At 40.4% G+C, this 144,179-nt stretch overlaps 3 protein-coding genes across 6 annotated transcripts; 2 read left to right on the forward strand and 1 right to left on the reverse strand.

Moving 5' to 3' along the window:
* Window positions 1-23,398: 23,398 nt before the first annotated feature.
* Chi (LIM domain-binding protein 2 Chi) lies at window positions 23,399-93,968 on the reverse strand. 2 transcript variants are annotated; one of them, XM_067773014.1, is made up of 3 exons: window positions 93,833-93,914; window positions 47,295-47,525; window positions 23,399-25,484 (listed from the first exon to the last, which is right to left on the reverse strand). In XM_067773014.1, the coding sequence occupies exon 3, from the start codon at window positions 25,452-25,454 to the stop codon at window positions 23,718-23,720; it is 1,737 nt and encodes a 578-aa protein (XP_067629115.1). In that variant the 5' UTR covers window positions 25,455-25,484; window positions 47,295-47,525; window positions 93,833-93,914; the 3' UTR covers window positions 23,399-23,717. The 2 variants fall into 2 exon arrangements, with proteins under 2 accessions (XP_067629115.1, XP_067629114.1); XM_067773013.1 differs by lacking the exon at window positions 47,295-47,525 and having other exon boundaries at window positions 93,833-93,968.
* On the forward strand, window positions 67,728-70,119 carry LOC137246625 (uncharacterized). Its single transcript, XM_067777674.1, has 3 exons — window positions 67,728-69,788; window positions 69,890-69,923; window positions 70,033-70,119. The coding sequence occupies exon 1, from the start codon at window positions 67,738-67,740 to the stop codon at window positions 69,682-69,684; it is 1,947 nt and encodes a 648-aa protein (XP_067633775.1). The 5' UTR covers window positions 67,728-67,737; the 3' UTR covers window positions 69,685-69,788; window positions 69,890-69,923; window positions 70,033-70,119.
* A 12,728-nt stretch (window positions 93,969-106,696) lies between the features above and the next one.
* On the forward strand, window positions 106,697-118,193 carry LOC137244269 (uncharacterized). 3 transcript variants are annotated; one of them, XM_067773017.1, is made up of 8 exons: window positions 106,697-107,120; window positions 107,189-107,566; window positions 107,637-107,805; window positions 107,992-108,773; window positions 112,797-113,200; window positions 113,270-113,472; window positions 116,589-116,951; window positions 117,011-118,193. In XM_067773017.1, the coding sequence occupies exons 5-7, from the start codon at window positions 112,903-112,905 to the stop codon at window positions 116,610-116,612; spliced, it is 525 nt and encodes a 174-aa protein (XP_067629118.1). In that variant the 5' UTR covers window positions 106,697-107,120; window positions 107,189-107,566; window positions 107,637-107,805; window positions 107,992-108,773; window positions 112,797-112,902; the 3' UTR covers window positions 116,613-116,951; window positions 117,011-118,193. The 3 variants fall into 3 exon arrangements, with proteins under 3 accessions (XP_067629118.1, XP_067629116.1, XP_067629117.1); XM_067773015.1 differs by lacking the exons at window positions 116,589-116,951; window positions 117,011-118,193 and having other exon boundaries at window positions 113,270-113,981; XM_067773016.1 differs by lacking the exons at window positions 116,589-116,951; window positions 117,011-118,193 and having other exon boundaries at window positions 113,285-113,981.
* Window positions 118,194-144,179: the final 25,986 nt, after the last annotated feature.

Here is a 144,179-nt window from a genome sequence, read left to right on the forward strand (position 1 = left end):
GCAGAAGGATACGAAATAAACGTCAACTCAATACCAAGAGCATTGCCGGAGCTACTCAAAGATAAAGCGTTGGTTTGGTACCGAAATAACAACCGGAGTTGGAAAGAGTGGGACTCATTCAAGAAAGACTTCCTAAAATTTTTCCTCAGCTCCAGATATTTTGAACAGTTGGACGACGAGATACGGACACGCATGCAAAGACCAGGAGAGAAGTTCAAGGATTATGTGCTAGCACTACAAGGGCTGATGCGACATGCCGCCTACACCGAAGACAAAAAGCTAAACCGCATATACAGGAACTCCCGCAGAGAAATACAGCTGTATGTTAAAAGAGGCGAGATCAGCAGCCTGGAAGAATTGGTAAGTTTGGTAGAAGATTATGAAAATATTACCCCTGACAGAGATCCGATGCGACCAACGGCAAGACCATTTGTACCAAGGCGCCCAGAAGAACGTTACCAATATATACAGGCAGAGGAGCGGGAACAGCAGACAGAGAAACAACCATCCCAGAAATCAGACCCGGCACCAAGATACATCGATACAAACACGGCGTGCAGACGATGCGGAGGAGGCGGCCATGTCGCATACGGTTGCCGTAGCGCTCGCATCGAATTCTGCTGGACATGCGGAAAAGTAGGCACACTCACACGAAATTGTTGTAGACGAACGTAGGGAAACGGCCAGAGACCTCATTGGCACCGAGGAGTGGGGTCTCCCCAAACGCAACCTCGGGAAAACTAAACACGTTAAGACACACAAAGGGCCGGATCTAGGCGAATATTACGGTGAATGGCGAAGAGGTAGTAGCAGCAATCGACACAGGGGCGACGCGAAGCTTTGTGAGTGGAACATTGGCAAGAAGGCTGAAGACAGGTATATTCAAGGCGATAGAAACACGAGTGATACTGGGAGATGGCAAACCTAAGACGATCATAGAAGCGGTAGATGCAGAAGTGAGAATGAGTAACCAAGTGCTGCGAAATGAAATGCTAATCCTACTAGGACTAGTCGACGAAGTGGTGCTTGGAACGGATTACCTAGCGAAGGTGAACATGGAGATGAGATGCGGAGAACAAACGCTAACCTTGAACACAAACAATCAGGAGGAGGATGCGGTCACTTGTACAACAATGGTCGAAAGTAGAAATGAAAGTAGTCACAAAGATAACAGCCTAAAAGTTGCGAACACAGACGAGTCGGTGAGTAAATTTCTCAACAAAGAATTACAGATGTTCCAGGAAATGTCAGGTGTATCCAACGTGGCCACGCACAAGATAGTGATGAAAGACGACCGCCCCATAAAACAAAGATATTACCCGAAGAATCTCAAGATGCAAGAGATTATTAATAAGGAAATCGATGAGCTTATCGAGAAAGGTTGCATCGAACCTTCTAGAAGCCCGCACAGAGCACCAATAGTTTTGGCAAGGAAGAAGAATGGTAAATGGAGACTGTGCGTAGATTACCGCCAACTAAACGCAAGGTCAGTACCAGACGCATACCCGTTACCCCGTATCCAACACATCCTGGATAGATTGAGAAGTGCTCGGTTTATCAGCAGCCTCGATTTAAAAAACGGATATTGGCAAATCCCCATGGAAGAAAACAGCAAACAATACACCGAATTCACTGTACCCGGACGTGGGCTATATCAATGGAAAGTAATGCCGTTCGGTCTGCACTCAGCCTCAGCAACTTTCCAGAGGGCACTCGATCACGTTATAGGACCAGAGTTGGAACCCCACGCATTCGCATATCTAGATGACATCATCATTACGAGCAAAACATTGGAAGAACACATAAGACACCTGGCGGAAGTATTTCAACGGCTGCGAAGAGCAAACCTTAAGATAAACCCGGAAAAATGTGAGTTTTTTAAGAAAAGTTTAAAGTATCTAGGTCATGTCGTTAGCGAGGAAGGCATTCACACGGACCCGGACAAGATAGCAGCCATCAAAGAGTTGACACCGCCAAACAATTTACGCGAACTACGGAGATTCCTAGGAGTGGTATCGTGATACAGGAGATTCGTCTCAGAATTTTCATAAGTTTCACACCCGTTGACGTCAATGCTAAAGAAAGGAAGGAAGTGGAAGTGGTCGGAAGAGCAGCAGTCGGCATTCGAAGCATTAAAAGCCGCACTTACGCAAGCACCTGTACTAGCTTGTCCAGATTTTTCGAAGAAGTTTTGCCTACAGACGGATGGAAGCGATTTTGGCCTCGGAGCAGTGCTCACCCAAGGATCAGGCAGCGAAGAACGAGTGATTGCTTATGCGAGTCGCCGACTTAACAAGGCAGAAACAAATTATTCCCCGACAGAGAAAGAATGTTTGGCAATAGTGTGGGCGATAAGGAAGATGAGACCCTACCTAGAGGGATACACGTTCACGGTAATCACAGACCACCTAGCTCTAAAATGGTTAAACGCAATAGACAGTCCGACGGGACGGATTGCTAGATGGGCACTAGAACTACAACAATACTCATTCGACGTACAGTACCGGAAAGGAAAGCTAAACATGGTAGCAGATGCACTTTCGAGACAGCCGATGGACGAGCAACTAACTACGTTGACAGTAGAGCAAGGCAAAGACGAGTGCAAGTGGCTAAAAGCGAAGATTACAGAGGTAAGAAAGGCTCCGGAGAAATTCCCAGACTATGTGATCGAGGACGGAAAGCTCTACAGGAGAATAGAGAGTCAAGTTGATGGTGAAGACGCAGTACCGTGGAAGCTATGTGTACCGACCCCACAGAGACGCAGAGTGCTGGCGGAAATTCATGACACACCAAGCGCAGGACACATGGGCGTTCGAAAATCTATTGCACGAGCGACGACACGATATTACTGGCCCGGAATGTTCAGAGACGTAAGGAAGTACGTACAACAATGTCATGGATGTCAGGTATACAAACCTAGTCAACAACAGGCCACGGGTAAGATGTTAACTAAAATTCCAGAAGAACCGTGGGCAACAGTGTGTGCAGACTTTGTTGGTCCAATGCCACGCTCAAAACATGGTAATACAATGGCATTAGTTTTCGTTGACAAATTTTCAAAATGGGTGGAGATAATGGCAATTAGAAAGGCAACAACAGAAAGCATAGTACGAGGATTTAGAGAGAGAATTTTGGCACGATTTGGCATTCCAAAGGTATTAATCACAGACAACGGAGCGCAGTTCGTGAGCAAACGTTTTAAGAAGTATTTGGAGGAGCTTGGCGTAAAACACCAGCTGACAGCACCATACACACCGCAGGAGAATCCGACAGAAAGAGCGAACCGCAACATCAAGAGGATGATAGCACAGTTTTCAGGGAATGAGCAGAGAACATGGGACGAGCTGATACCAGAGATAACACTCGCATTAAACACAAGTGTATGCGAATCGACAGGGTACAGTCCAGCATATGTCGTACAAGGCAGAGAACCAAGGATTCCCAATAGCCTTTACGACGAGCACACATTCGGTTCAGGTGAGAGAGTAGCTAATCCAGCGGATAAATCGATGAAGATGAGGGAGATATTCGAGATGGTACGACGGAAGCAAGAGCGAGCATCAGCAGAGCAAGCAAAGCATTATAATTTAAGAAGAAGGCAATGGCGACCGGCTATAGGCGACCTAGTGCTGGTAAAGGAGCATCAGCTGTCAAAAGCGGTGGATAACTTTGCAGCCAAACTAGCGCCCAGGTACAGTGGACCCCACCGGGTAACGAACTTTGTATCACCAGTGATCTTAGAGCTAGACAACAAAGTTTTCAGAGGAAGGAGGAGGACAGCCCACTTAAGTGAGCTGAAAGCATACCACGCAACAGACGCCGCCGACAACAATGAATTCATAAAGCAAAGGAATGAACAGGGTAACAAGAAGAACGCTAGTGAAGATCAAATCCCGTCAACATCGTCCAATCGAACAACAAACAATATCCCCGAGGTACAACAACAGAGAGAGAACAGCGAGGTAGCCATCTGTGGTACGCTCACACGAGTCAGCGAAGAGACCGGGAGGCAACGAGGAGAGAACCAAAGTACAAACCAACAACTGATAGTATACAGAGACGCTCAAGTGCAAACAATACGGAGAATCAGGTACGAACATTTCCAGGAAATCAGGTACAGGTCGCTCGAGGAACCCAAGTACAGATCGACAGAGGACCGATACCTGGAGCAAGATTACACCTAGGAAGACAGTTTGCTATAGCAGCCCTAAATGAACACACACCCAGAGACAACTCCGGAATAACGGACTATTACGTGAGATTCTACTGCAACTCGAATCAAATCGGTAGTAACGGACACGCCCAACCGCAACAGTATCAAATCATACACGAAGAAATTTCATTTCAAGAAGTACCCGGATTTCGAATCAACCACTAAAGCCCTGTAAACTCTAACCACAATTACGTAATCACATAAATGTACTCCTTAACTAGGTTCATTACATACCACGTTTTTACGCAAAACAAAAAAAAAAAAAATCCACCATATACGGTGGGAACACCCTAAGGAAATTCCACCAGTTTTTTCATTTACAGTTTAGGCTGGCATCACACACACCACCGACGGGAAGGGCAGCGAAACGTCAGCAACGAACACAACGACGACAGTGAAATATTAAACCGTATGGCCAGCGAGGTCAACGACAACAACAGCGACATATTGAGCCTGATGGCCAGCGAGGCCAGTGGTAGCATCAACAGCAGCAACGACAACCATGACGACAGCGACGACGAAGGCAGTGTGAGCGAACACTATTTCCGAGTACGGATCACACGCACCTGCATGGTGACCGTAAGCTTCGCTGCGGTAGGTGAGGGGGGAGTGTGAGGACCCCAAAACCGAGGGTTTTGTACCCTCACAACATATACCTATTTTTCATTTTTCTTACATACATGTTATACAAGAATTGAATTTAACTCTGAATTTAACATTTATACATTTTTATGACATGAATTATACCTTTATGAATTACACGTCAAAACAAATACATGCGGTCGCATATTGAATTATTATTTACTAAATTGAAGGATAAACCAGACTTGCGCACTTTTGCACGCAAGCACAATATTTACATTTTTCGCCCACATAAGTTTCAAATATAGGTCACCCTAACATACACTAAAACATTTGGAAGGAAAATGGAAATGCACAAAAACATAAAATTATGCCGGTCAACCAACCCTTTGCGCATCCAATGCACTCAGCCACAAATACAACATACATAATAATTTGGATAAACAAAGATCAGCAGTAAAAGTCGCCAAACTAAGCGCTGCTACTAATTGGGACTTTTCTCTACATACTTACGTACAAGCATACGACACACCAACGCACGCGCTAAGCAGAAGCCGAAAGCATCAAACGAGGCCAACGCACCATCAAAACCAAGTGACAGCGAACATACGCATAAACACAAATGATCGAATTCGATAGGTAAAGCAAAGACTGGAAAACACGGCAGGCATACAACAAGCGTACGTACGAGATTTGGCACATTGTTCGCTATGTATATTAGGGCTCCCTAAAATTGGGATATGAAATGCCGGGATAGCGAATCGCCATACATGATCGAAAATATGCATATATGTATATATACCGATGTACCACCATATGTATGATAATGGAAAGAGGGAAAACGCATGTTAGCATGTAAGCGTATGTATGTACCAATAGAATACAGCGAAAGTAGCGTTAAACTAGAATTCGATTTTTGCATTTCCAACTTTTATAATTGTTATTGTAAAATTACTGACTGCCTGCGTGCAGTCCTACATAATTTTATAACTGAGGAATTATTACAATGAATTGTTTTTAGGAAATAACTGTCCACTGGCGTACAAAATCGTATATAAGGGCGGCAAATTAACTTGTAAGATCAGAAGCTAGGAGATAGGCATACGAGTCAGTGGGCTTCTACCACTGACCAACACGACCTGAAGGTTTCTACTTCATTTCGTGAATTATTTTATATTCAGTAGGAGGTTTCTACTCCAACTGACGGAGAGCTAGCAGAGGGGTTCTACCTCAGCTACTCTTATATAGACAGGGACAAAGAATAGGAGTAGCTCTTAAGGATATCGATCCTTTTTTTAAATAAACTTTATAACGTTTTCAGAACTCCTTTGTCTATTTATTTTCATCGGAATAGGTTCCCCCACCAAATATAGGAACCCTGGACGGACTGGGCATACCTCAGCAGGAATTAGTCCGTCACAGTGTTCCAACAATACATTCAGGTAATATTGTAAATTTAATATTTCTTAACTCTACACAATAAAACCTATTTATTAAAACGAGAAATTCTCGTCTTCTCTTATTTATTTGCAAATACACCCGCTTATTGAGATCGACTCCGGTGCGCCCACCTACCTCCAGGAGCTGACGCACCCCGGCCGAACATTTGGTCCTATCTCCCCAGAAAGGAATTAAAGCGCCTAGATACAGTCCTCATCACAAAATATCATAGCTGACCGCACCCCAAATCACAAAAAAATTATACGGAAAAGCATTTGCCCACCAACAGCTATACAACACAAAATTGGAAGGTTATATTAGTCCTCAAATCAGCGCATATATCGCCACAAAACACCAGAACGTGAAAAGGAAAAGCACTGAGCCAGCTGAAGCCACTGCAACACCGTAAGCTACTTGCCACGCCAAACCAGCATACCGCAAAATAAAAGTAAATGCAATATTTCTTGCCACAATTTTTTCGGTTATAATAAAAAATAAACAAAAACCGTGTAAGATCTATAGTCTGAGTGCCGCACGTGTGAGTAAATTTAACCGTGAAAAGTGTAAAAAGTTTTCGGTGTCGAAAAGTAAAAAGTGCAAACGCGAAATACTAACGTGGTTGGATTCCTTGTGACTATCTGGCCTGTCCCCCCACCAGCGGTAAGGCTCTACGGACACAGCACAAGGAAGAGGTGCACATAACCTCACCTCCATATAAAAAATTTTCACGCCATTTCGATTGCGGCGATTTTGCATTTTTCTTTTGTTTCACTTTAATTTGCACTAATCCAATAAATTTTTTTCACACGGTCGCTTTTCGCACAAGATTTTTATTAATTTTTTACAAATTTCGCCGAGTTCATATCAACGCGCGCACTTATTTTATAATAAAAAAAATCGAAAGTGTATTGGCGAGTGGCCCCAACTTTTCTATTTCACGCAAAAGACATTGGTGTTGCTCCCCCCCCCTCCCTGCTTTTACGGCACAAATAATCTGCAAAGTCAGAAAAAATAAACAAATTAAAATCAATTTTATTATATTTAATTCTTGTTGGTTGGGTGATTCGCACAGTTTTTTTCAGTTTTACATCCCCTTGTTTTAATTTGTTCATAAAATTTTCATCCAGAAACATGGAAGCATATATCAGGTTGGCCGATCGTATAATCGAGTTCGAGGCCGACTTTAATGACATATACCCCTATTACCGTTTACAACTCAACTCTGGTTGGGTTGAAATTTTGCAATTTGGTATTGCAGCTTACAACTCAACCTGTCAAAAAAGATTTCGGTTGAGTTTTCTAGTCTAACAATTTTTTGTGGCGTTACCGTTCACAACCTTGTGTTAGTGTAGTTGTCAAATACATCAAAATCTTACAACTGATTACTAGCAGTTGTCTCATACAATTTTGCAGTTGTTTTGAAAAAGGTAACGTATAATTGCTTGGCATCCTTAAAAACCCATCAGATAGATGTTTCAAATTGGGATGCGATCATCACATATTTATCCTCGACAAAATTACCAGAGAATACGTTGGCTCTATGGGAGCAGAGCATTGACCACAAAACGGACATATCCAAGTGGGAGGATATGGACAAATTCCTGTAAAATCGTTTTCAGACACTTCAAACCGTGTCCGGTTTTACATTGAATGCTACTTCTAAAGTGCAAAAATCAAACGCGCCGCGACAATCGACAGAAACCCCTACGAAAAGACTTGGTGCTTTTCAAACAAAAGTATTCAAGCAAACAATAAAATCAAGTTGTAAAATGTGAAAATCTACGGAGCATAGATTACGCAACTGTTCACGGTTTTGCAATTTAACCCCGGTAGAAAGGATTAAATTCGTGAAATCCACAAATGGCTGTCTGGACTGTTTATGCCCAGGACACACAGTGACGAGGTGCACCAGTTCGTACAACTGTTCCAAATGCCACTCTCGTCACCACACGCTCCTGCATGCGGACACACTTCAGCAACCGGCGGTGCGCAATCCTTTCAAAGATGCGGATAATACCCCATCAACTTCGGCAAAGGCATGGAAAAGACAGGAGTCGGGACAACCACCTTCCTCTACGAACCAGAATGTCAAATCCTGCCATGCCAATTCCAGCACAGGTGTGCTATTAGGTACTGCTCGCGTACACATCCACCATAACGGTACCGACTTCTCCGCGCGGGCATTAATTGATTCTGGGTCTGAATGTTCCTTTATAACTGAAAGACTGAAACGCAGAATCAATTTGCCAGCGGGGAAAATACATGCCCAGGTTTCAGGCATCACAAAAACGTGCTTAACACACTTCTGGCCCAAGGGACAGTGTTCGGTTGAATACTAACCGGTCGTATCGAAGCACCGAATCCAACGAAGAGCATCATGTCCTTCTACAACGAGGTTGCATTGGACAATCAACTGAAAGCTTTCTGGGAGGTAGAAAATGTGCCCAAAAATAAAATATTGAATGAAGATGAAAGGTCTTGCGAACAGCTATTTAAAGAAACAACGCAACGAAATGAAGATGGAAGTTACACCGTGTCACCACCATTCAGACAAGATTACCCTAATAATATTAATTTAGGACCGTCCCTGACGCGTGCATGCTCTGAATTCTTCCGGATTGAGGGGCGGCTAATAAAGAACCCAGATTTAGGGAAAGAGTATGTTCGAGTGTTATCAGAATATGAAACGCTCGGACATATGAGAAAATTAAAAAGAATATCCCATCCGAAGATTCTGATCATTACTTCCTGCCCCACGACGCCGTTGTAAAAGCAGAAAGTACAACCAACAAGGTACGCGTAGTGTTTTACGCCTCGAGCCCTACGGCGAATTACACTAGCTTAAACGATATTCTACTCCCAGGCCCAGTTCTACAAGCCGACTTACCCATATTAATCTTACGATGGAGACTATACCGTTTTGTCTTCAATAGCGACATAGAAAAGATGTATCGTCAAATTTGGGTGAACGAAAATCACACAAAATTTCAACGCATTGCGTATCGCACTTCTCCGAATGACTCTATTAGCCTCTACGAATTAAAGACGGTTACCGTCGGAGTGAATAGCGCTCCATATCTTGCGATAAGAACGCTCCTACAACTGCCTGACGACGTAGAAAATTCACACCCTACAGCGGCTAGCATACTAAAAGAGAGTATGTACGTAGATGATGTTTTATCTGGAGGGCACACAATAGCGTCAACCATCAAAGGAAGAAACGAGATTCGCGAAGCGTTACACTCAGCTGGCTTTCCATTACGCAAGTGGACTTCAAATTGTGAGGAAATTCTAAAGGACATCCCCAAAACGGATTTGCTCAGCGAGGATTTCGTAGCGTTCGAAGAAGCTAGTTCGGTAAAGGCCCTGGGAATACGATGGAACGCTCACTCAGATGTATTTTATTTCAAAGCTGGAACCCTAGAGAATGGCGAAAACATCACCAAACGAGCAATCCTATCAGCTCTAGCCAAACTTTTCGACTCTTTAGGCTGGCTTGCGCCAATGGTCATTGTGGCAAAAATACTCATGCAGAGTATTTGGCTAGAATGCACCGCTTGGGATGAACCAGTATCGACCAGTACGTTGGAACAATGGAAAACGTTCACCGACCAATACCTTGAGATCGAAAAAATAAGGATACCTAGATGGGTCAGCTTTTCTCCAGGAACCGACATCGAGATCCATGGATTTTGTGACGCATCCGAGATGGTTTACGCAGCAGCCGTTTACATGCGCGTGAAAACGGATAATGACATCTGGACGAACCTACTGCTAGCAAAAACCCGAGTAGCCCGAATGAAAACTGTCTCTTCCACGATTGGAACTTTGCGGAGCCGTACTGTTAGCGGAAATCATCGAATCAATTTTCAGGAACCTTAAATTGGGACCAATGAGAGTTCACCTTTAGACGGATTCAACTATCGTCCTCGCATGGATAAGGAAACTGCCTTGTTCCTGGTCCACTTTCGTCGCACATCGGATCACCAAGATCATCGACATGGTCGGAAATAAGGACTGGTTGCACGTAAATTCAGAATCAAACCCAGCAGAGCTAGGTAGCAGAGGATTACCTGCGTCTGAATTGGTCAACAATTCGTTGTGGTGGCAGGGACCTTCTTGGCTGCAAGAAGACACTTCCCAATGGCCAGCACAAGAAAGTGACTACATCACCTCCGTAGAGGAAAAGAGGGCGAAGACCTGCGCAACAACAACCGTAAATACAACCGATATTCTCCAACGCTTTTCTGAACTACCAAGGGCTTTACGGGTGCTGTCCTATGTGATGAGATTCTACCGAAGAACTCACCCCGAAACAAAAAATTCATTCAATGTCATGTCGCACTTAATCTCCCCTGATGAAGTTAAGGACACTACACAACTTTTAATCAAAATATATCAGAAACAACATTACAGTTCAGAATATAAAGATTTGAAGGCCGGAAAACCAATTGAAGGGAAAAGTGCAATAAAAAAAATGGCATCATTCGGGTAGGAGGGCGACTCGGGGCGTCACAGGACTTAGCTTTTAATGAACGCCACCTAATCTTCCTTCCATACAACTGCAGGTTATCCCGTCTGATAGTCTTAATGTTTCATCAACAAAGTCTGCATGGGGAAAACCACCTCATGTTACGTCTTATACGCACCCAATACTGGATAACTAATGTAAAAACTATGATTAGGGCAACAATTCACAAGTGCAAAGTTTGCACTCTACACCGAAAGCGGGCTCAAACCCAGCTTATGGGTATTCTCCCTCACGAACGCACGACATTCAGCCGTGAATTCACGAATACTGGAGTCGATTTTTCCGGACACTTCGATATCAAGAGTTACCGTGGCGCGGGGTGTCGACTATCCAAAGGTTATGTTTGCCTTTTTGTGTGTTTTACCACAAGAGCTATTCATCTGGAGGCCACGAGTGACCTCAGTACCTCATCATTTTTAGCGGCCTTTGCGCGGTTTATATCTAGACGCGGATGTCTCAAAAACGTGTACTTCGACAACGGTACAAACTTTGTCGGAGCTTCACGATCCCTACGATCGGAATTCGAAACTTTCATTTCACAAGCCCGAGACAATGCTGTCTCGAAGTACAGCCACCAGTCACTCACGTGGAATTTCATACCTGCGGGCGCGCCACACATGGGAGGGCTGTGGGAGGCTGGAGTGAAAAGCTTCAAAAGCCACTTCAAAAAGATAGTCTCACCACACAAATTCACCTTCGAGGAATTCCATACACTCTTGTGCCGGATCGAGGCATGCCTGAACTCGCGGCCGCTCATCCCGGCGTCCAATGACTCAACGGTCCTAGAGCCGCTTACCCCAGGCCATTTCCTCATGGGCAGCCACCTACTGGCCCCGCCAGAACCGGATACTAGTGAGAGCTCTGCCTCGATGATCAATCGGTGGCAGAAACTCAAAGCCCTCCATCACACTTTCTGCAAGCGATGGAAAACGGAATATCTATCCGAACTTCAAAAAACGAGTGCAGTGGAAGCATCCCAGACAAAATATAATAGTGGGAGATCTCGCTGTCCTCAAAGAGGACAATTTGTCTCCCAAGGAATGGAGGTTAGGTCGAGTTGTCAACGTGCACCCCGGCGAAGATGACCGAGTACGTAGTCGACCTCAAAACCGAGAAGGGTCAAGTCAGACGACGTTTGGTCAAACTGATCCTTCTTCCAACGGAAGAGAGGGATGGCGAGAAGGCTAAGAGCTCCTCCTAACAATCCCTCCGTTCCTCCCTATCACTACTTAAAAAAAAAAAACATCAAACCCAGCTCTCGTTCACCCGGAACGAAGCCAACCAACAACCCTAATGCAGATCGGTTATCTGCCACAGAAAACAAAGGCACTCGGCCCATTATAATTTTAAATTTTAAAAATTTTAAAACCCAGCTCTCGTTCACCCGGAACGAGGCCAACCAAGAACCCTAATGCAGATCCGCTATCTGCCACAGAACCTAAAGGGACTCGGCCCAGTCTATTTTTATTCTCTACCAATCAAATCCAAATTCACTCGCTCCCCCAGAGCGAGGACATCAGAAACCATCCCACTATTCACTCGTCCACCCAGAGTGATGACACCAGAAACCATCCCACTATTCACTCGCTCACCCAGAGTGAGGAAACCAGAAAAGCCTACCGCAGAAGGGGAACCGATCTGCCACAGCAGAAAACCTTTGCACTCGTTGGAAAACAACGAGGCCCATCGCAAGCCTAACGCAGATAAGCAATCCCATTATTTAGATTTTTATAAACCTTAATTAACTCCGCATTATCAAGAACCGCACTTGACCATTTCAAAACCTCGAATGAAAACCCCAACACTTTCAAATAGTTTTAAAAAATTTAAGCCAGCTTCATAGCTTATTAATTTTTGGTGCAAGGAAATGCATAGATGCTATTGTAGTATGATACAGTATGCCTTGTACGCCAATGCATTTTTACTGACTCAAATAACCACTTGAGTTCATTCACATTGACCAAACCATTCAATATGTATGAATCATACATTGAGTTCATTTGCATTGACCAAATCATTCAATATACCGATCAACCAATTTATGCATGAACCACATTAACGGTATGTAGGTCACTACACATTATGCTGAATAACCATTATTTATTATGAAACTATGTACATTGTAGTATGTAAGCATTAATGTAATTATGTATATATAGGTTAAGAAATTGTGTATAGAAGAAAGAATTTCTTTAATAAAGGGGCAATCAACAATTTCAACAATTGCGATCCAACGCTACTCATCAGCGTTCAGCTCTTAAAGCATTTTTGTTCGACTTTATTCTACATGGTGATCCTGCCAGCCTGATCTTCAATTAGCTGAAAATTTGCTCATAAGCAAAATTTGCTAGATCTTGCTGAACAGAGATCCTGCCATCTCACAAACAGTTCGCTAAATGCCAGCATGAAGCGTGGAAAATTGTTTGAAAAGACTTAGAAAATATTTTTCGGGCATGTAAAATCGTTCTTAAGTTCGAGTAGAATAGTTCATATACCTGTTGAGGTCAGCCATGGATTTTTGCATTACTACTACAACTCTTTTCGTTTGCCATGATATCTGATTATGAGAAATCTGCGGTTGACGAATGCTCGTTCCTATTTTTTCTGCTACACCCTAGAGCACTAATATAGAGCAGCAAAATGTTTACGCAATTTTTTATCGGTTATTTTCTGCGATTGATTTTCTTGATTTTACATAAACTATCTATATATAGGGGAGAATCTGAAACGATGCAAACCCAAAAAAAAAAAAAAAAAACTTTCGAATCGTGTGCTTTCATTGTAAGTTGTATACATCTTCACATATATTTTATATATGCAGCAATAAGTTAATAAGGGGATAGGTTTGTGGTGGTATGTCCTTTTTATATCTTGTATAAAAACGGCAAAATATTTACGTGCTATATATGAAATTTCGACAACAAAGCAGTAAACCCCTTTGCCCATTTCTCGGAGCTTCCTCTTCATAATCCTCAAAGTTACTAGTGTATCCAGGCCCTTTGCATCGTGGTATAGTATACAAAGAGCTTCAACTTCCGTTGGGGCTGCACCTTCATATTGTGGAAATTTATCACGTTCAATTTCCAACTGAAGCTCAAACTTTCAAAGAATTTAATTAATTTTTTTTGAAAATCCTCGTCGCGGTTTTTTTTTTTTTTGTTGATAATCCACAATTGTACGGGATTCCAAATATGTCGCTTGAGGTCGGACAGAATCACAACAAAGACTCCTAATGACTTATGGCAATACGCAAAAATATATAACACATATGTCCTTCTCTCCATAGCTTCTAAGATTTTTATTCATATTAATTTTTACACTGAGATTCACACAACCGAAAATGAATCAAAACATATACCACGTAATGAAATGATTTAGGGGAATGCCCAAGGCGATATTTGGCAATTCATTTCGCAGCTATCAATTGTTACGGACTTTCTTTTTTCCTTTATTTGGACTGTTCATTACAATTCTATTCGAATTAAAAGCTATTTCATAAACGGTTTCAGTCATATTTAGCATATGTTTACTTTTAATTTGATTGAAATAATTGTGCGTGCTATTGAAAATGCACGAAAATATGTGACTGAGGGCATGAAAACACAACGCGTAAATTTCGGTACCTCAAGGAAAGGCTGGTGGAGCAAGGTGTCGGACTCATTACTGCTGCGTCATGATCCAAATTTCCACCTACATAAAGATTTGCAATTCGCAAATACAATGTCTACAAAACTGCCGTAAAACAAGGTACATGGTCCATTTTGGGCTAAAGCCAGGAAAATAATCCATTGTGCTGCAGGTTTCGTATTCGGCAATAGTGTATTTATACGTCTAAAAACAATATCCACATTTGTTCAACTCGTCATTTGTGCACAACAAAGAAGCAACTATATCAAATCATTACCGCTTTTACCGCATGAACTCTGATAAGAAGTCCGTACAGAGGCTATAACTATATCTAAATCAACGGGCGGTTGTCGCAGTGACTGCCTTTCACAATCTATAGAAAGCGATAGAAATAACAAAGTTGTGATAACAGTGCGCCGTTCTCAAACGCCTTTAAGACAGGGACCAATCGATGCAGCAACTGACTATGATCCACGTGCGTGTTATGATGGATTTGTACACATTGGCAATAAGCTTCTGATGTCAGACTGAGATCGGAGTTGTCAAAAGGACCGCCAACACATGATGACGTACTTGGTGTAGTGTCGCATCTGGTTTGTGTAGTGTAACACTACTATGGGTGGAACTGCATCGTTGCAGTGGGGTGTCAATACCAGGGCCAGATGCTGCACCACCACCTGCACCATGCTGGGAATGTTTGCTTGGCGAGGTCCTGTCAAATAAATTATATGAATGGGGGTGTACCACAGCTCGGTATGCTAGGGCTGTGCGCTCGGAGCAATTGAAATTATGTGAATCACTTTTAGTCAGTCGCGACATCAATTACAGTGTCATTATCCCTTTCTTCGCCCTCTACTGAGAGCCTTGTATCAAGTCAGGATGCAATATCTCCGCCAGATAGGGAAAGGCGTGTAGTTGTTCTACTACATCAATTATGCGTAGTTATAGTGCCAAACGTACATGCATTTGCTAGATTTGGTTACTTTTTCTTCGGCCGAGCAAGAGCAGCACAACCATCAAACAATTTGTGGCAACGTAGATGCCCCGTTACAACAACATACCAATGGATATTCCAGAGCTTGCGCTATTTATGAAAGCATTAGAATTGCGTAGTGCTGGGGTACAGGTTGCGTATGAGATGATCCAAAATCTACCTTTGGATATTCTTTATCAGGGTTTTTTTTTTTATTGTGCCGATATTGGGTCCGGCTGTATTGCAGACAAAAATAGAATCATAAATATCATCAATGTCTTACGTGCATTAAAATTATATTCCATAGCTGAACCCGGATTTGTACGCACCTTTGTTAAATTCCCTTTGGCCAACGATAAGTTTCATGACGGACGTGTTTTGGGTACATTAATCGATCGTTTGGATTCCACAGACGCCAATTCGACCATGGTAACAATGGCCTCATTCGATACATTACTTTGCAAACAGGCGCATTCTTAATCCAGCAAAGCAATTTGGACATATGCATATTTGTAACTGCTAACTGGTATACGGTATACCTAAAAATAAAAAAATTAATTAATTAATAAAAAGAATACATTAAAGAATCACGTATTAAAATTTACATACCTTTTTTTTACTTCTCAATGATCACTAACCGTACTCAACCATGCATAAAATTGAAAATAATGAAGCAACGGCGAAATGAATCATTCGACCCATTTACCGTTTGCCTCAATTCATAGAAATTTACATTTGTGCGTATGAATGTTCACTTGTTTTTGCTGTGACGCTGGTATACATATACCAGCGCGCGGACCTTTTTAAAAAGGGAATGGTGGTAGACGAAAAATAAAAATAGTAGAAGTGGGTAGGTTTTATGCAAGAAAACAATAGCTAGACTTTATATTTGTACAACACAATTCATAATTTATTGGGAAACAAATAAAAGCACATTTCATGGAAATAACACTTATAGGAAACATGTAAATAAAACAAAAATACATGTGAATTGGTATACACATCGCTTATGCTCATATGATACTCATGGAATACTGACCATAATTTACCGAAACGTCTAATTACAGCATCAATTTTCCAATGCACCAAAAATACTGACACAAAATAACCGATTTCGGCAAGTGATCGTTTCCTTAAAACTTTATTTTTGTTCAAAATTATGTACCGAAACTGATGAAAATAGCGCAGAAAATACTTTACGTGCACATTTGCTACATTGAATTTATAAATAAAATCATCTCTTGTTTAGAAATTGCACAATTTTCAAAATTGATTCGCTTGGTTAATATCACCTATTAATGTAAATACGTTTACCAAATAAATAAAAATAAATGTAAGGCGCGATAACCTCCGAAGAGATTTTAGGCCGAGGTTATCTTCCAATTTGCGTCGTGCTGCTCTTGATTTTTCCTATAAATTGGCCGGACGGGACCTACCTGTTTTATGCCAACTCCGAACGGCATCTGCAAGGCAGATGAGTTTTCACTGAGAGCTTTTCATGGCAGAAATACACTCGGAGCGCTTGCCAAAAACTGCCGAGGGACGACCCCGCTTAGAAAATTTTTCTTCTAATTGAAAAACCGTATTTCTAAAATTTTAATGTTGCTTTGCCCGGGGTGTGAACCCATGGCATTCGGTGTGGTAGGCGGAGCGGGCCACCATCACACCACGGACGTTAACCAAATGATCACAGTATTTAGTTTCAATGTGTATAGATTGAGATGTTGGTAGATTATTTGGAGTTGGTGATAAAGTAGCAGAAAAGAAAAATGGGTCAAAAAGTTGGTAAATCTTACTTACTTAATTGGCGCTTAACCGTCTAAACGGTTATGACCGTCCAACAAGGCACGCCAGTCGCTCCGCCAACCGGCGCCAATTGGTCACACCAAGGGAGTTTAAATCGTTTTCCACCTGGTCCTTCCAAGTGGAGTGGGGGCCGCCTTCTACCTCTGCTTCCGTATGCGGGTTCCGATAAACATTTTCTTGGCCGGAGCATCATCTTTCATTCGCATAACATGGCCTAGCCAGCGCAGCCGCTGCGTTTTAATTCGCTGGACTATGTTGATGTCTGCGTATAGCTCGTACAGCTCATCATTAAATCTTCTTCGGTACTCGCCATCGCCAACGCGTAGAGGTCCATAAATCTTTCGAAGAACTTTTCTCACGAACACTCCCACTTCATCTGCTGTTGTCATGGTCCATGCTTCTGCCCCATATAGCAGGACGGGTACGATAAGTGACTTGTAGAGTATGATTTTTGTTCGCCGAGAGAGGACTTTACTTTTCAATTGCCTACCTAGTCCAAAGTAGCATTTATTGGAAAGATTGATTCTTCGCTGGATTTCAGTGCTGATGCTGTTGCTAGTGTTGATGCTGGTTCCCAAATAAACGAAGTCTTTTACTATTTCGAAATTATGGCTGCCAACAGTAGCGTGGTTGCCAAGGCGCATATGCGCTGACTCTTTGCTCGATGACAGCAGGTACTTCGGTTTGTCCTCATTCACCATCAAACCCATCTTTACCGCTTCTTTTTCCAGTTTGGAGTAAGCAGAACTAACAGCGCGGGTGTTTAGGCCGATGATATCAATGTCATCAGCATATGCCAGTAATTGCACGCTTTTATAGTAAATTGTTCCAGTGCGGTTAAGTTCTGCAGCTAGTATAATTTTCTCCAGCATCAAATTAAAGGAATCGCACGATAGGGGGTCACCCTGTCTGAAACCCTGTCGTTTAGTTTCGAACGGCTCGGAGAGGTCCTTCCCAATTCTGACTGAGCTGATGGTGTTGCTCAACGTCATTTTGCACAGCCGTATAAGTTTTGCGGGGAAACCAAATTCAGACATAGCGGCATATAGGCAGCTCCTTTTCGTGCTGTCGAAGGCGGCTTTAAAGTCGACGAAGAGGTGATGTGTGTCGATTCTCTTTTCACGGGTTTTTTTCCAAGATTTGGCGCATTGTGAAAATCTGGTCGATGGTAGATTTACCAGGTCTGAAGCCGCACTGATAAGGTCCAATCAGCCGGTTCACGGTGGGCTTCAATCTTTCGCACAATACACTTGAAAGGACCTTATATGCGATATTAAGAAGGCTGATTCCACGATAGTTGGTGCATTTTAAAGTATCCCCCTTCTTGTGGACTGGGCAAAGAACATTTAGATTCCAACCGTGGGGCATGCTTTCGTCCGCCCATATTTTGCTAAGAAGCTGCTGCATGCGCCTTACCAACTCCTCGCCGCCGAACTTGAATAGCTCCGCAGGCAATCCATCAGCGCCCACGGCCTTGTTGTTTTTCAATCTGGTTATTGCTATTCTAACTTCCTCATAATCAGGCGGGGGGACATATATTACATCATCATCGATTGCGCGATTGGGTTCTTCATCTCTGCGCGGTGAATTGCTGCCTCCATTTAGGAGAGCAGAGAAGTATTCCCTCCAAAATCTAAGCACTCTCTGGACATCAGTTACAAGGTCGCCGTTTTCATTCCTACAGGAGTTTGCCCCGGTCTTAAAACCTTCCCTCTATCGCCGTATTTTTTGGTCGAATTTTCGGGCGTTATTCCTGGTGGCTAGCAGCTCAAGCTCCTCGCACTCATGCCTTTCTGCTTCTGCTTTTTTCTTCCTGAAAAGGCGTCTCGCTTCCCTTTTCAACTCACTATAGCGTTCACACACTCCTTTTGTCGCGCTCGCTTTTACCGTAGCCCTGTAGGCAGCGTCTTTTCTTTCAGTTGCAACGCGGCATTCTTCATCGTACCGGTTGTCTTTTCGTGCTTTCGTCCGCCCATATTTTGCTAAGAGTCTGCTGCATGCGCCTTACCAACTCCTCGCCGCCGAACTTGAATAGCTCCGCAGGCAATCCATCAGCGCCCACGGCCTTGTTGTTTTTCAATCTGGTTATTGCTATTCTAACTTCCTCATAATCAGGCGGGGGGACATATATTACATCATCATCGATTGCGGGATTGGGTTCTTCATCTCTGCGCGGTGAATTGCTGCCTCCATTTAGGAGAGCAGAGAAGTATTCCCTCCATAATCTAAGCACTCTCTGGACATCAGTTACAAGGTCGCCGTTTTCATTCCTACAGGAGTTTGACCCGGTCTTAAAACCTTCCCTCTGTCGCCGTATTTTTTGGTCGAATTTTCGGGCGTTATTCCTGGTGGCTAGCAGCTCAAGCTCCTCGCACTCATGCCTTTCTGCTTCTGCTTTTTTCTTCCTGAAAAGGCGTCTCGCTTCCCTTTTCAACTCACTATAGCGTTCACACACTCCTTTTGTCGCGCTCGCTTTTACCGTAGCCCTGTAGGCAGCGTCTTTTCTTTCAGTTGCAACGCGGCATTCTTCATCGTACCGGTTGTCTTTTCGTGCTTTCGTCCGCCCATATTTTGCTAAGAGTCTGCTGCATGCGCCTTACCAACTCCTCGCCGCCGAACTTGAATAGCTCCGCAGGCAATCCATCAGCACCCACGGCCTTGTTGTTTTTCAATCTGGTTATTGCTATTCTAACTTCCTCATAATCGGGCGGGGGGACATATATTCCATCATCATCGATTGCGGGATCGGGTTCTTCATCTCTGCGCGGTGAATTGCTGCCTCCATTTAGGAGAGCAGAGAAGTATTCCCTCCATAATCTAAGCACTCTCTGGACATCGGTTACAAGGTCCCGTTTTCATTCCTACAGGAGTTTGCCCCGGTCTTAAAACCTTCCATCTGTCGCCGTATTTTTTGGTAGAATTTTCGGGCGTTATTCCTGGTGGCTAGCAGCTCAAGCTCCTCGCACTCATGCCTTTCTGCTTCTGCTTTTTTCTTCCTGAAAAGGCGTCTCGCTTCCCTTTTCAACTCACTATAGCGTTCACACACTCCTTTTGTCGCGCTCGCTTTTACCGTAGCCCTGTAGGCAGCGTCTTTTCTTTCAGTTGCAACGCGGCATTCTTCATCGTACCGGTTGTCTTTTCGTGCTTTCGTCCGCCCATATTTTGCTAAGAGTCTGCTGCATGCGCCTTACCAACTCCTCGCCGCCGAACTTGAATAGCTCCGCAGGCAATCCATCAGCGCCCACGGCCTTGTTGTTTTTCAATCTGGTTATTGCTATTCTAACTTCCTCATAATCGGGGGGGGGGACATATATTCCATCATCATCGATTGCGGGATCGGGTTCTTCATCTCTGCGCGGTGAATTGCTGCCTCCATTTAGGAGAGCAGAGAAGTATTCCCTCCATAATCTAAGCACTCTCTGGACATCGGTTACAAGGTCCCGTTTTCATTCCTACAGGAGTTTGCCCCGGTCTTAAAACCTTCCATCTGTCGCCGTATTTTTTGGTAGAATTTTCGGGCGTTATTCCTGGTGGCTAGCAGCTCAAGCTCCTCGCACTCATGCCTTTCTGCTTCTGCTTTTTTTCTTCCTGAAAAGGCGTCTCGCTTCCCTTTTCAACTCACTATAGCGTTCACACACTCCTCTTGTCGCGCTCGCTTTTAACGTAGCCCTGTAGGCAGCGTCTTTTCTTTCAGTTGCAACGCGGCATTCTTCATCGTACCAGTTGTTTTCTCGTTGCCGCCGGTACAAATGCGGTAAAGTCCGTGCACTGGAAGTTGGTATACTTATACCAACGTATGTACATATATTTGCCTATTTTTTTAGTGTTGCGTCAAATCACGCACGCTGGTACCGAAAACCCGCAAGAGAAACAAAATCGGGATCGGCTTTTTGACCCATAGTGACGGCTCGGGTAGTCAAAAAAAAATACTTACGTACAAAAATAAAGGCAAAAACCTCATTTAAAAATAATTATGCTCTAATTCACAAAAACAAAAAAAAAATTTTTTTTGTCTTTAGGATTTTTTGCCGTCGGTGATGCTTGGTTTTTTGGCTGGGGGTAGGACTTGTTGTTTTCAACAACAAACATCATGCCCCCAGCGGGTAAGGGAGTAAGAATATACCCGCCGTATGTATGCCTGTCGTAAGGGGCGACTAAAATACCAGATTCAAGGGGTGTGTAGCGCAACCCTTCAGGTTGCCAGCGCAATATATAGCTTCTCCAAACCCAATTGTCAACCTCACCTATCCGCGGCGAATCCTGTTTCACAAAAAGACGAGGCTCTGGCGACCCCAGTCTCCTCATGCAACTTGGGGTTGGGGAGGGAGGGGGTGGACAACAACAACAACAAACAGTCACGATTAAGGGCTCGATACAAAAACAATCCGAGTTCCGAAATGAAAAAGTCCCGAAATGAGATAAAATCAACTTTTCTACGGCATTAGTCAGTTCTAACGACACAATACATAATGTATATAAATTCGCATGCTATAAACTCACCACATCAGCTCTATCAAAAAAGAAAAGAAAGATGCGAGAGGGTGGTACATTTGCATAATGCTACGTGCAGATAGAACGAGTCGTGAAGAGCTTCGTAAATCTGAAAATTCTGCTTAGCTGGCACTTGATCTATTTATTTTAACATACTTTTTTATAAAATAACATTTTATTTTTACAAATCGCAACTCCGTTGTGCTGAAAAGAAAAGTCGCTTCCAGGCACCGCCAAACATTGATAAATGTGAGTCTATCCACGCAATCATAAAATATCTACTGACTAACTTAAATACGCAATGATTTGGGTGGGTGGCTTGGAATTAAGTCCGTTCCAACCTCCCACGCTTATCACCAAAACAAGTAATTTTGCGCGGGTGGCTTGGAATCACGTCCGTTCCAACCTCCCACACACCGCAGTCTTACTGGTTCAGTTAAATATGCATAAGCTGCTCGAAATCACGTCCATTCCGACAGCACTAATAATCATCACCCAACCAACTTCACGGCCACTCGCCCTGGCACCTCACTAAGATGCCACACCTCCAACAAAAAAAAACAGTCGCCCGAGAGCGACAAGATATGTTAGACGCTGGAACGGAGACAAAAAAAAAAAAAACTGCGAATCTGGAACGGAGACCCCGGCCTCTCCGTCCAACAAAAGGAGAAACCAAAATTTTGCCAGTCTGGAACGGAGACCTCGGCCTCTTCCTCCAGCACTATTACTTTATGGATTCTATATATTTTAAGAATTATGTATAATCAAACGGCAAGACATATTCACGTCTACTTTATCATAAATGTTCCCTTCATCCTAACTTAGGTGGCACGCTGCGCAAGTAGGGCAGGACTCCCGGCCACCCGCGACGCTGGCGAAATACGCGGGTTAGGTTAAGTTTAGTTTTAATGCAAATGTTTTTCCTCATTGCTTTTCAGCGGTCGGAAATCGTTGGTGGTAAAAACGATGTTGCGTATCGCCAGGGGCGGCATGTTAAGGCAGGATGCCTAACTTTTCCGCATCTGATTGCGATCCCCCTAATGCAACTCTGCGATTCGACACTCGATACTCGACTTTAACTTATGGCCACCCACAACATCACCGCCACATGCATGTGCATGCATGTACATGCACGTGTATGTGTGCTTTTTGTCAGCACTCATGCATATGGATGTCGGGGTTGATGTGTGGATGCCTTTCCCCTCCAAAACGGAGGATTTTGCGGGTCAGCGGTTGTCGCTTTCGATACAACCGGCATCTCTTGAATTTTTGCAGTTAACCTGTTCACATCTGCCGCCAGCGATCTCTACCGTGTTCCAACAATACATTCAGGTAATATTATAAATTTAATATTTCTTAACTCTACACAATAAAACCTATCTATTATAATGAGAAATTCTCTCGTCGAGAAATTCTCTTATTTATTTGCACATACACCCGCTTATTGAGATCGACCCCGGTGCGTCCACCTACCTCCAGGAGCTGAAGCACCCCGGCCGAACAGCTGGCTCTCTGGATTGGTCGGCTCTCTTAGCGAAGGTGTCATTTAATGTACCTAATAGGAGTCTTCGCACATTTTTACCATTTTATTTGCGTGCTTGCAGGGCTAATCATTGTAGTTTTGGCCCAATTTTTCGCGCGCTTACTGAATTTAACAGACTCTCGAGGAGGTTTTTTTATTGATTTCTCTTTGTCGAGAAATATTTTCAATTCAACTCTGGAAGTATATCTCTAATTTTAACTTGCTATATCTATTTGTATTTTTTTATTTGTTTGCTTATCCTATTCATATTTTCACATTTTTGTGTAGTTATAAGTTGTTTATTTAGTTTTTAATTACTTTTGTTTCTAGTCTGTAAGATTATTTCTGATCATAGACTAAATAAATTAAACATAAACAAATAGGGGTACTGTGAATAAAATAAGGAATTTTCCAACACAGTTAACTTTAAAACTTCATTTCTAAACATTTTGATTTTTCGACATTCATGTTTCTGCCAAATGGGCGAATATCTGTATGTATGTACTATCTATACCAGCATGTGAAGTAATGTTTACTGTGAAACTATTGGGCTTTTTTTATCAATCTCAGAGATGTTTGTATTATTTTGCTGTACAGCTGCATTCCCAGGACTAGAGGGAATATTTCCAGTTCTGTCGATATTCCACGGATTAGAGCTCGATATTGGGGAATCTGCATGGCCAAAACCTGAGTGATTTTCATGTTCCACAGCATTGGTCCCGTCGTACTGAGTATTCTCCAATCGTGTTATTAGTCTTTCATCCTCCTCCCCAAATTCTCCTCCCATTAAGGTTGGTTCACCGACAACCATGACATCCTGTGAAGACAATGAAAAATTCGGGCCCGATGGAGAACGCTTTTGATTGGTTACCGGGGGCGTGCCCGCACTTGCCCCTCCGCCTGAATTTGATCCTTTGCGCTTCCGTCTTTTACTAGCCGGTCTTTGTGGATCCTTTTTTCCAGGAGGAGCAACCATTCGTTGCCACTTTTGAAATAAAGTGGTTTTTAAACAGTCTCTAGGACTAAGAGCATAGGCTTTATGCCTCGACATTAATTCTTGCATCGGTTCTAGGATAACACACAAGCGCAGGTAATTCAAAGTTGAATTTGTTATTCCCGCTCTAGTAATATTTTTTGTTATTTGATCCAAAAGCATTGGGTCTGGGGGCAAAGACGTGCCTATTACGGATCTAGGAATAAGTTCCCTATGTCCTTTAATTGTCATATGCCAAGATCTTATACGCATGTAATCATCATAAACAAACTCAAGTATAAGTCTCGCATCAGCACAAACCTTAGTAAAAAAAGGTTTTCCGTGTTGCGTTATTACTGTGCATTGATCACAGTCCAGAGTAATGGTTGTATTGTGAAAAGACTCTTTAGCATGTTTAAGCTGGAAGTACAAATCCGATACGCCACCTTCGTATATACTGCGAAAAAAGCGGGGAATTAGCGTCCGGCCAATCGTATACCTCTTTGGACCATCTTCTAAACAAAACAATATTGTAAGTCGCGCATCATCCTCAAAAAATTCAGTAGTGAAAGAGTCCCACCAGCAGTTATCACTTTCATCAGTTCGTTGCTGAAGTCGTTTATTCAATTCGAAAACACGATGCTCAGTATGACTAAAATAGGAATTATGTCGTCTAAATCCCTGCTCCATTCGATCGATTTGTTGTGCAGTTCCCATCATTGGATGGTTCCCTGTATGACTGAATGGAGAAGCCGTTGGGAGCGTGCCAAATTGGCCGCCTACACCAAAAACTGCTTGAGATGAGAAATGGTTTCCTGGGGTGGCATTAAATGGTGTACCTGAACTTGATGGCCTGTTGAATTGGTTAAGGTTTGAGGATGGTGATCCAAATGGGCCATTAAATGGAGCCGATCCCGAAGGTTGATTATAAGATCCGCCAATGTTTTGTTGCACAACAGGCCCTGGTGTTGAAGAGCCAGATGGGGCAGGGGAAGACGTGTACTGAGGGGTATTTGAGCCAGGAGGGTTTGTGTTCTGAAAAATGATGGACTGGTTACCAGCAGGAGAGGACTGCCCTCCTTGTGGATATTGACTATTATTTGAATTAAATGCAATGTTGCTCTGGGGAAATGTGCTTTGACTCGTTCCATCAGAATTTAAGTTAGCAGTATTGCTTGAATTATTCAAAAGTGATGAGCTTTCGGCTACGCTTAAATTTTTCCAACTGCCCTCGTCCATCGGTGATTGCGTCATTGTAGGTACGTTATTGATTCCACGACGATTCATGCTTAGCATTATTTTGTTTTCATTGGATGTATCTGATATCTGCAAAAAAAAAAAAAAAAAAAAAACAATTGATTGAAATGAAATGAAACAGAATTTAACTATATTGAGAACTGTGTTTTATTTAGCAATTAATGGTGGTCAAAAATCAAACAATACAACATCGTTGGCAATGGTTGGGAAAAATGAAGGCTCGAATACAACCACAGTATGTTCAAAGTTTCAACATTAATTAAAATTGGGTTAATAAATGATTCAAATAGTTAATTAAATGGTTCATGGAAATTAATTATTTGTCCAAAATGAATTATTTGTCCTAAAACGTGGGGAGCAAATCCCCTGTCGTTGTTGTTGTATGAACAGTGCTTCACCCCATTCAATGGGCACGACCACTCACAAATTGTCCAAGGAAACTGGCTGTTTCAACAAGGGCGGACCATAACGAAATATGTGTTAGAGGCGTAGGTTCCACATTACAACTGAAAAGATGGTTGGTGCCATGAGGGGACACATCGCATGCTGGACAAACATTACGTATGTCGGGGTTGATTCTGGACAAGTAAGAGTTTATCCTGTTACAGTATCCAGAACGAAGTTGGGTCAGGGTGACTCGTGTCTCCCTGGGTAATGTGCTTTCTTCTTCTGCAAGGGTGGGATATTGCATATTAATAACGGGGTTCACCGGGCGCTTCCTGACAAAGGCGCTTATCGATTCTGTGTGGATTTGGCTGAGGGTCTGCTTATGCTTGCCTGCATCAAACGGCTGTTTGCAGCTGCCGGATCTGTTGTTTTTGTTGTTGTAGCAGTGCTTCGCCACATCCAATAGGTGCGACCGATCACAAATTGTCATCAACATCCTCTAACGGGAGTCCAAGGAAACTTGCTGTTTCAACAGAGGTGGACCATAATGAGAGAGGTGTTAGAGGCGTTGGTTCCACATTACAATTGTAGAGATGGTTGGTGTCATGTGGGGACACATTGAAAGCAGGGCATACATTTTCTATATCGGGGTGGATTCTGGATAGGTAACAGTTTAACCTGTTACAGTTCCAGATCGAAGTTGAGCTACAGTGACTCGCGTTTCCCTGGGGAATGTGCGTTCCTGTTGTTGTTGTTGTATCAATGGGCGTGCCTCTTCTGCAAGTTTTGGGTATTGTTCTTTGAGTACTGGATTCAGCGGGCAATTCCTAGCATAAAGGTCCGACGCCTGTTTGTGGAGTCCATTGAGGACCTGCTTGTTTTTTGGCTTCATACGGCTTAGTTCTCAGGTGCCGTATTTCCTCATAATGCTTACAGATGTGGCTCCTTAAGCCCCTGTGCTGTGTTGGCTCATCAATCAGATGTCTGTTGGGATGCCCAGGTTTCTGGGTATTCAACAGGAGCTTGTGGGGACTATCAGATAGCCAAGGACAAATCTTCTTTCATTCGTTCAAACCGCAACACTGGTGGATTGCAACGTTATCAATAACGCAAGAATCTGATACTTATGTAAGATCGCTGACTGCGGAGGATCCACCGATGGAGTGCAAAAGGCTAGTACGGGAGGAAGAGCGCAAAGGGCGGTTGGTCATAGGCGCAGATGCAAATGCGCACCACAATGCGTGGGATGAGCAGATACGAACGAGAGAGGCGAATCTCTATTTTGTTACATCCTGCAAACCAATTTGCAGATAGCCAACAGAGAAAATGTCCCTACATACATTGGTCCAACATCCAGCAATGTTCTGGATATTACATTGAGCTCCGAGCGTGATATATAAAGGTATGAATGGATGGTTCATGATAGACCATCCTTATCCGACCATGCGTATATCAGCTTCAGCATCCCCCTAAAGAGGGTAGAGAAGGGAGGAACTTTTAGAAATCCTAGGTCGACGAACTGGACTAAATTCCAGAAACATGTAGAAACAAAACTAGGACAACCCAAGGAGGTTGCCAATGTGGAGGAACTGGAGGAGTCGAATTAATTCCTAACAAGGACGCTTATGACTGCGTATAACAAAGCTTGCCCTCTAAGAAGATTCAGAGGAAAAGCAAAGCCGCCATGGTGGAGCAATGAGCTGAGTCTTCTAAGAAGACAGTTAAAAGAAATGTTTAAGCACGCAAAGACCGCGGAAAGCGAAGCGTGTCGGGACGAGTACAGGGATCTACTGAGGATCTACAAGCGTGAAATTACCAGGGCGAAGAGAAACTCATGGAAAAGTTTCTGTACGGACATAGTGCTCCAGCGAAACAGCACGGTTGAAAAAAGTCCTAGCAAGGGGAAACATAGTCCAGGGACTAATAAAGAAAGAGAACGGCGAATGCTCACGTAATAGTGCGGAATCCCTTGAGGTGCTTCTCGACACACAATTCCCATCTGGAGACGGTTTAGAAGAGCCAGCAGACATTACTCACACTTCGATCACGCAACTAGTAGTGCCGGGCTTGGTGACCGATACCAAGATAGAATGGGCAGTGAAAACGTTTTCTAAGTTTAAATCGCCGGGCCCAGACGGTATATTCCCGGCCATGCTACAAGTTTCAAGTATGGCGGTCGTGGAATGGCTTAAAATAATATTCGATGGGTGCATAAGGCTGAATCATGTACCGCACTCTTGGAGAACTGCTAGTGTAGCTTTCCTACCAAAGGCGGGGAAGATCGGTCACGTGTATCCCAAAGACTATAGACCCATTAGCTTAGCATCATTTCTGCTCAAAACCTTTGAGAGGCTGATAGATGTGTACATAAAGTCCAACGTGGATGAAAAGCTGCTCTCCACAACACAGCATGCGTACACCAAAGGCAAGTCGGTAGACACCGCATTGCATAGGGTGGTAATAAGCATAGAAAAATCCCTGCAATATAAGGAGTATGCTCTAGGAATCTTCTTGGATATTGCCGGGGCTTTAAATAATGTTTCAAAATGGGCGATTATGGATGGTCTTAATTACATTAAAGTACATGCTGCCTTAATCAGATGGATCGGCTGCATGTTAAATTGCAGAAAGATTACATCACAATGGGGATTGGACGAGGCCACGAAATCAGTGGAAAGGGGCCCGCCGCAGGGAGCGGTGCTATCACCTCTGCTGTGGACGCTGGTCATCAACCAACTGCTCAGGCGATTCGATGAGGGACCCGTAAAACTTACGGCTTACGCAGATGACGTTGCAATTGTCATAAGTGGTAAGTGCCTTCCAACGATTAGTTCTTTTATGGATCGAGCGCTTCGGGATATTCATACCTGGGCATCTAATGTCGGGTTGAAAGTCAATGCGGAGAAGACGGATATGGTCTTGTTTACAAAGAGGTACAATGTCCCAAATTGGACCAGGCCTTCGTTAGGAGGGGTGATCTTACAGGAGAAACCTTGCACAAAATATCTAGGAATCATCCCAGACAGTAAGCTGTCATGGAAGCTCAACGTGGAGGAGAGGGTCAAGAAGGCCTCAACGGCACTCTATGCATGTAAAAGAATGCTGGGGTGTACGTGGGGCTTATCGCCCTCTCTCTCTCATTGGGTTTTTACTATGGAGTTCTTGTTCGGTGGAAAACGACACAAAAAACAACATACCTCAAAAAATTAGAGGGGGTATGCAGACTATCGATGCTTAGCATTACGGGAGCCCTGAAAACAACACCGACGGCTGCACTGTATGCCATTCTGCACATTCCACCTGTAGACCTGGTAGCAAAGAACATAGCATTAACAACCGCAACCAGGCTCGGTGCCTCGGGGCAGCTTGAGCACCGACCATATGGCCATAGTAGTATAGCGTCATCAATCACAAGACGAACAGACTACCCGATGCCCTATCTGCGCTTCGAGGGAGATCTTAAGGCCACAATAGAGGTGGGCGGTTGGCGCAAGGGTGCGCAAATGGCGGACAAGGCGACACATGTGTACACAGATGGTTCCAAAGTAGTGGAAGGAGTGGGGTCTGCGGTATACTGTGCTGATCTGGAAATAAGCAGATCCTACAGGCTGCCGGATTACTGTAGCGTTTTCCAAGCGGAAATATTCACCCTTATCGCGAAGTTCACGCGGAAAATTGTTCGCCTTCACTTTTTTGTTCGGGCGAACTTTTTCCGCCTATCGGCAATTTCGGGCGAACAAAAGTTCACTTCGAAACAGCTGGTGCTCTGTTGTGAATTAGCAGTGAACAAATAATTTATTTGCAATTGCGTAAATTTTGTAAACAAGCATATATTTCCTTAAAATACAGCAAAAATAGAGATAAAAAATTTTTGAAAAAAATGTTTAGTATTGCACTTAGGTTGGTGTTGATTGAGCGCGAGGAGAATATAAATGTGAAAGCGATTCGGAGGCAATTAAGGGACAGTTCTAACCCTTTGGAGCTAAGTGACTCACTGTAAGTTAAAAATTACTATTTTCAGTACTTTTGAATAACAAATTAACTTCTCTTCAACTAGTTTTCTACAATATTACAGGCTAAATAAGCCGGCATTCAAATATTTGCTAGATATTCTTACAAACTCCTTGCCACCATTGAAGCAAAAATTTGGAGTACCACCAATTGTAAAGTTGAGCGCATGTGTTCGTTTTTTCGCAGAGAGGACATCAAAAAGGCGTTGGAAAGGATCATGAGGTGGGTCTTAGCCAATCTTGTTTCAGTGAGGTACTTTCAGAGGTGCTGAACACTTTGCAACCGTTGCTTTGTCCACAATGGATAACTTGGCCGACTTTAGAAGAACAATGTCAAACTGCACACGATTTTTATGGAAAGTTCGGAATACCAGGAGTTGTAGAATGTGTTGATGGAACACACGTTAACATAGCAACCCCTTCCAAGAACGTCCACCAATTTTACAATAGAAAAGGCAAATGCAGTTTAAATGTTATGCTGGTGAGTGCTGTGCATATAACTAAAGCTAAAATAAAATATAAATTATATACATAAATATTTTTCCAGGTATGTGACAGCAATCTAAGAATTCGTGCTATCGATGCTACACACCCTGGTGCTTGCCACGATGCCTTTAAATGGAACATAAGCGACTTAAGATCAGAAATGGAACAGAATTATTTGCAAAGTCACAGCAATGTACGTCTACTAGTTAATAGCTTAAAACCAATGAAACGAATGCAAAGGAAATCAACAAGTTTTCAAGTGACGCTTGGTACCCTCTAGAGCATTGGCTACTTACTCCATACAGAACTCCAGAAAATGGATCACCTGAGGCAAAATTTAATGAAGTTCACACGCGTTGTCGAAATATAATCGAAGGAACAAATGGTGTTCTTAAAAATCGATGGAGGTGCAAGAGAGTTGTATTATTCTCCTGCAAAAGCAATAAAAATAATTAACGTTTGCGCAGCTCTACATAACATTTGCATTCATTACAAAAGGGAAGCCTATTTGCCAACGCCATCTGATAACGGATATTTGAACGAGACTCCTACATTAGAAAATCAACATATTGGCGAAGAAAACAGTACCTATATGGTGGCAGGCCAGCGTATTCGTACAGAAATCACAAACACTCTTTAAATAAAAAACATTAATTTAAATTCATTCATTATTTTTATTTTAAAGTATTAAGGTACCTTTGTTATCAAACTTATTTCTAGCAAAATCAAACATCAATACTTCATTTCATGGTACAAAAAAAGGAACACAAATACCGCATTGCACTAAACTATATACATATATATAAAAATGAAAATATTTAACTAAATAAATAACTATTTCATTCATTGAAAATTCGCTTAAAATAAATTTGAAAAAATTTAAAACTCGTCTTAGAATTTCAATTTTCAATTCTTTTAACTCTAACGTCCGTCGATTAAATTCAATTTGCTCCTCAATTTCACGTTTTCGCAACTTTTCCATTTTCAGGTTATGCTTTTTCAATTCAACTAATTTTTTTTCTTTTAGATCGCACATACGATCCAGTGTACGGCACAATCTATCGTTATTTGGTTTAATTTCTGCTAACATTTCGCCCAATTAACCACATAGGTCTTGTTGAGTCTCTATTTTCTTGCGAATTAACTCTGTCAATTTTTTGTTGGACTTAGGTCTACTTTGCAGAACCGGCTGAGTGTTGCTATCGCTTGGTGGACATTCCCGTTCAGCAGCAACAAGATCAACAGGTTCGTTGTCCGCCATGCTTGTAGGCAAATCCGTACTACAACCAGGGACGTCATAGCTACTACAACCAGGACCGTCGCATAGTACAATGTTCGATACTATTTCGACTGGCGAACTAATTTTGGCCTTTTTTGAAGGAACTCCGTAGCTATGTGAGTCTTGAATACCTTCAACTGAATCTTTTAAATCCAGAAGTTTGTATATTGCCTCTTCTGCAGTCTAAAGCTTTTGTCTTTTGTTGGGCCCGCCTCCTGTCCCCCTCGCGTAAATAGCATTTTTTGATGCCTTCTTTCGTACATATCTTTTTTGGTCATTCCATACCTAGAAAGAGATACGTTGTCATAAAAAATTGAGTTTACATACTTAACAAAAAAGGATTTTTACTTTTTTCCACTCAGCTTCACTCTTAATGGGTGGACCAAGGCTATTTAAACACAAACTTAGCTGCTTCCAGAAGTCCACGACTTTTTCCCGATTTTCTTTTGAAAACCCTCTTGCAATTTCGGGATTTTGCATCATTTTTTCAAGTAGCATTTCTGATTGCGCATTATTTATTGATTTAGTCCTAATAATAAAAATACATAAAATTATAAGAATATCAATATGCAAAAAAAAATTACTCACATTTTGATTTTCTTTCGTTCGCCTGCGTTCGCCTGTAAAATATAAGTGAATAAATTTGGGTTTTCCTGGCTGTTCATTTCGCCCGAACAAAGAGTTGCCGATAAGGCGAAATCTTTTTCGAACATGAATAATTGTTTCGCCACCCTCTGCGATAGGGTGAACAAAAACTGTGAATATTTTCGGGTGAAAATAAAACTCGCGATAAGGGTGAATAGCCGTAACCAAAGCAGTAGAAACCGTGGAAGAGAATAGCTTAAGCCGTATTGACAGTCAAGCAGCAATTAAGGCAATAATCTCCCATAGCACAGCATCTAAATGCGTGTTAGAGTGTAAGCAGTCTCTGGAGAGAATCGGGACAGGGAGAAGCATACATCTATATTGGGTCCCAGGGCATATGGGAATAGATGGGAATGAAAAAGCGGACGAACTAGCTAAAAAGGGCGCTTCCCTTGAAGCTTGCTCCGTAGACGCCTCAATTCTCAATTAGACTAAGCGAGATTAAGCGAAGGCGAGAGGTGCACATGATCCACCAAGCGGGAAAGGCGTGGGTTCAAGCGCGGGGCTGTGAAGTGTCGAAGATTATGTGTAGATCTTACAACCTTAGACTAACAAAGTTGCTTCTGTCATTAAAAAGAGAGGACTGTAGACTCATGATGGGTATTCTGACTGAACACTGCCTTCTGGCGTCACATTCCTTAAATTCCTTTAAATAGCACGTTCTGTGCTCGTGCCCTGCCCTTGCCAGGCTAAGACTCCAGCTATTAGGAGTGATACAGCTGTCAGATCTAGAAAGAGCAAGTGGCTTAAGTCCTAGGAAGCTTCTAGTATTTGCCAAGAGGGCGGAGTTATTTTATAACATAGGTCCTGGGTTTTGATAGGGGTTTTCATTTTGGTCGTTAAAACAAACGTCTGGTAACACTACGGACTCAATCAGTCTATGTGAGGTCCTCATGGACCGGCCAGTTCAACGTAACCTAACCTCGCTGACAATGAGATTTCCATCTTCCCTTTTTTCTTTTGATCTTAGATCCGATTGCATAAAGCGAACTTTGTAATATTTCATTTATTGGTAATTAAATATAGATTAGAACACAAACGTACATATATTTTCATTTGGATAAACCAGCATTCCCAACAAATGGTGACCCCGACGTTGCAAATATTTTGAGAAAAAGCAAACGAAATGGTCAACGGGCAGGCAGACGCAGCTGCCGCACCACCACCAAATGAAAGAACGATTATTAATAAAGTTTCGGTGAAGGTTCCACCATTCTGGCCGGAGCACCCAGAAATTTGGTTTGCGCAGGTCGAAGCGCAATTCAGCGTATCTGGAGTGTCCACCGACATTTCTAAATTTAACACTGTAGTTGCCGCTATAGAGTCAAACGTTCTAGCGCAAATTTCCGACGCCATTTTAAGTCCACCTGAGAATGACAAATATCATAACCTCAAAACACGTATTATAGAACGCTATTGCGAGAGCGAGCAAAGAAAACGCAAAAGCTGCTTTCGGAAATAGACTTAGGAGATACGCGACCAACGCAACTTTATAACGAATTAAGCAGCCTTGCGAAGGGCAACGTTGGTAGCGAATTTCTGAAATCGCTTTGGCTACAGCTGCTGCCGGCGCAGGCACGAGCCATTTTGCAAGCATCAGATGCTGAACTGCCAGAACTTGCAAAGCTGGCCGATAAAATTTTGGAAGTAGGCGATTTCCAACAAATGATAGTCGTTGGTGCGCGTAGTACCGGAGATCCTTCGAATTCCCAAATAGGTAAACGTGTCGAGCGCCTCGAAATGAAGTTCGAAAAGTTAATGCAAAAGGCAATCATCGTAATCGGTCACGTTCAATCTCGTCACGACGTCGTAGCCGTGCGGACACACCTAAACGGGCAAAGGAAGAATACTGCTGGTATCATAAGGTAGATGGAGAAAATGCCCGTAAATGTCGGACATCCTGCACGTATGGACAATCAAAGCCAAAAAACTAATACGAATTTCGGATCAGGCGGGCAGATCTGGAAATAGTCAACGAATTGCTCGCATACTTGCCCATGACGCCAACACAAAAACCAAATTTTTGAATGACACCGGCGCAGATGTGTCGGTGTTGCCTGCACGAAATGCCAAGACATTCAAAAATGTAAGCTCGACGAATCTCTATGGCGCAAACGGATCACCCATAAAAACATATGGCGAAAAGCGACTGCGGCTATCTCTTGGCTTAAGGCGTGATTTTTTATGGACGTTCATTCTAGCCAATGTCAGTTCTGCCATAATAGATTCCGACTTTTTAAAATACTGCGATCTTCTTGTAGATAGTAAAGGAGGTATGCTCCTAGATAGGCATACGCTTTTAGAAACGAAAGGCACTTTCACGCATGCGAATATATCACAGATCTTTGTTTATGACGTCCACGGAAAATACGCAAAATTACTGCATGAGTATGAAGACATTGCCACGATCAACGTAAACAAGAAACCTGTAAATTTAGATGTGACACACCACATCACAACGATAGGTGCACCTGTGTTTGCAAGGCCAAGGTTAGCGCCAGACAAGCTGCGTGAAACGAAAAAGGAGTTCGAATACCTGCTGCAAAAGGGTATTTGTCGGCCATCCAAGAGCAACTGGGCGAGCCCCCCACACCTCGTTCGAAGGCAAGACGGGACATGGATGCCGTGTGGGGACTATCGAGTACTAAATGCTATCACGGTGCCTGATTGGTACCCAATTCCATATCTACATGACGTTACGAGCATTTTACATAAAAAACGATTTTTCGGCAATCGACCTATCACCAAATACCCACAGAATCATGCGATACTCCCCTATAGCCACACCATTTGGGCTATTTGAATTTGTTTTTATGGCATTCGGTCTGAGAAACGCTGCACAGACATTCCAGCGACATATTGACCAGGTACTAAAGATTTGAAACGGGTTTTCGAAACTGTTGATAGATTGAAGTTGTTGGACTTTATGTTTAAAATTGGCATCAGGGGCAAGGCCCTGGAATGCCTGGGGTGGTTAAAACAAATTTTTGTTAATTTCGCGCAGGTGGCATCGCGAAAGAATTCAATGGTGTGGGAAAATTCCCAATAACGTCAACCACCATGGCGTAACTATACAAGGTGACAGCTGACTTGTAGTTTTTATACGATTTGACACATTAACTTTCAGCGCAGTACGATTTTGACATTAGTCCATCGGTTCACAAAAACAAAGTATATGGAACTTTTAATGATGGCTGCAGGAATGTCACCGCGACTACCACCTTGTATGGTTCCACCATGGCAACCACAGTTAAATCATGCGATTTAACGGCGCCGTTCCACTGCGCAGTCGCAATAATCGAATGGAATTTTTCCTAGAGTGCCATAGCGTGGTTGGCCATTTTGGGCAGAAAAACAGAAGAGTTTTGCAAGCGTGGTGGTCGCGAAAGGTTGTACCTTTTCCTCTGCAAAAAGCGGAAAAAAATCTAACTGGACATTGATGTCGCGAATGCCGTATTGAATTTAAATATAGAAAAAAGAGAAAAAGTGCGTTGAGTGTGGCCCGCCGCAACAAGATTATTGCTCCCGGGAAAATAAAGTATATGGCAAGCGTGGTGATCGGGTGGCCGAACGTCTTAAGGCAAACATTTTATTGTAAACGGAACATTATATTATAAGTGGAACTAAACGTTTTTTTCATAACCACAGTGCATGTGAACAAAATTTCGGAAAATATAAAAGCGAAAATTTCATATTTCGAGTGGTCTTGGTATTGCTTTGCACGCAGTAGAGCACTAAAGCGCTGGGCGTAGTAGCGCCGCCATTAAATAAGAAAAAGAAAAGGCGCAAAGTCAGTACGTCGCATAATTTTCTTATTTTTCGCTTAACACTGGCTAAACAAAGCGTCTTCGAAAGAAAGTAATTGCACGCGTCGTGGTCGATGGGAGTCCAAAAACGTTGGCACATAGTTCAAGATAAATTCATATTAAATAGAAATGTGCTTGTGTTGAAAACGGAGTGGTCAGTCGTTTAAAGCGAAATTGCGTTTAGAGTTTGAAGAAGTGCCAAAGTAATATTTATTAGTTTTACAAAAAAATGTGAAAGTGGATTGAGAAGAAACACAGATTCGCAGAAGTAACCTGGATACTATAGCGACAGCTGGTGTAGCCGAGAAATTCTGCCAGCGCATTGGGCCCATGAGTAGCTATAGAGCAGGACCAATTCCGGAATATCTGTTATCGACCGATATAAACTTGACATTTAGTTAGATAATTCATTTGGCGCGGAATTTCGATGGTACACAAAGGGAAAATTCCCACCTACTCTAACAGCAACAAGTCGACACTTGGAAACGACAAATCACAGATCAAGTTGGACTGTGTACATACCTATCGCATTGCCTGCTTAAATATTCATAGTACTCAATAATTATTTGCGTTTGCTATACATTGCGACTCCTGGCCTTCGTATGATATATTTTATTTTGCAAATAATTGAAATTTTCACTACCTGTTTGAGCGGTTTTAAAAGTATACCCCTTACCAGTGCAAAAGCATTGAAGGTTGAAAGTGCAATCTAATATAACCACTGCCGGCACAACAGTGAAAAGGTCGCTGCATATAGGCCCACTGGATTGACCCTACATCAACAGCACACGCAGCCACCATCGACAGCGCCAACCACCTCGCTCAGCCACTATCAATAACACCACCACCACCACCACCACCAATATTTAACCACCACCAGCAGCGCCAACATTGTGCGCCAAAACTGCGCACGGCCACTATTAACAGCGCCAACACCACGCGCTAATACTACCAGACGCAACCACCACCACTTCGACGCACCAACCATGAGCGCAACCACCGCCAACTGCGCCAACCATTACAACGCGCCAACCACCATAGCAAGTGCAACCACAACCACTTCGACAGCGCCAACCACGAGCGCAACAACCACCAGACGTACCACCACCACCAGTTGCAACGAACAACAGCAGGGCCGCCGAACATAGGCCTGCTGCAACACCACCAGCCTTAGTAACAACAACAGCAGGGCCGCCGAGTATAAGGGTCATAGACAAACCACGCTATCAATATTTACAGCTACGAGTACAGCTATATACATAACACTGAAAACTAGCAGCAAATATCAGCAGCAGAACGCCAGCAGAGAAGGCAATCAGCAAAACAATATAAAATGACTACATACTGGCAGCGGACAACAGCAGCAGCAGAAAAATTTGCAGTACGGGTATGGCGCACAGTGTGCAGAAAACAAAAGTAGATTATTAAAATTTTCTTTCAATTTGTTCTTTAAAAAGATTGTAGTTTTGAATTTTCATACTATCCCATCACTTTACTATATTATAATTAACTTTTCCAATAAATAAACATCACCTATGTAATTACTATTACTATTTTCAAACAAAATTTATTATTATTATTAAAACATTACAAAAAAATACAAAAAAAAAATGAGAAAAGCACAACACAAATACATTTATAAAAATTTTCTATTTTCAATATACATTCAATTGATTATTAAATATTTTGTCTTTCATTAAATTGCAGGATAATTCTTTCAATTTCACATCAACATTCAATTCAATTCCAATTTTTGTTCAATTTTCGTAAGCAAACTCTATAAATTCGACTTTAATCAGTTTAAATATTTCTTCTTTGCCTCCTACCACATATGTTTCTTAGAAACAAGAAAGTTACCAAAATTTCAGAGCAAGACTCAGATTCCGAAAATTCAGATCCCAATTCCAAAAATTTTAATTCCGAAAGCTCCGATTCCGGAAATCTTGATTTTAAAAGCCCAGTTTCCGAAGGCTCAACCACATATTCGCCCAGTACAATCTAAAACCTTGTTGTTAGACTTTCTTTGTCCGGAGAATTTCACGGATTTGAGGAATTCCCGAAACATATATTTCAAATCCTCCTAATTCCGATACACACAGACTTAGCCCGAAAACTGGATCATGTCTTCAACATGCTCCCCCCCCCCCCCCCCCCCCCCCCGACGAGTTGATGGGTTAAGGGCGGCGTCAACCCTGTCCAAGGCCGCCCGCGCCTCGGTAACTAATTGCCTTAGCTTCTCCTCTTTTTACGAGCCGATCGGGTTTGTGCTGCTCTCTGGCGGGTTTGTTCGCGTGCTCGCGGGGTTGCCCTGTCTCGGCGTTGAGGGTTGTGTTCATAGCGTCCCGCGTTGTTGCTCTGGCGTCGAGCCCTATGTAACAGCGTGTGGTGGCAAAGGGCACATTTTCGGCAGCTGGACGGGGTCACATGCCCCGGTGCTGTGTGACAGATACTTGGCTTGGATATCATACGTGGTTCCAGGCTCTGGATCAGGGACTGGTATCAGTCTTAGACCGGCCATAGTGACGAATTGTCACACGTGATTGGTTGTCACGTCCTGCACGAGGTGCCCCTGCTTCTACTGATAATGGCGGATCTAGAGAGGACAACTCGATAAAACCCGCACCCCTGAGTCATTGTGCCGAGCTCAGGGGAGGGAGGACCCTGTTAAGGGTCAAGATCGGTACTCAACGGTGACGAATTGGATTGTTAGGGACTTGATTTTGACTATGGATAGGAATTGATGACTTTGGGCTGGTAGGTGTAGTATTCTGCCACCTTAGTAGGTCGGGGTTGAAACCCTATCGAAATGGCTGGTAGGCTAATGCTGCACCTGCCCACGTCCCGTTAAAACCGTGGCGGGCCTCAAGGTACGTTCCGGCTCCGTCGCCGTTAAGTTGGTGGTGTAGGTGCGGTTGAAGATTTTCCCGCTTTGCGTCCGGTTTGGCTCTGAACGCATTACCCATAAGGTAATGCGTCAACCCTCGCGTGGCCTCCCTGCGCAGCATAGATAACCACGGGACCGTTGAAGGGCGACTACACAATCGGCTCCGGATAGCGGCCTTGAGGGGGGACTTCTTAGAATGGACACGAAGACGAACAAAAAGGAGGGTAGGAGTGACGGCGAAGGTCGTCATGGTGCGAGGGACGCGACAGGTGCGGAGAGTGCTCCGAAGCAGGTCGCCGCCAGCCGGGAAAGCTCCCGGCGGGTCAAAAGGGCTGATCAGACGGATCAGCGCAGGGGTTTGGTTTCAAACCCCGTAGGTACGGGTAGTTCGGGTAGTGGAGGGGTGTCGAAACCGACACCAAATGCAGGCCCATATGGGGCTGTGACAGGGAAAGGCAGAGGTCCGGCGAATGCGACGGACCAGCCCAGTACTAGTAAGGAAGCCCTGTCGCGAGGAGCTTTCCAAACGGGAGCCCTGGGGTCGAAGCCTGCCGGGAAAGGTAGGCGATCGACGCCGCGTAGGAAAGCTCTGGGTGATCGGCGCCTAGCTGAGAAGATCTTGGAGCGCTACGGCGGAAGGGATGCAGCTCAGATGTCTGAAAAGCATTCCCGGACGCTGGAGTGGGCCAGGAGCGTCGTAGCTTGCGACGACCACACACCGGTGTCGAACGATGCGGGTGAGCAGCAGGGTTTGGGGGCTATGAAGCGGCAAAGGTCGGATGAGCGGAATGCCTCAACGACAAAAAGGGCCCGAGGAGGTGGGGACGCAATTTCGTTTAGCGAAATCGCTAAACGAGCGGGCTCCATCACCCTCGGGGTCCTGGATAGGAGTAGAGAGGATGGTGCCATCTCCCGAGAGGAGTGGCCGTGGGTCGCCAGCGCCATATCAGCGGCCTATATGACCGCTGTTATGGAGAGCCCAGGTACGCGGCCATGCTTCGAATACTCGGGGTGGTATCATGGTTTTAGACTGATTACTTGTGCTGACGAGCGGTCGGCCTGTATCTTTAAGAAAATAATTTCTTTGGTTCGGGAGGTCTGGAGGGGAGCCAGACTCGAGGCCGTGGAACGGAGGGATCTCCCCCTTCGACCGAGGGCTCGGGTGTAGTTGCCTGCCGGGCCATCTCAGCCGGAGAAAATACTTGAATTAATGCGTTACTGCAACCCGAACCTTCCGACGCATAACTGGAGGGTCCTCAGAGTAGAGGAGGCTGTTGGGCCAAGTCGGCAAGTGCTGATTCTGCTAAACTCAGAGTCCACCGGTCCTCTCTCTGACACGAGGGGGGTTATCTCCTATGGCCTCGAGCGCGTGGTTCTCAAAATCTACCACGCCGATTCCAGGGGAGATGGTTCCTCTCCCACAGAGACTGTTCGGGAGGTGGAGGCGTCCGCAGGGGAGCCAGTACCCATGGTTGTGGATGCTGACTCCGCTAATTTGGACAGCGAAAGCACTGTTGACGTCCCGTCAATAGCGGGATCTGTCATCAGTGCTAGTCGTCTGGCTGATAGGGCCGAGGAGGAGCTCCTAGCCTCCGAGGGCGAATCATCGATGGCGGGATCCGTCATCAGTGTAAGCCGTCTGTTGGGGGGGGGGGGGGGGGGGGATATCCTAGTCTCCGAGGGCGAAGCCGCCAAGGATGGGGTGCAGAAGAAGGGTGGTGTTGATGGAAATCCGTCAAATCAATCTTCAGCATTCTAAGGCGGCTTCCGCAAACTTGTTGCTCTGTCTTGAGAAAGGCAGAGTGGATATAGTCCTTGTCCAGGAGCCGTGGCTGAGTAGTAACGGCGGAAAGGATTAAGGACGGGAAAATTCAACACCTTGGTGCATGGGGAGGCAGGTAGGCCTAGATCCTGTGTGCTTATTAAAAAGGAATTTAAAGCTTTTATTCTCTCTAATTTCAGCAATGCTGACGTAACCACGGTCTGCCTCGAGCGAGGCAGTAACGAATTGTGGGTGGTCTCAGCCCATGGGGACGTAACGGGACCACCGCCTGTGATACTGGGCGAAAACACCGCTGAAGCAAGGCGGAGAGGTGTTGGCGTAATCATAGGTGCCGATGCTAATGCACACCATAGCATATGGGGGAGCTCGGATACGAACACCAGAGGTGAGTCTTTATTTACTTTTATTGTAGATGAGGGACTTTGTATATGTAATAGGGGGAATGACCCGACTTTTATTACTGCGGTAAAGGAAGAGGTCCTGGACCTCACCCTGGTTAGCAGAGAACTGGAAGATCTGATATCTGGATGGAGGGTTCTCAACGAGCACTCTTTCTCTGATCACCGATATATTCAGTTCTCGGTGAATGAAGAACGGCCCGGTAAAATATCTTTTAGGAACCCTAAAAGTACCAACTGGGACTTGTATTGTAGGAAGTTGGGAGAGCTATTGCCAGAGGCGCCTATCGTTGGTTCGGACCTGTCCGAATCTGGAATAGATCTGGTGGAAAACTTCACCTTGGCAAGCAATAGCGCCTTTCAACAGTCCTGCCCACTGAGAACTTATAGGGGGAAGGGCAAGCCGCCCTGGTGGTCTGATTCCCTTGACGACCTAAGAGCGTCCAGTAGGCGGCTCTTTAACAGAGCCAGGAGGAGTAAACTACCCTCGGACTGGGAGCTCTATAAGGTGAGTCTGGGGATTTATAAACATGAAATAAGGTTAGCCAAGCGAGATTCATGGCGAAGCTTCTGCGAAAACGTAGAGGGCTGCAATGAATCCGCGAGGCTTAGAAAAATACTCTCTAGGAATCCCGACCCTCGGGGGTATCTGAGAGATGATGGTGGGGACTGGTCGATGAGTAGCGAGGAGTCCCTGAGACTTTTACTGGACAATCATTTTCCCGATGTCCCAGTTGCGCAGGGATCTTCGCTTGCGTGGTCGGCGGTTGCTGGCCATGCAGAAATGCCTGCCATCCCACTACGGGAAAGTCAAATATCCTGGGCTATAAATTCGTTCAAGCCCTGTAAGTCACCCGGTCCGGATGGCATCATTCCTGCGCAACTTCAAAGGTCTTTAGGGATTTCCTGCCGCTGGTTGGCCATCATCTACACTAACTGCCTCAGGCTTAACTATATCCCTAAGTCGTGGCACACGGTTAGGGTCATCTTCATTCCGAAGGCCGGCAGGAGCTCTCATGTGTCACCTAAGGATTTCAGGCCAATCAGTCTCTCGTCGTTTCTTCTTAAGACGTTTGAGCGGCTGATTGACCTTTACCTACGAGAAAGGATACCTGGGGGGTTACTGCCGGCTTCACAGCATGCGTACTGCAAAGGCAGATCGACGGAAACGGCTCTCCATTCGATTGTAAAGCAAATAGAGGGGTCTCTAGAACATAAAGAGTATGCTCTGGGTGCCTTTCTAGACATCGAGGGGGCTTTTAACAATGTCTTACCGGGGGCAATCGAAAGAGCTCTGGTGGGTTTAGGAGTCGAAGCGGCTCTGGTTGAATTTATTAGCAAACTTCTATGCGGCAGGATTGTCGCAGCGGAGTGGGGAGGAGCCATAATAAGGAGGAAGGTGTGCAGGGGCACGCCACAGGGGGGTGTCCTATCTCCTCTGCTCTGGGTTGTGGTAGTCAACGAGCTTCTTGTGGAGCTGGAAGCCAATGGTTGTCGGGTGGTTGCCTATGCAGATGACCTCGCTATCATAGTCAGGGGCAAATTTCTGGGCACCCTGCGCGATGTTCTGCAGGGGTACCTGGATACTGTGGCTAGGTGGGCTGAATCATGTGGATTGGCGGTCAACCCGGGAAAAACAGAATTGGTTCTTTTTACAAGGAGATATAAGATACCCGACTTCAGAACTCCTTCGATTCGAGGGGTACCGTTGGTACTTACTGACAGGATTAAATATTTGGGAATTGTTCTGGACAAGAAGCTGTCCTGGAGGCCCCATGTGGAAGATAGGGCCAGGAAGGCCGCGGTTGCCTTGTACTGCTGCAGGGGGGCTATCGGAAAGAGATGGGGGCTCTCACCAGGAGTAGTACACTGGCTTTATGAGATGGTGGTCAAACCGATTCTGCTATATGGGGTGCTGGTCTGGTGGAAAGCACTGGACACGGCGAGCACCTCCAAAATGCTAGTGTCAGTGCAACGGACGGCGCTTATCGGTATCAGTGGCGCTATGAGAACAACACCTACCTTGGCACTGAATGTCATGCTGAATATACATCCAGTAGATATTGCGGGAAAGGCAGCCGCGGCCCGGTCGTTGGTCAGGCTTCGTGATATGGGTTATATGCTTTCTGATTTCGGACACTCTAGCCTTCTTACTAGTTTCGACTTTATCCCGGACAGGACGGACTATTGCATGCCGGTGGCCGCTCCTATACAACCTTCACCCCAGTCATTCCCCCGAGGGAGGAGTGGAGAAGAGGAATTATCTGGGGCATGGGACCGGTTAACTTGTTCACGGATGGGTCGAAGTTGGACGGAAAGGTTGGCGGGGGGGTCTTTTGTCAAGAGCTAAATGTAAGCCGCAAGTTTAAGTTGGCTGATCACTGCAGTGTATTCCAAGCGGAAGTTGATGCGATTAAGGATGCGGTGGATGAAATGCTATCCAGCGCTACTACGGTTAGGGAATTTAACATCTACTCTGATAGCCAAGCGGCTATAAAGGCCTTGAGCTCAACTACAGTGCGATCGAGGGTGGTCTGGGAGTGCCTGACCTCACTTGCGATTGCATCGAATTATTTTACAATTAAGATTATCTGGGTCCCGAGCCATAGTGATATTCCGGGTAACTGTCAAGCGGATCTCTTAGCCCGAATCGGTACAACTGAACCGGATGAAGATGGCTGTAGGGATTTCGGGATTCCGCTAGCCACCTGTGGATTGCTGTTCCATAGCTGGGCGTCGAGTCAGCTCAGCAAACGTTGGGCGGACACTACGTCTTGTAGGATATCAAGATCTTTCTGGCCGAAAGTGGATGGCAGGAGGTCTGCTGAAATAATTGGGTTCACTAAGGCTCACCTATCAATGGTCATTGGGGTTTTGACGGGGCACTGTCCCATGGGTATCCATGCGGTACGTCTCAATATATTGGAAACTCCATCCTGCTGCAGCTGTATGGAGGATGATGAGGTGGAATCACCAAATCACTTTATGCTTGACTGCCCAGCTTTTGCCATAACTAGGCGAAAGTATTTCGGTCGTGACTCACTTGGATCTCCCGAGGAGCTATCCAAGGTTGAGATCGGGATCATTCGGAACTTTATCGTTGCTACCCAACGATTCTCTAAGTAGTTATATCTACGTCACCTTTAGTTTAGTTTATTATATGTGGTATCACAACGGACCGTCATGTTGTCCAAGTGAGCTTCCTCTATCAGGGAAGCTACCACCCAACCTAACCTAACCTATACCTTCAGGGAATTACGATTTGCCTTATTGTATATTGGAATGCAGTTAAAATACAAACTTATTGTGTGTTTTACTGACCGATACAATTCAGGTGAAAGATTCATTACTTTTAAACTTCGAACCAAAGTTCGATGTGTCAGATTTGTTGGAGTCATATCTGAGAATAATACGGAATATGACCACAAGTCAAATTTTTTTTCATTTAATTTTTCTTTCACACGCTATCCTTACCTTTACAATATTATGCCTTCTTACAACTTTACGAAACCTTTGGACAGAAGAGAAATACATATCTTGTTATATCTTTTGTGGAGTGTAAACTAAAACAAAAATCATAAAAACAAATAAAATAATATAAATAATTTTTTTTGTAAAGCTAGTGAAGATAGAAATCGTCAATATGTCTGTACGGTACAGCAACGAAAACTTGCCTAGAAATTCCGGTCAGTTTTGTATACTCTGTCAGGAATATATTAGGAAAAACTACGAAACTTTGCAAACCGCTTGTAGTCACTTATTTCACCGTGCGTGTCTACTAAATTGGCTTAAAAATAACCAAACTTGCCCACAGTGCAGAGCGACTTGCAGCTCTAAGCAATGTATAAACCCGAATACCTCCGTAATGGGTACCCGATCGAAAACTACGTCTCAAAGCGGAATGTCTACTAATGCAACCCAGGCAACTCTACCACAAACTGGTGGTCATCAACAACAACCACAACAACAACATCAAAAAGAGATGCAACCTCCACAACAGCAAACATCTTCTGAACACAATACCGATAATCCCTCAGCGACTGCAAATGCAGCAACTGCAAATGCAGCCCCAGAAAACACTGACCTTAATGAAAGCCGCATTCGAAGCATAGTTACCGCTGTCGTATCTGCTAGGCAAGCTTCAGCATTAGAAGAGTTCGAAAGTAGGGTATCTCAACTTATTGAAGATAGGATTCAAAGCTCGTTAGCTAGCGTTCTTAGTAGGTTTCATATAGATAACCCAAACAACAATGAGGCTAGCATTCCGCCTCAGCAACCCGATAATGTCAATTGGCCGCAGGATAGACCCAGTTTTTTAAATGGGCCCCTCTCACTTCCTAGGAACGATCATTTCAGACTAAGTGATATGTCTAGTGTGACACACACTGGCAAAATATCCCAACTTATTTCCAGCTGGAACATCAAATTTGACGGACCAAAAAAATTGACCGTAGAAAACTTTATTTACAGGATAGAATCTCAAGTTGTAGACGCTTTAGCGGGAAATTTTAACGTATTGTGTGAACATGCACAGATTCTCTTTACGAAGGAAGCGAAGGACTGGTATTGGCGCTATCGCAGATCAGTCCAACGTGTTACTTGGCCAGGTTTATGTGAGGCCCTAAGATTAAATTTCGAGGAACATAGAACCGATACTGATATCAAGGAAGCGATGAGAGCTAGGAGACAAGGTAATACGGAAAGTTTTGACGAATACAAAACCGCGGTATTAAAGATAGCTGAAAGCCTAAAGAACCCAATTAGTGAACTGGAATTGGTAGAGATGTTACAAAGAGGACTGCGTCCTAGAGTCAGGCAACAGCTTTTGTATGTGACTGTTAACTCTGTTGCACAACTACGAATGCTGTGCTTAAAAGGAGAAACGCTTTTGCAGGAAATTTTCAAAAATAATTCATCTAATCAAACCCCAACTATTTCTAAACCAAATTTTAACAAAAAACTAGTAAGCAAAGTAGAATTCGAAGAAGACTTGGATGGCAGTGATGCGATACCTCCTGCTGCAGATGCTAACAAATTGGCAGCTGTAAGAAAAACAGATTCCAAAATCATATGTTGGAATTGTAGGCAAGAAGACCACAGGTATTTCGACTGCGTCGCAGCACGTACCATATTTTGCTACGGCTGTGGACTTGTTGGAGTTTATAAACTAAATTGTAAAGCTTGTTGTCCGAAAAACTCGAATGTGAGCGAAGGCTCCATGACGAACCTTCGCAAGGACAAATAAAAATTTATCTGGATGAAGATAATAGAAATAGGGAGAAACTAAACGTGACTGGAAAAGAGTCTACCCAAAAAGTATTTAAAATAATACCATATAATGAACGTATTAGAATTTATAAAGAAAAACGCAATGAAATTTTAGGCAGTAAGGATAGGAGTGATACAAAACGATCTGCTTTGCGTATGAGTGATTTTTGGCGGAAAGTTAAAACCAATCGTAAAAATGTTAGTAACCTCGTTTATTCAATTACTAACAAAGAAAATGATCTTAGGCCATATTCAGAAGTAGTTATTGATGGTAGGAGACTCCTGGGATTGTTAGACAGTGGAACGCAGGTGTCTTGTTTAGGTAATAACTTAGCTAAAGAAATCTGTGACCAGCACAAATTGTCTACACACGCTGCTACGATAAGTACGGCAGATGGTCGAAATCAAATAGTATATGGCACGATTTTACTTCCGGTAACGTTCAAAGGTCAAACAAAAAGCATTAAATTTTATGTTGTGCGAAGCATAGCCCAAGATTTAATACTTGGCGTTGATTTTTGGAAAGAATTTAGCATATCACCACACCTTATCGCGCAAATAGACGTAGATGATAAAACAGAAGAAAATGCCAATAAACACCATCTCACCGAACAGCAAGCCATAAAGTTGAAAAATGTTATAAATACCTTTCCTTCTTACGAAAAGGAGGGGCTAGGGAAAACTTCTCTAACCGAGCACGTAATAGAAATTGAAGCAAACGTTAAACCAATGAAACAAAGGTACTTTCCTATATCCCCAGCCATAGAAAAACTGGTACATAAAGAGATCGATGAGATGCTAAAGCTAGGGGTAATTGAAGAAGCACCAAATAGTCCTTGGGCAAGTCCCATAGTGTTAGTACGAAAGCCAACGAAAGTTAGATTGTGTCTCGATGCTAGAAAAGTAAACAGCGTAACAGTAAAAGATGCATACCCTTTACCGCATATCGACGGAATAATAAGTCGATTGCCGAAAGCTGAGTTCATATCTTCACTGGATTTGAGACGAGCTTTCTGGCAAATACCCTTGTCGGAAAAATCTCGTGATTTGACATGCTTTACTGTTCCGAATAGACCATTATACAGATACCGCGTGATGCCCTTTGGCCTGTGTAATGCACCACAAGCCCTTTGTCGTCTAATGGATCACGTGATACCAGCAAACCTGAAAGATGAAGTTTTTGTTTATTTGGATGACCTCCTTATTATTTCAAACAGTTTTGAAAAACATATATCTGTATTATCTGAAGTTGCATATCAACTTCGAAGGGCTGGCCTCACTATAAATGTACAGAAAAGTAAATTTTGTATTCGCGAAGTAAAATACCTAGGTTTTATTGTGGGAAATGGCACTCTTTGTACTGACCCAGAAAAGGTTTCATCCATGATAAATTTCCCAGCACCAAAGACGGTGAGACAGCTAAGAAGATTCCTTGGTATGGTAGGATGGTATCGGCGATTCGTCGACAATTTTGCATCGCTAACTACGCCCCTAACAAACCTTCTTAAAAAAGTCCGTGGATTCCACTGGAATGAAGAAGCGCAAGCAGCTTTTGAAAAACTAAAGAAAAAGTTTGTAGGTGCACCAGTTTTAGCCAATCCGGATTACCAAAAGCCCTTTTTAATTCAATGTGATGCCAGTAATCAAGTTGTAGGTGCTGTACTGGCCCAAGTGAATGACCAAGGGGAAGAAATGCCTATTTCGTATTTTTAAAAAAACTAAATAAAGCCCAGTCGAATTATAGTGTAACAGAGCTTGAGTGCTTAGCTGCAATATTGGCAATTAAGAAATTTCGTCCTTACGTTGAGGGTCAAGAATTCACCGTGATCACTGATCACGCAAGTCTTAAATGGCTCATGCAACAAACCGACCTTAGCGGCAGATTGGCGAGGTGGTCGTTAAAATTACAGGGTCACATATTTAAAATTGTACACAGACGCGGAACCCAAAACATTGTTCCGGACTGCTTATCAAGGCAGAACTTTGAAGAAATCTCTGAAGTCAGTTGTTATCCAATTATTGATATGGAGTCAGATGAGTTCGAGTCCTAAGATTATAAAAAACTAAGAGCTTACGTACAAGAAAACCAATCTCGCCTACCTGATGTGCAAATTAGGGAAGGAAAAATATACAAAAGAACTGAACATCCAGATGGAAATGAGGAACGGGAAAAGTTTAACTGTAAATTATGGATACCAAAAGTATTGACTGTTAAGGCCATTGAAAGTGCTCATAATCCCCCAAACAAATCTCACGGTGGTATTGCAAAAACTCTAGCTAGATTACAACTAAATTTTTATTGGCCAGACATGATAATAGATGTTAAAAGATTTATAGCCAGTTGGTCTATTTTTCAGCAAACGAAATCACCTAATGCTATTCTTCGCCCACCGATGACAGACACATTTAAGGTTCAGCGTCCATTTGAGCAATTATATATAGATTTGTTATGTCCATATCGCAGATCGAAGGAAGGTAATATTGGCATGTTGATCGTGGTTGATCATATGACAAAATTCCCCTTATTAAAGCCTCTAAGAAAACTGAACTCTACGGCAATAATAAAGTATTTAAGGGAAAACGTATTTACGATATTTGGTACGCCAGAAGTGATTATAAGCGATAATGGGAAGCAATTTAAATGCACGCAGTTTAATAATTTTCTGGGAGAAAGAAGTATAAAACATGTTTATAAAGCCGTATATAGTCCTCAGGCTAATGCCAGCGAAAGAGTAAATCGCTCCATAATACTGCCATTCGTACCTATGTCTCAAAGGAGCAAACGAACTGGGATAGATATATACCGGAAGTTTCGGAATCATTGCGAAGCTCGTACCACCAGACAATTGGATTTAGCCCATACTATTCGCTTTTTGGTCAGCAAATGATCACCAATGCAAAAGATTATTCTCTTATTAGGAAGTTAATGACATGTGAGGGTGAACTAATTAATAGAAATGAAAAATTAAAGCTTATTAGGGATTCTATCGCCCATAACATTACAAAAGCTAATGAAAATTCAGCAAAAAGGTACAACTTGCGTAGTACGTCCACTACTTTTAACATTGGAGATGAAGTTTACCGAAGGAATTTCGTACTCAGCGATTCTTCGAAAAAGTTCTGTTCAAAATTTGCACCAAAGTTTATTAAAAGCAAAGTGGTAGGTATGAAAGGAAAGAATATCTACCAACTAGAAGATCTAGCCACAAAAAAAAGAGAGTTTTACCACAAGAAGGATATAATGAAAAGAGTTTCCTAATTTTAACCCTCTTCAAAACATTGCCACTGTGCAGCAATGTTTGTTTTGTACTGGGTTCCATACCGACAAAGCTATCATTCTTTTTTTTTCTTCCAAAATTCCATTCTTTATTTTAAATAAACCAATGCACTAATTTAATGTATGTCCATTCCCTATTGCAAATAAATTAATTCACTAACTTAAATACAGATAACTTCATTGTGAATAGTATCAATCATTGATTGTCAATATCCCATTACTGAAATTTACGAAGTGTCAAAAATGAGTAGAATGCAAGAAAGAAAATTAATAGAACGGGAAGAAGGTATCCGCTTCCGGTCAAAGCAAGCCTATATATACAGGTTTTTCAGCTGAAAACAGCCTCTTGTTCCTGTTTTCCAGCCAGCGGTAAGATCATAATCGTGATCCAGTTTTTTTTTGTCGGTACGGATTTTTGCCAACAGTCGATACGGTTTTTACAGCCGCGTTAAAATCCTTTCGAAAAGTCGCGTTGACCGTACACAAAAAAATTAAAAAAAAAAAATCCGAGTACGCAAACATAAATGTAACTTTAACACAATATTGTTGAGGTCGGGGAGCCAACCACCATTTGGAATTGAAGAAGGGTATTGCAAGTTGCCCAGAAGACACGCAGCCAGCAGCTAAGTGGTCATGGGAATTGGATTCCTGAGTTTTTTTTTTCTTGGTGTTTGAATATTAGATTTTTATGCGATTAGCAAACTATACCAAATATACATAGATAGCAAATGAGGGCAGAAATTTGCTAAGAAACCACTAGAGAAAAATAGCAAGAAAATTATTAGTTTGCAAAAATTAACCTGAAGGGAAATAGGAATAAAGAAAAAAAAACAATGTAAGAAGTATTTTCTTTCTCTCAGAAAATATTTAATGTCCAAAAAAAAAAAAAAAACTTTTCTAACTCTCCTAGTATATGTACGTATGTATGATAAACCTAGAGAACAGGTACAGTTAGGCTCAAACTGAGCTTCAAGTCGAGCTCAGTAGAAACTGAAAAATTTAGTATGTTCGCTAGTCTAAAAAGGTGTACATGCAGTGAAAAAGAAAGAAAAAAGGAAGAATTGAAATGAATACAACATTTTAGAAAAAAAAGGAAAAAAAATGTAATAGGCAAAGTGCGATTAATTACAATTAAAGTTAAGATTAATTAGGTATTTGAAAAAAAAAAAAAATCAAGTAAGGTACCCAGAAGTGTGAAATGTGAAAGAAGAAGAAAACTTCTTACAAAGTGCATAAGGTACATACACGTGGGATATATGTAGCTATCAGAGCGCTGATACTACCCCAATTCTTAAAGTTTTAATATTTTTTTTTGAATTTTCACTGGAAAATGAATGCAGTCTAAAGAAAAAAAGGGGTTATCATAAAGATAAGAGTTTTTTTTGCGTGTCGTTCATTCATTTATACATAGATACCTACAATCCTATTGCATATATATATAATTTCCAAAGCCGCTCATCGAGGGCCACGAGGGAAGCGCTTCACTTCGGAACCAGTATAGACGACCGTGAGTATTTGGGATTCAAGGGGTTGTGTAGCGCAACATATAGCTTCTCCAACCCAATTGTCAACCTCACCTTCGAGCGGCGAATCCCGTTTCACGAGGCTCTGGCGACCCCAAGCTCCTCATGGAACTTGGGGGTGGGGAGGGAGGGATGGCCTGAAGGTTCAATGTGGCCATATAAATCGTTCCCAAGATGGTCGGGCCAGCACCTTAATGGTGCTGTGTTACCGGAGCGTATCGGATCTGTATCCGACAAAGGACCATCACATCGATAACGCTCCCCAAAGCCTTCGGGGAGTAAACTAATCGCTACAACAACAACAACAACAACAACCGTGAGTATTTGAAAATTATATAAAACATTTTTGCTATTTAAAGAAATATTTTTTTTCTGATATAATTTGGTATCAAAACAAGTATAGTAGAAATCAGTAGCGTTTAAACAACTTTTATTACAAGAATATACGTGATTATATATATATATGTTGCCTACATACATATATGTTTAAAGTTTTTTTTTCATGCTTATATACTTGTTTAATGAAAAGAAAAATTTGGTTGTAAAATATTGCCACAAAAAAAATTTAATTTTTTTCTAGCACCCTAATATACATAATTTTCTGTATGCGCATGAACATACACACGTGCATAGTTACATAAGAAAGTGTTTTTCTTTTGACCGCCGCTCTGAATAGCATAAGCTAGCTTAAATTGTGGGGAGAGCCGTTTCTTTTGGCAATATACATTTTGCTTCCTCTCTCTAATTCCGAAAATTAATTTTATAACTTTTGTTTGTTTTGATTTGAAGTTTCTACTTCTTTCATATTGAGGTAATCCTATGTAAAATTAAAAGTCAAGTATAAAAAAAAAATGTAAGGCGCGATAACCTCCGAAGAGATCTAAGGCCGAGCTTCTCCTCCAATTTGCGTCGTGCTCCTCTTGATTTTCCCTACAAATTGGCCGGACGGGACCTACATGTTTTATGCCGACTCCGAACGGCATCTGCAAAGCAGATGAGTTTTCACTGAGAGCTTTTCATGGCAGAAATACACCCGGAGTGCTTGCCAAACACTGCCGAGGGGCGACCCCACTTAGAAAAATTTTCTTCTAATTGAAAAATCTTATTTCTAAAATTTTGATGTTGCTTTGCCCGGGAGTTGAACCCAGGGCATACGGTGTGATAGGCGGAGCACGCTACCCATCACAACACGGTGGCCGCCAAAAGTCAAGTATAACAACAAAAAAATAGGCATGTAGATATAAGTTCAATCCCACGTTTTGAATATATGTACGTTATCTGTGGAAATAAACGAAATTTTGTATTGATCAGAGGAAAATGATCGTTTAAGTTCTTTTCTATCTCTGTCTGAACCCGAAGGTAAAGTAAGTTGTAGGAAGGCGGGGCTTTCACCCATTTTTAAAATTTCCCCACAGAAATGAAAGCCATGGATAGGGAGGGCAACGGGGCAGTTTCACCATCTAAAGCTGCCAGGATTGTAAATGGTAAGGATCTGTAGTGTGGCTAATCACTCAACGTGATTTTGTTGTTGTTATCTTTTTTTTTGATGTAGTTCATTTTTTTGGTAATTGAATTAGTCAGTTCGTTAGTGTGCACAATTTTTTTTTGTATGGCCTACTTGTGTAGACTCACTAGTGTTACCCTTCTTTCTTGAATCCCACGGCAATGGCTGAAACTCCGGGCTGAACAACGAGCAAGGTGCACACGGTGGGGTAACACTGAGAAGATGGATGTCTGTAGAGGAGCTTTCCAAGCTGCACAGGAGGGATCCATTACACACACGACATCAAACCGCTACACGAGAAAGTACAGGCGATCAGCAACTTTCCCTTGCCCGAAGCCGCCAAAGAGTTGCGTCGGTTTCTGGCAATGATAAACTTTTATCGTCATTTTTTGCCAAACTCAGTTCATCACCAAATACCACTCGTAAAACTAATTCCCGCCAACAAAAAGAACGACAAAACTCGAATTAAATGGACTGACGATACAATTCAGCACTTTAACGCATGTAAACAAGCCTTGGCAAATGCAGTGTTACTAGTCCACCCAGCATCTAATGAGAAAATATCGCTAAGTACGGGCGCAAGCGACACGGCCATCGTCGCAGCTCTTCACCAAATTATTAATGATGAGTTGCAACCTCTAGCATTCTTCAGCCTCAAACTCACGCGCGCAGTATACCTGGCGATCAAACACTTCCGAGACATGCTAGAAGGTAGACCATTCGAAGTCCGCACAGATCACAAACCGCTGATATACGCCTTTAAGCAAAAGTGCGACAAAGCATCACCACGGCAACTACATTTGGACTTTATCAGCCAGTTTACAACGAACATTGAACACGTCGCCGGCTTTGAAAACACCACGGCTGATACCCTTTCACGCATCGAAGCACTCGAGTCAACTAGCATCGAAAATAAATGCACTGAGCTGAAGAAACTCATCGAAGGTGACACCTCTCTGCAGCTGAAATAAGTTCGTATACCCAATACGAACAGCACAATCTACTGCGATACATCAACATCAGAAGTTCGACCATATATACCGCAAGCGCATCGAAAAAACGTCATAGAGAAAATACACAACATCTCACATGGCGGTGTGCGCGCAACCACCAAGCTTATCAAAGCTCGCTTCGTGTGGCCGAATATGGGTAAAGACATCGCTAAAGAAGTACAACGATGTCTAGACTGCTAAAGATCTAAGGTCAGCAGACACGTTCGCTGAACACTACAACAATTTCATTGCCATCACGCAGATTCGAACACATAAATATCGACATCATCGGACCACTCCCACCGTCAAGTGAGTACCAATACTGCCTTACAATCATCGATCGATATACGCGTTGGCCAGAAGCGGTGCCACTGAGAGATATTTCAGCAGAAACGGTCGCCAGAAAGTTAGTTGCAGTTTGGTTGTTGTTGTTGTAGCAGTGCTCCGCCCCACCTAACAGCCGCGACCGATCACAAATTGTCATCAATATCCTCTAACGGGATTCCAAGGAAACTTGCTGTTTCAACAGGGGTGGACCTTAAGTAAAGGGGTGTTAGAGGCGATGGTTCCACATTACAATTAAAGAGATGGTTGGTGTCATGTGGGGACACATTGCAAGCGGGGCATACATTTTGTATGTCGGGGTTGATTCTGGATAGGTAAGAGTTTAACCTGTTACAGTATCCAGAACGAAGTTGAGCAAGAGTGACTCGCGTTTCCCTGGGGAGTATGCGTTCCTCTTCCACAAGTTTTGGGTACTTTTCTTTGAGTACTGAATTCCTGACATAAAGGTCCGACGCCTGTTTGTGGAGTTTACCAAGAACCTGCTAGTGTTTCTTTGCTTCATACTGCTTCCGGAGATGACTCCTTAAGCCCCTAGGCGGTGTTGGCTCATCAATCAGATGTCTGTTTGGATGCCCAGGTTTCTGGGTGTTCAACAGGAACTGTTTGGTTAGCATCTCATTTCTCTCCGTGATGGGGAGTATTCTCGCCTCATTATGTAGATGGTGGTCTGGGGACATATTCATATATTTATATTTCTTTATTGCAGTCTATGGCATTTAAAGCCCTTACAGACTAGATAACAATGTTAAATTAAAATTAGATATATATTTAATAGTATAGTACATAAGTTGAGTATAGACACAATAAAATTTACATGCTATGAATAGATTGACCAGCACATTTATCTGTTTGAAAAGATATCAGTAAGTGTTGTTTTAAAAGTAAACTTAGAAAGAGCAAAATCAATAGCTGAAGAATCAGAGATGCGATTAAAGTCGGTCATAGCTCTAAGCAAAGGTGCGTTTGAGGCATAGAGGGTTCGGACACAATCCGTATAGAAAATAGGTATATTACGAAGAGGCCTTATAGGGATATGGAATCGGAGACTCCTGAGGAGACAAGGTGCATCAACTACACCATTAATGATGTCATAAACAAACGTGAGCGATAGGACTCTAATTTGATAAGTGAGCACCTGGATTTATAAGATGGAATCGGTTCAGAAAAGTTCATCGAGCGCAGCGCGAACCGAACAAACGCTTTCTGCACACGTTCAAGCCTAACAATATGGCATTCATGATACGGCCTCCAAATAAAACAGGCATATTCTAGCTTCGAACGAACTAGTTCAGTGAACAATAACTTGAGGGTGTAGGGATACGTGAAGTCTGTGCAGGAACGCCTAATAAAAGCCAGAAGTGAATACGCCTTAGCAATAGTAGAATTTATATGAGTCATGAAAGAAAATTTCGAATCGAAGACAACACCCAAGTCCTTTATCTCGTTAAGAGTTGAGAGGTGGGTACCATCGAGAGACTAGGAAGTGGGAATGAGGCCACGTGATTTAGAAAAGCTTACAAGAAAGCATTTGCTAACATTTAGTGGCAAGTTATTGGCACGACACCAAACAGCAACGTTATCTAAATCAGATTGCATTTTAATCACGTCGTCTGAGTTTGCGCTGGTATTAAAAATCTTTAGGTCATCAGCGTATAATACAAAATTAGAGTGCTGGAAGCAGGTGGAAATATCGTTTATAAAAATTGCAAAAAGTAATGGGCCAAATATGCTGCCTTGAGGCACCCCGGAGGTCGCTGTGAATGTGTTTGAAGAGTTATTGGCTATAACCACAACACAGCAACGCTGGTGGAGGTATGATTTAATCCATGATAAAAACATTGAGTGGAAGCCCACGCGAGTCAATTTAGAAATCAGGATAGAATGACTAACTTTATCAAATGCTTTTGAGAAGTCGGTGTTTACAGTATCAACTTGACAACGGTCATTAAAAGAAGATATGCAAAAATCAGAGAAGATAGATAGGTATGTTACAGTGGATCTACCGGCCATAAAACCATGCTGATTTTCAGTAATTAGAGGTTTAACAGCAAAGTACATTTATTGTTTCACAATGGACTCGGATGATTTTGAAACCGATGATAATTTTGCAATGGGCCTATAATTCGCGACATTGTTCTTGCTACCATACTTGAAAATAGGGCTGATGAAAGTTATCTTCCACGCATCAATAAATTCGCCGCACTCTAAAGATTTGTTGAAAATTAAAAGGAGGGGAAATGCCAGAGCCAAACAATTTTTCAAAAGATAAGACGATAAGCCGTCAATATCAGTATGGGTAGATGATTTAATATTCTGGATTCCATCGACCATATCTTTAATTGATAGAGTCAGCGCACCAAAGTTAATGGGACTGTCAACCACAGTGGGCAACTCCTGCGGGTCTTCCGGTGGCGTAACGAAATTGGAGCAGAAGTAGGCTGCAAAAAGATTGGCCGCTTCAGCTGTTGATGAAGCATGCTCAGAATTATAGATGACTGAGACAGGGACACTTGAGCATCGTTTTTTTGGAATTTACATAAGTCCAGGATGCCCTAGGGTTTTCCTTAATGTCGGATTCAAAATTACGAACATAGTTACCATGGAGCCTCTTGACTAACGCTTTGAATGATTTGGAATAACGCAGGTATTTTTCTTTATACGCCATTAGCTTAGTGACCTTGAACTTTTTGTAAAACCTATTCCTCTGATTCTTAAGCCTCTTTAGTTTTCTAGTATACCATGGTATTCTGTAACACCGCTTCATTTTCTGAGGTATATTGTTTATGCAGATTTGATTTACAACGTTTTTAAATAAGCTGAAGCATCGAGCAAGATCACATCCCCGAAACAGGGCTTCCCAATCAACGGAAGAAACTTCCTGATATATACAGTCATAATTTCCACGTCTAAATGAAAAAGTAGGATCCTCATTCAGAGTTCCAATACTTTCGAAGTTATAGAATTCTACTTCGAGGATAAGCGGAATGTGGTGCAAACCAGAGCACGACAACGGTTCCAGGCATTCGGTGACCGTACAGCTAAAATTATCATTAAGAAAGACAAGATCAAAAATTCTCGACAGTTGATATGTTAAGCATGTTTAAAATACGTAAGTCGTTTGGTTCAACAAATTTGATTAGATCACCCAGTAGTTGTTTGCTTCAGAGCTACAATTTTTGATATAGTTATTAAAAGTTTTTAAAGTTTGTCAAACGTTTCTTCTCGTTTTATATCCTTTAATTCTAAAGTTAAATATTATAAAAACCGCGTACGAATTTTTTTTTAACTCATTTGTTTTTGTTACTCGACGGCTCCGTCCTCGTTAGCTTACATATTGCGTTTTGATAAATAAGCTTACCGGCCTAAAGGTTAAGCATGTTCAAATTACGTAAGTCGTTTTGCTCAACTAATTTGAGTAGATCACATAACAGTTGTTTTTTCAGAGCGACAATTTTTGAGATAGTTAGTAAAACTTTTTAAAGCAGAGCCGGCCACATAAATTCTAAAACAATTCCATAAGTGTGTGTAAAAATTGAGTGACAACTTCCCACAGTGTGCTAAAAGAAAATGTGGACTATGAAGTTTGAAATTAAAAAGGACTTTGGTTATTTGATTTCTAATCTGATTATAGCTGTATTTTTTTCACGTCTATATACGTTTACGCTTAAACTTTATATGGACTGCTAAGCGACAAGCTTTAAATACACCTCTGAAATTGCTACGCATAAAATTAGTACTACTAAATTTCAATACGCATTATACTCAGATTTAACTGAAATATGTGCTGTATTTTTTTCACGTCTATATACGTTTACGCTTAAACTTTATATGGACTGCTAAGCGACAAACTTTAAATACACCTCTGAAATTGCTACGCATAAAATTAGTACTACTAAATTTCAATACGCATTATACTGAGATGTAACTGAAATATGTGTCCATGTTTCACCCTCTGCACTAATTCCATGTATTCTATGCGCGTCCACAATCTATCACAACTGATTCAGCTATACGTTATACACAGAAATACAACAGAGGGTTGTGTCTCCGCTTTTTGGTACACCCTGTATCTGTAGCTGATTATTTAACCACTGCCGCTAGATGGGTCTCGTAAGCATTATCTAAGCGAGGATAGACTTTTTTTCACTCGTAAACAAAACGTATACATACGAGTGTAAAAAAAACACGGCTTATATTTACTTATATTCGTATAACTAAGAACGCGGAGGTCGAGCTAGTCAGATAAAACTTTTTTATAAAAGAAGGTATGGTGTTTATTCAATTCAAAATTTACTTAAAAAAATTCACTTTTTTATTAAGAAAGAAATATAACACAAAGTAAATGTAAAGATAGAAATATATATTTTCAAAACATACAGTTATTCAATTAAAAAACATATAGTTAGTCAATTAATTAAAAAAATTATGAAAATTAATAAAACTAAGTAGAACGTATAAAAATAAATGTATATTAAATTGGGAATATTTATTAATAATTAATCAATTATTATTTATTAATATTTAAATTGTCAATATTAATATGTATGTTCAAAGGAACTTAATAATAATAACAAAAAAGTCACTTTAACATTGCAGCATATTGTTTTTATTATGGGCCCAAAAAGTAGCATGGACTTTTCCTTTTGCATTCACTGTTGATTTTAGTGAGTGACAAGCGAAAACAAAGGATCGTGATCACACATCGTTAGTGTCGGTGTGAAAATACGAATTCAAATTGCACAATGTGCAACTTTTGGCCGGCTTTGTTTTAAAGGTTGTCAAACGTTCTTTCTCGTTTTATATCCTTCACTTCTAGAGTTAAATATGATAAAAACCGCGTACGAGTTTGTTAAACCCATTTATTTTGGTTACTCGACGACTCCGTCCTCGCTAGCTTACATATTGCGTTTTTTTTTTTAATTTGCTTACCGGGCTAAAGGTTAGCATGCATAAAATATGTAAATCATCATAGAGTTAGATAGTATAAACACCATGTACGAATTTTTTTAACCCATTCGTTTTGTTCAACAAATTTGAGTAGATCACTCAGAACTTGTTTGCTTCAGAGCAACAATTTTTGTTAAAGCTATTAAAACTATTTAAAAGTTTTCAAACGTTGTTTCTCGCTTTATATCCTTTAATTCTACAGATAAATTCGATAAATACCGAGTAAGATTTTTTTTAACGCATTTGTTTTGGCTACTCGACGTCTCTGGTCTCTTAGCTTACATATTGCGTTTTTTTTTAATTTGCTTACCGGTCTAAAGGTTAGCCTGCTTAAAATACGTAATTCGTTTTGTTCAACGGCTCCGTCCTCGTATAGCCTACATATTGCGTTTTTCTAAATAGCTCACCGGCCTAAAGGTTAAGCATGGTTAAAATACGTAAGTCGTTTTGTTCAACAAATTTGAGTAAATCACTCAGCAGTTGTTTGCTTCAGAGCGACAATTCTCGTTTTATGTCCTTTAATTCTAGAGTTAAATTTGATAAATACCGAGTACGAATTTTTTTAACCCAATCGTTTTGGTTACTCGACCGCTCCGTCCTCGTGTAGCCTACATATTGCGTTTTTCTAAATAAACTTACCGGCCTAAAGGTTAAGCATGTTTAAAATACGTAAGTCGTTTTGCTCAACTAATTTGAGTAGATCACTCAACAGTTTTTTGCTTCAGAGCGGCAATTTTTGAGATAGATATTAAAACTTTTTAAAGGTTGTCAACCGTTGTTTCTCGTTTTACATCCTTTAATTCTAGAGTTAAATATGATAAAAACTGCATACGAATTATTGTAACACATTCGTTTTGATTACTCGACGGCTCCGTCCTCCTATAGCCTACTTATTGCGTTTTTCTAAATAAGCTCACCGGCCTAAAGGTTAAGCATGTTTAAAATGCGTAAGTCGTTTTGCTCAACTACTTTGAGTAGATCACTCAAAAGTTGTTTGCTTCAGAGCGGCAATTTTTGAGATAGATATTAAAACAGAGCCGGCCACACAAATACTAAAACAATTGCATAAGCGCGTGTAAAAATTGAGTGACAACTCCCCACAGTGTGGTAAACAAAAATGTGGACTTTGAAGTTCGAAATTAAAAAGGACTCTGGTTATTTGATTTCAAGCTAATCCTAATAATATTTACTTATATTCATATAACTAAGAACGCGGAGGTCGAGCTAGCCAGATAAAACTTTTTTATAAAAGAAGGTATGGTGTCTCTTCCATCCAAAATTTACTTAAAAAAATCACTTTTTCGTTAAGAAAGAACTATAAAACAGAGTAAATGTAAAGATAGAAATATATATTTTCAAAACATAAAGTTATTCAATAAAAAAAATTTATAAAACTAAGTAGAACCTATAAAAAGTTACTTATATTAAATTGTCAATATTTATTAATAATTAATTAATTATTATAAATTATTAATATTCAAATTGTCAGTATTAATATGTATGTTCAAAGGAACTTAATAATACTAACTAAAACGTATTAAAAGTCACTTCAACCTTGCAGCATATTGTTTTTATTATGTGCCCAAAAAGTAGCATGGACTTTTCCTTTTGCATTCACTGTTGATTTTAGTGAGTGACAAGCGAAGCAAACGATCGTTGTCGCACATCGTTAGTGTCTGTGTGAAAATACGAACTCAAATTGCACAATGTGCAACTTTTGGCCGGCTCTGTATTAAAACTTTTTTAAGTGTGTGTAAAAATTGAGTGACAATTCCCCACAGTGTGCTAAAAGAAAATATGGACTATGAAGTTTGAAATTAAAAAGGACTCTGGTTATTTGATTTCAAGCTAATCCTGGCTATAGCTGTATTTTTTTTCACGTCTATATACGTTTACGCTTAAACTTTATATGGACTTCTAAGCGACAAATTTTAAATACACCTCTGAAATTGCTACGCATAAAATTAGTACTACTAAATTTCAATACGCATTATACTCAGATGTAACTGAAATATGTGTCCATGTCTATGCACAAATTCCATGTATTCTATGTGCGTCCACAATCTATCACAACTGATTCAGCTATATGTTATACACAGAAATACAACAGAGGGTTGTGTCTCCGCGTTTCGGTACACCCTGTATCTGTAGCTGATTGTTTAACCACTGCCGCTAGATGGGTCTCCTAAGCATTATCTAAGCGAGGATAGACGTTTTTTCCACTCGTAAACAAAACGTATACGAGTGTAAAAAAACACGGCTTATATTTATTTATATTCGTATATTCGGAGGTCGAGCTAGTCAGATAAAACTTTTTTATAAAAGAAGGTATGGTGTATATTCAAAGCAAAATTTACTTAAAAAAATTCACTTTTTCATTAAGCAAGAACTATAACACAAAGTAAATGTAAAGATAGAAATATATATTTTCAAAACATATAGTTATTCAATAAAAAAAAAAATTTATGAAAATTAATAAAACTAAGTAGAACGTATACAAATATATTTATATTAAATTGGGAATATTTATTAATAATTAATTAATTATTAATATTTAAATTGTCAATATTAATATGTATGTTCAAAGGAACTTAATAATACTAACAAAAAAAAGTCACTTTAACATTGCCGCATATTGTTTTTATTATGTGCCCAAAAAGTAGCATGGACTTTTCCTTTTGCATTCACTGTTGATTTTAGTGAGTGACAAGCGAAAGCAAACGATCGTGATCACACATCGTTAGTGTCGGTGTGAAAATACGAACTCAAATTGCACAATGTGCAAATACTGGCCGGCTTTGTTTTAAAGGTTGTCAAACGTTCTTTCTCGTTTTATATCCTTCAATTCTAGAGTTAAATATGATAAAAACCGCGTACGAGTTTGTTAAACCCATTTGTTTTGGTTACTCGACGGCTCCGTGCTCGTTAGCTTACATATTGCGTTTTTTTTAATTTGCTTACCGGGCTAAAAGTTAGCATGCATAAAATACGTAAATCATTTCGTTCAACATATTTAAGTAGATCACTCAGCAGTTATTTGCTTCAGAGCAACAATTTTTGAGATAGGTATTAAAAGTTTTTAAAGGTTGTCAAACGTTGTTTCTTGTTTTATATCCTACATATTCTACAGCTAAATATTATAAAAACCGCGTACGAATTTTTTAACCCATTCGTTTTGGTTACTTGACCACTCTGTCCTCGTGTAGCCTACATATTGGGTTTTTCTAAATAAACTTACCGGCCTAAAGATTAAGAATGGATAAAATACGTAAGCCGTTTTGTTCAACAAATTTGAGTAGATCACTCAGAAGTTGTTTGCTTCAGAGCGGCAATTTTTGAGATAGATATTAAAACTTTTTAAAGGTTGTCAACCGTTGTTTCTCGTTTTATATCCTTTAATTCTAGAGCTAAATATGATAAAAACCGCGTACAAATTATTGTAACATATTCGTTTTGATTACTCGACGGCTCCGCCCTCGTATAGCCTACATATTGCATTTTTCTAAATAAGCTTATCGGCCTAAAGGTTAAGCATGGTTAAAATACGTAAGTCGTTTTGTTCAACAAACATGAGTAGATCACTCAGCAGTTGTTTGCTTCAGAGCGACGCTTTTTGAGATAGTTATTAAAACTTTTAAAGGGTGTCAAACGTTGTTTCTCGTTTTATATCCTTTAATTCTACAGCTAAATATGATAAAAACTGTGTAAGAATTTTTTAAACCGATTCGTTTTGCTTACTCGACCGCTCCGTCCACGTGTAGCCTACATATTGCGTTTTTCTAAATAAACTTACCGGCCTAAAGGTTAAGCATGGTTGAAATACGTAAGTCGTTTTGTTCAACAAATTTTAATAGATCACTCAGCAGTTGTTTGTTTCAGAGCGACAATTTTTGATATATAATTTTCTTTAATCGGGTTTCCAGTCAAAATAATCAGAAAAACGCCTTTATTATTTTATTGCCGACGTTTCGACCGTTTATTGTGGTCTTCTTCAGGGCCTAGTTACAAATTTAAAGAAATTAAAATAACTCAATTTAGTTTCGCAGTTCTATAGAATTAAATTTACATATATATATATGGACATTCGATTGACAAAACAATTCTTACTTAAAAATCTCTGCGTTCTTCTTCGTCAGGTTTTCTTTATATATACAGTGAGTGTCACCTTATTTGATGCAGCCACAAAAATTACATTTAAACGCCCATAACTTTTGAACCAATAAAGATATTTGGAAAAATCAATAGTCTTAATAAAAGTAGCATTGTTTTCTACTTAAAAAACATGTCATGTAAAAAAAATTTTTCACTTAATCCTTGCAAACCAATAAAAAATGAAAAACCAGTATATTTCATATGAGCAGCTTATTTGATGCACTCAGCTTTTAATGGTAGTGATCACGTTGCCTTGGCTTTTTGGTAAAAAAAAATGACGCTATCCACAAAATAATTGTTTTTTCATAGAATTAGTACATTTTTTAGCGTGAATGAGTAATTTGATTACTAAGAACAAAAAAATGGGACGACGCACCAGTGTAGAACAAAGAGAATTGGTAATTCACCACTTTAAGAATGGGAAAAGTCAGCGTTCAATAGCTGAAATGGTTAATATTCCATCGTCTACAGTTCAGCACATAATCGAACGGTTTTTAAAAGAAAATCGTGTAAAAAACAAGGGCAGAGAAGCGCCAAATAAAATATTTACACAAACTGACGAACGATACATCGTTAGAAAAATTAGTGAAAATCCCAAATTGTCGGCACAAAAATTGGCTGATCAAGTGAAGGATTCCACATTTTGGAACACTGTGATATTTTCTGACGAGTCCAAGTTTAATATATTTGGATCGGATGGAAGGTCGATGGTTTGGCGTAAACCCAACAAACAACTCGATAATAAGAATTTACGTGCGTCTGTGAAACACGGCGGTGGGAGTGTTATGGTTTGGGCATGTATGGCTGCTTCGGGCGTTGGAAACCTTGTTTTTATAGATGGAATCATGGATAAGAATATGTATCTTAACATTCTAAAGGAAAACTTGCTTCAAAGTGCTGAAAAACTAGGTCTACGGAGCAACTTTAGATTTTATCAAGACAATGACCCGAAACATAAATCAGGAATTGTCCAGCAGTGGTTGATATGGAATTGTCCCCACGTAATGGAACCACCAGCGCAGTCTCCTGACTTAAATGTCATTGAGAATTTATGGTCCCTACTAGAAAAAAACATACGAAAACACCATATTTCTAGCAAAGAAACCCTCAAAGCAGCACTTCTCGAAGAATGGTCAAAAATTTCACCGGATTTAACTGAAAAACTTGTCGGCTCAATGGAGGATCGTATAAAATCAGTTATCTCACAAAACGGTTACCAGACAAAGTACTGAGTTTACTTATAAATTCAAGAATTCGTTTTTGTTTTATTCTTTTATTGCTGCATCATTTAAGCTGCTCATGTGAAATATACTGCTTTTTTCATTACTTTTTTGATTGTAAGGACTAAATAAAAAATGTCTAGTATTTGTAATGATTTTTAAATAAAAAACAATGCTAATATTACTGTGTCTTTTATTTTTTTTGAATATCTTTTTTTGATCAAAAGATATGGGCGTTTAAATGTAATTTTTGTGGCTGCATGAAATAAGGTGACACTCACTGTATGTGTTTCGAAATAAAACATAGTCACTTTAATACTCAATTAAAGGGAAATTATTTTACAATTTAAAAATTACTATTTTCAATACACAAACCACAATTTATACTTCAAACTCTAATTTGTATGTAAGTACATATGTATACATATTTGACGTTTGTTGATCACCGGCGAATTCATGCATGATGGGTTATTGCAGTTTCATTTTAGTATACACGCATAGATGTCGCTAATATTTCTTGCTTCTATACTTCTTTTGTTTACACATTGTTTGTCTGCTTTTATGTGTATTTCTTCCAGAAGCATTCTCTTTTGCCAGTTTGTTTCTCTTGCTATTACTTTGGCATTATCAAAATCAAATTTGTGCCCAAAAGTAATGGCATGGTGAGCAAGAGCGCTTTTTTCTGTTCGTTTGTTTTCAACATCTTTGCTGTGTTGTCCCAATCGTTTGTATAGTTGTTGTGATGTGGTGCCTATATAGCTTTTCTTACGTTGGCAGTCAACGCAGTCAATTTTGTATACAATGTTCTTTTGTTTTTTTGTTGGAATGTTGTCTTTTATTGTTTTGTATAGCTTCCCTACGTTGTTTCTGTTCTTGAAGGCAAACCGTATGTTGTTTGTGTACGCTTTGAGTTTTTTAGTTATCTTCTGGGTTATGTTTTGGTAATATGATATTGAAAAAGTTTTTATGTCTGTTTGTTGTTGTTGGTTGTTGGTACTGATTTGGGTATTTGACGTATTAGTGTTGTTGTTTTGTGCTTGATACTTGTTGAGTAGCCTGTATATCAATTTCTTTGGGTAATCATTACCTTTTAGAATATCTACAATTATCTTTTTGTTTTTGCAATGATATTTTGGATCGCTGATGCTATATATTCTGTTTATTAACCCTTTGGCGGTGCTAATTTTTTGTGACAGTGGGTGGATAGACATATAATTTAATATGCGACCCGAAGATACTGGTTTTCGATACCAGTCCGTGTTAAAACTTCCGTCTTCAGTATTCCTATAAATGGTCATATCCAGGAACGGTAGTATGTTATCATGTTCCTGTTCATATGTGAACTCGATTCCCTTCTCTGTATCGTTAAAAATTCCAAATACCGACGGGAAAATGCCTTCTGGTATTACCAAGTATAAGTCGTCTACGTATTTTTTTATAATGGTTATGTTAAAGCCTAGTTGTTCATTTACTTTTTTAATGGCTCGCTGCAACACGTTATCCATTAGAATTTCTACCAATATACAGCTTATGGGTGAGCCCATTGGACAACCATGCTTTTGGGAATAAAATTTCCCGTCGAATTGGAAGTAGGCGTTCTTTGTACAGATGGATATCATTTCTATAAACTCGCTTTGTGACATATTGGTACATGTTTGTATGTCATTCCAACGTTCGATAAGTGCTTTTAGAATGGAGTCTACCGACGCATTGGTGAACAAGCTTTTTACATCAAACGACACCTGTATTTGGCCTCGTTGGTGTGTTTGTGCTGTGATGAAGGTTTTAAAATCATATGAGTTGCGTAGGTGGTACTGAGACTTTGGTATATTTTCCAGAATTGTTGCTGCATATTTTGATAATGCCGTTGTTGGTCCATCGCAGTCAGCGGAGATTGGCCTGAGTGGCATTGGGGTTGTATTTTTGTGATGCTTTGGTAAAAAATACATTCTAGGCGGTGTTGCATTGTATGTTATAAGTTTTCTTTTGGTTAGTACGTCTATCTTTCCTTTCACGAACAGCGTATTTACAAAATTGTTGTTTTTCTTTTGAATTTTGTTTGTTGGATCGGGTATTACTTGATATGTATTAGCATCGTTGAGCATTTCATTAGCAACGTTTAAAAGTTCATTTTTGTTCATAAAAACTGCTTTGTTTCCTTTGTCTGACCTAGTACAAATTATTTCGGGATTATTTTTGAAAAAATTTATGCAGCTTTTTTGCTTTTGTATTAGAAATTTTTCCAGACTAGATGCTTTTGACGTTGTTTTTGAATACGATATTGTTTGTGCTACTGTCTGTCTGATTTCATTTCTGTCTTGTGGTTCTATGCAGTTCTGTATGATATACTCTACTTCGGCTACGATTTCTTTGGATGGTAATTCTTTTGGCGTTGTTGGTAAGCCAAGCTTAGGTCCTAAGCCCATTAGAAGTACTACGTCGTTGGGTATGTTTACGTCTGTTGCGTTGTAGGTAAAGTTTGTTGTGTCGGATGTGATATGGGTTTGTATTTGGGTTGATTCTAAACGGGCGTATTTTGCGTTTAAGTTCTGGATGGTAGTTGCGTGTCTGTTGTCGTAGCTTGTTTCTTGAGTTTGGAGGAACTCGTTGGTGTTCGCCACACCGCTGGATTGGATGGTTGATTTCAGCTTACTTATTTCTTCTTCGAGTTGGTTGATTTTCCAGAAAGAGATTTTGATTTCAACGTTTAGTATTTTTCTTCGGAAGTCTGAGATCAAATTACCAATTTCTCTGTTGTATGGTGTGTTTTCCTCCAAACTTTGGAAAAGGCAATTGACATTGTTTAGAATGTGTTTTGGTATTATGTTATTTTTCCGACATTTCAATAGAAAGAATTTCCGTGCTCTTAATTTTGCTAGTTTAACGTTGTTAGTAGCGAACGCTTTGAAAGTTGTTTTAATTTCTTCGCCATACTTTATACCTATGTTGTCAAAAAATGCATTTCGCTGTGTTACCCGCGCAATATTCATGTTGATACTACCGACTGTTTTGTTTTTATGTATAATTTTCTTTAATCGGGTTTCCAGTCAAAATAATCAGAAAAACGCCTTTATTATTTTATTGCCGACGTTTCGACCGTTTATTGTGGTCTTCTTCAGGGCCTAGTTACAAATTTAAAGAAATTAAAATAACTCAATTTAGTTTAGTTATGGCTCGAAGAAGAAATAAGTAAGCTGAAATCAACCATCCAATCCAGCGGTGTGGCGAACACCAACGAGTTCCTCCAAACTCAAGAAACAAGCTACGACAACAGACACGCAACTACCATCCAGAACTTAAACGCAAAATACGCCCGTTTAGAATCAACCCAAATACAAACCCATATCACATACGACACAACAAACTTTACCTACAACGCAACAGACGTAAACATACCCAACGACGTAGTACTTCTAATGGGCTTAGGACCTAAGTTTGGCTTACCAACAACGCCAAAAGAATTACCATCCAAAGAAATCGTAGCCGAAGTAGAGTATATCATACAGAACTGCATAGAACCACAAGACAGAAATGAAATCAGACAGACAGTAGCACAAACAATATCGTATTCAAAAACAACGTCAAAAGCATCTAGTCTGGAAAAATTTCTAATACAAAAGCAAAAAAGCTGCATACATTTTTTCAAAAATAATCCCGAAATAATTTGTACTAGGTCAGACAAAGGAAACAAAGCAGTTTTTATGAACAAAAATGAACTTTTAAACGTTGCTAATGAAATGCTCAACGATGCTAATACATATCAAGTAATACCCGATCCAACAAACAAAATTCAAAAGAAAAACAACAATTTTGTAAATACGCTGTTCGTGAAAGGAAAGATAGACGTACTAACCAAAAGAAAACTTATAACATACAATGCAACACCGCCTAGAATGTATTTTTTACCAAAGCATCACAAAAATACAACCCCAATGCCACTCAGGCCAATCTCCGCTGACTGCGATGGACCAACAACGGCATTATCAAAATATGCAGCAACAATTCTGGAAAATATACCAAAGTCTCAGTACCACCTACGCAACTCATATGATTTTAAAACCTTCATCACAGCACAAACACACCAACGAGGCCAAATACAGGTGTCGTTTGATGTAAAAAGCTTGTTCACCAATGCGTCGGTAGACTCCATTCTAAAAGCACTTATCGAACGTTGGAATGACATACAAACATGTACCAATATGTCACAAAGCGAGTTTATAGAAATGATATCCATCTGTACAAAGAACGCCTACTTCCAATTCGACGGGAAATTTTATTCCCAAAAGCATGGTTGTCCAATGGGCTCACCCATAAGCTGTATATTGGTAGAAATTCTAATGGATAACGTGTTGCAGCGAGCCATTAAAAAAGTAAATGAACAACTAGGCTTTAACATAACCATTATAAAAAAATACGTAGACGACTTATACTTGGTAATACCAGAAGGCATTTTCCCGTCGGTATTTGGAATTTTTAACGATACAGAGAAGGGAATCGAGTTCACATATGAACAGGAACATGATAACATACTACCGTTCCTGGATATGACCATTTATAGGAATACTGAAGACGGAAGTTTTAACACGGACTGGTATCGAAAACCAGTATCTTCGGGTCGCATATTAAATTATATGTCTATCCACCCACTGTCACAAAAAATTAGCACCGCCAAAGGGTTAATAAACAGAATATATAGCATCAGCGATCCAAAATATCATTGCAAAAACAAAAAGATAATTGTAGATATTCTAAAAGGTAATGATTACCCAAAGAAATTGATATACAGGCTACTCAACAAGTATCAAGCACAAAACAACAACACTAATACGTCAAATACCCAAATCAGTACCAACAACCAACAACAACAAACAGACATAAAAACTTTTTCAATATCATATTACCAAAACATAACCCAGAAGATAACTAAAAAACTCAAAGCGTACACAAACAACATACGGTTTGCCTTCAAGAACAGAAACAACGTAGGGAAGCTATACAAAACAATAAAAGACAACATTCCAACAAAAAAACAAAAGAACATTGTATACAAAATTGACTGCGTTGACTGCCAACGTAAGAAAAGCTATATAGGCACCACATCACAACAACTATACAAACGATTGGGACAACACAGCAAAGATGTTGAAAACAAACGAACAGAAAAAAGCGCTCTTGCTCACCATGCCATTACTTTTGGGCACAAATTTGATTTTGATAATGCCAAAGTAATAGCAAGAGAAACAAACTGGCAAAAGAGAATGCTTCTGGAAGAAATACACATAAAAGCAGACAAACAATGTGTAAACAAAAGAAGTATAGAAGCAAGAAATATTAGCGACATCTATGCGTGTATACTAAAATGAAACTGCAATAACCCATCATGCATGAATTCGCCGGTGATCAACAAACGTCAAATATGTATACATATGTACTTACATACAAATTAGAGTTTGAAGTATAAATTGTGGTTTGTGTATTGAAAATAGTAATTTTTAAATTGTAAAATAATTTCCCTTTAATTGAGTATTAAAGTGACTATGTTTTATTTCGAAACACATATATATAAAGAAAACCTGACGAAGAAGAACGCAGAGATTTTTAAGTAAGAATTGTTTTGTCAATCGAATGTCCATATATATATATGTAAATTTAATTCTATAGAACTGCGAAACTAAATTGAGTTATTTTAATTTCTTTAAATTTGTAACTAGGCCCTGAAGAAGACCACAATAAACGGTCGAAACGTCGGCAATAAAATAATAAAGGCGTTTTTCTGATTATTTTGACTGGAAACCCGATTAAAGAAAATTATACATAAAAACAAAACAGTCGGTAGTATCAACATGAATTTTTGATATAGTAATCAAAACTTTTTAAAAGTTGTCAAACGTTGTTTCTATATCAACATTCAGGTTGATATTTTAGAAATCTCTTATTTTGATTTTAAGTATAAAATTTATTTATATTTGTTTTTGAGTTTAAATATTTTCATACTAATTAGAATTTTCTTTTTTGAAGTTATTCAAAAATTATAAGTTAACACGAAAACTCAATTAAAAATTATTTTAAAAATTAAAGTAAAGAGTGCAAAGTAGTTTACACCATATTTACTCCCCCTCCAAGAAAATTTAAAACAAACAAATTATTAATTAATATTAAATGTAACCTTTCTTTTGTTTTTTGTTGTTTAATGTATTTGTATTTGTATTTAAATTAGTGTTAATAAGTATGTTTGCTGGTTTAAGTAAATCAATTGAAATATTTTTAATAGTATTTTTGTATTGAATTGTAAATGTTTTATGTTTCTTAGAAATAACTTTAAAAGGTCCTTCATAAGGTGATTCTAAATTAGATTTAGGAAGAATTTTAACAAAAACATATTCACAATTTTCTAATTTTTTTGGAACGAAAAAGTTTTCTTTGTTATGATGAAAAACTTTAGGACGAACGAGCGAAAAATATATGGTGAAGCCGTTGATCTGAGAAAGACTAACACTTGAGAAACTGTCAATAAGGTAAATCTCAGAAGTGGTGTTTACATTGTTCGGAACCAATGAGTAGTTATTATCGACGTAAGACCATTCAATATTAGGTAAATTAAAGTCACCCAATATGAAAAAGTTACCACTATCACAAGAACGAACTAAATCAGTAATATTATCTACATGAGACTTATAAAGTGAGTCTAGACTAGACGGTGGAATGTATGACACACAGATAAAAATGTCAGAGATGCCGCGAACTGAGACACACAGTTGGTCCAAAAGCGAGTCTTGATCCTTCAGCTCCACAAGCGACGAGTTAAAGTGCCGGCGTAAGGCAATTAAAACTCCACCGCCTCTAGAGAGTCCAGTTTTGGAAAAATCGCGATCCTTGCGATAGACAGTGTACAGGTTAGAGTCAAAAAACTCAGCATCAAGGAACTCAGGATTTAGCCAGGTTTCAATAAGAACGAACACGTCATAGTCCACAAGCGAACTTATATTGTACATTACGTTAGACTTAGTTCGCATTCCGGAGACATTTTGAAAGTAGACACTCAATTGCTTTTGGGTGCCATTTATGGAAATATTATCAACTCCCTGACCTTTTGAACAGGACGGTAGACAGCTATCAAGGTATGTGCTGCTCTCACAGCACAGGTCTCTTAGTTTTTTGACGTATTGACATGCTTTTTAGAGTATACATGAACCACAGAATGAGTCGGCCAAAAGGAAGTATCCAGTACTTTATCAAAATATTTATAAGGAACCGATATTTTGAAGGAAGATATGTCTCTCGCATATTTGAAAGTAAACTTGAAGACATTGATGCCACTATTTTCAACTCCAAGCTTAGTGCAGATATAATTAGAAATGTCTTCTTCCGATAGTGATGCATGCAACCTTGATACAAAGATCACTTTACGAAGCGGAACGGAAAAACAGCAGGCTGTGTTGAAATGGAGGCCAAATAATTTAGATCTTGGCCCAAAATGCCAGCAGCAGTTATGCCAATGATGTTTGCAGAGTCTATTCGTCGGGACGCAGCTGGAGAGACAGGGCAGCCGTCAGTAGAAACAGCAGCAGGCCCTGCAGACGGAGCAGCAGAAATAGATTCAACCGTATTAGTAGCATGGTTAATTGACGGCGCACTACTGATCGCGGCAGTATTAGTATTTTCTGTATTTGTAGCAGCATTAATTTTAAGAGCAGTGTTAACAGGTTTATTAGCAGGAGTGGTAGCCAGATGTGCAGTAGGGAGAGTGCGTGAGGTACTGGGCAAAGGCGAGAATGCCAAGAAATCGACATCTGCAGAGCGACAACTATCACAATTAATATTATGATTGCTTTTAGCACTAAAAGTAGGAGAGCTAAATACATCTGTCTTTAGGGCATTTATTTCTGCGGCTAATAAAGCCGTACTTTAATATTATTTTCGTGTTGTTTTACTCTTTTTTGGTGTTTTTAGGTGTTTTTTTCTATTTTTTGCACCATTATTGTAAGTCACATTACTTTTATTGGTTTCGTTGTTGTAATGCAACAGCACTATGTTCATATTAGCTTTTAGAGTATCAATTTGCGCGAACAAATCTTTGAATTTAATTTCAAAGGCAGTCATCAGTGCTTCTAACCCACTTTTTTGTGTAGCAATCACAGACTCAAATAGTTTACAGAGTTTTTCAGGCCCATTAGCACAGTCTGGGCACAGGTACCGAATATTATGGTTAGATTTCATCAGGTTCACGTCATATTCGGCGATAGGCCCTGCACAGCAGGCGCGATGGAAGAGATGTTTGCAATAGTCACTACATGGGACAATCATAGAATCAGATCTACCGAAACCTTTATTGCACTTTCCACAGAAATCATCCATTGTTTATAGCAAGCAAAACGATAAAATAAACGCAAAAACAATAAAAGAATAAGAGCAGTAAAAAACACGTCTTCACTCTTTGACAGCTGTCAATTAACATAAGAAGGCAGCCCGTGGCGATTCTGAGAGCAGTATTTTGGCAGGCCTGTAGCTTCTTCCAGTGGGTAATTTTTAGGCTTGGCGACCATATTGGTAACGCGTAGCACGTAAACGGCTGGCCAATTGCTTTGTATGTAGTAATGAGCGTTTCTTTATCTCTTCCCCAAGTACTGCCAGCAAGGGATTTGAAGATTTTATTACGGCTCTGGATTTTTGGAACAATTGCGGCTGCGTGCTCACCAAAATGTAGATCCTGATCAAACGTCACACCCAAGATTTTGGGGTGTAGGACAGCCGGTAGCGTAGTGTCATCGACGTGGATGTTCAAAATGGTCGACATTTGGGACGTCCATGTTGTAAATAAGGTCGCGGAAGATTACTCGGTGATAATGCCAGGTTTCGCGAGGCGAAAAGCCTGGAGAGATCAGGGAGGTAGCCGTTTATTCTGTTGCAGAGCTCATCGATCTGTGGGCCTGGGCCTGTGGCCATTATTGTGCAGTCATCGGCGTATGAAATGATAGTGACTCCTTCTGGTGGTGAAGGTAGCTTAGATATGTAGAAATTAAACAAAAGTGGGGATAGGACACCACCCTGTAGCACCCCTTGTTTAATTCTTATTGGTTTTGATGTTTCGTTTCTAAATTGCACAACTTTCTTAATTAAAATTTAACAAATTACGACATATTTTCTTAAATAAAAATTCAACAAAATTACTCAAAATTTAACAAATTCTGCAAAACCAACGGGCCTGTACATAACGGCACTCGCACCACGCCACGCATAACGGCACCCAAAAACATACACATACACAATTCAACGTAATTTTCCACCACCACCAACTTTAACACGTAAAGCAACAACATCAGCAGCAGTAATATTGATGACATCACCGGCAACCATCTTATAGCAGCAGCGACAATTAAGTATGTATCCAAAATTTTTTTTGCTTACGTTTTTGTCTTACGCATATATGTATGTATATTAAATCATTAAAACTTTATAAAATTCTGTGCTTCCACATTTAAATCAAAAATTTTAAATTTCAAAAATTAAAGGAAAAATTAAGTTCGCATTTCGTACAAATTTTGGGTTTTGATATTACGGCGGTTTTCGAAAAAACCAATTAATCTTTTTTATGCGTCGGTTCCGTTAAAAACCAAGTAATTGTTCCGTTAAAAACCAATTAACTTTTTTATTACATGCGGTGGTTCCGTGAAAAACCAATTCAACTTTTAATACTTGCGGTGGTTCCGTGAAAAACCAAATTGAGATTTTTATATAAAGCGGTGCGTCCGTGGAAATATACGAATTTTTTTTACAAAGCGGTGCGTCTGTGAATATAAAAGGATTTTTTGAACAAGTTACAACAATTTTGAAATTTTTACCAACTAATACCTATATACTTTTGTGCAAAGTTTAAATTCAATTACTTCTTAAAGATTTTTCTATACAAGTATAATGCAGTTTTCATTAATTCTTGAAATGAATTGTTAAATATTTCTTTAACGACTATTCACCTGTAAATCAGTTCAATTTTACAATTTTTTTTTTCTTTTTCCTCAATATTTCAGCTTAAATATAAATTCAGACGTTCAAATAAGTACTTCATTAATTTCATAGTTTGAACTGAATTATTGGTGCTATTCTGATAACTACAAATGTACAACCTTAGAAGTGGCAAGCAAGTGCAAAAACTTCAGATTCAGAATCCGATTCCGATAAATCAGGCTCAAGCTACGAAAGTTTAGCTTCATCTTCGACCGAAAAAGTCACCAAACAGGAAAATAAATTATCATTGTCAGCAGATTTCCTAGAAGATTCTTCAAGTAAAAATTTAACTTCTAATTTAGTTTCATATCTTAACGATTCAAATAGTGAAATATTAACTTTAACTTCTTCTACTTTAAAATCAGATCTTAACGATCCAAATATTACAAACGTGGCCTCGCCTTCTGCTAATTCAGCTTCACATTTTAACGATCAAATCATGGCAACACTTGAGGAAAAGAAATTTTTCACTAACACATGTGCTAATTCTATTAGAGAAAACTACAGTGGTGATCCTCTAGCACTTGATTCTTTTATAGACAAAATTGTATTACTTGAACAATTCGCTACTGCAGATTTAAATGATACTTTTATAGCGTTCTTAAAATCAAAATTAGAGGGTAAAGCCCGTGAAGCAATCCCAACACAAGTAACTTCAGTCAATGATATTAAAACAGCTCTACGTAATAGGATCAAACCAGACAACTCGAAGGTTGTAGCAGGTAGAATTGCAGCGTTGCATGTTAACGGTAACAATCATACAGATTTTGCCAAAAAAGTTGAAGATTTAGCTGACTCGCTTGAGCGGTCTCTTATTATTGAAGGGATCACTCAAGCAAAGCTCACGAAATGGCAGTCGAACAAACTGTAAACGTGTGTCGTCTAAATGCAAAATCAAATTTAGTAAAAACCATTTTAGCCTCAACAGCATTTACTGATCCGAGAGACGTAGTAGCAAAATTAATTGTAGAACAAAATAACGAAGTAACTGAACGTCAGGTTCTAGCTTTTCGATCACGTGGTAACAGTACATTCAGAAATCCACGTGGTAGTTATCGAGGTTTTTACCCAAACCGCGGCTATACTGGTTATAGAAATAATAGTTCATTTTCATATAATAGTAACTATAACGGTAACAATAATCAGAGATATCGCTATGATAACAGAAATAGATACCAAAATAACAACAATAATAATATAAGTCCAAATTCCAATTCAAATACAAACAGCAGTAACAATAGATTTAACAATTCTAGATCATCCAACGGTAGAGGTAGAAACGCAACTTTCGCGCTTTAAACGCCAGTGCCCCTCAGGAGCGAACACTGAGGGAGGACGAATTAAGCGAGTAAGCGAACTTCCCTCACCAATAGCCATCTATTGTTTAAATTTAAATTACTCTGATTTCATCGAATTACAACTTAACGATTCACAAAAATTTTGTTCTTTCCTAGTAGACACTCAAGCGGACATTTCTTTAATAAAAATATCATGCCTAGACAGTAATATTTCATTAAATACAAACGACATTATTAACATTACCGGTGTTACTTCAAATTCAGTTTCGACTTTAGGTAAAATTACCGTAAATTTAAACTTGTCTATTAAACATACTTTACATGTAGTAAATGAAGATTTTCTGAAAATTAACAAATGTATTATTAATTATGAAAGAAACAGTATTTCCTTTTGGATAGGTAATGAAAAAGTTGCGATACCAATCCTACACGGAACAGAAAATGACAGTTGTATCATTCCTCCAAGATGCGAAATATTCAGACTTTTTGATTTAGGAGATCACCCGAACCACTTTTCGTGGACTCGCAGGAAATTGAAAAAGGTGTTTTTACAGCTAGGTGCATTGTCAATTCCAGTAACCCAATAATATACATCAATAATTAAAGTTATAAATACCACGGATGATATAAAGTATGTGAAAAGAAAAAGTATTCGGACAGAAAAACTTTCAAACTACAATGTTTATACAATTAACAAGACAGAAACAGAAGGAAAACGTACGTTTATTTTATTGCATAGCGCATCGATCTTTGGGCCTGCGCCTGTGGCCATCGGCGTAGGAAACGATTGTGACTCCTTCCGGTGGTGAAGGTAGCTTAGATATGTAGAAATTAAACAAAAGTGGGGATAGGACAGCACCCTGTGGCACTCCTTGTTTACTTCTCCTTGGTTTTGATGTTTCGTTTCTAAATTGCACCGATGCCTGCCGACCACCCAGATATTTTGCGGTCCACCTTTTAAGACATGGGGGAAGGGTAGACCCTTCCAGGTCTTGCAGTAACGAGCCATGGTTGACCGTATCAAAAGCTTTTGATAGGTCTAGCGCTACGAGTACTGTTCCATGGTGGGGGTATTGATTTAAACCGCAATTTATCTGGGTGCTAATGGCATTTAGCGCGGTGGTAGTGCTATGGAGTTTTCTGAAGCCATGCTGATGAGGGGCTAGCTGCACATTTGCTTGGAAATAAGGGAGCAAAATGGCTTCAAGCGTCTTTGCCACTGGCGATAGGAGAGATATCGGACGATACGACTCACCTATGTTAGCTGGTTTCCCAGGCTTTAGTAGCCTTGGCCATTTTCCATTTCTCAGGTATGACAAAGGTGGAAAGAGACAGGTTGAAGACATGCGCTAAATATTTGAAACCCTCTTTCCCTAGGCTTTTACGCATCAGCATGGCTATGCCGTCTGGGCCCACTGCTTTGGATGGTTTAGCACAAACAATGGCGTCCTCAACCTCTTTAGCGGTGATGGTGATTGGTGACGCGCTGAATATGTGTTTATGTGCTTGTCTATTGGCTCTCCGTCTATCTTTGTCGACCGTAGGATGCATTATATATTGTCGGCAGAAAGCGCTCGCGCATTTTTTCGTCCGACAGCACTTTGTCGCCAAAGGCGAAGGAAACTTTGTCTTTGTGCTTAGTCGGATTCGATAGGGACTTTACGGTGGACCAAAGTTTACCCACACCGGTAGAGAGGTTACAACCTCTTAGGTGTTCCTCCCATTTCGCCCGCTTGTGTTCATCCACAAGCAATCTGATGCGTTGGTTTATATCCCTTATTTGGGGGTCGCTTGGATCAAGCTGTCTTATAAGGTCACGTTCTCTCGCTAAGTTTGCGGCCTCCGCCGGGAAATGGGGCCGGATTTCGGGAATTCTCCCGGCGGGAATGAAATGTTCCGAGGCGGATTTAATGACCTTACGGATAGGGAGGGCTAGGGAGGGCAGCAAAGCGGTTGTCTGTAAATGATTTATATTCTTCCCACTTTCCTTTTTTGAAGTTTATGAAAGTGCGTTTTTCAGTGACGATGAAGTCGGCGGTACGCTCAAGCGAAATAAGTATGGGCAGGTGGTCGGATGCCAATGTTACCATCGGCTGCCAGTTGACGCAGTTTACGAGTTCTGCGCTCACGATTGAGATATCTGGCGAGCTGTGGCAGCTTCCCACCATACGTGTGGGGGCGTCTCCGTTTATTGTGCAGAACGTCGTTTCTTCTATTTGATCCGCCAACATCTCACCCCTACTGTCCGCCCGCAAGTTTGAATGCCATAGATCATGATGGGCATTGAAATCGCCTAAGATAATGCGATTGTTGCCAGTGAGTAAGGCCCTGATATTAGGGCGGTATCCACTGGGGCAACAGGTGGTAGGAGGTATGTAGATGTTTATGATTTCTAGGTTTGCATCGCCTGACCGGACAGATAGGCCTTGACGTTCTAAGACATTGTCCCTGCGGTCGATGCCAGGATCAAATATATAATATTGCACAGAGTGGTGTATGATAAACGCGAGACCGCCTCCATTTCCGCTCCCGCGGTCTTGCCTGTGGACATTATATCCAGAGCAGGTCTGCAATGCAGATCTTGCTGAGTTTAGTCTCTTGAATCGCAGCGATGCGGATGTTGTGCCGCTTCATGAAATCGACTATCTCCGTAATCTTCCCAGTTAGTCCATTACAGTTTAACTGCAGAATTCTGAAGTGCATAAGGGGAGACGCCGCCACTCTGGGGGTAAGTGACGCCTGGGTTGTGGAAGGCCAGGACGCAATTGCTGTTGTGGCCCTGGGACTGGGCGTCCTTGGGCAAGCATTGGGGTACCCGGATTATTTGGGTTTGCAACCTGGCAACATGGCAACATGGCGCGATGAAACCCGTCGGGGGTTGCCGTCGCGGAGACCAGAACATCTAGGAAAGTGGCACCACCCAAGGCAGGAGCCGCATTGGGCGGATGTCGCAAACCTATATATTCTGTGCTGGCAGACGGTGCAAACGGAGGAAGGGATTAAGAGTCTGTTTCCCTGACCTGCACGATTGCTGCCGGAAAAGAGGGGGGGGGAGAAGGCGGGGGCAGGGGCTGATGCTCAGCATTGCTACCAACTCTACTGCGAAGGTAGTAGTTATGAGTGGTATCAGCTGTTTGAGTTGTTGCCGCCGTGGGGCGCGAGTAGCAGCGGGTACTTGTTGTGGCTTGCTGAGCAGCGGGGCTGCTGGAAGGTAGTGGGGGCGCTTAGGCGTAGACTACGGGACGCCCTTGGGCGTGAACAGCAAGGAGCCACAAAAGATTTATAAAAGTTACGTGGACGTCGGGTTTTGGGATCAAGCCCAGAACAACCTGTCCGATGCAACCATCCCTTGCACGAGACACACTGAACAGAGTATGACCGTCCTAAAAAGATTCTTTTCCGGCAGATGCAGCAAAACCATTTATCAGGGCCGGGGTCAGGAGACGGACCCGGATTGGATTCGATGCCTTCCCGGAGTAAGAGAATATGCAGCAGTCCTACTGCAAGGAGCTGCTGGGAGGATGACAATTTGTGGGAGGGACGAAACAAATTAGATGGGGTCACACTGAAATGACAGTCCTTGGTCGGGAAAAATCCCGAGTCGCTCCGGTACATAGAACCGACTGCCTTGGGAAGCGAAAATCAAATACCTCAACATGCTCCAAGTAAATTGCTTGACCTTTGCCGACATTTTCGCTTTTGACACGGACAAAATTACTTTAAATAGCTTCTACGAGCAAAAATTAAGATTGACAGACAACGAACCGGTATATGTTAAAAACTATAGATTGCCATACTCTCAACGCGAAGAAATAAATCGCCAAGTAAATAAATTGTTAGACAACGATTTCATTGAACTCAGTTATTCGAATTACAATAGTCCTTGATTGTAGTCCCAAAGAAAGATACAAATGGTCAAAAAGCTTATCGTATGTGCGTAGATTTTCGCGCAGTAAACAAAAAACTCATTGCTGATAAATTTCCACTAGCTAGAGTTGTAAGATATCGACAATCTCGGTAGAGCAAAGTATTTTTCCACATTAGATCTTTTTTCAGGATTTCATCAAATCCCCTTGCATCCTGACTCACGTGACATTACGTCTTTCAGCACTGACCGTGGCGCATTTAGATGGAAAGTGCTTCCATTCGGTTTAAATATAGCACCAAATTCATTCTCACGAATGATGACAATAGCTTTTTCGGGTATACCACCCAACGTCGCATTTTTGTACGTCGACGATATTATCGTCATAGGTTGTAGTGAAGCACACCACATTAAAAACCTTTCAAAAGTTTTTGATACTTGTAGGTCTTTCAATCTCAAACTTAGCCCAAATAAATGCAACTTTTTACGACCGGAAGTTACATTTTTAGGTCACAAATGTTCAGCCAAAGGTTTGTTGCCAGACGACTCTAAAATAAACACAATTAAAAAGTATACAAAACCGACTGACAAAGACGCGGTACGACGATTCGTCGCGTTTGCAAACTATTACAGACGGTTTATACCTAATTTTGCGTCTCTGGCAGCGCCTCTGAATCGATTAAGCAGAAAAAGAGTTGAATTTGTATGGGATGTTGAGTGCGAAAGAGCATTTTTATCTTTGAAAGCAGCGTTACTTTCACAAAATTACTCCAATATCCAGATTTTACTAAACAATTCATTATTACTGTTGATGCTTCCACAACTGGATGTGGCGCTATTTTGAGTCAAGAACAACAAGGTAGTGATTTACCAATTTGTTTCGCTTATAAAGCATTTAATAAAGCAGAGCAGAAAAAACCAATTATAGTTAGAACTTTTAGCTATTTACTTTGCAATCAAGCAATTCCGACCATACGTTTTGGCACCCATTTTATTGTAAAGTCAGATCATAGACCTCTGGTATACTTATTCAAAATGAAAGACCCATCTTCAAAACTTTCGAGAATAAGACTGGGGCTATCTGAATATAACTTTACTATTGTATATATAAAAGGTAAATCAAACGTTTGTGCTGATGCACTATCGCGTATAACAATCGATGAGATTAAAGAAGCTAACAAACAAATTTTGGCAGTACAGACAAGAGCCATGACAAAAAAGGCAAACGACAAAAATTTACATAGGAAAACAGACAAAAATGACGAAAAACAAATTACTTTACATGTCTTCGACAAATTTTCATTTAATTTTTCGTAAAAAGTCCTACGAATAAGATCCGCAATTACGTACGATAAAAATAATAAAACAACAAATTTAAGAATTTTTGCGCATATTAAACATAAGAAACTCGAGTTACTTAGTTTTGAGCTTGTTAACGAAATAATGACTTTAGAGAAATTACTTTCGAGGCTTGAATCAGAAGCCAGCAAACGCAAAATTAAGAAAATTGAATGGCCTAAAAACGATATTTTGTTCGAACATTATACTATTACAAATTTCAAAAATATTGGAAATAAAATTTTAAAAACATAAGAAATTATACTAACAGATCCAGTGGAGACAGTAACAGATGAAATGATACAAAATTAAAGCTAATGAAAATTTACCATAATGATCCAATTTCTGGTGGACATTGCGGAATGAAAAGACTTTACGCAAAACTCCGAACAAAATTTTATTGGAAGAACATGACTCGTAATATATCGAAATATATCAAAAATTGTAAAGATTGTCTCTTAAACAAGGTTAAACCTAAAACAAAAGAAAAACTTGTTCTAACACCAACTCCTTGTAAACCATTCGATATACTAGTAATTGACACAATAGGACCCTTACCTGAGTCCAAATATGGTAACAAGTTCGCACTTACCATGATTTGCGACATGACTAAATATCTGGTAACAGTCGCTGTACCAGACAAATCGGCAAAAACAATCGCTTCAGCAATTTTTGAAGGATTCATTTTAACTTACGGCACAATGAATGCCATAAAATCAGATTTAGGTACTGAATTTAAAAATGAATTATTTGAAGAATTAACTAAACTTTTAAATATTCAACATAATTTTTCAACTGCATACCATCATGAAACTGTTGGCACGATTGAACGTAATCATAGAGTTTTTAACGAATACTTACGTGCATATTTAAGACACTTTTTCTGATTGGGATGTTTATTTAAAATACTTTACTTTCCTACACAATACTACGAGTAGCACAGTTTTCGACAATCAATTTTCGCCTTACGAGTTAGTCTTTGGGAAAAAGGCAACTTTGCCTAATGAATTGAGTAAAGAAAAAATTGACCCGATCTATAATGTCGACAACTATGCCAAAGAAGTTAAGTTTAGGATGCAGAAAACGCACAAAATGGCACAAAATCTGATTAATAAAAATAAACTACAAAGTAAAAATCTGTACGATAAAACGGCACGACCTCTAATTGTAAAAATCGGAGATAAAGTACTTTTACAAAAAGAACGACATCATAAGCACGAAAATATTTATCAAGGTCCATTTATTATAACTAAAATTAACGAACCTAACGTAACTATTTTCGATGAAGTTAAAAACAAAGAAAAAGAAGTACACAAAAATCGACTTATAAAAGTAGAGTAACATTTTATACCAACGTAGAAAAATCCAAAATGTTCTAATATTTTTATTGCTAACATAAATAGTAAGAATTTTTAAATAGCCAAGAAGGCATAAAAACTATTAAAACAAAAAAAAAATGTTAATGTTAATGTTAACGACAATAAATATATAGAATAATGTCTATGCATTCCAGTAAATTGATTTATGTACAAAAGAAAAAAAAAGAAACATGCATACAGCCAATAAGGCAGAACAAAAATCTATATTTAAAACCATTTTTTAACATGTACTTTATTTTTTCAATATAAATTGAAGAAAATTAAAATTCATAAACAAAATGTATTATATAAAGAAAACAGACATAAAAAAAAAAAATAAATGTAAGGCGCGATAACCTCCGAAGAGATCTAAGGCCGAGCTTCTCTTCCAATTTGCGTCGTGCTCCTCTTGATTTTTCCCTACAAATTGGCCGGACGGGACCTACATGTTTTATGCCGACTCCGAACGGCATCTGCAAGGCAGATGAGTTTTCACTGAGAGCTTTTCATGGCAGAAATACAATCGGAGCGCTTGCCAGACACTGCCGAGGGGCGACCCCGCTTAGAAAAATTTTCTTCTAATTGAAAAATCTTATTTCTAAAATTTTGATGTTGCTTTGCCCGGGAGTTGAACCCAGGGCATACGGTGTGATAGGCGGAGCACGCTACCATCACACCACGGTGGCCGCCAAAACAAAAAAAACAGACATAAAACAAAAACTAAAAACACAAACAACAATGTAATGTTAGATACTAAAAGAAAGTTTACTTAGCCATAAAATTGGTCCGAACTAACGAATTACAAAAAAGGAAGGTGCACCCTAATATTCGTTCGTTCGAAACAATTGATAACATAAAAAATGAATGTGACAAAAGAAATGTGATCGATCCATTTGCCAAATTCACTCTTTTTTTTAAGGAAGGATGATGTAAGGATAAACTAACCTTCACATCCGTTTAAAATAATATAAGCTATGTGCATGCAGATTTAGTTGCATTTGACAGGGCGGGCAGTTGGCAACGCGGCTGCGGCTCACGTCACTGACAGAAAATGAGGATACATAATAACCACGAAGCCGACGGACGTGTTTGGAAGTCCAATAATTAATTAGTAAAAATAAGTGCTTATAGACTCACAAAATTAAATTGGGTTTTTTTTTAATTCAAATGGAACGTGACGAGGACGACGCCACGCTAAGATCCTGGGACAAAATCAAAACGAGAACGACCACGGTGTGGAGGCGACGGAACAATTGGTTGAAGGTGATCAAACCAAAGCTAACCTATATGGTTAGCTTATAGTATCCACTGGGGCAACAGGTGGCAGAAGGGATGTAGATGTTGATGATTTCTAGGTTTGCATCGCCTGACCGGACAGATAGGCCTTGAAGTTCTAAGACATTGTCCCTGCGGTCGATGCCAGGGTAGACAGTTCGAATCACAGCTGTTCAACGAACTGTCTCGCATGTTGGGGATAACACATCTGCGCACAACAGCATACCACCCACAAGCAAATGGTATCATCGAACGTTGGCACCGCTCCTCATGGAACTTGGGGGTGGGGAGGGAGAGGATGGCTTGAAGGTTTAATGTGGCCACTAAATCGTTCCCGAGATGGTCGGCCTAGCACCGTAATGGTGCTGTGGTACCGGAGAGTACCGGATCTGTATCCGGCAAAGGACCATCACATCGATAACACTCCCCAAAGCCTTCGAGGAGCAACCTTATCGCTTGAGCGTACCGCCGACTTCATCGTCACTGAAAAACGCACTTGCATAAACTTCAAAAAAGGAAAGTGGAATAATATAAATCCTTTACAGACAACCGCTTTGCTGCCCTCCCTATCCCGACTGACGCCCGCCAAGGGGAGCGTGCCTTCCGTAAGGTCATTAAATCCGCCTCGGCACGGAGAATTCCCGAAATCCGGCCCCACTTCCAGTCGGAGGCCGCAAACTTAGCGAGAGAACGTGACCTTATAAGACAGCTTGATCCAGGCGACCCCCAAATAAGGGATATAAACCAACGCATCAGATTGCTTGTAGATGAACACAAGCGGGCGAAATGGGAGGAGCACCTAAGAGGTTGTAACCTCTCTACCGGTGTGGGTAAACTTTGGTTCACCGTAAAGTCCTTATTATTATTATTATTATTATATTTCTTTATTACGGTCTTTAAGACCTAGTTGATGTTAAGTAAACATTTGTTTCATTAAATATTAAGTTTTTTACAATATAAAAATAATTTTACTTTAAACTTATTAACATTTTCACAATCTTTTATCTCAGTAGGTAGTTCATTGTACATTTTGTACCCAGTGTATTCTAAAGTCTTCTTTGCGAACTCTGTTCTTACTCTAGGCAGTCTTATATTATTGCAGTATCTAGTTCCATAGCTATGGATCTCGTGATTACTCGGTAGCATTCCTAACCTTACATGATGTATAAATTTCAAAGTGAAGTAACTTATTGACTGTTTTATACTAAGCCAGTTTAACCGATTCAGCATTATAGTTTTTGATGTTCTTGGGGGACATTTTAATATAAATCGCTTGGAATGGTTCGAATCCAAGCACAAAGACAAAGTTTCCATCCATACTTATTTCGTTCGAGCGTACCGCCGACTTCATCATCACCGAAAAACGCACTTTCATAAACTTCAAAAAAGGAAAGTGGGAAGAATATAAATCTGCAACAGACAGCAGCTTTGCTGCCCACCCTATCCCGACTGATGCCCGCCAAGGAGAGCGTGCCTTCCGTAAGGTCATTGAATCCGCCTCGGCACATTTCATTCCCGCCGGGAGAATTCCCGAAATCCGGCCCCACTTCCCGGCGGAGGCCGCGAGCTTAGCGAGGGAACGCGACCTTATAAGACAGCTTGATCCAGGCGACCCCCAAATAAGGGATATAAACCAACGCATCAGATTGCTTGTGGACGAACACAAGCGGGCGAAATGGGAAGAGCACCTAAGAGGTTGTAACCTCTCTACCGGTGTAGGTAAACTTTGGTCCACCGTAAAGTCCCTATCGAATCCGACTAAGCACAAAGACAAAGTTTCCATCGCCTTTGGCGATAAGGTGCTGTCGGATGCGAAAAAATGCTCGAGCGCTTTCTGCCGACAATATATAATGCATCCTACGGTCGACAAAGATAGACGGAGAGCCAATAGACACGCACATAAACACAAACTCAGCGCGTCACCAATTACCATCACCGCTAGAGAGGTTGAGGACGCCATTGGTCGCGCTAAACCATCCAAAGCAGTGGGCCCAGACGGCATAGCCATGCCGATGCTTAAAAACCTAGGGAAAGAGGGTTTCAAATATTTAGCGCATGCCTTCAACCTGTCTCTTTCCACCTTTGTCATACCCGAGAAATGGAAAATGGCCAAGGTGGTCCCGCTACTAAAGCCTGGGAAACCAGCTAACGTAGGTGAGTCATATCGTCCGATATCTCTCCTATCGCCAGTGGCAAAGACGCTTGAAGCCATTTTGCTCCCTTATTTCCAAGCACATTTGCAGCTAGCCCCTCATTAGCATGGCCTCAGAAAACCCCATAGCACTACCTCCGCGCTAAATTTCATTAGCACCCAGATAAATTGCGGTTTGAATCAATATCCCCACCATAGAACAGTACTCGTAGCGTTAGACCTATCAAAAGCTTTTGATACGGTCAACCATGGCTCGTTACTGCAAGACCTGGAAGGATCTACCCTTCCCCCATGTCTTAAAAGGTGGACCGCAAATTATCTGGGTGGTCGGCAGGCATCGGTGCAATTCAGAAACGAAACATCAAAACAAAGGAGAATTAAACAAGGGGTGCCACAGGGTGGTGTCCTATCCCCGCTTTTGTTTAATTTCTACATATCTAAGCTACCTTCACCACCGGAAGGAGTCACATTCGTTTCCTACGCCGATGACTGCACAATAATGGCCACAGGCCCAGGCCCAAAGATCGATGATCTATGCAATAAAATAAACGGCTATCTCCCTGATCTCTCCAGTTTTTTCGCCTCGCGAAACCTGGCATTGTCACCGACTAAATCTTCCGCGACCTTATTTACAACATGGACGCCCCAAATGTCGACCATATTGAACATCAACGTCGATGGCACTACGCTACCGACTGTCCTACACCCCAAAACCTTGGGTGTGACGTTTGATCAGGATCTACATTTTGGTGCGCACGCAACCGCAATTGTTCCAAGAATTCAGAGCCGTAATAAAATCCTCAAATCCCTTGCTGGCAGTACCTGGGGAAAAGATAAAGAAACGCTCTTGACCACATACAAAGCAATTAGCCAGCCGATTACGTGCTACGCGTCACCCATATGGTCGCCAAGCCTAAAAACCACCCACTGGAAGAAACTACAGGCCTGCCAAAATACTGCTCTCAGAATCGCCACGGGCTGTCTTCTTATGTCCCCAGAACACCATCTGCATAATGAGGCGAGAATACTCCCCATCAGGGAGAGAAATGAGATGCTGACCAAACAGTTTCTGTTGAATACCCAGAAACCTGGGCATCCCAACAGAAATCTGATTGACGAACCAGCACCGCCTAGGGGCCTCAGGAGTCATCTCCGTAAGCATTTTGAGGAAATACGGCACCTGAGAACCCAGCCGTATGAAGCGGAAAAACACAAGCAGGTCCTTGGTGAACTCCATAGACAGGCGTCGGACCTTTATGTCGGGAATTGCCCGGTGAATCCAGTACTTGAAGAAAAATATCCAGAACTCGCAGAGGAGGAAGGCATACTCCCCAGGGAAACGCGTGTCACTCTTGCTCAACTTCGTTCTGGATACTTTAACAGGTTAAACTCTTACCTATCCAGAATCAACCCCGACATACAAAATGTATGCCCTGCTTGCAATGTGTCCCCACATGACACCAACCATCTCTTTAATTGTAATGTGGAACCAACGCCTCTAACACCCCTTTCCTTATGGTCCACCCCTGTTGAAACGGCAAGTTTCCTTGGACTCCCGTTAGAGGATATTGATGACAATTTGTGATCGGTCGCGGCTATTAGGTGGGGCGAGCATTGCTACAACAACAACAACAACAACAACAAAGTTTCCATCGCCTTTGGCGACAAAGTGCTTTCGGACGCGAAAAAATGCGCGAGCGCTTTCTGCCGACAATATATAATGCATCCTACGGTCGACAAAGATAGACGGAGAGCCAATAGACACGCACATAAACACAAATTCAGCGCGTCACCAATCACCGTCACCGCTAAAGAGGTTGAGGACGCCATTGGTCGTGCTAAACCATCCAAAGCAGTGGGCCCAGACGGCATAGCCATGCCGATTGCTTAAAAGCCTAGGGAAAGAGGGTTTCAAATATTTAGCGCATGTCTTCAACCTGTCTCTTTCCACCTTTGGCATACCCGAGAAATGGAAAATGGCCAAGGTGGTCCCGCTACTAAAGCCTGGGAAACCAGCTAACATAGGTGAGTTGTATCGTCCGATATCTCTCCTATCGCCAGTGGCAAAGACGCTTGAAGCCATTTTGCTCCCTTATTTCTAAGCAAATGTGCAGCTAGCCCCTCATCAGCATGGCTTCAGAAAACTCCTTAGCACTACCACCGCGCTAAATGCCATTAGCACCCAGATAAATTGCGGTTTAAATCAACACCCCCACCATAGAACAGTACTCGTAGCGCTAGACCTATCAAAAGCTTTTGATACGGTCAACCATGCCTCGTTACTGCAAGACCTGGAAGGGTCTACCCTTCCCCCATGTCTTAAAAGGTGGACCGCAAATTATCTGGGTGGTCGGCAGGCATCGGTGCAATTTAGAAACGAAACATCAAAACCAAGGAGAATTAAACAAGGGGTGCCACAGGGTGGTGTCCTATCCCCTCTTTTGTTTAATTTCTACATATCTAAGCTACCTTCACCACCGGAAGGAGTCACAATCGTTTCCTACGCCGATGACTGCACAATAATGGCCACAGGCCCAGGCCCAAAGATCGATGCGCTATGCAATAAAATAAACGGCTACCTCCCTGATCTCTCCAGTTTTTTCGCCTCGCGAAACCTGGCATTATCACCAACTAAATCTTACGCGACCTTATTTACAACATGGACGTCCCAAATGTCGACCATTTTGAACATCCACGTCGATGGCACTACGCTACCGACTGTCCTACACCCCAAAATCTTGGGTGTGACGTTTGATCAGGATCTACATTTTGGTGAGCACGCAGCCGCAATTGTTCCGAGAATTCAGAGCCGTAACAAAATCCTCAAATCCCTCGCTGGCAGTACTTGGGGAAAAGATAAAGAAACGCTCATGACTACATACAAAGCAATTAGCCAGCCGATTACGTGCTACACGTCACCCATATGGTCGCCAAGCCTAAAAATCACCCACTGGAAGAAACTACAGGCCTGCCAAAATACTGCTCTCAGAATCGCCACGGGCTGTCTTCTTATGTCCCCAGAACAGCATCTGCATAATGAGGCGAGAATACACCCCATCAGGGAGAGAAATGAGATGCTGACCAAACAGTTCCTGTTGAATACCCAGAAACCTGGGCACCCCAACAGACATCTGATTGATGAACCAGCACCGCCTAGGGGCTTAAGGAGTCATCTCCGTAAGAATTTTGAAGAAACACGGCACCTGAGAACCCAGCCGTATGAAGTGAAAAAACAACCCCAGCGGGTTAGGGGATCAGAATATACCCGCAGTAGGTATGCCTGTCGTAAGAGGCGACTAAAATACCAGATTCAAGGGGCTGTGTAGCGCAACCCTTCAGGTTGCCAGCGCAATATATAGCTTCTCCAAACCCAATTGTCAACCTCACCTATCCGCGGCGAATCCTGTTTCACTATCAGACGAGGCTCTGGCGACCCCAAGCTCCTCATGGAACTTGGGGGTAGGGAGGGAGGGAATGGCCTGAAGGTTTAATGTGGCCACATAAATCGTTCCCGAGATGGTCGGGCTAGCACCTTAATGGTGCTATGGTACCGGAGCGTACCGGATTTGTATCCGGCAAAGGACCATCACATCGATAACACTCCCCAAAGCCTTCGGATAGCAACCTTATCGCTACAACAACAACAACAAGTGAAAAAACACAAGCAGGTCCTTGGTGAACTCCATAAACAGGCGTCGGACCTTTATGCCGGGAATTGCCCGGTAAATCCAGTACTCAAAGAAAAGTATCCAAAACTCGCGGAAGAGGAACGCATACTGCCCAGGGAAACGCGTGTCACTCTTGCTCAACTTCGTTCTGGATACTGTAACAGGTTAAACTCTTAGCTATCCAGAATCAACCCCGACATACAAAATGTATGCCCCGCTTGCAATGTGTCCCCGCATGACACCAACCATCTCTTTAATTGTAATGTGGAACCAACGCCTCAAACACCCCTTTCCTTATGGTCCACCTCTGTTGAAACAGCAAGTTTCCTTGGACTCCCGTTAGAGGATATTGATGACAATTTGTGACCGGTCGCGGCTGTTAGGTGGTGCGAAGCATTGCTACAACAACAACAACAACAAAAACAACAACGACAACAAAAACAACAAAAACAAAAACAACAACAACAAGAACACGAACAAAACAACAACGCGTCCCTTGATACCACCTTTGATAATTTTTGATAAAAATTAGGTGGTGCTCCGTCTTGTAGAACGTTATCGCGCAAAATTAAGGTAATTCTTTACAGACAGCGGGACACTTTAATACGTGTCCAAAACATTAAGAGGTATCAAAAATATTAAGAGGTCAAAAATTTGGCGTCTATCAAAAGACATTAACGAAAAATGGGGTAATAGTCTAGTTGAGGGGTCGACTGCTAATACGCTACCAAAAATATCGAGAGAGCTGTCAAAAGACGCGTATTAATCTTGAGAACAATAATCCGATGGCGGAAAAGAAAAATTATATCTATGTCCGGATATATTTGCAGTTGAAGTTGCGAATTTTCATGTGGTTGTTGTTGTGTTCGTACCCACAAAAAAAATTGTGCATCACCGTGGCGGTAGCCACGGTTATACCACACACCCGGACTTGGCATGGCGTAGCCCAGGGTTATTTTTTATAAGCGCGGCCGAAGGCCGCCAACTCAGAAAGGTGTTCTGCGCAAAAATACTATGGATCCCACCCCCGGTTTCAGAAGTACTCGCGGATCTTTTTTCGCTTTTTCGTTAATATCTTTCTAACGGGTAAAAATAAGTTAACTTGCGCTTTCGGATTCTTGATCTGGACGTGAATACGCGTCTTTTGATACCTCACTCAAAAAAAAGGCCCAATTTTAGGGTGGGCCCCTAAACTGCACAATTACCATTATTGTAAGTCAATCAACACTTTGCGACATTCACCGACGAACCTCCGTTACCAATTTATCGTTTTTTTCTTTGCTCCACCTTTAACTTTGTGACTGCAAATAAGTGAATTTGACTACATTTATCAGCAATGGCCCAAGTGGGTACTAAATTCGGGAACAATAGGTCTTCCCTGTTTCCCCCCCCCCCCCCCTCCTCCCCCCCCCCCCCCTCCACCTAAAACAAAACGTAAAAAGCCGGAAAACTCAATAATGGAAATTTGTCCTGATCTACCAATAACAAAAAAGGATAATCCTCGTTTTTGGTTATGTCATCACTTGACGAAAATAAACCACTCGCATCATTCTCCTGTTTCGCCATCCACAAGGGAGTACAAGCTATTAGCAATAAATCAACATTACCCAACTTCGTGATGGTAACTTCTTACTACTCGTTAAAAATCAAAAGATCGCTGACATATTTCTTGCTGCGACACACTTGCCTGGAGTCACCAAAATCTCAGCCATCCTACACGAAACTCAACTGCGTCAAGGGCACCATATACGCTCCTTACCTTAGCCACCTTCCTGAAGATGAAATCGTTAATGGCTTCAAGAATAGCGGGGTGATTAAAGCCTACAAAATCTCTCGTATGATCGACGGTAGCCGTAAGTTTACAGGATCCATATTACTAACTTTCAATAAATACCACCTACCGGAAGAAATTGAAGTCGCTTAGAGAACCCTTTCCATTCGCCCATATTTTCCCAATCCAATGCGTTGTAAACAATGTCAGATTCTTGGACACACTGCTAAGTTTTGTCGTAATGCTCCTGTTTGTGCCACTTGTAAATCTCCTCCTCATACAGAATCTGATTGTACTAGAGTTATGTGTGCCAATTGCCTCGCCGATCACCCATCTTACTCAAACATTTGTCCTAAATTTCAACAAACTAAAGAAATCTTGAAAATTAAAACCGTAAACAAATGTAGTATGCGGGAAGCCGTACAAAAATACAAAGATCAACTAACTTCTACTCCAAACCCAAAATCTTTTGCTAATATAGCTAAATCCTCTATTAATAATGTAAATATTACCACACCTAAAACTGAATCTTCTAACACAACTATACTTACACAGGTAAACACCCAATTCTCTTCCCCCTTAGACACCCCTTCTCCACCCTGTCCACTGGACTCTCTACCCCACTCCCTCCATCTATGATGGATACCTCCCCTCTCCGCGCCCCTCACATAGACCAAGATTTTGTTTCTAATTCTCCCAAAACCTCAAGCCCCAACTCTTAAGTCACTTTTCTTTCTCTTCCTTCCATTCTCTTATTCAATGGAACATGAACGGATATTTAAACAATTACGTTAATCTTGAAGTATTAATTAAAACTCATAACCCCTCTTTTGTTCTTTCAAACGAAACTCACATCGCTCCTAACGTTACTCCTCCCACCCCTTTTGCTTACATAGGTCACTTTTAAAACCATCCTCACATAACCTCCAGTAAGCAAGGAATTGCCATCCTGTTTAAAAAGAACCTACCCCATTCATCCTACCTCCCTCATTCCACAATCTCCACGGTGGCAATTTTTTTTTTTTTTTTTTTTTTTATTTATTTACGGTCTTTAAGACCTAGTTCGAGGTAAAAAAAAATATATATATATATATAAATAAATTGTATACATTACATGCTTAATGACCTACAGTATAAAAATAATTTTGCTTTAAACTTATTAATAGTTTCACAGTCTTTTATCGCATTTGGTAATTCATTGTACATTTTATAACCTATATATTCTAAAGTCTTCTTCGCGAACTCCGTTCTTACTCTAGGAAGTCTTATATTTCCCCTGCTTCTAGTTCCATAGTTATGTATTTCATGATTAAAATGTATTCTCCCGTTCAGATAATTCGGTGTTATTCCTAATTTCATATGATGTATAAATTTCAATGTGAAATAACATATCGACTGTTTTACACCGTAAGCCATTGAGCTCCAAACCCCAAATAAATTAACAATTGTCTGTGCCTATTCATCACCTATTCAATCAATAACATCTACAGATTTCAATAACCTAATCCCTTCCTCCCGCCATCTTTTATCATATCTGGTGACTTTAACGCTTGGAGCGATCTTTGGGGCTCAGCCTCGGATAACTCCAAGGGCCGCGCGATTGAAGACTCTATTTTAGCTTCCAACTGCTTCGCCCTAAAACACGGATCTCCTACTCACTTAGGTCAATAGTTGGCAATTTCCATGTGGTTGTTGTTGTATTTGTACCCACCAAAAAAATTGTGCATCACCGTGGCAGTAGCCACGGTTATACCACACACCCGGACTTGGCATGGCGTAGCCCAGGGTTATTTTTATAATCGCGGCCGAAGGCCGACAACGCAGAAAGGTGTTCTGCGCAAAAATATTATGGATCCGACCCCCGGTTTCGGAGGTACCCGCGGGTCTTTTTTCGGTTTTTCGTTAATCTTTTGAAACGCGTTAAAATTTTTGGTAATAGTCTAGTTGAGGGGTCGACTGCTAATACGCTACCAAAAATATCGAGTGAGGTGTCAAAAGGCGCGTAATAATCTCGAGAACAATAAGCCGAAGGCGGAAAAGAAAAATTTTATCTCTGTCCGGAGATATTTGCAGTTGAAGTTGGAGATTTCCATGTGGTTGTTGTTGTGTTCGTACCCACAAAAAAAATTGTGCATCACCGTGGCGGTAGCCACGGTTATACCACACACCCGGACTTGGCAAGGCGTAGCCCAGGGTTATTTTTTATAAGCGCGGCCGAAGGCCGCCAACGCAGAAAGATGTTCTGCGCAAAAATACTATGGATCCGACCCCCGGTCTCGGAGGTACCCGTGGGTCTTTTTTCGGTTTTTCGTTAATATCTTTTGAACGGGTTAAAATTTTTTCGTTTGACACCTCTCTCGGCTACCGCCACTGTGATGCACAATTTTTTTGGGGGTACGACACAACACAACAACAACCACATGAAAATCGCCAACTTCAACTGCAAATATCTCCGGACAGAGATAGAATTTTTCTTTCCGCCTTCGGATTATTGTTCTCGAAATTAATACGCATCTTTTGACACCCCTCTCGATATTTTTGACGCGTATTAGCAGTCGACCCCTCAACTATACTATTACCAAAATTATATTTTTCATTTTTGGAAGCCTTCTCACAAAAGAGTAGAACTGTCAATTTTACTAGACTTAAAAAAACCATTCAGAACCAAATATTAGGTAACTAAGCTAGAACAACTCACAAATAAATAACCACTGTTCTAGACTGTTACCATAACAATAAATTTAATGAGAAAAGCAGGAGGTAAATTTCAGAAATATAACATACCAAAACTGCACCAAACACAGTAGACTGGAAAACTTTGTTTGAGAAGATAGTTATGTATCTATATTTCTAAAAAGGCTTGTTCCCTTAACAATCACAAATTATCAGAAGAATGCCATTAACGAAATGAAGATTGATTCGTTCTGCGCATAAACGTCACACTTGATTGCTTCAGCGAATGAAAGAAAGAGAGAAAAAACAAACAAGAGATAAAGGAAAATGACGTAAATATGGGGAATATTTTGAATAAGGTGCCACGATTTTCCAACTTTTTCTTTTCGAGGGATGGCGTGGGTCCAAAAATTCACAAAATTATCATCCGCAACTCTAGGAGACTCTTAAGGCTCCATTACTGATACTTAGCATAGACTTGACTTGACTTGAGAACTGTCACTTACAGTTCTGTTAAATGAAAAGTACATGTTACTGATTACTCAAAACTTGGCAACATTTAACTTGACTTGGAAGTCTGTTGAATTTTGATTTTCTATGTAAGTTCTAATTGACGTTTACCTTTCGAGATGCCATTTGTTTGTTTCCATGTCATTTTGTCACACAAATTGACATTTATTTAAAAGTAAATTTCACCGCTGATTATGATGCCAGATTGTATGCGCCAAGTGGAGAATAATCGTGGCTAAGTTGCCAAGTTTACGCCAAGTCTAGTCAAGTCTATACTAAGTATCAGTAATGGAGTCTTTAGTTTATGAAATATAAGCTTTTTAATTTCCAAATTTAGTAAAATTTCAACTTTAATCCTGCACTTAAAATTCGGGTCGGGTTGGATTTTATATAAGGTGCCACGATTTTCAAACTTTTGTCGATTTGTAGGGGTAGAAGGGGTCCCAAAAATCACAAAATTATCATCCGCAGCTCTAGGAAACTCTTTGTTTATGAAATATAAGCTTTCCAATGGTGACAGAACTTTATCAAAATTTGCTTCGTAAATGTGTTTCAAGTGAACTATTTCACATTCTAAGCTTTGAGAAATATCCGACTTGTATTTTTCGACAAATTTTGCTGCGCTCGCCCGAACCGTAGTTTCATCCATGTCTTAAATTGCCACAAAAAGGAAAACTTTTCGTTCAAATTTCTCATAGCTGCAAATCGTTCAGTAATGCCAGTGATTACCGAATCAACGATCACCAAGAATGTATTGTTTTTGAAATCATACTCTGAATCATCCGTAATCATCTCATTTAAATTATCTTCAGAACGCCTTTTGGGTTTTCTCTTTCGAATGTCCGGAAACTTTGGCGAGATGTTCAATTGAATAGCAACTGTTTTGCATTCGTTTAAAATTGATTCCCATTGGTTCCTGATCAACTTCAAATCAGCTAATAAGGCATCTAGATGTCGGACCTCAACATCTGTGGTGGCGTTTCTCGCTTGGAGGACCACGCTTCTTTCATTAAATGTAGGGTTTTGAACCAAATTGAGGACAGCAAGATACATTCGAACTTGTTGATGTACTTGAGAATGCCGGTAACATCGCCGTATGCTTGCGCAGTCAAATTTGGCTTTTGGGTGAAAGACTATGAAGAGAGCTAGGTACATTTTTTTTGAGGATGTCACATCTTTGTGGAGTGCTGCCGAAGAAAATAATTGCAGCCGTACAACATTCTGCAGCATCAACACCAAATAAATTGATAGCGTTTTCTTTTCTGAAATAAATTGTTGCCTAAGTAAATGGTAATACTCTACCCCATCGGGTTAGGGGGTCAGAATATACCCGCGGTAGGTATGCCTGTCGTATGCGTAAGAGGGGACTAAAATATCAGATTCCAGGGGCTGTGTAGCGCAACCCTGCAGGTTGCCAGCGCAATATATAGCTTCCCCAAACCTAATTGTCAACCTCACCTATCCGCGGCGAATCCTGTTTCACTAACAGACGAGGCTCTGGCGACCCCAAGCTCCTCATGGAACTTGGGATGGGGAGGGAGGGGATGGCCTGAAGGTTTAATGTGGTCACATAAATCGTTCCCGAGATGTTCGGGCTAGCACCTTAATGGTGCTGTGGTATCGGAGCGTACCGGATCTGTATCCGGCAAAGGACCATCACATCGATAATACTCCTCAAAGCCTTCGGGGAACAACCTTATCGCTACAACAACAACAACAATTACTCCTACCCCAGAAAATGGTCAACATTTATAGTGCATACAAAGAACATTTCAACTCACCAAATTCACTCATATTAACAGAGTACATGTGGAACTTAAGAGCGAATTGAGAGTTTCACAAAGTTACACTGCCACACCGCCATTTTATACAGGGTAAAAGTGTAACGCTTTTGCGTTGCAAGCAGGCAAGGCGTTGCCTGTTTTTTAGAATAGAACAGCAACGCTTGCGCAACACTTTATCCAGAAAAGAAAACGCTATCATAGCTGCGGGTTGCACAAGACGAGTAATCAGCATTCGAGTTTTTGTCGAGAATGTGACGTAGTGGTCCGTTGTAAGCTCTTTTCATATTGGCGCCGTTATCGTACCCTTGTGCACGACAATCTTCAATCATGTATGGCAAACTAGATCAGCGATTTTCTGAGCAGTTTTTTGGTTACAATTCACGAAAGCCAAAATCTGTTCTGGAATTTTAAATTTGTTGCTTTCGAATTGAAATGGAGTGAGCGCAAAATGAACGTAGTCAACGTGACTAGCATCAAGCATAGCATCAACGATAATAGCAAAATACTTAGCTTTCTTGCCTTGATCTAATATAATTTCCCTCACATGCTTTGCATAAATTTCTATAAACTCGTTCTGAATGTTTGGGGAAAGATAGTGGACTTGTAAACGTTTGTGCTGCTATTGTTCTAACTTTCTCCAAATGATCTCTAAGTATCGGATCATAATGGCTTATGAGATCTTAGATGCCCAAAAAATGTCCACCCTTTCGCTTTTTGAGGGTGCCTTTCATGGGGGTGTTTTGCGCCTTGCACTCACCGGCGTCACCCCAAACCGTCGATTCGTAGGTGTTTTTACACCCTCCATCCCTCATGTAGGGGCGGAGCCTCCTCGTGGTGGCACCTGGTAACGCTTCGGCGGCTAATTCGAGCGGCGACCTCTCTTCCCACTCTCCTCAAACCCTTTTTTTTTCCTTCTTTTTCCTTTTTCCTTTTTCTCTCCCCCTCTCCTTAAATGGGCTGGATCAAGGTGTTATACGACCCGTGCCGAGGATCAGCCTGGCTGGGGGACCATAAATAGCTCAGTCGTTAACGGAGTGCATCGAATACCGGGCGACCTTCGATGCTATTAAGCCTTACCCGGACATCGCGGATCTCTGTCCGGGTGGACCTTTCCCCTTCTCCGCTACTCGTGGGTATAAAGTATGGAGGATAAAATTCTAAAAAATTATAAGGAGGGCGACTCTCCAAAGAAGAAGTCGTTAGGAGCTTGCTCCGCTAAGGCTACGGCTCAGCCGGGCCTAAAATTAACTGAGGGAACTCCTCAGAGGTTCGCTGCTGCAGCGGCAGATAGGCAGAAAAGGGCCGAGAGTTTATCCGGTTCGAGCAGTCCGATGGCCAGTACCTCTCATGGAGGGGGTACTGACCGGGAGGTCATCAGTGCCACTACCGCCCCTCCCTTGGGCCCCACCAGCAAGCCCTCCACCCAGCGACAAGCGTCTGGTGGGTCAACTGCTGGGGGCCTCAGGGCGAGGGGAGGGGTCGGCTATAGGGCCAAGGACAAACCTAGGCAGGAAAGGGATGAGGTAAAATCCAGTCAGGGTACTCCAAAGGCCGGTACCTCTCGGGGAGGGGCCACCGACCGGGAGGCCCTTGGGGCGGCTGCCGCCCATCCCGTAGCCACCAGCACGGCTGCCACTTAGCGTCAAGCGTCTGGCGGTTTGGCTGCTGGGGGCTCCAGGGGTGTGGGGGCCGGCTCCGGGGTCATGGGAGGCAAAAAGCCCAGTCATCAGGACAAGCGCTGGGCTGCCCGGATCCTGCGTAGGAATGCCTCCTCACCGGTTAGGAGGGGGGAAGTTTCCGCGGAGGACTGGGCAAAGGCTCAGCGTGATCTTGTTTGGGCGAAGCAAATGTTGCCGGAGTTCAGATCGGACTGGCTCGAGAGCGATGAAGCCTCGCAGCGCCAGCGGTCCATAGATGAAGCCAACTCTACGGCGCCGAAAAGGCCAAGGTGCAGGGAGGCTGGACTCGGTCTTTCGCCGAAATAGCCAAGGATCGGCAGATCATTGGTGTGATGGATTAGAGCAGCGAAGATGGCAGGATCCCGAAACAGCAGTGGAAGTGGATCGAGGCAGCGCTCGCTACTGTGGCCGTTAAGGCCAAGAAAGATAACCCTGGTCCGCCGCCTTCTTATACCGATGCGGGGTGGTTCCAGGGCAATATAAAACTAATTGCGTGTGACGACGCCAGGTCGGCGAAGCTTTATAAAGCCGCCGTTTCGCTGATAGGGGAGGTGTATCCGGGCGCGCGCCTCAAGGTAGTGAGGGCGCGAGCCTGGGTTCCAGTGACGCCAACTGATATCCTGGAACTTCTCCAGGAGTACAACCCGGGTCTACCGACCCAAAACTGGAAGGTGGTTAACGTTGAGAAGACTGAACGGGCCACGATGCAGATAGTCCTGCTGCTCGACAGCGCAAGCGTCGAAGCGTTGAAAAGGCAGGATTTCAGGGTAAGCTACGGCTTCAAAAATATAAGCCTTAAGGTATATAAGGCTGATGTCGAAGCCTTGGTAAACCTTGCATCTCGTGCGGAGGTGGCTGAACTCCCCCCCAGTGAAGACGAGATGGAGGTAGACGAGGGCAAAGAAGCTGGGGGCTATGCTTCGGCAAGTTCGAGCGGAAGCTTGGCTCTCAGAGGGTTATACTCTGAGGGTCAGCTTCTGGAGGATGCCGATTCCGACGCGACGCTCACGGGGGAGAGCACAAATAAGCAGTGATCCGGGTCTTCAGGTGTGGTAGACATCGTTCTAGTCCAGGAGCCGTGGATCACTGGCAACAGGATCTGGGGTGCGGACACCAGCGTATAAGCTTTATAGCGCTCAGGAAAAGGGTAAGCCTCGCACATGTATTTTGGCTAAGTCTACTCTTAATGTTTTTCTTCTACCCAACTATAGCGATGGGGATTTGACAGCGGTCAGCGTCGAGGGGCTAGGGAGGAGCTTTAAACTCGCCTCCTTCTACCTAGCGCACGATCACCAAGGCTCATTACCACCGGATAATTTCAAGGAGTTCGTGAGAGCGGCAAATCCACGAAACGATTTTATGTTGCTCGGAGGCGACGCCAATGCACATCACGCCCAGTGGGGCAGCAGAGATACAAATGACCGAGGTGAGTCTCTATTCAACTATCTGGTAGGCACTAACCTGAGTATATGTAATAGGGGAAATGATCCCACTTTCATTACGAGGAACCGCAAAGAGGTCCTTGACATAACACTGGTCGCAGACTCTTTCAGTGACCTTATCGTTTCTTGGAGGGTTCTAAAGGAGCACTCCTTTTCTGACCATAGATATATAATTTTTTCTATATCGCAGGCGCACGCAAGTCCTAAGTATATACAAAACATTAGAAGAACTAACTGGGGCTACTATAAGAAGATTGTAGGTAAAAAGCTATCTGAGGAGGTACGAGTCCCAGAAAGCGAGGAGGAGCTGGACTTGGAAACACACAAACCACCATGGTGGTCGGCTGATCTTGATAAACTTAGAAAGTCATGTAGGACGGCCTTCAATAAAGCAAAGCATGATGGACATGAATCCTCATGGGCTGCTTTTAAAGCGAAGATAAATATATATAAAAAAGCAATCCGGAATGCAAATCGATCCTCCTGGAGGGATTTCTGCGGCAGGATTGAATCCGCATCCGCGGCCTCCCGGTTAAGGAAGGTGCTATCAAAATCTCCAACTCAGCTAAGTTACGTCCAAAAGCCGGATGGGCACTGGACGGACTCCAGCGCTGAAACCATAAACCTGCTAATGGATAGGCACTTCCCAGCAGGAACGGGCGTGTCTTCAAGTTTTGTCAGCGGCGGGTCACCTAATGATCAGCTGATAAGCGAAATCACAGACGATAAAAGGATAGATTGGGCGTTACAGACCTTCAAGCCCTACAAATCGCCGGGGCCGGATGGAATCTTTCCGGCTCAGCTCCAGTATACTGCCGAACTTATAAGGCCCTGGATTAAAGGGATGTTTATAGGTTGTCTTAGGCTAAATTACGTACCAGTATCGTGGAGGGAAGTCAACGTGGTATTTATTCCCAAGGCAGGGAAACCCTCCCACTCTAAACCAAATGATTATAGGCCTATAAGCCTATCTTCTTTTATGCTTAAAGCACTTGAAAGACTTCTAGAGGATCACATCAGGAGGAGGATTTAGCCGTCGCTTCTTTCGCAAGCACAGCATGCCTATACTAAGGGCAGGTCAACTGACATGGCCTTGCACTCACTAGTATCCGCTATCGAAAGGTCGCTAGACCTCAAGGAATACACATTGGTGGCATTCCTAGATATAGCGGGTGCTTTCAACAACGTTCTCCCTGAGTCCATCACCTCGGCGCTGACCGATCTGGGGGTGGACGCGTGCCTGGTGGAGTTTATATACAATCTGCTTACGCGTAGGCAGATTAAAACTGAGCTAGGTGGATGTGTGATCCGCAGACCGGTCGGCAGAGGGACTCCGCAGGGAGGTGTTCTCTCTCCGCTACTTTGGGTGGTTACCGTCAACCAACTACTCCGCCTCATGGAATCGGAAGGTCACCAAGTGATCGCGTATGCAGATGACATCTGCGTTACCATGCGGGGGAAATTTCCGCAAACTCTTTGCAACCTAATGGAAGGGGCACTATCCAAAATCTCGCACTGGGCCACAGCCACAGGCTTGGAAGTGAACCCGGACAAAACCGAGCTTGTCCTTTTCACGAGGAGGTATAAGGTGCCAAATCTAACACCGCCAAGAGTTGGGGGTACGGTTTTAGCGTTTAGCGATCGAGTCAAGTATTTGGGTATAATTCTGGATAGAAAGCTATTGTGGAATGACCATATAGTGGAACGATGCAAAAAGGCAGCAGCAGCGCTGTTCACCTGCAAGAGGGCAATTGGCACCTTCTGGGGATTCTCCCCCAAGGTGACATACTGGATTTATACAGCCATTGTGGGCCCGATTCTTCTTTATGGTGCCTTGGTCTGGTGGCCTGCACTAGCTAAAACTACCTATCTTAAGACGCTTCAAAAGATGCAACGGAGTTCGGAACTCTGCATCACCGGGGCTCTCGGCTCCACTCCATCTGAAGCACTTAACACAATGCTATACCTTCCACCTCTTGACCTGGTGGTGAAGGAAATAGCGGTCATCGCCGCTCTACGCATAAGGGAAACAGGTCTCTGGTCAAACGGATCTGGTGGACACGCGACAATCCTGGGCACGAGCGCCCCAGTCCCAATACCGGCGCGCACTGACTACTGCACGCCAAATAACGTCTTCGTTAAAAATTACAGTATATATATACCATCGCGACAGGAATGGAATACCAGACAACATACGACACCGGGTGCCATCAACATATTCACGGATGGATCACTGTAGTGTTTACCAAGCGGAAATGCTGGCAATACACAGGGCTGTGAACTATCTCGGGTCTATGCCTAAGGATGGTAAACGGGTGTTTATTTTCTCAGACAGCCAGACGCATTAAAGGCCCTGGACTCATTCGTCGACAACGCAAAGTCGGTCACTGAATGCCGCAGATCTCTTAACGAGATGGCTCAGCACTTCAGTATCAGCCTTATATGGGTACCTGGGCACAGCGATATCGAAGGCAATTGCAGAGCAGACGAGCTGGCCAGAAGGGGCACCACCGACCATATCCTTCCGGAAATGATTCGGTAGGCATACCCATGGCCACTTTCAGGCTTCGTGTGAGCACAAGCACATTAAGAATTGCAAATGGACTATGGTCAGTCATATCTTCGTGTGAGACATCCAGGCAAACCTGGCCCTCATATGACAAGGGGCGCACAGAAGCGCTTCTGACTCTAAACAAATCAGCTCTATCGTCCCTGATAAGGGTTCTAACAGGGCATTGCTTAATAGGCACGCACGGTGCTAGAATGGGGGTAGCGACCTTCGACTTTTGTCGCAGCTGCAGATGTACAGAGGAGGAAGAGAGCGTCCAGAACCTTCTCTGTCACTGTCCAGCGCTTAGTAGGCGTAGGATTGCTATCCTCGGTAAACCTTTTCTACATGACCTAGCTGAGGTCTCTTGCTATGAAGTAAAGGCTCTGGCAAAATTTATAATTTCCACGAGGTGGTTTGACCCGCTTTAGGCAGGGTAGGGGTCCTCTTTTGAGACCGTACAGGGTATTACAATGGGCCCATTGGTGGCCTAAGTAGTGAGCTGTTACCATAGTGTTCAGCTCAGCCCTTGTAACCTAACCTAACCTTCGCTTTTTGAAAAAAAAATAGTGTCCAAAATTCTATATAAGATTTCTTTCCACTTTTGTGTTTCAGTGATTAGCTGTTCATTGATAAGTGTATCAACTGTAGCCTCCTTTCGAATTAGGTTTTGTAAAGATCGCCATTGAATATAACATTTCAGTATTTTCGTGTGATGGCAGTTTAGCGTATAGCTTCTTCCATACCTGGAATTTCGAATATTCGCCAGGACAACAAATTTTAGGTCGATTTAAAGTATTGGTGCTTAACAGACGACATGGTAGGCAATAAAAAGCATTGCTACTGGCACTCCACACCAACCAGTGACGCTCCACTTTCTCTCCATTTGGCAAGATTCTGTTTAACAACGAGGTAGGAAATGCCTCGTCATGACAATCACGTGGAAAAATAACAGGGCACTTTTGATGACCTCGACGAATTATTTCATTGACTTCTTCAGATCGCAAAAACTCATTATTCACGGTACCGATATCGAAGTCGTTTAAATAATCTAGACTTTGATACAGAGTTGGTGGTATTGTTGGAAGGCTTTTTGAAGACGAACCTTCATCAGTGTTACCACGAAAACTTTACGATTTCGGATTCATGTAAACATATTTTTTGTTTGATGTTTTTATTGTCTCCTCGCTGTTCGAGGGACCAGGTAAAAAATCATTATCAATATTGGTTGCTTTTGAAATTCGGCTTAAAATTTCCACCTGGAACAACTAAGGACTCTCCTGAATTAAAAAAAATGTCTTAGTACCTCTAAATCGCGGGCCCCCGCGAAATACCGGGCCCCCTGAGAAATATCGTGCCCTGCGCTTGCCAGGCTAAGGCTCCAGCTATTAGGAGTGATAAAGCTGTCAGATCTAGAAGCAGCAAGTGGCTTAAGTCCTAGGAAGCTTCTAGTATTTGTCAATAGGACGGAGTTTTTTTATAACATAGGTCCTGGTTCTTGATAGGGTTTTCAGCTTGGTCATTAAAACAAACTTCTGGTAACACTACGGACTCATTCAGTCTATGTGAGATCCTCATGAACCGGCCACTTCAACCTAACCTATATTTTGTGTTTTGGTTTTTACTTTAGAATCTACCGGTTACGTAAGCGATGTCAGCTAACTAAGCGCATTCAAATGTAGATCCATAAGGAACATGAGGTCGCCAGAGCCTCGGCTGTTAAAGAAACAGGATTCGCCACGGGTAGATGACGTTGACAATTGGGTTGGAGAGGCTATATATTGCGCTGGCAACCCATTGAAAGGATTGCGCTACAAAACCCCTTGAATCAATTTGGTATTTTAGTCGCCTCTTACGACAGGCATAGCTACCACGGGTATACTCTAAGCCCACTAACCCGCTGGAGCCATGAGAAGCGTGAGTGGGTGTCGCAAGGCAAGTTCCGTCGTGCCTGGTGTTGTTGGGTGAGCGGCCAGGCAATGCAGCAGGGTACACATGCACCATTCAGGAGGATACCCTCGCTGAGCCCAGAAAATCTGGGAAAATTAGATGTACTGCTCAGATCCAGCAAACGAGTATGTTCTTTACTGGCATATGATAAACTTGCAGACAACCAAACGTTAACTTTCCTATCCAAAAGGGAATTGGTGCTCGGCACTGCTGCGAAAGAAGAATAGACGTAGTCATATCAATTCGTTCCCGGGTTACTCAGGGAAAGCAGTTTTAGCAGTACTTTGCCCGTTTCTATTTGCACATCCATTCAAGGAACTTCGCATAATGGATTAAACAGTCATCTGCATTTATTCGTTTTTGTTTTTGTAGCACGCCTAATTTACTATCTATTACCCCAACATCTATCAATTATCCCTTGTTATAATCTTCGGGTACCCCCGCTACCGAAAGATGCCTTGGCGTGGTGGAGGTTCACTTGAATTTACTTTACAGGTCCTGATTCTGGTTATCTGAAATCCCCTTGAGTATCTTGTATTTATTAAGCACTTCCGGTTATATTAAAAACTTATTATCTATCCTTACTGATATTCGTTTCTTTTTCATTCTAGGCAATTCGATTTGACGATGTGGGCATAGCAATATTCCAGCTGTGGCTGTAAGAAGAAAGTACATTTGCTCAAACTACAAGAAAACTGCGACAACTGTCCCTCGGCCTTTTTAGTATCACATATAAGGCCCCAACACGCATATTATGGGAAAGGGTCAAGTTCAAAGGCTCAACATCACCTGCAAATCGACTTTGATAGCACGAAATGGGGCTGCATATATTCCGGTATTATATCTACAACACTCATATCTATGCAAACTGATACTAACAACACCACACGCGCAGGAAAAATTGAGCACCATCAGTGTGAGCTTCGAAACTCAAAATGGTTTCAGAAAGGGCACGACTACGAATGAGTTTATGTCTTTACATATGTAGTTTGTACATATAAATATGCACATATGTAAGGTTCACTAGAAAATTAAGGAAATTATTTGTAAAAACCATTGTATACATAATTTATTTATAATTAAATATTATTTAAACAAAAGGGACGCATTTCATTCATATAAAAAGCGAATTGACAGAAGGTAACCGGTACGGGTAACCGATAGGCCAGTTACCCGTGTTGTTGTTGTTGCATATGTTTTGGTTAGCGATAACGAAAACATACCTAATGAAGTAACTTAAAAATGTAAATAACATCGAGCGAGAAGGAATGTCGAAAACACAATAGGTAAGAGCGAGAAAGCGAGTCACAGGTACACTATTTTGAGAGAGCGCATGCGTTACCTTTTTCACGACAGCAATGTAAAAGTCATTAAGACGATAATTGGTGACCAAGTTATTGGTAACGATTAAGTAATCGATTAGGTAACGGGTACCTGTCTTGTAGGGGAGCGACATATTTTGGTAATTCACATTAAGCGGCAATCGAGCGACACATTGCAGCAAAAGTTTGTGTTTATTTTTGTTTGCAAAATGGACGACACAGTTTTTGAAGCTGTAATTATTTCATTTTTGTGCGAAGAAGAGGAAAGGAAAAGAAAAAGGTCGTGGCTATGGGTCCAAGACATCTCATCCACATGATATGAGGAAGGAGAGTTCCACACTATTTTGCCCAGATTGAAAAAATATGGTGCAAAATTCTTTGCATGTATTCTTATGAGGCAATTCACACCTAGCGGCAGCAGCACTGCGCGACACTTTCCAACGCGGCTTTTTTGCCTAGTTGATCAAATTTGCCGCGCTGTGCCGGGTCGCGCAGTGCTGCTGACACTAGGTGTGAATTGCCTCATAAGAATACATGCAAAGAATATTTTGTAGCGCAGTGCAGTGCCGCGTAGTGCAGCCTAATGTGGCCCGATTGCGGAATAACGACCCAACAAGACAGGTACCCGTTACCCAATCGATTACGTAATCGTCACCAATAACTTGTTCACCAATTATCGTCTTAATGACTTCCCTGCAAAAATCGAGTGACCAAAAACGCACACAGCCACACGAATTTTTGACAGGGGTGACGATTTGGAATGAAAAATTGTGCAAATGAAATAGCATGCTGACAAATTTTGCTTTCCCACAATGTATCGTGCTCTCTCGCACCTATTATTTTCAAAGGGATAGCAAAATACGTCATTTTTGCGTGCGAAAAATCCGCCTTTTCTAATTCTGCAGAAAAGTGGAAAATTTTTTCAATTTGTGTGATTTACATTTTGCAGAAATTAATATACGCATTCTTTAATATTTTTTGGTCTACTAAAGTGTGTTTTAGCAAAAAAAACTCATATCAATGTGTGCATGTTTATAAAGAAAGAAAGTGAAATATGTAATAGCATAGTATAAATAATCGTGAGCAATTCTAATGCAGAATAGTAAATTTTGATTTCCACATACATACAAGAAAAAAATTCTTGTTACCATTAAGATTTATTATCCCAAAATTGAAAAAAAAAAGATTAGAAAATTCGGTGTAAAAAAACGGCTATGTGTGCAATAAAATCGCCTCTCTTGTTGAGATACCCCTCCATGGTCTCCATTAATTATTGTGACGGAGGTGTGTTTGCAGCAGCAAAGTGAATCCAAACAGTGTAGGTCGTGGTGGTTGTTGTTCGTGGTCCGCATCAACTGGACCAGGTGTGGCAATGACGCCACATCCAGTTATACCAAGGTATATACCACAACAGCAGCCGGGTAATGCAAGGCCACGATAGCAGCAGCAACAACCTCCCAAGGCTGGTTATCATCGTTGATTTATAAAAAAAACAGTGTTGTGCATCTTTAATGCTTAAATATTTCCTCTGTTGAAACAGTTTCCACGATTCACTGTTCAACTAAAGCAGCAGCCAGCGTATGCCACCACCGAACAGCTGATAACAAAAACTTGGATGCACAGCAGTTTAAAGCCAAAATGGAAGTTGAGGAAATATCTGAAAATAAGGTAAATATATGTTTCGCGTTATTAACAAAATCGCCCTAAATTTTATGAATTAACAGATCGCTACGACGACAAAGCACCCGAACGTGTGATCAAAGAAAGCACTACAGAAATTATTGCCGGCGGGGCCGTATTCTACAATCCAGTACAAGAATTTAATCGTGATTTAAGTATTTCAGTACTTAATGTATACTCAAAGCGGTTGATAAGAGAGCGGGAAGCGGCGGCGCATAAAAATCCGCAAAATACAAAGGAAAGCAAGCAATGCTAATGACAAGAAACCATACACGGCTGGTGGTGTAAAATACGATGATGTACTGCGAATAATGGAAGCGCTTGCTGCAACAGGTTTACGTAGCATAAGTTATGCAAAAGAAGTAGCAGGCGTGCGTGAAATTGTTGCAAATGATCTATCTAAGGTGGCAGTAGATTCCATTAGCGTAAATATGCGACACAATGGAGTGGAACATTTAATTGTGCCAAGCGAAGGGGATGCAATGTAGGTTTGATATACGAATCAATAGCTAGTGATTTAACTGTAATAATCAATAATAAAATTCGCAATAGGACTCTCATGTACCTTTCAACTTCATATGAGAAGCGTTTCGATGTTATAGACCTAGATCCTTAATGTTGTCCGAATCGCTTTCTGGATGGCGCTATACAATCACTGACGAGTGGGGGTTCATTACTTGTAACTGCGAATGATTTGGCTGTGCTGGCAGGCAATACGCCTGAAGCCTGCAATGCCAAATATAGTTCTGTGCCTTTGCGTATGAAATGCTGCCATGAGATGGGATTGCGTATACTATTGCATTGCATTGAAACGCACTCTAATCGTTATGGAAAATATATTGAGCCACTTTTAAGCATTTCTGCCAATTTTTATATACGCGTATTTGTGCGTATGCATAGTAGTCAAGCGAAGTGTAAATATAGCATGAGGTTGGTATACAGCATTTTGGCCTTTTACCACAATCCAATTACTTACCATATCTTTATATTATGAACACAGCAAACAATGAATGGTATTTCAATGCACTGGTTGTGATACCTATACGCTACAGCCTATGGGTATTGTAAAAAGCAAGATCTCAGATAAAGGCAATGCGGAAGAAAAATTCGGTATACCAACTGGACCAAATGTTAATACAAATTGTGCGCATTGCGGTGATAAACATCATGTAAGTTTCAGCTATCCCACTTAAGTATTTAAACTCGAATAAATCAAATTTTTTCGTTCTTACTTAATTGGTGCTTAACCGTTTAAACGGTTATGTCCGTTCAAAAAGGCGCGTCAGTCGCTTTTTCAGTGGGTTAACTGGCACCAATTGTTCACACCAAATTGTTTCTTATATTCCCAAATATAGATGGGCGGTCCACTTTGGTCGCATCCCATACATGATCCAACGTTTGTTGAAGAATTGCTACAAATCATAGAAGAAAAACCGCTAAGTGATTTGGACACAACGTCGTTTAAAAGGTGTGTTATCGGCGGTATGCCTGAACTTGTATTGGGTACATGAGTTTTTATGTAAAAAATATTCATCATATCCAACATCAATACCTCGCATTCAATTGTGGACGCTGTACGCACTACATTGGGTTCACGTAATATGGACAAGCATATTGTTGATTCCAGTGGTAAGGCCACAATTTCAAATGATGGGGCAAAAATTAAGAAACTATTGGATAAAATAATAACACAACGTAGCGTGCTCAAGTGGTATAAGCTTATCTGGAAAAGATATTTCGTAACGAAAACCCTGGAAGATTACCGCGCCTTGTCTGCTGTGGTTCAACAAAATATAACTTGGATGTTTGTTGCTCTTTTTCAATTTTCCTGAATACAAATGTCTGGATTGGAAAAATTTCAAGCAAATAAAGCTTGGCGTGCAAAAGTCAAGAAATTACTTGTCATGCAACGGTAAATGCTTATAAATATATCATTAAAATTGCATCAGAGAATTTAAACACAATGAGAAGGCGTTTTTTTGGCATCCACTGCTTACGATCCATTTGCATGTGACACGTCTTGCACTTCACCACTATTCCCCAAATTCATGTTAACTTAACAGGGTGCAAGACGTAACAGAAAATTCTCTTAACGATTTTCTCTGTTCGTCTGTTACCAAAAAATTCTCTGATCAGAGTAAGTATATTGCAAATTTAATTCTTTGTTTTTTTTGTAAATAAATTATGATGGTTGGAAGGTTGAAGTCTTCGGCACAGACGAAGACAGTCCTGTCCTTACTTGTTTTTTTTTATATTCAAAGTGTGAATTTGAATCTGTGCCTATGATTCAGGGCAAAACAAAAACAAAAGTGCTACAAGTGTATAGGGGTTGGGCAGCTCCGATGTAAAGAAATATTTTGACAAGTATAAAATACATTATTCAGTTAACAAATATAGTCAAAAAAGATTCAGAAAGCTGCATTAAAAATTATTATAAATTTTTGATTCAAATATAATTCCAAAATGTGGTTGAAAAAATATATTCAGTGTTTGATCATCTAAAGTATTCATATTTGAGTATTTCTTTTGTTCAATTGTATGGTAACTCATTATTTTGTCAGAAAGAGTAATCAAATTATATTGATATGCAGAGAAATTGAAAATTTAATCACATAAATGGTGAGTGGGTATAAACAAACCTAGATTGGTATATTTGTACATACATATATTCCTAAACTAAAGATCAGCCTACACCCCCATTTCCCACCCACTTCACTGATACCAATATATCCATGCATAAGCTAACAAATGTTTGTACATTCACATGTTCAAATAAAAGACAAACTGTTTCAATCAACCACTTCCTACAAAAACTATTCTTACGCACAAGCATATGTACAAATCTATGTTCATATGTAAGCTAAGAAATATTTTTATATTCGCATGTTGACAAACAAAACAAAATTCACTTCAACCATCCAACCATACCCACAAGCACACATACATATGTACATATGTACATAAGTTAACACGAGCTTTGTTAATTTTCACCCAACAATAGCTGACTTAACACTTGTACCGATTTTTGACTAAAGTCAATAATCGCCGCATCAACAATAGCTAAAACTAATAAACAGGAAATCGCGTTCCAATTAGTTAACACGAGCTTTATTAATTTTTACGCAATAATTGCTGATTTAACACATGCACCGATTTTGACCAAAGTCAATAATCGTCGCATCAACAGTAATAGCCAAAATCTGGTAAACAGGAAATGATTGCAAAGCACTTTAACTATTGCGTCTGCTACATGAAATAAAAAACATTCTTAAATGAACAATTTAATATTAAGTATTTTTGTTGAGTGAGCAATTTATAACTATAAAAACCAATTACTTGTAATCACTAGTTTTTAAGTTTATACTGGACTTCAATAAATGCGGACATGCTGTCCCACTAAAAATATATTTTTTTTGTTCCCTTAATCCGAAGGAAAGTAACTTGTATGCTCATGTTTTGTATGTAAATCGCAAAATCCTGAAAACTAGCTTCCTCTTGATTTTTCATTCATAAATGCTTCTTCTTAAGTTGTCCGAATTGGTGATAGAATTCGGCAACCTGGCATTTTGCAATTCGGCAACATGGCTTTTGATAAAATCGTCAAAAGACAAATTTTTGCGATTTTATAAATTCCAACTTCGATGCATATGGGGGGTATTCATTATGACGAGCATAACTACTTTCATAACCCCGCACTTTTCCTATGAAATAATACCAAACTATTTATAAGCCTGGCGGCCACCGTGGTGTGATGGTAGCGTGCTCCGCCTATCACACCGTATGCCCTGGGTTCAACTCCCGGGCAAAGCAACATCAAAATTTTAGAAATAAGATTTTTCAATTAGAAGAAAATTTTTCTAAGCGGGGTCGCCCCTCGGCAGTGTCTGGCAAGCGCTCCGATTGTATTTCTGCCATGAAAAGCTCTCAGTGAAAACTCATCTGCCTTGCAGATGCCGTTCGGAGTCGGCATAAAACATGTAGGTCCCGTCCGGCCAATTTGTAGGGAAAAATCAAGAGGAGCACGACACAAATTGGAAGAGAAGCTCGGCCTTAGATCTCTTCGGAGGTTATCGCGCCTTACATTTATTTTTTTATTTTTATTTATAAGCCTGTATGAAAGTACTAATATGGTAGTAAAAAATGCAAATAAACATGCACAGATATTGCCTAGTAATTGTCCACTAACATATTAACTATATAATCTAAAACTTTCCATCCATTGTTCATATAAATTATTGCAAATAATTTTCCCATATCCTGAATTGCCGAGTTGTCACAGCTTATGGACATTTTTATTTGCTATTTGAAACGCCCTATCATATTCTGCCGAAAAATTGTTCGCGCAGTCACGCAGCCAAATTTGCAGCAACTGTGTTGCAGTTGCTACATAAGAGTGGTGTTTTACCCGTTTCTGGCCCGAATTCGCACTGTGACGTCATACTGTATATGCTGACTTGTTTATCACATGTCAGTACAAAGTAAGAATTTTACATTATTTTCATAGATAAAAATTAATATATGGGAGCGGCGAAAAAAATTAAAGTAATTTTGCGAAGAAATATAACATTATTTCGCAAAAGAGCAATAAATTCGTTTATTTTAATTTTATAATAAATTCCCCTTTTAGCTGTGAGTTGTTAAAGGTATAAACGGCAACACTTTTAACCACCGACGACACATAATTTGGCTCGTGCCTATTGTATTTCGTCGGCTAATTGCTACGAGCATTGATATTTACATATACATGGCCGTATACGCGGATTGCCATAATTGATTTGGTCGCTTCATAACGCGGAAAGCGACAAGTTGTTTTATTAGTAACTTAAGACACTGCCACAGCATCAAAGCGACCAAGCTTTTTATACATGTCTGCCTTTAATTGGAGTATTATTGAATATGTATATATGTATGTACATTTGTACTTTTTTGCTTTGGTTTGGATTTTCATACATATATATTCAATGATACAATGCTCAACATCTGATCAACAGGCACATGTCTTTTGTGTATTGTTGGTCTTATTTACATATTTAAGGGTTGATTTGAGGCAGGTCAAATGTATTTAAGTTTGACTTGGCTTATCAAACCTGCCTTTGAAAATATTCAAGTACATAGGTACTTACATCATTGTACTGAATAACACATATAAAATGCTTTAGGAAATTTCTTTATAGGTACCTCCCCTCCCACCCATAGTCCAAATAATAACTAAATATTGTTTTATTTATTCAACTGTTATCAAATATTTTATTTATTTCAATTTTTCAATTTATTAATAATTCATACTTCATGGTTAATATGCATACATTTTATGCAAATTAACGTTTTATAAATATGCAATGGATTTCGTGTGCATAGAAATTCCAAGTGTGCAAATGCCGTCGGCAAAACACTATTTGCATGCATATTTTAATTTGCATACATTTTCCTAACATTTTAATTTATTAACAAAAAGGGATGGGATAATTCATAAATGTATGATTAATTTACATACATTTCATGAAAGGGCATATTTTGGGTATATGAATAGGTTTTTGTTTGTAAAGAAATAAGCAAAATTTCTGCAATTTGCATCAACATAAAACAAGCAAATATATTGCTATTATTATATTAATTAAGTTCAAATTCGTATTAAATCATAAAACAAGCAAATATATTGCTACAAGTAATAAAATTTAAATTTAATTAATCCTACTAAATACCTATATTCCCACAAAGAAATCATATTAAGAGAAAATCCAGAGAATTTATACACCAGCTGAAACTGTTGACAGAGAATTTTCTGCTGTTAACTGGTTAACATTGAAATTGGATTGTGTGTGGTGAAGTGCATGACGTGTTCACATGCAAAAAAGTTGGAATCTAGCAAAAACGCCTTCTCATTGTGTTTAAATTCTCTGATTGCATGCTTGTTTATGATGAGCCATTCGAGTGAGCATGGAGATGGATGTTTTAAATACTGTAGAGTAAATTGGCTTACTATATAAGAATTCGAAATTTTTCCAAATCTTTGACTAAAAAGTAGCTACTAGCTTGTATAACTTTATTACTTTACTTTTAAAAAGATAAATCACTTTAGCATGGTAATATATACCTATTATTAAAAATTAATACAAACAATATCTTCAACATTTTTTTCTCGATTCACGAACACATTTAGAAAGGCTACACCGCCTGCTAAAGAGCCGGTATCTTGCCAACGCTTTAGCTTGGATGTAGAGGATGTGGATCAACACGAAAGTAACGTTGCTATTAGCGGAAATGCAATGAACAAACTATTTGAAATGGAAGATGAAAATAAATCCAACAATGCAAACACTATAAAGAGGATTCCTTATAATTTTTCAACTAAGGCATCTTGTGACGAAACTATATTTGAATGCCAACAGCAACGTACGTCTGATGAAAGTTTTATGGCTTTGGAAAAAATGTGTGATAAAACAGCATCCGATCCTAACAGCACACTATTTAAGTACATACATAGCGAGAACAAGGATATGGTTAAAGAAGATGCTAAAAAGCGCAGCGCCGATGGAAACTATTTTAAAATCCCTTGTAAACAAGGTAAGTGAATATACAACATATTGAAAGTTGATAAGATTGCGTGGTATAAATTTAATAATATAATCTTAGAACTTCAAGAAATAGATGAAGAAGCACAATCACTGCAACGTCTATTGCATGACTTATGCGTACAGGAGCAGCATCAATTGGATAATGAAACTCCTTTAAAAAGTATTGATGTAACACTACTAGAAGATATTGAAGCGCCATCTAAAATGTGGGACTCCACAATAGTGGGCGATACCACTTTACAAACTTCACCTTTGAAAATGGTGAAACTTCTCAGACCATCTACTATACTAGAGGAAAATTGTGAAGATCAGTCTAATAGTTCTTTGGGTGGTGATGATGCATCATCACACATAAGCTTTCAAAGCGCTCAAAAAGGCAGTGAAACTTCAGCGACAACAAGCTTTTAAAAAAAAAGGCTTTACCTACACTCTAAATCTACGCCGTCATATACGTACTCATACCGGTGGAAAACCATACAAATGCGAATACTGCGAATGCACCTTTGCTGTAAGCGATCCAGTGCTGTCGCATTTACTTACGTACACATCTGGGCAAAAATATTCATAGATGTGAGTTTTGCCCATCAACTTTTCCTCACTTTACGAAGTTACGTACGTATTTAACTACGCACAAAGACGAAGATCCAGAAACGCGGGAGCGAAATATGACAGCCTTAAAGGAGGAGGAGGCTAAATTAAAGCAAAATTTGGCCACTAAAATTCAGCAGCCGCCAAAACCCAAACGAAAATATACGTGCAATTTCTGCAACAAGGATAAAGGTTTATAAGACTGTGATTGTAAATGATATTCATTTTACTGATCGTTAATTCACAGATTTTACAACTTCATCTAAGCTAAAGCGACATATACGTATGCATACCGGCGAGCGACCATACTCGTGCTCAGAGTGTGGGAAATCATTCATTGAAATCGTAAGAATATACAATAGGGTTCAGAGTTTGAACGGGCGGCAGTTAAAAATGGATTTATTTTAAAAGTTAATAAAAAAACTTATATCTAAACATATCCGTAAAACGAAAGGCACAAAAACAAAAGCTCAGTAAAAATGGGACAACTAAATGAAAGCTTATATCCATATCGCCTGCTGATTGGATTATCACCCGGTTGTTGTTGTAGCAGTTAGGTGGGGCGAAACACTGCTCAACAATATCACCCGGTCTCGGGTGCCGTTTCGAAAAGCACCTTTCTCAGAAAATATTTGAATAACCCCGTATATTAGAAAAGCCCTATCACAGAATTCGGTTGAAGAATGCCCTAACTCAGATTTGGCTTCAAAAATGACCGATCTGAGCTCAAATACAACACATTTTGACAATAGCTAGAGTGTTTATGAAACAAATTCTAAGATAGGGCGTTCTTCAAACGAATTCTGAGAAAGGAAGTTTTTGGAACGGCAGCCGAGATTTGGTGATATTCCACTCAGCAGCCGATATGAATATATGGTAAGTCTCATTTTTACCGACCTTTCCTTTCCTTTTTAAAAATGTGCTTAACAAATCCATAAGCACTGTAACGTTAACAACTTTTTCATACTTGTTTTTTGATTTTTATTGAGAGTGGCGATTTTAATATTAGAACGGCTAATTTAGACAATTAAAATAACAAAAATTACTACAAATCCAAATTTTAGTGAGGACCTCTAGTTTACCATAAAAATATTAAAATTAAAATTCCCCATCTATCCTATTCGAGCTAAAAAAAATTACTCGAGGTCAAAGGTCATTGCCTTAATAGCACCGCAGAAAAATTCCTCCAATTCTTTTCTCCTAGAGAGAACAATAATTGGGGAATAGGAATTTCGAATCTTCGAAGTCAGCTGATTTGCCAATTGAAATTTTGTTGCGCATTTCTATTTTTGTTAACAAATTAAAAGTTTAGTTATTGTTGCGAATTTGTTTAAAATTGAGAAAAAAAAATATAAGCAAAGCAACAGGGAGCAACAAACGAATGATGCAACCATCTTTCACACGTTGTTATTGTAGCAGTGCTTCGCCCCATCCAATAGGTGCGACCGATCAGAAATTATCATCAATATCCTCTAACGGGAGTCCAAGGAAACTTGCTGTTTCGACAGGGGGGACCATAATGAAAGGGGTGTTAGAGGCGTTGGTTCCACATTACAATTAAAGATATGGTTGGTGCCATGTGGGGACACATTGCAAGCGGGCATACATTTTGTATGCCGGGGTTGATTCTGGATAGGTAAGAGTTTAACCTGTTACAGTATGCAGAACGAAGTTGAGCTAGAGTGACTCGCTTTTCTCTGGGGAGTATGCGTTCCTCTTCCGCGAGGTTTGCATACTTTTCTTTGAGTACTGGATTCACCGGGCAATTCCTAGCATAAATGTCCGACGCTTGTTTATGGAGTTCACCAAGGACCTGCTTGTGTTTTTTCACTTCATACGGCTGGGTTCTCAGGAGCCGTATTTCCTCAAAATGCTTACGGAGATAACTCCTTAGGCCCCTAGGCGGTGCTGGTTGACCAATCAGATGTCTGTTGGGATGCTCAGGTTTCTGGGTATTCAACAGGAACTGTTTGGTCAGCATCTCATTTCTCTCCCTGATGGGGAGTATTCTCGCCTCATTATGCAGATGGTGTTCTGGGAACATAAGAAGACAGCCCGTGGCAATTCTGAGAGCAGTATTTTGGCAGGCCTGTAGCTTCTTCCATTGGGTAATTTTTAGGCTTGGCGACCATATGGGTGACGCATAGCACTTAATCGGCTGGCTAATTGCTTTGTGTGTAGTCATGAGCGTTTCTTTATCCTTTCCCCAGGTACTGCCAGCGAGGGATGTGAGGATTTTGGTACGGCTCTGAATTCTCGGAACAATTGCGGCTGCGTGCTCACCAAAATGTAGATCCTGATGAAAGTCACACCCAAAATTTTAAGGTGTAAGACAGTCGGTAGGGTAATGTCATATGGTCGACATTTGACGCGGCCATGTTTTAAATAAGATCACCGATGATTTGGTTGGTTACAATATCAGGTTTCGCAAGGCGACAAAACTGGAGAGATTGGGGAGATAGCTGTTTATTTTATTACAAAGCTCATTGGTGTAGGAAACAATAGCATAGGTGTAGAAGCAATAGTGACTCCTTCTGGTGGTAAAGGTAGCTATTGATATGTAGAAGTAAAACAGAAATTTGATGAATATGAGTTTTTTTTAAGTTATTGCAAAAAAGCGTTGAGGATTTTTAATATCTTACGAGGTACCTTCGTACATGTTTCTAAGAATGAAGAATGAGACCTATTCAAACTTCGCTATACTTTAAAATACGATACTTTACCCCATTTTAACACAACTATCATTTATTGATTTTATTAAATTTTATAAACTGTTTCTTCCTCCACAGTTCCATTTCCGTATTGGATGGTAAATATGGCTTTCGCATTTTCTCCATCAATAACTGACAAGGTGGAAAAAATCTATGCGTGTAAATCGCAACATATCTTGGTCGAGCGTTTCTTCAATAGCTCTCTAGTGGTGATGGTGACAGCAGAGAAACCCAACTGTTTACAAATGTTACAATATATCAATTGCGTCTACGGCTCAAATACCCACATTATATGAATGAATCGAACGCACTTAATTGTCTGCCTAACGGATAGTATACATATTCATCAATTCGAAAATATTGCATCAAACGAACTGGGTCTGAATACTGAAACAGTACACATATTCAAAATCGATGAGGAGGCTGTGATGATGGTATAGGGTGAGTTGTTGAATAACATACGAAAACCACTTTAACCCATCTATATATTTGAATTACAGCTAAAGCTTTACAAACAGCAAAAATTGCTGGCGCCAGGCAATTGGAAAAGGCAGTGAAGCATTCATCACACTGTACGGATGGTGTAAAGTTAGAAACTGCTGTTGTAATAGCTGCCACCGACACAACGGTCATATCTACTTCGCCGAGTAACGGCTCGTCCGACTATCTATCGAAGACAGTATAATCATATCTTTTGCCAACACAGGTTAGCGATGTGCTTGCACAGGAAAAGATTTCAATTGGAAAACAAAAACCAATTAAGAGAGTTTATTTATTATTAAAGTATTTACTTTTCTTTATATCAACAGTATTAATTTAAGTTGCAATATCACGTACATATATAATAAGGGATGTGATACGATTGCTGTCGGAATTAGATTTGAAACAAATCAATACTCCTGCTAAGGGTTGTAGAATTATTGCATGAATAATTAGATTTAGAACAATAATAAGTCTGACTTAATTACAAGTCGTACATTTTTAAATTCATCAATTACGACAGCAATCGGATTCTACGACACCTTTGAATATTCTTGATCTGAAAAAAGAGTAAACCTAATCTGAATTTCTACTAAGCTTTCAGTTGTAGATTATTCAAATAATTGGAGTTTTTTCTAAAGCTTAAAATTATTTTCTGCTCGCTTAGAAAAGATTTCAATTGGAAAACAAAAACCAATTAAGAGAGTTTATGTTATTATTAAAGTACTTACTTTTCTTTATATGAACTGTATTAATTTAAGTTACAATTTCATGTGCATATATAATAAAGTATGTCGTGCTACGATTGCTGTTGGAATTAGATTTGAAACCAATCAATACTCCTGCTATGGGTTGCAGAATTATTGCTTGAATGATTAGATTTAGAACAATAATAAGTCTGACTCAATTACTAGTCGTACATTTTTAAGTTCATCAATTACGACAGCAATCGGATCCACGACACCTTTGAATATTCTTGATCTGAATTTCTACTAAGCTTTAAGTTGTAGATTATTCAAATAATTGGAGTTTTGTCTAAAGCTTAATATTATTTTTTTGCTCGCTTAGAAGAGATTGGAAAACAAAAACCAATTAAGCGAGTTTATTTATTATTAAAGTTCTTCTGTTTTATATGAACTGGATTAATATAAGTTCCCATTTCATGTACATATATAATAATATTGAAAATAATAAATATTGAAAATTCAATTTTTTGGTTCATATTTTATTCATATGGCTGCTCCAGGTAAAGTAAATCTGCAAGTAAAATTCACGTTATATGGCGGTTATATAAATGGTAAAACCGCAGTAAAATTGATTGTCAAATGGCTCGAAAATGTAGAGTGAAATGACGGAAAAATGACCGCCAATTGACGAGCATTGTGACGTGTGTGAGCAGCACAGTGCTATGCTCACATCCTATAAGTGGGAGCGGAATGCACGATCACATTAATAGGAACGAAACGGAAAATTTGGTCACAAAAGTTCATCACGCCCATGCAAACGTGACTATGAATATAACCGCCGCAGAAAGTCACGATGACCGTAAAATGACTATTAAAATGACGTGGAGCGTTTTTGCAGGGTTTTACATTGCTGTCGGGAAAAAGGTAATGCATGCGCTCTCTCAAAATAGTGTACGTGTGACTCGCTTTCTCGCTCTTACCTATTGTGTTTTCGACATTCCTTCTCGCTCGATGTTATTTACATTTTTAAGTTACTTCATGAGTTATGCTTTCGCTATCGCTAACCAAAACATATGCAACAACAACAACACATGTAACTGGCCTATCGGTTACCCGTATCGGTTACCCTCTGTCAAATCGGTTTTTCCATGATTGAAACGCGTCCTTTATGTTCAGATAATATTTAATTATAAATAATTCATATATACAATGTTTTTTACAATTTAAATTATTCCCTTATTACTCTAGTGAACTTTACATATGTGTATATTGATATGTACAAGCTAATTAAGTACAATAACGTCTATTAATAGCTGTGGTCTTTATGAAACTTTCGAAGCTCAGTGATGATGCCCAATTTTTCCTGCGATGGTGGTGTTGTTCAAAATCAATTTGCAGAGCGATATGAGTTTTGTAGGGATAATACCGGAAGCCCCAATTCGTGCTATCAAAGTAGATTTACAGGTGATATTGATCCTTTGGTCTTGACCCTTTCCCATAGTATGCTTGTTAGCGCCTTATCTGTGGTACTAAAAAGGCGGGGGGATAGTTGTCGCAGTTTTCGTATAATTTGAGCAAATTTATGTTCTTCAGCTACAGCTGGAATATTGCTATGCGCACAACGTCAAAATCAAATTACCTAGAATTAGAAAGAAACTAATATCAGTAAGGATAGATTATTTTAATATATTTAACCCGAAAAGTGTTCTATAAATAGGGCTCCACGATTACCCCTTTTCTGAGAGGCCAAAGGCACAAGGGACTCAAGGAGATTTCAGATAACTAGAATCAGGGGTACCCGAAGATACTTCGCTGTTGCATTCATAGAGAACACAACATTATAACAAGGGATAATTGATTGATGTTACGAAGGAAATTAGACGTGCTACAAAAACAAACAAATGCAGATGACTGTTTAATTCAGCAACAACAACAACAGTTTAAGTCATTATCCGAAGTTCTTGTATGGACGTGCAGTATGGAAAGTGCAAAGTACTGCTAAAACTGATTTCCCCGAGTAACCCGGGAACGAATTGATGTGACTACGCCTATCCTTCTTTAGCAGCAGGGTCTAGAACCAGTTCCCTGTTGGACAGTAAAATAAACTTTGGTTATCAAGTTGATCATATGCTACTACACAATATACTCGTTTGCTGCATCCGACCAGTACATCCAACTTTCCCAGATTTTCTGGGCTCAGCAAGAATATCCTCCTGAATGGTGCATTTGTTGCACGCTGCTGCCTGGCCGTTCACCCAACAACACAAGACACGACGGAACTTTCCTTGGGACACCCATGGTCACTAACGCTTCTCATGGCTCCAGCGGGTTAGGGGGCTTAACTACAGCTTTAAATTCAAAAACAGAACGGAGTCCCAGACAAACGAGACATTTGGAGTTTATAGCACAATTTACTGATGACATACAATACATTAAAGGAGAATCCAATGTTGTAGCAGATATGCTATCTAGAGCTTTCGAGGTTAATGCAATACACAATACAGAGCTGAATTTCAAAATTTTACAAAGCGAACAACAAAATGACAGTGATTTAAGCGAACTAATATCTAAAATACAATTTTTAAATTTGAAGTTAATTAATATACCTATATTAAATTTCAATATTTGGTGTGAAGTTTCTGGAGATACACCTAGACCATTTGTACCGAGTAAATTACGGAAGACGGTATTTGACATGCTGCATGGAATTGCACATCCTGGTACAAGAGCTACACGAAGGAAAAAATATTATTGGCCTAATATGAATAAGGATATTAATATTTGGTCAAAAGAGTGTCTTAATTGTCAGAACTCTAAAGTTTATCGTCATACAAGATCCCCTGTTGTCAAAATTCAAATTCCCAAAAATAGATTCGAGCACATCCATTTAGATATAGTTGGACCATTACCTATTTCAAAAGGACATCGCTATATTTTAACGATTATTGAAAGATTTACTCGTTGGCCTGAGGCATATGCATTAAAAGATATTTCAGCATTTACAATTGCAAATAAGTTTTTAAAGAATATATTTCTCGGTTTGGAGTTCCGATAAAGATAACAACTGATCAGGGTAGCAAATTCACATCGAAATTATTTTCAGAGTTAACTAAATTACTTGGTAGTCATCAAATAACAACATCCGCATATCACCCCGAAGGAAATGGTATGGTTGAAAGGTTCCATAGGCAATTAAAAGCTTCTATAACGGCTAGAGAAGACACAAATAATTGGTATGACGAGTTACATGTCATATTACTTGGTTTGCGATCTATTTACAAAGAAGATATTTCGGCTACACCGGCGGAAATGGTTTTTGGCCGGAGTTTACGTTTACCCGGGGAACTTGTTGTTCCATCAGCTGAGACTAGTTCATCAACTGAAATTTTAAGTAGTTTACGTGAACATTTTCGGAATATTAAATCTAATTTAAATCATCATAAAAATGTTGATACCGGAATTTACGTTCCTAAAGATCTACAAACTTGTAAATTTGTTTTTGTTCGCGTTTTAAATAAACATTCGTTGCAACAATCATATGAAGGACCTTTCAGAGTTGTTGAAAAGGATAAGAAATATTTTAAACTTGAAATTAATGAAAAAATTAAAACTATTCCTATAGATAGGTTAAAACCAGCGATTATTGAAACAACGTACAAAAACAATACCACTAATAATACACATAAAAAGAGAGTAACATTTAATTTGTTTGATATTAATTTTTCGTGAAGGGGGAGTATTGTAGGGTTCTTATATTCAATTTGTTTATTGTTTATACTAAGTTATATTTATTCTACTTTAATATTTATTACTTAAAAATTTTGTTATTGTAAATGTAAAAAAATATTTAATTTTCAGTTTTGATTTTTCTGTTTTTTCAAAAATTTTCTGGTTTGAAAATTATTCTATTTTTGGTGTTGGAAATCATACGTTAGTTTTTGATAATAAAATAATTCAAGAAACAACCAAAATCTATTTACTTAACTGGATAAATACAGGCCCCAATAAAGGCATTTGGGGCGTTCGAAATAAAGTCAGCACTGGTCCTTCAGTGCGTAGAAAAGCTAAATCAATTAGGAGCACACAACGTAGTACTGTTGCCCTGGGTCCTAGGCCACAGGGGAGTAGAGGGTAATGAGCAGGCGGACTCAGTGTTTAATTTATTGCGTCCCTCCCACAAATTGTCATCCTCCCAGCAGATCCTTGCAGCGGGCCTGCGCCATACTCTCCTCTTCTGGGAAGGTATCGACCCCAATCCGGGTCCTTCTCCTGACCCCGGTCCTGAGAAATGAGTTTGCTGCATTTGCCGGAAAAGAATCTTTTTAGGACGGTCATATATATAAGGGCCTGAAATATTTCAATGAACTTCCTAATCACATAAAAAGTAGTAATAACTTCAATACTTTAAAAAAAAGTTTATTGGAGCATTGTAAAACCCTTCCAATAAGATAAAGTTTTTCTCCTCTTATTTTTTACATGATATATCCGATACTGGAGCGCGAAAATGGAAGGAATGGTAATATTGGAAGCAGCAAAATACAATGCATCCGGCCCTAAGGAAAAGAAAATCGGTCGCCACCTGTAACTCCAGACAGTTCCAACAACTAATTTCGCTGGAATTCGGTATTTCCAGCTGATATTTACTGTTGCTGATCGGAATCACTCGCATTCCGACAGCATTAATATAACAATAAAATTATATAATGTGTAACAAAAATAAGGCCAAACAAAAGTTGGAGCAGGGGGATTGGAAACACGTCCTTTTCAACCTCCCATTATATGTTGAGCTGTGCTAATCGGAATCTTCATGCATTTCGACAGCGTCTTTACTAAACAAAGTTGAGGGGTGATTGGATACACGTTATTTTCAATTTCCAACATCCAAAAACATGTTTAGCTGTGCTGATCGGCGACTAATACATTCCGACAGCTTAAAATACAAATATAATTGAAAAATATAAGGTCCAAATTTTGTTGCCTTAAGCTGGGAGCACTGGAGGATTGGAAACCCGTCCTTTCCAACCTTCCTTAAATGAGTGGCTCCCAGACTCGTCCCTTTGTCACGCTAGTAAATATGCTGATCGGAATGACATGGCATTCCAACAGCATATTCAATAGAAATAAGTGATTATAACAATGAGTTGTACTTAGTAGTTTAAGTTTTAGGCCTAAGCAGCCGAAATAATAAATAAATTAAATTAAAAAAATAAATATTCTTGTCAGTGTTTCACGTGCAAGGGATGGTTGCATCGGACAGGTTGCTCTGGGCTAGATTCGTAAATCCAGCGTCCGCGTAACTTTTATAAATCTTTTGTGGCTCTTGTTGTTCACGGCCTCATTACATTATGAGGAAATACGGCACCTGAGGACACAGCCGTATGAAGCTAAAAAACACAAGCATGTCTTCAGTGAACTCCACAAACAGGCGTCGGACCTCTATGCCGGTGATTCCTGTACTCAAAGAACAAAACTAGCAGATGAGGGTCCACCCCTGTTGAAACAGAAAGTTTACTTGGACTCCTTGTGATCGGTCGCACCTATTGGATGGGACGAAGCACTGCTATAACAACAACAGCAGGCGGACAACCCGGAAAGAGAGGCAGCAACTGCATGACCCACTGATCCCGAGCCGTTCCTGGCAGTTGGCTCACTCAATAAATGCCCCTAATAGTAGAAGGGAGGGAAAAGAGAGAACACTGGCGCAATATGTTAGGCCTGAGTCAATCTAAGTTACTGTTAGGGGGTTACAGCACAACTCGATATAGGGCATTAATAGGCTTCTCAAAAAGATAACCTAAGAATCCTAACGGCTATTCTTACAAGACACTGTAGACTGAACAGTCACATGCAAAAGCTGGGTATAATATCGAACAACACATACCGATTTTGTGATGGATCAGCAGACGGCGGACAATATCCTTCTAGATTGCGGCGCAATTTCAAGACGTAGGGCTAAGTTTATGGACTCACCATGGCCAGAGCATTCCCACATTTAATCCCGCAAGCCAAGAACACTGCTGGGGTTCATCAAGGAAGTCGGCTAGGATGAGGTGCTGTGAAGGAGATGTGCAAGTCACTGTGCAAGCCTCAATAAATTATCTATCTATCCACGTTCCGGTAACAAGCACCATTGTGGTACTAGCCCCACCATCTCGGGAACTATTGACATGACTACATTAAACCTTCTAGGGATTGAATATTAATAATGACCGCAATGCAAAAGTCTGCTAAAATGTACCATTCTCCATGGAATGCTCGATATATAACTTTCCATGTTTTGAAACAGTGATGAAAAGAGCAAAATTTACTAAAATTTTAACTGGCTGTGGGTAGTAAGGTGTTGATGCCCTCTGTTAACGCAATATAATGACAACTGCGACGCAGGGCAAATGACAAAAATCTTGTAAATCTACTGATAAGAATTAATTAATTCCTCCCCTTCTATGCAGTTCTATGCATACATACATATGTATTTTTCTCTCCAAACGCTAATTAAAAAAATTAATTGGTTTTCACATGAACTTCGAACTCTGTCGTATTTGCATTCTTCAGTTGATTATCAACAAAAGCATGACAAATTATTTAATATGGTAGCCAATTCACTTACCCTTTCTGGTGAGATGATTGCTGGACAATCGGGCCTGACTAGACGCGATTTTTTTTTTGCCTTAAGAGAGCGTGCTTAACGCGAACCATAGCATGTTATGGCACACTTTGGTGATGCAAACAATCAGACATTTCTGCTTCTAATGCTTCTAGGATAGCAGCAGCAGCTCCCGGTGGCGCCACATAAATAACAGTTGCATGACGATCAGTTGCCTTTTTTGCTCTGGCTACCTATTCAATTTTAATTCACATTACATTATCTACTATTGCAATTTTTAATCAATGCAAATCAATATAAATTACCGAAGCAAATACTGGCAAACCAAGATGCGTAGTTCCCCCCTTTTTTAGGGAAATACATCCAACCAGTTTGGTACCGTATTCCAAAGCATGTTGGTTGTAAAGTACTTTGTATCCGTGGCAACTGACACGTGAATCTGCATTTAATTGTGGATTTCCTCTGATTTTGGCATATTTTGAGCTGCATCGCAACCCGGCGGATATGCTATCTATTAGAATAATATAACATTATTTTTATACTCAGTTGAGCAGAGCTCACAGAGTATATTAACTTTGATTGGATAACGGTTGGTTGTACAGGTATAAAGGAATCGAGATAGATATAGACTTCCATATATCAAAATCATCAGTATCGAAAAAAAATTTGATTGAGCCATGTCCGTCCGTCCGTCCGTTAACACGATAACTTGAGTAAATTTTGAGGTATCTTGACGAAATTTGGTATGTAGGTTCCTGGGCACTCATCTCAGATCGCTATTTAAAATGAACGATATCGGACTATAACCACGCCCACTTTTTCGATATCGAAAAAGTGCGATAATTCATTATCAAAGACGGATAAAGCGATGAAACTTGGTAGGTGGGTTTAGCTTATGACGCAGAGTTGAAAATAGGTAAAATTTTGGACAATGGGCGTGGCACCGCCCACGTTTAAAAGAAGGTAATTTAGAGGTTTTGCAAGCTGTAATTTGGCAGTCGTTGAAGATATCATGATGAAATTTGGCAGGAACGTTACCTGTATTACTATATGTATGCTTAATAAAAATTAGCAAAATCAGAGAACGAAAAAAAAATTTTTTTAAAGTGAAATTTTTACAAAAAATTTAATATCTTTACAGTATATAAGAAAATTATGTCAACATTCAACTACAGTATTGATATGGTGCAACAAAATACAAAAATAAAAGCAAATTTCAAAATGGGTGTGGCTCCGCCCTTTTTCATTTAATTTGTCTAGGATACTTTTAAACCCATAAGGCGAACAAAAATTTACCAAGCCTTTTGAAATTTGGTAGGGGCATAGATTTTATGACGCTAATTGTTTACTGTGAAAATAGGCGAAATCGGTTGAAGCCATGCCCAGTTTTTATACATAGTCGTCCGTCTGTCCTTCCGCATGGCCGTTAACACGATAACTAGAGTAAAAATCGACATATCTTTACTGAACTTAGTTCACGTACTTATCTGAACGCACTTTATCTTGGTATAAAAAATGAACGAAATCTAATTATGACCACGCCCACTTTTTCGATATCGAAAATTATGAAATATGAAAAAAATGCCATAATTCTATACCAGATACGAAAAAAGGGATGAAACATGGTAATTGGATTCGTTTATTGACGCGAAATATAACTTTAGAAAAAACTTTTGTAAAATGGTTGTGACACCTACCATATTAAGTAGAAGAAAATGAAAAAGTTCTGCAGGGCGAAATAAAAAACCCTTGAAATCTTGGCAGGTATTACATATGTATATAAATAAATTAGCGGTATCCAACAGATGATGTTCTGGGTCACCCTGGTCCACATTTTGGTCGATATCTGGAAAACGCCTTCACATATACAACTACCACCACTCCCTTTTAAAACTCTCACTAATACCTTTAATTTGATACCAATATCGTACAAACACATTCTAGAGTCACCCCTGGTCCCCCTTTATGGCGATATCTCGAAAAGGCGTCCACCTATAGAACTAAGCCCCACGCCCTTTAAAAATACTCATTAACACCTTTCATTTGACACCCATATCGTACAAACTTATTCTAGAGTGACCCCTGGTCCATCTTTATGGCGATATCTCGAAAAGGCGACCACCTATACAACTACCACCACTCCCTTTTAAAACCCTCATTAATACCTTTAATTTGATACCCATATCGTACAAACACATTCTAGAGTCACCCCTGGTCCACCTTTATGGCGATATTTCGAAACGGCGTCCACTTATAGAACTAAGGCCCACTCCCTTTTAAAATACTCATTAACACCTTTCGTTTGATACCCATATTGTACAAACGCATTCTAGAGTCACCCCTGGCCCACCTTTATGGCGATATCTCGAAAAAGCGACCATCTATACAACTACCACCACTTCCTTTCAAAACCCTCATTAATACCTTTAATTTGATATCCATATCGTACAAACAAATTCTAGGGTCACTCCTGCTCCACCTTTATGGCGATATCTCGAAACGGCGGCCATCTATGGAACTAAGGATTACTCCCATTTAAAATACTGATTAACACCTCTAATTTGATACCCATATAGTACAAACAAATTCTAGAGTCAACCCTGATCCACCTTTATGGCGATATCCCTAAATGTCGTCCACCTATAGAACTATGGCCCACTCCCTCATAAAATACTCTTTAATGCCTTTCATTTGATACACATGTCATACAAACACATTCTAGGGTTTCCCTCGGTTCATTTTCCTACATGGTTATTTTCCCTTATGTTGTCACCATAGCTCTCAACGGAGTATGTAATGTTCGGTTACACCCGAACTTAACCTTCCTTACTTGTTATTATTTAAAAATGCACATACGTATGAATGAAAATCAGAAAGTAAAGGTAGTAGTGCAGTTTACGGTACCCACCCTAAAGTTGGGCCAAGATTTTCGAGTGAGGTATCAAAAGACGCGTATTAATCTCGAGAACAATAATACGAAGGCGGAAAAGAAAAATTTTATCTCTGTCAGGAGATATTTGCAGTTGAATTTGGCGATTTAATGTGGTTGTTGATGTGTTTGTACCCACAAAAAGAATTGTGCATCACCGTGGCGGTAGCCACGGTTATACCACACACCCGGACTTGGCATGGCATGGGTTATTTTTTATAAGCGCGGCCGAAGGCCGCCAACGCAGAAAGGTGTTCGGCGCAAAAATACTATGGATCCCACCCCCGGTTTTGGGGGGACCCGCGGGTCTTTTTTCGGCTTTTCGTTAATATCTTTTCAACGCCTTCGGATTCTTGATCTAGAAGTGAATACGCGTCTTTTGATACCTCACTCGAAAATTTTGGCCCAAATTTCGGTGGGTACCGTAAACTGCACTACTCCTTTACTTTCTGATTTTCATTTAAACTCCACTTCGTAAACTGCACTATTACCAAAGTAAATAATGTTGTTGTTGTTGTAGCAATAAGGAGACTCCCCGTTATCGACTTTGTTGGTCCTTTGCCGGGTGCAGATCGGGTACGTTACGGGAACAATTAAGATACTAGCCCGACCATATCGGGAGCGATTTAGTATGACATGAAACCTTGTAGGCCATCCCGTCGATTCTATACAACTTAATATGGTAACGATTTAAAAGACGGTGCAACACCTAATTTTTATCAAAAATTATCAAACGAGGAATCAAAAGACGCGCCTCTCGAGCTCCGTTTTTATTATTATTTGATATTTTTAAATTAGGTGGCGCACCGTCTTGTAAAACGTTACCCTTAATATTATTTTGGGCGAAGGCCGCCAACGCAAAAAGATGGTCTCTGCAACAAAATTTTTAATTTCCGTCACATGTCACAACTAAAATTAACTTAATATTATTTTGGGCGAAGGCCGCCAACGCAAAAAGGTTTTCTCTGCACCAAAATTTTTAATTTCCGTCACATGACACAACTAAAAGCACAATATATTTTTCGTTATAAACAATGCTATTTTTTCTCCGTTTCAAAGTTTCCCGGAATAATTAATGAACTGTCATTTCGATGACAGCATGAAACGTCGATGTGTTAGTGGAGAGCGAAAAAAGCTTTGAATGTGTGGGTGAACTACCCTACAAGAAACGCTGATAGTTTTACTAATACACTCACACTTGTAATTGACAATGCTGATCCTGCGATGACGTAAACATTGATACTCAAATTTATGTATGTTCCTTTGTTCGCTCACGCATGTCCGCATATTCCCAACGACAGCCTATAATCATGAAAAAGGACTCAAACTGGGAAGGCTTCGGACACCTGGTACAGAACAAAAGAACATACAGCAGATACCATAATGCATGTGAGACAGATACATAATTCTCAACGGAATTTTATGTATGCGAGAATAGATTATCCGATTTAATCATGTTGTCACTACTGACTGTCATATGGCAATCAAATGATTATCACGGTTGTTTTGTTATTTTTTAAATTCCGCCATTTTCAAACGACGAAAACCATATAAAAAATAAGTCTAAAAAATTAAAAAGAGAGCATTTCAAAGCTCCATGCTAAAAGAAAAAAAATCTAAAATAATATTAAAAAATACCAAAAGCTGTCGGAATGTATGGGGCGCACTCAAAAAATTGATAAGCAAAAAATAATAGTGGTTAGTGGTGATTCATTTTTAAATGTGTTTCCGCAGAGGAAAGCGCTCTTCTGTTGTTTTATTATTTTCTGAATTTAAATTGAACATTTTGAACTCGAATTCTTAAAAAACTATTTATTTTAAAGAAATAAGAAACACGTATGCTTTTATCACGTACAAAATTAAAAACGTAATGAAATAAAGTAAATAAAAAGCAAAAAGCATTGTTTCATTTTTGGCGGAATATAACAATGGTCATTTATGATAGTATAAAAGTCAAACCTGATATCTACAGTAAACTATCATTTATGACACTTTTTGATAGTTAGAGTGTCAGCACTGATCCAGGAAAAGAAATGAGAGTGAGCAGTACGGCTATATACTTAATCAGTAGGCCATGTTAATGTATAAGAAGGAGACAAAAACTCACACGTACACAGTTGTTTACATCACATTTGCGCAAGTCCCCTTAAGTTTGTGATAGAAAGTTTGTATGAGGCGCTGATCGTTAGGTTGACATTGCTGACAATCAGATGATAGTCATATGATAGTCAGTGTTCTTGTAGGGTAGTTACCACCGTCTTGTAGGGGAGTTCAAAATTGCTTCGTTCTGCGCAACGACGTCTTAGTTGACTCCTGAGCGAATAAAACAAAAGCGAGAAAAAAGAGCTAAAGGAAAATGGTCTACCCTTCAAAAAACGCGAGTACTCTATAAATAAAGTAAGGATTACTCCTTTGGGAGTTTAGGACTGCTCCATATCTAATCTGTATTCATACAAAAAATGTGCTCCAATTAACATTGCGATGTCCTAGGAGAGGAGTAGGTGATCCCACTTTCGCTTTGTTTGTGAGTATTAATTTAAAATGAAAGTAAATAAAGAGGGGCAATACAACTTTTATATTTTTCACTACGAATGTTCTTATGTTATTTAGCATTTGCGTGTATAAAGAAACTAATATTTCTCTATACTATAGTATGTATACATAAAAACAGTGCGCATTTTATCAGAGTTGCCATAGTAAAATTGTATTATCAGTTATTTGTATGCAATATTTTACTTTTTGCAACTCTGTTCGATCGACATCGTGTCGTGATGACTGTCGTTAACAAACGAGCAATGATCGGCTGATGGTGCTCCGCAAACGCATTGCAAAGGAGTATTGTTAGAGTACTCCAACATGAAGAAAATGAAACACGTAATCCAACAATTTTTGCAGGGTACGTCCTAAAATGCAGCTGATATAATGTTTACATGCGATACGCAATCTTCATGTGTGATTTGTGTTTAAAAGCCCAATTAATCTTCATTAACCCTAACGCCACAGTTGAAACCATACCCATATCCATAACCATATCAATGTGATCGATTAATGGTGCCTTAACCTAAAAATCGTGAAAATTTCATAAAAATAAAAGATACGTTCCATTGAGACTTGAGCGAGATACGGATAGAAATTTAACATGCAAATGCAACAACAACGTTGTGATCCTGATATTTATCTGGTTCAATTTCTGATCCGTATAGCAGTTCTGTTCGTTTCGTTTTCTGTAGTAGATTTTTTGACAGCTAACCACTTTTGAGTTGGTAGCACTCATGGCTCAACTATATGGTTGGCTCATCTCTACAGCAATAACAGACCTTTGTTCACATTGCCAAAATTAGCGTGATGGTGTTAGACGAATGGAATGGAATGAAAACATAAAACTTAGCAGCATTTGTAAGTAGTAAGAAAATGTTGTAAATTCGTTGGTTTCTTTTTAAGTTTGCCATCTCCTTCTGACAATCCCTACTCCAGTGAAATGAAAAAAATAAAATCATCTGGTGAGATGAGCCAACCATATAGTTGAGCCATTGTAGCACTGAACTAAATACGTGTACATTTGTGTATACATAAAAGATCTCGCCATATTTAAAAGCAAGAACATTGAAAGAGTAAACAACTTGAAGATGATGTAAGGAAAATAAACAGTTTGCTTACGTGCGAAACTATTTAAATGGTAATAATTCTATCAGTATCTTAAAATTTTGTGTACGTTTCTTCTTATTTTCTACAAAACAGATGTTTTATATTAGTGCTGCCAGCTCTCATAAAGTTGATCTAGATCGTTCCAATGAGATTTGAACCAGAGCCAGAGCTCGATAAACCAATGGAACGGCCCTAAAGTTTCAGAAGTTTCGTTTTAATATTCCTCGCGTTCCAATGAAGTGTGATCCAGATACAGATAGAGATTTAGGCCCGTATTATATACGTCACCGTGAATGTTTGCGTCGCAGTCACTCACATTCACCCAGAAGTTCGTCTTTTATAACTTCTTACCTGTTGTTCTTGTTGTATTAACAGTGTAACTCACAAATTGTCATCAAAATCTGTAACGGGGGTCCAAGAAAACTGGCTATTTCACCAGGGGCGGACCATAGGAAGATGGGTGTTACAGGCGTAGGTTCCACCTAACAATTAAAAAGATGGTTCGTGTCAAGTGGGGACACATCACAAAACACATAGAAGATTGCGCATTAACGAGTTCAAAATTGCTCCCTTCTGCGCATCTACCTCAGACTTCACTGCTTGAGCGAATGGCAGGAAGAGAGAAAAAACAAGGGCTAAAAGAAAATGACGTACAAATTGCCCATAAAAAAACAGTTGTTCATTTGTTTACATGCGCAATGCGCAATCTTGTGTGTGTGCTTTGTGTGGACACATCACATGCAGGGCACACATTACATATGTCGGGGATGATTCTGGAGAAGTAAGAGTTTAACTTGTTACAGTATCCAGTACGAAGTTGGGCCAGAGTGACTGGTGTTTCGCTTGGTAGTGTGCTTTACTCTTCTGCAAGGGTGGGATATTGTATATTAATAACGGCGTTCACCGGACACGTCCTGACAAAGGCGTTCACCGACTCTGTGTGGATTTGGCTAAAGGCTTGTTTATGCTTGTCTGGATCCAACGGCTGTGTGGGCAGGTGCCGGATTTCGTCATAGTGTAATCTTTGGGGATAATGAGAATAACGTAAATTAGGTTGCAGTGCCCATTTAGCGGCACCAGATAGAATTGACTGCCGATGAAGCGGCAGCCGATTGAATTGATTTCTTTATTCAAAAGTTGTTTTCTTTTATACAAGATTTCTATGAGCTAAAATACTTACTTACACTAATACTTACAAACTAGGTATAACACACATGTACCTTCAATTCAGTTCCCTGGGAACTGCGTTCTAAGCATAAGAATCTGCAACGCAAGCTTAAATGAATCATGTTAATAATTTGTTTACAGGTAAAGGCTTGTCGCGAGCAAGCTCCAAACAGTGGCATACCAAGGTTCAGGTTACCACGGTGCACGGTGTACAAAATATATGTTTGTAAAAATGAATGAATGTGTCAATTAAATCTCAGGCCGTACCAAAGCGAGGCAAAATATATGTATGTACAAATGTATTAATATGTATGTAAAAGTCAATGTATTTTAAGACATTCTAAAACGGGTCGAAATATATGTTTGGACAAATGAATAAATAACTTAATGAGTGAATGCTACACCATCCGCCTTTGAAAGAGTAGACATATATAATTTTGTAAACGAATTATCTATGGCTACTCAAGTTAGGCTATTGATTTTGAATCCGTTTGTGCTTACTTTGCTTGTTGGGTTTTTTTTTTGTGTGTCAGTATTTTATGACATTTAGCTTGATTTCCAAAGAATAGTTTACATTTGGTTTTCTCTTTTGTTTTGTTTTATTATTGTACTTTTCTTTTGCATACAATAAACATTTTCTTTGTGTTTATAAAATTATAGTGCTCTTATTCTATGGGTTTAAGTCTATTTTTATGTATTATAATTTTCTTATTTTTATTATTTTGATTTATGTTTTCTATGTTTCTATTTTCTACATTGTTTTTATCGATCTTTTCTTCTCTATATGGAATTATAGTAACATTATTATTTTTATCGATCTTTTCTACCTTATAGGGATTTAATGTAAAATTATTGTTTTCATCGATATTTACTACCCTAAAGGAGGGTGGAGCCGTGTGTAGAAGTCCACGAAAGTGGGGAAAGCTTCTGACCGCCATTCACCTGGGAATGGTCAGAGCGACTCTTTTGCATGCGGTTCAAGCAGCTCACTACTGCCGGTCTCTTGCGGCCAAGTATCCTCTGGGTAGCCGCTAAACATCCGTTTAGAGGTGAGCTAATGTGAGAAGGCGACAACCTGGCTAGACCACTCTGATATAATCGGTTTAAGGGCTAGCCGGGGGAGATCTTGCGGCTGCAAGCGGGCGTCTGTCTTGGAGCAAGCGGCTCGCTATATAAACGTGCAAGTAATATTTTCACCTCCGCTGAGCGGGTTGTGCGCTGGGCTTGGGACCCGCCACGTAAAACCGTACTCCAATGAAATATAACAACAACCCTCGGATAAATACACTCTCTATTCATGACGACCATGGCAAACGTTTGAAGCACAATGAATTGAGGGCATGCACCTGGAACGTCTGCTCCCTGAATGGGATTGGTGCAGATGCCTGGCTGGTTGATGTCCTCGTCAAAGCAAAATCTAACATCACCGCCATCCAAGAAATGCGTTGGACGAAGCAAGGAAGAAAGAAGATCAAAAATTGTGACATCTATTGGAGTGGCCATGCAAATAAGCGCAGTTTCGGCGTCGGATTCGTGGTGGGAGAGAGACTTTGTCGCCAAGTGCTGTCGTTAACGCCTGTGGACGAGCGTCTCGCCGCTATCCGAATAAAAGCAAAATTTTTTAATTTATCATTCATCTGCGCCCATGCGCCAACAGAGGAGAAAGACGATGAGGTGAAAGAAGCTTTTTTAGGAACAATTAGAACGCACATACGATCGCTGCCCCGTCATGATATAAAAGTCGTGCTTGGCGACTTTAACGCCAGGGTGGGCAAAGAAGGTGTTTTTGGCCCTACAGTTGGAAAGTTCAGCCTACACAATGAAACTTCTCCTAACGGACTGAGGCTGATTGACTTTGCCGGTGCTCTAAACATGGCCATATCCAGCACGAGGTTCATGCATAAAAAGATACATCAAGCTGTCTCCTGATCGAAATACTCGCAATCAGATCGATCACGGTGTGATAGATGGACGGCATGCTTTCGCAACTCGACTCTCACACCTGCTCTCTGAGAGCAAAACTCATCCTGAAGGAATACAGGAGCAGTGGGAGCATATCTCCAAAGCACTTCGTACTGCCGCCGAGGAAAAAATTGGTTACCAGCGGCCACGAAAAAACAACTGGTACGATGAAGAATGCCGCGTTGCAACCGAAAGAAAAGACGCTGCCTACAGGGCTACGTTAAAAGCGAGCGAAACAAAAGGAGTGTGTGAACGCCATCGTGAGTTGAAAAGGGAAGCGAGACGCCTTTTCAGGACGAAAAAAGCAGAAGCAGAAAGGCGTGAGTGCGAGGAGCTTGAGCTGCTAGCCACCAGGAATAACGCCTGAAAATTTTACCAAAAAATACGGCGACAGACGGAAGGTTTTAAAACCGGGGCAAACTCCTGTAGGAATGAAAATGGCGACCTTGTAACTGATGTCCAGAGAGTGCTTAGATTATGGAGGGAATACTTCTCTGCTTTCCTAAATGGAGGCAGCAATTCACCGCCCAGAGATGAAGAACCCGATCCCGCAATCGATGATGATGGAATATATGTCCCCCCGCCCGATTATTACGAAGTTAGAATAGCAATAACCAGATTGAAAAACAACAAGGCCGTGGGCGTTGATGGGTTGCCTGCAGATCTATTCAAGTACGGCGGCGAGGAGTTGGTAAGGCGCATGCAGCAGCTTCTTAGCAAAATATGGGCGGACGAGTGCATTCCCGACGGTTGGAATCTAAGTGTTATTTGCCCAGTCCACAAGAAGGGGGATACTGCAAAATGCACCAACTATCGTGGAATCAGCCTTCTTAATATCGCATATAAGGTCATTTCAAGTGTATTGTGCGAAAGATTGAAGCCCACCGTGAACCGGCTGATTGGACCTTATCAGTGCGGCTTCAGACCTGGTAAATCTACCAACGACCACAATGCGCCAAATCTTGGAAAAAACTCGTGAAAAGAGAATCGACACACATCACCTCTTCGTCGACTTTAAAACCGCCTTCGACAGCACGAAAAGGAGCTGTCTATATGCCGCTATGTCTGAATTTGGTTTCCCCGCAAAACTTATAAGGCTGCGCAAAATGACGTTGAGCAACACTATCAGCTCAGTCAGAATTGGGAAGGACCCCTCCGAGCCGTTCGAAACTAAACGAGGTTTCAGACAGAGTGACCCCCTATCGTCCGATTTCTTTAATTTGATGCTGGAGAAAATTATACTAGCTGCAGAACATAACCGCACTGGAAAAATATACTATAAAAGCGTGCAATTTTTGGCATATGCTGATGACATTGATATCATCGGCCTAAACACCCGCGCTGTTAGTTCTGCTTACTCCAAACTGGAAAAAGAAGCGGTATAGATGGGTTTGATGGTGAATGAGGACAAAACGAAATACCTGCTGTCATCCAGCAAAGAGTCAGCGCATACGCGCCTTGGCAACCACGCTACTCTTGGCAGGCATAATTTCGAAATAGTAAAAGAGTTCATTTATTTGGGAACCAGCATCAACACTAGCAACAACATCAGCACTGAAATCCAGCGAAGAATCAATCTTGCCAATAAATGCTACTTTGGACTAGGTAGGCAATTGAAAAGTAAAGTCCTCTCTCGGCGAACGAAAATCACACTCTACAAGTCACTTATCGTACCCGTCCTGCTATATGGGGCAGAAGCATGGACCATGACAACAGCAGATGAAGCGGCTTTGGGATTGTTCGAGAGAAAAGTTCTTCGAAAGATTTATGGACCTCTACGCATTGGCGATGGCGAGTACCGAAGAAGATTTAATGGTGAGCTGTACGAGCTATACGCAGACATCAACATAGTACAGCGAATTAAAACGCAACGAATGCGCTGGCTAGGCCATGTTATGCGAATGAAAGATGATGCTCCGGCCAAGAAAGTGTTTCTATCGGAACCTGCCTATGGAAGCAGAGGTAGAAGGCGGCCCCCACTCCGTTGGAAGGACCAGGTGGAAAACGATTTAAACTCCCTCGGTGTGACCAATTGGCGCCGGTTGGCGGAGCGAAGGTGCGACTGGCGCGCCTTGTTGGACGGCCATAACCGTTTAGGCGGTTAATCGCCAATTAAGTAAGTAAGTAAAGGATCCTTTATACCTACTATCTAACTTATGACCTCTCTAAAAGGCGAGGTTTTCTGAGACGAATCAGGTCAAACTTATTTGAAAAAAATAATGACGATTAATGATTTAGTTTTCCTTACTTTCTACTCCACAGGACCCTGTATATATCCTATCGACTACATATAGGAGATTTAGTTTTCCTTACTTTGATTATTTCTATTAAACAAAGCTTTTGCATTATAATTTTATTTTATTTGAGCCTGACTAAGATTAAGAGTTAAAATAGAATGTCCGTAACTAATTGATTGGGAATTAATACTTCATAATAAATTATAATAAATTGACCTTACTCTTAAAAGCGAGCGAGAGCTTCCGACTATATTATATAAAAATTGAATAACTGTATTTTTTGCAAGGGTAAGGTAATTGTGTAATAGAAGTGGTGAAACCTATGATTAAAAGAAGGTACAGTGGATGCAGATATTTTTCGTAATTTTTCTTATACCATTTTTCATATTTTTCCAGCAATATTTTGTCTGATCTTGTTCATAATGCGATTTATGCCTGGGTGGCCAACCCATATTGGATCGTCATGATATTTATGAAGAATTTCTTATTTGCTTTTTGTTTTGTATTTTGTCGACTCTTGTGACACGCATAACTCCTGACGCTAATGCAAATATTAGATCTTTGAGAACTTGGGTACCTATTTATATTTTTCAAATTTGCCTACCCGAGTATTCCATTCATTAACAGTCAATTTGTCCCTAAGGGCAACTGTGTTTTTATTTTACAAGCCCTATATTGCCGGCATTTTTCAGCCTGGTCAAGTATTGTCCTAAGTCAATCTTTTCCTAAACAATCTGGTTGCTTGTGTTTATTATTTATTTATTTATCAGTCTACAAATTAAACAATTATACAGACCAAATATACCGACACTTAATTCTCAGATGCGCGGCGGCCACAGTGGTGCGATGGTAGCGTGCTCCGCCTACCACACCGTATGCCCTGGGTTCGCACCCCCGGCAAAGCAACATCAAAATTTTAGAAAAAAGGTTTTTAAATTAGAAGAAAATTTGTCTAAGCTGGGTCGCCCCTCGGCAGTGTTTGGCAAGCGCTCCGGGTGTATTTCTGCCATGAAAAGCTCTCAGTGAAAACTCATCTGCCTTGCAGATGCCTTTCGGAGTAGGCATAAAACATGTAGGTCCCGTCCGGCCAATTTGTAGGGAAAATCAAGAGGAGCACGACGCAAATTGGAAGAGAAGCTCGGCCTTAGATCTCTTCGGAGGTTATTGCGCCTTACATTTTTTTTTTTTTTATTTAACACACGATATAAACAACATAAACAATCATCAATTTTAAAGTAATATTTAAACAGTATTTAATTAAACGCTTGACAATTTCAATTAAAAACTTAGAAGTAAGCAAAAGTTAAAATGTTGTAAATGTGTTAAAATGTACTCATGAAGGAGCTAGTAAATAATAATTTATGAAATTGACAATAAAGCAAATTAATGGTAGATAAAATATATGCAGAATAGAATTTATACAAAGTAAATGACCCTCTTATAATTAAACAATAAATAAGACATCAAGCATCTCCCTGCGGCTCTGCAATGTGGGCAGCTGTATTAGTTTTAACCGGCTGCAATAGGGGGAAAGATTTTTAGAAGGATCCCATGGTAAGTGTTTTAAAGCGAAAAGCAAAAATTGTTTCTGGACCGATTCCAGCTTGTCAGAATGAACCTGATAACGCAGATTCCAAATTATTGAAGCATATTCCAAAGTATATCTGACCAATGATATAAAAAGAGTTTTTGTAACGCATGGGTCACTAAATTCTTTAGACCAACGTTTAACGAAAGCCAAAGTACCTTTAGCGCTATTCACGCAAGATTCAATATGAAGTTTAAAATCGAGTTTTGGGTCCATTATAACGCCTAAATCAATAAAATTAGTGACTTGCTTGATTACATAGTCGCCAATAACATAATCATGGGATTGAAGGACTTCCTTGTAAAACACATGAACTTACATTTAGGTAGGTTTAGTGACATGGCGTTTACATTACACCAGTCACCAAGACTATTCAGATCAGCCTGAAGATATGCCCTATCCACGGGTGAGCGGATAGGCATTACAAGTTTGACATCATCAGCGTACATCAACGGCTTGCAGCTCTTCAAAACACTAGGAAGGTCATTAATGAACAACAGGAACAAAACTGGACCTAAGATGGCTGCCTTTAGGAACACCAGAAGTTACGTTTATGAACCGAGACCAACAATTATTAAATATAACTGTTTGTTTTCTTTCCTTCACAAAAGAAGAAACCCAAGATAGAAGCAAAGGAGGAAATCCTAACCGATCAAGTCTGAATAAAAGTATAGAATGAGAAACTTTATCAAATGCCTTACTAAAATCAGTATAAATAACATCAACTTCACAATTAGTCTTAAAACTGTTGGATACAAAGGTTGTAAACTCGAGCTAGTTGGGCACCGTTGATTTACCCTTGCAAAAGCCATGTTGTGGAAAGTCAATTAATGAACATACTCTAAAAGCAATCTGTTTTGTGATAATCAATTCAAATAGCTTAGGGATAGTGTTGAGTTTGGCTATTCCTCTATAATTTATAACACACGTTCTGCTTCCATTTTTATGCAGTGGTATAATGAATGATTCTTTCCACTTCTTGGGAATACCCGTTGCTTCAGGGACGCATTAAGCAAACAGGCTAGAGCACAATATTTCGGCACTACCGACGGAATTTGATCAGAACCACTAGAGTAAGAAATTTTTAGATTTTCCAGATGAGTTAAAACATCATCAGTACATATATATGGAACTGCCTGGGAATCCAGAGTAGACAATCTGAAAGGATAATTCGATGGCGGGTAATCATAGGTGTTTGAATAATTAGATTCGAAGAAATCCGCAAACATGTTAGCAATTTCGAAGCTATCGTTGGAAATCTGATCATTTAGCTTCATTGTAGAAGGAAACCCTTTTATCTTCCTTTTTGAATTACCAAAGCTGTAAAACGACTTAGGATTGACAAAAATTTGGCTTTTAATCCTACTGATATAGTTCTTATAACAAATTCTCTTCAATGTGTTATATTTGTGACGTAAAATTTAGTAGGCGGCATAGTCAGTCATTGATCCAGGAAGTTTGTAACGTTTGAATGAACGAGTCTTCTGATTTTTCAGGCGTTTCAATTCTTTAGCGCTCCAAGCCGATGATGATATAGCAGTGGTTTCGGACGTAGGTATGCATTTTTTAAATATTCCTTATAATACAATAACTTCCTTATAATACAATATACTCTCATCAATATCCCCATCGTACTCAGGCCAATTTATTCTCGATACTTCGAGTATTACTTTAGACCAATTGGCTTTTCTAAACAGAAATCGGTGAGGGGTCTTTCGCACTACGTTGGTGGAACGCTCAGACAAATTATGAGATTCCATAAACATCGCGAGAGCTGGATGATACACATCTTCAGGCAGGGAAAGGGGATCGCATCGATTTACAAAACAATTTTAATCGTCTGAGAAAATTAAATCCAAGCATTTACCGAATTTATTCTGAATGTTGTTAACTTGAAAAAGTCCAACATCTGCAAACTCGTTTAGGAAATCATAGTGGATAGCGCGAGAAGAAGTAGGGACTAGCTTCCCGTCGATAAGACTCCATGACACACATGACAGATTAAAGTCGCCAAGTACAGTGACAGAATCACAGGCCCTGGCAGTACTTCACACAGATTTCACTATTGAGGAATGATTCAAATATAAGGAAATGTCAGATTGTGGGGGAATGTAGTTGGCTATAAAATATTTGTAGGTTGAGGAAAGTTTACTCTCACGCAAAGAAGCTCAGCATCCTCAAAATCAGGAAAGTGTAGTTCCTCCACGGAAAACCTAGTGTGAACGGCAATTAACACACCTCCACCAGCTCTGGCCAGTCAGTCTTTTGTAAACTTTTGAAACGAACTCGATAAAACTTCAGCATTAAAAACTGTTGGTTTTAGCCAAGTCTCAGTAAAAACGAGTACATCATAAGAACTCTCATGACTCAGTAGAAAAATTTCCGTTAGTTTGGTATTCAACCCCCTAACGTTCTGATAAAATATACTAAGTGAGATATTATTTACGTTTGATAAGACATAATTTCAGTTTGTACCACTTCTGGAGTGTTGCCTGGCAAATTTTTTGATGCATTTAAAGTAGCGCGGTCACGGTTCGACTTTCTAGTAAACAAATGCACCACAGAGTGTTTCGGTCAGAAAGTAGAATCGAGTACCCTATCAAAAAATTTGTCAGGAACTAAGATTCTGAAAGAAGAGATCTCTCTCCCAGACTTAAAATTAAACTTATAAACATTAATATTGCTGTTAAGTTCAACACCAAGCTTGGAGCATACGTAGTTAGATATATCAGCTTCCTTCAGCGATGCGTGGAGCCGTGATACAAAAATGGACCTACGGGGGGGGGGGGCAGCAGTCACCTCACTAGGAGCACCAGGTTCTAAAGCAACCGATTCAGAAACAGGGGCTGTGATTAGGGCTGCGAGTGCGGTTGTTGTTACAGCAGTCGAATCATTACCAGAATTGGGTTGAATAGCAAGAACATTAACAGCATCAGAATCATAAGCATTAACAGAATTAGTGCCGTTCCCAACAGCATTCGCTTTGTTTTTCGAAGCTGGAGTCTTGTTCTTACTAGACATTGCAATGTTAGCAGCAGCACTGGGGTTAACAATTGTATTGGGAATATCAGCAGCATTAACGTGTACAGGAACATTAACACTATCAGAATCATCAGCATTAACAGAATTAGTGCTGTTCCCAACAGTATTCGCTTTGTTTTTTGAAGCTGGAGTCTTGTTCTTACTAGACATTGCAAAGTTAGCAGCAGTACTGGGGTTAGCAGTTGTATTGGGAATATCATCAGTATTAACAGGTGCTGTCAATCGTTTAGCATAAGACATTTGCGTATTGAAATTACGCGAGGGGATGGCTGAGTGTACATAAAAAGGCTCACTATTTTTATCAGCAGAAATTGGACTTGCATAAACAGGTGAGCGGGCGAGCAAATGGCAATGTGTACATGGCTGCATTAGTGTAGGTGAAATCGATAGAGTATGAGGTTTGAGCGCGCAACTAATATTACCACTACTCAACGAGTTCGGATTACTGATAGAGCTGACAACATTTTTTATTTTATTTATGCCATCAGCCATCACCTCCACACACCTTTCATTGCTTTTGTTAGAGTCGTCTTTATTATCTTTAAAATGTTTTTTGATGACATTTTTTATATCAGCCATCTCCGCAAACAAATCCTTAAATTTAAGGTCCAAGGCAAGCATTGTGAACTCCAATGTAGCTTTATGAGATGCAAACACAGCTTCATAGGCGTTACAAAGCTTGCCGTAGACATTTAGGCAATCCGCGCACATATAACTTAGGTGGCGGTTCTTCGTTTCACAACAGAACGATGGTAGACATTCTTGCAAAAGCCACCACAAGGCACAATAAGGGTATCCGAACGCGAAAAATGCTTGTCGCACTTGGCACAATACTTATCCATTACACCAGATATCGTAATAGGTAAAATAAATAAATAAAAACTGGAAGAAAAGAATAAAAACAGAGAGCGAGATAAAACACGTTTGTTCGGCACGAACGCAAGAAAACAAACAAAAATTTCAAATTTTCTATCCTTTTGGATGAAAACGAGCGCGACATGTCTAATTGCAAATTTATTAAGCGCTTTATATAATATATTGTTCTCTTTTGTGACTTTTTCTTCATTTCTACTGTTATTACTGGTGCAAAAATTTTTCTTTTCTCTTGTGGTATTTTTGGTGTGTTGCATGCTTCCACTGACATTCAGCTATGTACTCTTTGAATCATTAATTGTGATATAAATATTAAATTCTTTATTTTTATATTGGGTATGTGATTAGAAGATTATTAAGTACATGCATTTTTATCTAAATTACCACTATTTGTGAATATCGATATTGGCATTGCTTCGTGATTATGTTTGGTTTGTGTAAAGATATCATGAGCATCCAAAAGAGAATTATGCAAATTCTTGCTTTGTTATCGGACTTAGACAGTGCTTGTAAAGCTGTCTGAAAAAACTTTGTTGTTAAATGAAGCATTTTGGGATTTACTGTTTGTAAATGTTTGCTGCTCTTCCTTAAAATTGGATTGAGTTGCAAATAATGAAGTAGTAAAGGTAGTTTTAGATGCGGTTCTGAAGGCTTTTAAATAGGTGGCGCATATTTGATTATTCTGGTCTCTGATTTTTCAGTTTTTTCATTCCCTTGGGTTTAGACCATGTCTAGACCATCTTCTCGGCTCATGTATTTTATCTTTAAAAATTTATTATGAGTTGAGTATAATTTTAGGAATAGGTTGAGGCAAGCGCAGACTGTTAAAATTATCAACAAGATTTTGATAAAGCCTAATGCCTCACTATGTTCAACTACCTGAATGGAATTAATTACATTCGCATTAGGCTCTTCTAATTTTAATTCTATGCCTCCCACTTCAAAATAATAATTGTAAAAATTTTGCTATGACTTTTCCTAATTTTTTTTATATGCCATTTTGGGCTTAGAAAAAAAATTTTCTGTTTTGGAAACACATCAGTAAACATTTAAAAACATTTTTTTATTTATCACATTTAGGGAGTTTTATGAATTCTTCACTTTTTTTTTTGCTATTAATCTACTACAACGCAAAAATACTGCTTTAAAATTTTTTGATTATTGATTTCGTTCTTTGAAAAAGTTAGAGCGAGAAGAAAAAAAATTCTTAATTTTATTAGCAAAAATCTACTTTTTGCCCGTAAACTGGCAGCCGTTAGGTTGCCAAATGCTTTTAAAATAAACTACTTAAATAATTATATACATAATCTCCTATCTCCTTTTGTCTTCTTGATGTGTGTCTGCAGCCCAAGGTCTATTCCTCTTCTCAATGCCTTACGCTTCAATTCCATGTGTTCATATATTTGCTTATCACGAATAATAGTCTGTTGAAAATTTATTTTGAATTATGTTTGTTGCGATCATCACCTCGCAGCTTAATATGCATCCAATACACGAACAATAGTCTCGCAGCTTAACATGCATCCAATACACGAATAATAGTCTGTTGAAAATTTATTTGGAATTATGTTGTAATATTTGGGATGTCCTGCTAAAGATGCTAAGCAGACTGCCTTCGAAACAGCAGTTTGCCTAAGCAGGACTGGCAGGATCGCCATGTAATATTTGGGGATAATGAGAATAACGTAAATTAGGTTGCAGTGCCCATTTAGCTGCACCACATAGAATTGACTGCCAATGAAGCGGCAGCCGATTTAATTGAGTTCTTTATTCAAAAGATGTTTTCTTTTATACAAAATTTCTATGAGCTAAAATACTTACTTACAAGATCGCGGGTTCGAATCGAGCTCAAGGCCTAACAATAATTTTTTATCATTATTGTTGTTATGATAATTTTTTTTTTAATTGAAAAAATTTTTTTTTAATTGAAAACTTTATCATAACAATAATAATGTTAAAAAATTATTGTTAGGGCTTGAGCTCGATTCGAACCCGCGATCTTACAAATCAGTAGGCCAATAATAACAACAAAAATTGTTAATACATCCCAGAGCACGGGGAAAAAAGTGTCAATAAAATATGACACTATGGCAGCATTGCCATCAAACAAGTCCAATTTTCACATCCATTCTGCAACGGATGTCGCAGTATTGTGAATATCAATTGGCACGAACCAGAATATAAGTAGGATTAATGAAGACAAACAAAAAACCGCTGTGATGGCTGAATGGTTATACCAGCGGCGCTTAAACGTTGCCGATGAAGGAATTTAGCAGTTCCCGAAATGGATCTATACAACGAGTTTTGGCAGTTGTCTAAATTTTAGGATTAATGAAGACAAAAACCGCTGTGATGGCTGAATGGTTATACCAGCGGCGTCTAAACGTTGCCGATGAAGGAATTTAGCAGTTCCCGAAATGGATCTGTACAACGAGCTTTGGCAGTTGTCTAAATTT

This window comes from Eurosta solidaginis, chromosome 3, assembly GCF_040869045.1.
Source record: "Eurosta solidaginis isolate ZX-2024a chromosome 3, ASM4086904v1, whole genome shotgun sequence".
Lineage (NCBI taxonomy): Eukaryota > Metazoa > Arthropoda > Insecta > Diptera > Tephritidae > Eurosta > Eurosta solidaginis.

What these genes read in the sequence shown, in the direction of transcription:
- Chi (XM_067773013.1), bottom strand. Translation starts at nt 25,454, where the DNA reads ATGCTAAGCATGAATCGTCGTGGAATCAATAACGTACCTACAATGACG.
- LOC137246625 (XM_067777674.1), top strand. Translation starts at nt 67,738, where the DNA reads ATGGGCTTAGGACCTAAGTTTGGCTTACCAACAACGCCAAAAGAATTA.
- LOC137244269 (XM_067773015.1), top strand. Translation starts at nt 112,903, where the DNA reads ATGAACAAACTATTTGAAATGGAAGATGAAAATAAATCCAACAATGCA. An exon ending in TAAAATCCCTTGTAAACAAG is followed by an intron (nt 113,201 to 113,269) that starts GTAAGTGAATAT and finishes ATATAATCTTAG; the next exon opens with AACTTCAAGAAATAGATGAA.